The 131589-nt window shown below is 34.9% G+C and overlaps 3 protein-coding genes across 4 annotated transcripts; 2 read left to right on the top strand and 1 right to left on the bottom strand.

The window, feature by feature from the left end:
- Positions 1-10137: 10137 nt before the first annotated feature.
- LOC106119903 (uncharacterized) lies at positions 10138-13201 on the top strand. The gene is made up of 4 exons (XM_013315029.1): positions 10138-10149; positions 11716-11805; positions 12269-12397; positions 13019-13201. Exons 1-4 carry the CDS (start codon positions 10138-10140, stop codon positions 13199-13201), a joined length of 414 nt encoding a protein of 137 aa, XP_013170483.1.
- A 303-nt stretch (positions 13202-13504) lies between these two features.
- On the top strand, positions 13505-23984 carry LOC106120401 (immunoglobulin superfamily member 10-like). The gene is made up of 19 exons (XM_013315748.1): positions 13505-13683; positions 14293-14371; positions 14451-14608; positions 14987-15152; positions 15243-15491; positions 15655-15727; positions 16247-16443; positions 16979-17153; positions 17772-17866; positions 18431-18572; positions 18802-18929; positions 19162-19299; positions 19692-19829; positions 20568-20680; positions 21242-21472; positions 21831-21978; positions 22306-22982; positions 23177-23374; positions 23709-23984. Exons 1-19 carry the CDS (start codon positions 13606-13608, stop codon positions 23970-23972), a joined length of 3447 nt encoding a protein of 1148 aa, XP_013171202.1. The 5' UTR covers positions 13505-13605; the 3' UTR covers positions 23973-23984.
- Positions 23985-35148: 11164 nt separating this feature from the next.
- pxb (putative Hedgehog signaling attenuator pxb) lies at positions 35149-113545 on the bottom strand. 2 transcript variants are annotated; one of them, XM_013315726.1, is made up of 6 exons: positions 113513-113545; positions 89962-89995; positions 60352-60992; positions 51972-52084; positions 37200-37368; positions 35149-36975 (listed from the first exon to the last, which is right to left on the bottom strand). In XM_013315726.1, exons 3-6 carry the CDS (start codon positions 60973-60975, stop codon positions 36340-36342), a joined length of 1542 nt encoding a protein of 513 aa, XP_013171180.1. In that variant the 5' UTR covers positions 60976-60992; positions 89962-89995; positions 113513-113545; the 3' UTR covers positions 35149-36339. The 2 variants fall into 2 exon arrangements, with proteins under 2 accessions (XP_013171180.1, XP_013171181.1); XM_013315727.1 differs by lacking the exon at positions 113513-113545 and adding an exon at positions 94028-94050.
- Positions 113546-131589: the final 18044 nt, after the last annotated feature.

Here is a 131589-nt window from a genome sequence, read left to right as displayed (position 1 = left end):
TTTTATTTTTACATTTCTTTGATGTATTTCCATGTTATGAAATGTACGCTGTGATTCATTAATAGGGCAATGTGTTTTATTTAATAGTCCTGCTGCGATCCATAAAACCTTCCCCATAAGCTCGCTTAAGTGAAATTTGTGGCATCATAAATGTTTTTCAACTCGACGCTGTAGAAAAGTTACTCTTTATTTCTATATCCTGAAAGAACTTATTATTTTTTAATGCTAGTGACGAAAATGAACTCATAATTTCCATGTTCTTGCTAGATTTTTTTTTATTAACAATTCATCCAAAGTAGCTGGTGGCTCAGAGGTTAAGGTCTCGCCTTGTAATCTGCAGGTCCTGGGTTCGAATCCCACCATGTACCAATAAGTTATTTATTTATATATGTACATTTATACGACGTTTTTACGGTGAATTAAGCATATATCTGCGAAGAAATTCAAATATATATGGGAAGTTAACGCGTATTGCGCCAGCGTGACTATGGCCTAGTTACCCCTTATTTCCCTTACTGGGTATGTAAAGTGAGCTAATGATGATGATGATGATGATGACGATGATGATGATGATGATAAATTATCCTATAAAAATATATCCAAACAAAGTTTCGCATTTATAATATTAGTAAGACGAATAATTATATATAATAAATAAATTGTTTTTTTTTTTTCAGTCAAAAGAGGATCTTTGCTTTCTAGTTTACATTCATAACTGTATATAAAATTCTCGTGTCATAATTTTCTTTCCCATACTCCTCCAAAACGGCTTGACCGATTCTCATGAAATTTTGTGAGCATATTGAGTAGGTCTGAGAATCGGTCAACATCTATTTTTAAACCCGCGCGGACGGAGTCGCGGGCGGCAGCTAGTAAATATGTAAAATATAAAATAAAATACGACTTATTAAATAAATTCAATTCAATCTCTCATTCTTCACCTTTTCCTTGTCACAAATGCTTTGATTCGTGTACATTCCGAGAAAAGTGTTCGATTGCGAATTCCTCTCGAGAACTTGAATTAATCTATATTTACTTTCTTGCGACGTTCGATCACATTTTTCCATTAGGTCCTTTTGAGTATAGTGTCGCTCTTTTAAAGGCTAGCGTCCAGTGTTACGGCTAAGCTATAAAAACTTGTTTCTCCGTTTTACTGCCCTACCAAGAAACGTTTAAGTCACTTAAACAGACTTTAGTGTAGATTTATAATATTAAATCTAAACTAATGTATACTTCAGTCATGAATTAAGTTTTTATATGGCAATCACATACAACTTTAAACCGTATGTTGCAATCGGATTTTTTTGTTTTGTTTTTTTTCCTTGTGTTCAAATTATTATTGGTTCATCTGTCTGTGTGTCTGTGCTTCATAACTAAATGGTTTATTAAATAACTAGCAGTTGCCCGCGACTCCGTCTGCGTAGAATTAAAAAAAAAACTTAATTATATGTGTTCTTCCAGACTATGTTCTACATCCATGGAACTGTTTTTGTTGAAGATTCTAAGAAATATCCATCCATCCAAACATTTATTTTAGTAAGATAGTTTAAAGGTAAAGTAGCGCATGATAGTTTTCGATATTATAGCTTTCAGTGGTCGCTGTACCTAAGTTGCAAATAATGTTACACACTTTTGAACTGTCTGCATGGGTGAATGAAATGCGAAGGGGTTGAGTGGATGGAACTCAACAAATAAAAGTTCTTCTCGACTGTTCGACTTCGTTCAAGAGTCCAACGGATGGGAACGTTTACGTAAGAGCAACTCACATTTCGTATAAAATGTTGCATTTTAATAGCGATGCAATTCTTTTCGAATTGAATTTCTATTTACAGACACAATATCGTACTCGAAAGTCGAGTGCATACTATTATTTTTTAATTGTAATATCACTGCGATGTTTTATGGCGTACATTCACATTGTTCGTTTTAAGACAAACGTTGCGGGTTGTTTTGGATTGATTCAGTATGTATTAAGAATAAAAAATACTTCCATTGGGCCGTTTTAATCGGTACGTCGATCGGCCCATCATTATAAGCTCGAGTTAGTCTAAGGCCTCCCTCATCGATTGCTACAATACCCTGGTCCGGTTCCGCCCGTATCACACTCCCGCAACCTGGACTAGGTCATCTTGCGAGAGACCTACCTATGCTGTGTCGAGCTGTCCGTGGCCAACTGATTGACCTAACAGAAATTAAGACCGTAGATTAAAAATAAATCCCATTGGACCGATAGACTGGTAAGCCGATCCACCCAAAGGCAAGGAATTGTTGCAATTACTTTGCCTTAGAGCAGAAGTAAGAAGTAAGAAAAATCTGACGAACGCTTAAATTATTAAAATTTTTCGCTTCGAACTCATTTTTCTGTATTTTTCTTAGTCTTTGGTTACTAAACTATCTTTCACTTGTTTTATCCATTCAATGTTACTAATGTTATAAATGCGAATTTTTAGATGGATGGATGGATGTTTGTTTGAAAGTATCTCTAGAACGTCTGAACACATCACGATGAAATTTGTCAAACATATAGAACATAGTGTGGAAGAATACATAGGGTACAAATAATGTTTTTTTTTTATTTCGAACGGACGGAGCTGCGGGCAGCAGCTAGTTAGTAATATAATAAAACTAAAGCCCACTAGTTTATTTAATTGAACTGCATCTTTCTCGTAGTAAGTGATATTTATTCTGTTGGGAAATAAATGTCTGAAGCCAGTATGATTTATGCTTTCAGATGAAAGCAAAACATTGTTCGCCGTAAAACAACATGTATACGTTTTCATTGTCTAAACAGTTGTATGTATGAAACACATATCGAAATTTCTCTCGTTAATTAAAACAGATCGCGTCATTTTTTGTGAAAATTGTTACACAATGGAAACTCATGAGTTATAATATCATGTATGTATGTTATTATACTATATTGTATCATGATACGATATAATTCGTAACAAAACCCAAAAGAGCGGTCATCTGAAATAGCTGAAATAGCGAAGTCACCGTTGCCCATAGACATACGCAATAGCAGATGCGTTGTCTACCTTTAAGCGACTGAGGATAGGACGTAAAGAAAAAAAATATTTTACCTTTCCGTGCATCCTTAGATCCGAAAAATCCACTTCTACTTCCCATTCTTTCTTCATAAGAAAATGGGTGAGAAGTGTTAGTTTCAATCTGTTGGGATTATTAAATTATTTTTTATTGTCTTTAAAAACTATTAATATATTTACTTAAGGGTCTTCATTCATTACAGTATGGAATACGGAATGGAACAAGAAGGTCGGAATAAGCGGATTTTGTACTGATGCCAGACGCTCTCTCATTTCTGATGTAAAGCCTTTGAGTGGCAGGTAATTTACATTGACAACGACTTATATACATACGTATATAGACTTCATCTTATTTAAAAGAAAAACAATATCTTATATATAAAATTTTCGTATCACAATGTTAGTTACCATACTCCTCTAAGAATTTAAGTCTAAGAATCGTCTCCTATCTTTAGTTTTTCGCGCGGACAAAGTCGCGGGCGAAAGTGTAGTTATTTATAAAATATTTAATAGTTATTTTCGAGGAATATTTCAAATTAAAGTTAATTACCGATTTTACTAAGCTAGCGTTTACACTGCATATTTTATGTCATCATAAAAAAAACAATATAACTATAAAATCACCAATAACTTAATAAATACATATTAATTTCAAGTTAAAAATCCAAAAACGTGTGTGTGTGTATGTGTGAGAGTGTGTGTGTGTATGCGCGTGTGTGAATTATTAATACTCATAATGTAGCAACTGTATAAAACATGGAAACAGTGAGCTTTGACAAACTTGAAGATTTTGCATAAGAAATGAAGGTGTCAAGTTAAAAGCTCCTTTAAAGCTTAACTCTAATAGTGTTGTCTCTTTTACACTTAGGTATATAATGATGAAACAAATATATAATGATTTACCTAACTTAAGCTTACGTATATAGTCGTTTACATTTCACTACATAAATCCGTTGTTTACCTTTTTTATTAATTTATATAAACAGCGTACAAAATACAAAATTACAATAGAAGTGTGTATAAACACAATTGGATTGTCTCTATAAAATGTCAAAAATATTTTCGTCTGTTTGTTTGCAAGGTCGCGTTTGATTTTAGTAATCTCTGGAACAGCTGGATTGATTTTGACGGGAAGGTAGTCGATGCACACGAGCTATATAGGCTTTATTTTATTTTGCGCTTAAAAAAAATCTATATCTACATGGAAACAGTAAGTAATTTCTTTTATTATTATTATATAAATTAAGAAACGATGAAGCGACCACCGCAATTAAGCTACCGCAACCCATAGACATCCGCAATTGAAGATACGTTGCCTATGTTTAATTGACGGAGAAAGGGACACACAAGAGAATATTTCCGCTTTCTACGCATCCTCACCTCCGTAATCCACTTAAATCCCATCCTTTATAAGAAAAAGGGGGGAAGGGAATTGAACTAAAATTATGCCTTAAATTATGTTTACTGTAGTTTCTTCTTCCAATAATCATATTAATATTATAAATGCGAATGTTTAGATGAATGTATGTTTGTTTGTAGTATTTCCAGAACGGCTAAATGAATCTCGTAGCAATTTGGCATACATATAGAACATTGTCTGGAAGAACACATAGGCTACTAAAAATGTCTTTTTAGCACCGCGCGGACGGAGTCGCGGGCGACCGCTAGTATTATATATAAATAACTTCAATCGTGTTTAATGAAGCGAATGAATTTATATTTGTATCTGTGTAATAAACGTGAAATCCAATTATTCGAATCGGATTATCTAGAACCTTCCATGTTCAATTTGTTGTACCAATAGCTTATGTAATTTTATCTGCATTATACTGATCCAGCTATTATTTTTATCAAAGACATTGCGAATGTTTGGATGGATGGATGTTTGAAGGTATCTCCGGAACGGTTGCATGGATCTCGCTGAAATTTGGCATAGATGTAGAGCATAGTCTGGAAGAACAGATACGCTACTAGATAAGTTTTTTTATCATTCACCACGGTGTGGCAGGCGACAGTTAATAAAGAAAATGAATGGTATGATATTGTTCTTCTAACGCCTCTCCATCACAAGAGGTTGTCTGTCAGGTCAGTGAACCTATTCTTGACCTATGCCAAGCGAAAAAGTCATATTACATGCCCGGGGTTAAAATATCTTTTTACCGTGAGTTTCTGACACCAAATTCTGTATTTGGAGCGGTTACCCGCGACTCCATCTGTGCGTTATTAGAAAAAAAACTTAATTAGTAGCCTATGCGCTCTTCCAGACTATGTTCTATATGTATCCCAAATTTGATTAAGATCCGTTCAGCCATTCTGGAGATACCTTGAAACAACCATCTATCCATTCATCCATCTAAACATTGGCATTTATAATATTAGTAAGAAGTAATATATCGTCATCTCCGTCTTTCATCTTTGACAAAACAAAGATAACAATATTAAACGGTGATTTTGGTCTCGGAAACCTGTTATTAATCGTGCAAAAAATAGTGAAGGAATTAATTCAAAATCATTTGAACACACGAAATACTCTAAATCTTAATACGAATACAAACAAAATTTTCTTTACGTAAATTTCGTAAGACAAAAATGCAAGGCTCGAAAAACTCTATAAATAAAATTTAATACTCAATTATTTTATGCTAATTAAGTGTAAACACGTAATTATAAAGGCAACAGCCGGTGAAGAGGATCCCAGCTATAAAATTCCTTTAAATAATAACTTGAAGGTGCTGCAAATTGCCGGATTTCATACACGGCCAGTACGTTACAGGTGTAAGTCATAGGCGACTGTATCTCAATTATAAAAAAAAACCAACAGTAAAACGTCGACCTAAAAGAGGCCTAGAAATATAGTAAGACTTAAATGCAGGTTAAGGATATTATGGACGTCAAAGTTGTATCATCATCAGCTCACTATACTATCCCCTCTGAAGGGCTCGGAGCCTACCCTAAGTTAGAAGTGACTAGGCCATAGTCAACCACGCTTTTCAAGTGCGGGTTGGTTGACTTCACACATATCTTTGAATTTCTTCTCAGATATGTGCAGGTTGCATCACGATGTTTTCCTTCACCGTAAGAACGTCGGATAAATGTACATATGTGAATCGGAAAATCGAAAAACACATTGGTGTATGGCGGGATTTGAACCCAAGACCTTCAGATTGTAAGCCAAGTGCTTAATCCCTGAATAACTGAAGCTTTGAATATGCGCTAAATTCAATAAAAAAAGAGAAAAGAAATATAATTTTGTTATTAAATAACAAAAGTGAGTAACATGGGACATAGACTTGCATCGTTTTCCATATTACAGGAGAGCGTGTTCTGAATTTTATGAGGGCACAAATGAACCAGGCCAGTATTTTTTGCCTAAAACCTTCTCTAATTATGCTTAAACATTACGTGCATATGAGCGGCGGTAGTTCAGAGATTACACACTTGACTTGTAATCTGCAGTTCCTGGGTTCAAATCTATAAAGATTTTCGACTAAAATATGTACATTATTCCGACGTTCTTACAGTGAAGAAAAACATCGTGATGCAACCTTTTTTTTCCAGAGAGGAATGCTTTATGCATACTCAGCGCCCCGGGGGGGACGCGGTAGTTATGTGGGATTCTCCTCCTTAACGGAGGCATACCCACTAAACCTCTCTGTTCCTCCAACGCATCGGGACGGGACCATGGGTACGCTTTCGCTTTCGTTCGCGAATCGTGATGCAACCTGCAAATATCAGTAAGGAAAATCAAAGATGTGTAGTCAACCAACTGTCAGTGGACCAGCGTGGTTGACTATGGCGTAGTCACTCCTGACTTATACAGAGAGGATAGTATAGTGAGCTGATGACGATTATGTGCATTTTCTCTATAATTTAACGGTTCAAAAAAAATACAGACCAATTGATAAGCTTCCCATACAAAATACCCGTGACCTTGTAGAGTGAAATAAAGCATGGTTACCAACTCTATTAAAAGCATATCAGACCGTTGGTTAGTCACCGTTTAATTTTAATTCTTTATCAGTTATAGTAACGTGATTCATTTTTAATGAATGAAAACGAAGTTTGCTGCTGCTTTGATGTAAAAAAGGCATATTAGTTAGACAACTGACGCCTATTAAATATTGAATTCATTTTGTATGAGCATTAATGTTGTACTTTATGGACGGTTGTCATAGTGTCGAGCCGTTGCGCACAACGAATAACTGTGAACTATCGACAATCGGTGTTGTAATAAAATTAATTAGTATTTTGGGTATTTTATAACTTTTTGAATTTATTACAGTTATCTGGCTACGTATCGCACAATTAATTAAAAAACATTTTTTGTACATCAACACCGTAAATGTTTGGTTTCATGTCTTATTTCTTTATGGCATTACGAAGGATAAAGTAGGAATAGGAAGAAACAATTTTATTTATATAGTAATTCAAAATCAATAATTAAAAAATATTCGATTGCAAGTTCTATGAGAACAACCATCGAACATCGAAAAAATGCTTAATGGATTTTATTCAACCCATATCTAGTGAATTGTCAAACAAATCTTAAATAGACACACTATATTAGTTAAATACTTCGCTATAAAATAAAAGTTCAAATAATATAAACAAAAGAATGTGTATACGCAAAGTTGATCCCTTATTATGCAAAATTGCCAAACGAGTGAACCCTCTAATAGGGTCACTCATCACTCAAAGAGATCCTTGAATTTCCTCTTAAAAGGCGTTTTTATTTTCTGAATAGCTAACATTCAGATGGCTAAAGATGGAGGAAATTTCATACCTGTTTGGATTTAGTTATTATTAGCTGTCCACACGAAATTAAAATAAAATTTTATTCAAACAATGTCTTCTTTATGAATATGTTCTATATGTAAGTCAAATTTCCATTCTGAAGATACCACCGAACAAACGATCCGCGCGGAATTAAAAAAAACTCAACTAGTAGTCTATGCGTTCTTCCAGACTATGTGCAACGTCTATGGCAAATTTCAGCCGCATACGTTCAGCTGTTCTGAAAATACCTTCAAACAAAAATCCATCCATCTTAACATGCGCCAGTAATCTTACGTATATATAAAATTCTCGTGTCACAATTTTCGTTCCCAGAATCCTCCGAAACGGCTTGACCGATTCTCATGAAACTTTGTGAGCATATTGTGTAGGTCTGAGAATCGGCCAACATCTATTTTTCATCCCCCTAAATGTTAGTCCACCCCTAAATTTTTATTTTTAATTTTTAGACAAACACGCGGACGGAGTCGCGGGCAATAGCTAGTAATATTAGTAAAATTTACTGTAATAAAATTAAAATTGCCAACAAGAAAGTTAAGTAAAGCGGTCATATTTTCTTCAGTTTATTTCTTAGAAACGTTGGAACAACATAGTTAGAGGCAAATAGCAAAGCAGTAATACAGTCAAGGAAAAGCATCTGGCTTAACAATATTTACGCAGTAAAATGGGTTAAGGAATGTATTCCCTGTGCCCGTTTGCGAAAACTTTTTCCTTGTTACGGCGAGAAAAGTATATTACTTTCTTACTAAAGTAAGAAAAGAAAACTAAAAACGTAATTTTAACGCTACGAGTTAAACACGTTTTTAGGATTCTATTCTAGAAAAATAACTTCTTTTTTTAATTAATGACCACTTTAACAGTGGTAGAGCCCGCTTTAACATCTTCGCTCGAATTGGCCCGGCTCGCCCGGTGAAATACCACGACCGCACAGAAGACATTCGTGAAGTGGAAGCAATTCCGCGTTTCGTCTGATGAGTGTGCGTCCCGGAGGCCTCATTTAGTCCTCTTTCCCTTCCCACCCTTTGTCTTATAAGGAAAGGATGGAAAGTGGAAGTGAACTTTCTGGATGAGAGGATGCATAGGAAGGGAAAATATTTTCTTTCTGTGCATCCTCTCCTCCGGCGATAAAGGTAGGCAACGCATATACAATTGCGTATGTCTATGGGCAACGGTCACTTCGCTATATCAGCGATTTCAGGTGGCCGATCGCTAGTTTGCCACCTTATGACATAAAAAAAAACTTAAGAACTATGGGAGAGGCAATGAGTAGTCGGGCTATAAATAATTGGTACGCATTTATTCTTATCATCAAAACGGATTTTACATTGGCTTTGCTACCCACTAACAACATCTGTTATCATTAATGGAATATACGCTCGCAAAATGTTCAATTTTTATAACTATTATTACCTAATATAATACTTAATCGTTACTTATCTTACTAATATTATAAACTAACTGTAGCCCGCGACTCCGTCCGCGAGGAATTAAAAATTAGATACCAGCCGATTCTCACCTACTAAATACGCATATAAAATTTCATAGAAGTGTCAAACCGTTTCGGAGGAGTATAGTAACTAACATTGTGACACGAAAATTTTATATATAATATTTTCGAGTAACTTAAACCGTTTATGCAGCGCATGCAACGATAGTCCTGAAATGAAAATAATTTTCCCAGTTTTTGCAACATTTCTCACTGACGCGTAATGTTATATAGCCTAAAGCCTTCCTATACAAATGGACTATCCAAAAAAAAAAATTCAAATCGGACCAGTAGTTCCTGAGATTAGCGCGTTTAAACAAACAAACAAACTCTTCCGCTTTATAATATTAGTATAGATGCGAATGTTTAGATGTATGGATGTTTGTTTGAAGGTATCTCCAGAACGGTTGCATAGATCTCAATGAAATTTGGCCTACATATAGAACATAGTCTGGAGGAACACATAGGCTGATTAAGTTTTTTTTCATTTCCGCGCGGACGAGGTCGCGGACGACAGCAAGTGATTAAAACGTCAAAACTACTTGATTTCAAAAATTCTTTCGTTATCCAAAACTACAGTATGATTGTATATCATAGGTTATATTCATTTTTTTTACTTCCACATGAAATCGTAAAGGAATTTCGGTATTCAACAATTTGAATATCCGTTAAAGCATTGAGTTCCGCTTGATAAGTGTATGCGTTGAGTATCAATTTTAATATTGTTTCAGTATTTTATAGCCATGGTTGAGAGACTGTATCACAGTATTATTGCTTTTTACATATTAATATGTTCAGTTTACTGTCAAGATGGTGCAAATAGTTCGTTAACGTTTGTTATAGACAGCACGGTGTCAATGTCTAGAGATATAAAAAGTGTAATAAAATGTGCCGATGGAATCTTTGATACTGTTGTTAATTCTAATAAATCCGAGATTGTAGATTTTGTTATTGTGACGTTTAATGATCCAGGTATATGTTTATAGTTTTTACAGTGGTAGAGCCGTTTTAACATCTCCCGGTGAAATACCACGACCACACAGAAGACAGGCGTGAAGTGGAAGCAATTCCGCGTTTCGTCTGATGAGTGTGCGTCCCGGAGGCCTAATTTAATCCTCTTTCCCTTCCCACCCTTTTTCTTATAAGGAAAGGATGGGAAGTGGAAGTCGTCTTTCCGGATAAGAGGATGCATGAAAATATTTTCTTTCTGTGCATCCTCTCCTGCGTCGATTAAAGGTAGACAACGGATATGTAATTGCGTATGTCTATGGGCAACGGTCACTTCGCTATTTCAGCGATTTTATGAGTAAAAAAGTAAAGTAAAGAAGCAAAGAAAGCATATGTGAAAAAGGATATACGTAATTGGGTGAATTCAAATATGACGACTGATAGAGATGTATGGAGGAGTCCATACTATGCCGACCCTCCATAGGGATGGCAAGTTGTTAATGATGAAATGAATCTTATAGACCTGATTATTTCAGATTACAAATTGCATATTATAACCAGTAATAAAGAAGAATTCAAAAGTTCGTTAAGCAAAATTCTTGTAAACGGTGGAGGCGATTGTCCTGAAATGACAATGTCTGGAATTGAACTGGGCCTTAAATCTAGTCGGCCATTTTCATATTTGTATGTTTTTACTGACGCCGCTGCAAAGGATATGAAAAAATACGAATCTGTAAAAAATTTAGCGTTGAATTTAAACATTAAGGTGATTTTATTTATTGTATTGAATTGTTGACTAGCTGTCGCCCGCGACTAAAAACTTAAGTACTAGCCTATGTGTTCTTCCATGTTATGTTCTACATTTACGCCAAATTTTAGTAAGATCCGTGCAGCCGTTCTGGAGATATCTTCAAAGAAACATCCATTCATCCATCTAACCATTCGCATTTACAATATTAGTAGGAAAATTGCATATTTTAACAAAAAAAACATAAATGCAAGAGAGGATACCAGTGCATGTGATATAAGGACGTCAAAGACCTATGCGGTGCCCTTGAGATAAAAATAAACACGATAAAATCTGCAAAATCAATGTAATTTTCAATGCCTATTGTTTGGGCAAATAAAATTGCAAATTTAATTATTTCGATCTTTATATTTAGGCGCACGTTAAGGTTAGCTTTAATCATACTAGTTAAATCAAATGATATTTTATTCTAATCCTTTTATATTTGATTATAGATAAGTTTCATTATATCTGAAGCTAGATGTGCCACAAAACCCAATTTCTCAGCGTTCGAAACATTAGCTACCAAAACTGGAGGTGATTATTTTTATATGAAAAAACATAAGATAAGTGAAGTAAGAAGTTATCAGTTTTATAAATATTGACAACACTTTTTATAGTTTAATTTAAAGTAATATATTGTTTATTTTCAGATAATTAAATATGTAGAAAGACTGATAGAGAGTAGAAAAGTTTTAATTCTGAGAAAACGCTTCAGACCGGATGAAGACCCGAAAGTTAATGTAATTAATAAAAACTATTATATTAATAAAGAGAGCGTCGGTGACTCAGGGGTCAAGCACTTGACTTGCAATCTGCAGGTCCTAGGTTCGAATCCTGCCATGTACCATTGTGTTTTTCGATTTCCGATTTACATATGTACATCAATCCATTATCATGCAACCTGCATGTATCTGAGAAGAAATTCAAAGATATATGTGAAGTCAACTAACTCGCACTGGGTCAGCGTGGTTGACTATGGTCAAGTTAATTTAAGTTACGAGCAAAAGTAAGTTAAGGGTGACAAGGCTATGGCCTAGGAACGCATCTGCGGTTCCTCTGGTATTGCTGATGTCCATGGACGTCGTTGAACACTTCGGTTTTCCGGCCGCTCGTTTGCCCCCTTCTGTTATAAAAAAAAAATTGTAGCCTAATAGTGGATTAACGTTGAAAATGTTTACACTTTTTTGTAACTTATAACTTCAGGTGACGCTGGATTCAGCTGTGAAAGACGTACTCGTTGCGGTGTCCGGTTATAAACCAGCGATACATGTCGGAAGCAAGCTAAACGATACAATTATCGTTGAACACATTGCAGATACAGAAAAAGCAAAAGTAAGTTGTTAGTTTAGAAAATAACGAATTTGGGTCCTTCGAGAAGCGAGCTTACCATTTCCTTAAAGGCCGGGAACGCATCTGCAGTTCCTCTGGTGTTTCAGATGTCCATGGGTGTCATTGATCACCTTGGCGCTCCCTTATAAAAAATCTACAAAAAAATTTAAAGAATTGTTCCGTCATCGGTTGACACGACAGACCACCAGGTTCCATCCACACCATCTCGATGGCTGGCAATCCACAACCGTGCGGTTTGCGCGAAACTTCCTACCTTGCACAGCAGCGTTGTGGAATTTTCTGTCCTCGGCGGCATTTCCAAACCGTTACGACTTAGGGTCCTTCAAGAAGCGACCTTATCACTATCTCAAAGGCCGGCAATGCATCTGCGGTTCCTCTGCTAGTGTTGATGTCCATGGGCGTCGTTGAACACCTCGGTGTTCCCGTTGCTCGTTTGCCCCCTTCTGTTATAAAACAAAATATATGATGCCAACCCGTATTGGGCCAGAGTTAACTATGGCCTAGTCACTAACTTCGTGTAGGCTCCAAGTCCATAAGTGGGAGACGTATAGTGAGCTGATGATGATGATTATAATTTGTGACAGTAAACTTATCCTTTCACAGATAATAGCCTGGAATAATACAGAACCAGGAGATTATCACATTGAAATAAAAACTGGAAGTGGCACGATTAATACATTATTGACAATATATGGAACAAGTAAAATTACCTTTAGTTATGGATTCTCTGTTCTTAAGCCTAAATATATGAACGAAACTACAAACAGACCAGTTGCAGGTAAATGATTTTACAATTATACAGGATGTCCGAGAATTACGTGTACAACGGGACAAATTCATTGGTCGAAAATATGACAATTTAACCCTTTTTGTGATATTTGAAAAAAGCCATCTAGCGGCTAAACGAAGCAACTTTGAAGAAACCTTTCTTGTTGTTAGAAAGTTGGGTTAAATCGTCATATTTTCGACAAAGTAATCAGTGGTAATCCGTTGTAAACGTCATTTACGAACATCCTGTATATTAATAGCGTTAGATGGTAGTATTTAGTATTGCTACTAACTTCAACATCCGTTATTTTTCAGATCAAAAATCTTATATTGTAATAAAATTAAAAACTGAAACCGAAAAAATTAACCTTAAAAGGATACAAGTCCTCGATTTGAAAGATAAAGTACTTTTGGATAAACAGATGAATATTATTAATAAAGACGATCAATTTTATATATCGGAACCAATAGTTTTTCCTAAAGATACATTCAAAGTATTGGTAAATATAAAACTGCACATATTAGAAATGCCTTTAAGCAGGAGACGAAAACTATATGATAGATTCTTCTTAATGTATCCTTGCTAGCTAATGCCAACTGATTACTTACATTTGTCCAAATATTGATAATTTACTGATTGATTTAACAGTGGTAGAGTCCGCTTTACCATCAATACCACGACCACACTGAAGAAAGACGTGAAGTGGAAGAAATTCCGCCTTTCGTCTGATAAGTGATTCCGGCGGCCTAATTTTAGTCCTCTTTCCTTTCCCACCCTTTTTCTTATCAGTAAACAATGGGAAGTGGGAGTGGAATTTTCTCTTTCAGTGCACAGGGGGTGCACTGAAAGAGTGCCTCTGTCTATTAAAGGTAGGCTGGCAACGCATCTGCAAATGCGTATGTCTATGGGCAACAGTCGCTTGCTATTTCAGCGATTTCAGGTCGGCTACCTGAAGTCGGCTAGCTCGTGTGCCAACATATGATATAAAAAATTCTGCAATTTACGTCAATTCTTTCGGTTGTACCATCATATAGTTCACTCCATCAATCTATGTCCTGAACTATATTTTAATGACTAATTTTTTAACATTGATCTACTGTATATTCAGATGATAGCAGAGGATGAAAAAACAAAGGAAACTATAAAACGTACTTCTTTACCTATCGAGCCGCAACAAGTTTTTCCAGGTAAATCTTTGCCGTGTCATATTTTTGTTATGTGATTTTTGATCTAATTGATAAGTAAATATCAAATAAATTTTATCAGATTCTATTAAAGACGAAGCACCTAAAGTTACAATTACGGGTGACAGTAAGGTGACATCATCTTATGGGAGTCCTTTGCAGTTGACTTGTAGAGTAACTGGACATCCTAAACCTAATATATTATGGACAGATGATGATGGGTCGACCTTGAAATTTACGGTAAATATAAATAAATAGATTATGTATACTAATACAGTTAAAACTTCATTGCTGGATGTAAACACCACAGCTCGGAGCCTTCCCCAAGTTACGGGCGATTAGGCCATAGTCAACCACGCTGCCCCAACCAAGTGCGGGTTGGTTGACTTCACATATCTTAGAATTTCTTCTCAGGTATATGCAGGTTGCATCACGATGTTTTCCTTCACCGTAAGAACGTCGGATAATTGTGCATATGTAAAACGGAAATCAAAAACAGATTGGTACATGATGAGATTCGAACCCAGGATCTGCAAATTGCAATTCAAGTGCCTAACCCCTGATCCTCCGAATGTTGGATGTGAAGGCTAAATTATTAAAGATTTGATTTAATTTTAGGTCACAACACTTAAAGAGGAATATGAATTTGTAAGTGTATTGGAAATAGATAAAGTAAATAAAAAGAACACATATGTTTGTAAAGCTACTAATAGTATAAGCAGCGATGAGAAAAGTGTTGAAGTTGAAATGTCAAATTATTTTGATGTTGTTAATCTTTCCAAAGGTAAGAAAGCAATAAAAAAAATTTGCATGTTGTTCTCATAATCTATTTTATTTAGAGATAAAAATAATATTTATTAATTTCTACCGATAGATAAAATAATAGAGTATAATACAGAGGACAAATTATACTGCAAAGTAAACGCTAATCCGCCCGTTAATGTAACGTGGTATTTAAATGGAAAAATAATTGTAAATGATGATAATTTAAGCATTACATCAGATCAATCGACTTTACTAATAAAAAAAATGAAACCCGAACATGTGGGAAAAATTTTATGTGAAATTCGCAACGATGTAAAACGGATCGTACATGATCTCCAACTGACAATAATAGGAGTGGGTATGTAACCTTCAGGCTCGGAACAAACATGCCACCGACTGCAGCCATCGGTGGCCAGCGTCAACCAGTTCACACGGTCGTTGGCCCGTTTGTGGCGAGCCTTAGAATATATAATTTTTTTAGTCGAATGTAAGTTTATAGATACGTACGTTACATTTTACAGAGGCTCCAAAAATCGATAACAAAATTACTGAAATCTATGCAAATAAAGGCTCCAGTGCAAAAATTTCATGCAGGTAGGTTTATATATATTAATCCAAAAAGCTGGCAATAAACAAATGTTTCGATTGTCGATCACCAATAATATCGCAGCACATCAATATTTGCAAATACACATTATGTTAACAAGCAAGGAAGAGGAGAGAGGTTAGGGAATTAACATAGTAGTAGGAGGAAAGCACTTAAAATATCAAAATTTCTTAGTAAAATATGGGGTTTTCTGGTACTTCTTCAGAGAAAGTAGTCATAGAGCAACATTGCTTGACTTTACTATATTTCACTCACATAGTGTACTAGCTGACGCTCGCGACTCCGACCGGGCGGAATTAAAAAAAACATAATCAGTAGCTTATATGTACATTCTGCCAGACTATATTCTATTTGCATACCAAATTACAACTAGATCCGCTCAGCCGTTTTGAAGATACCTTCAAACAAACATCCATCTGTACATTCGAATTTATAATATTATTAAGACAGTTTACAAAAAATATCGACATAGAAATAATATTAAAATCTATTTTTTTATGTTTAAGAATTTTAAAAGGAGATCCAAAGCCAACGATACAATGGTATTTCAAAGCAAAAAATAAGGATTCATTTTATCCAATAAAAGAATACAAAGAAGATATAAATATTGACAAGGTCACTGCTAACGTGGTTGGAACCTACAAATGCATTGCAAAAAATGAAATCGATAAAGACTCTCACATTGTTGACCTAATTATGGAATGTAAGTATATTGCTATGTTTTTTACACATGCCGAAGACCGAAGATGCATTAATCAAGTACGAGCTAAATGTGGATCTTTTTGATATCCAGAATGAATTAACTCTTTACAATTTACTGATGTACATTTACTTATTTTTTTATTTAAATATCTAAACATGATAAATCAAAACTTATATTAATTTAAATATCTTCTTAAATCTATGATATTAAATAATATATTAAAAACGAATATTTAACTAAAACATATTATTAAAAGATGTCTCTTTAGACAAGGTTTCGAAGATACTGGCAGCTTTCTCCCTTTGAATAGCTATATTTTTTGTCCGAGGTAGCTGTCAGCTCTTCGGTTCCTGTGAAGTCGATTAACTTTTTTTAATATTTCCTTAAAAAGCCTTAAAGCGCTAGGATCCCACGGACCAAGGGTCTCGACGTCGAATGAAAAAAAATCATATCCTGAGCCTAGACCCCTGTATTTGCTTGCTTTAGCATTTTCCGCCGTTTTACAGAATTGTATTTAAAAAGGAATATGTTTCAGACTCTCCTGTTATCATGGATAAGGAATATATTGATATCCTTAAAAGAATGGGGGAAACAATTACAATATCCTGTAAAATACATGGAGAACCAGCTCCAGAAATACATTGGTCAATAAATGGAATAAAAGTAGAGGATACCGAACTTTACAAAATTTATAGGGATCACACATTAACGTAAGATTTGACATATCAATATTTTATAATATTTAATTATTTTATAAGACTGAATACGCGAAAGTGATGGGCAATATTATAACAATTATTAAAACGAAACTGAAAGAAATAATCATGTTGATAAGAAATAGAAAAATGTAAACTGCGTAGCATTAGACCTATTAACTAGTACTAATAAGTAATAACAATATTATTTACTCCAAACTAGCACATAACAGAGGTAGAGCCCGCTTTAACATCTTTGCACGAATTGGCCCGGCTCGCCCGGTGAAATACCACGACCACATAGAAGACAGGCGTGAAGTGGAAGCAATTCCGCGTTTCGTCTGATGAGTGTGCGTCCCGGAGGCCTAATTTAGTCCTCTTTCCCTTCCCACCCTTTTCCTTATAAGGAAAGGATGGGAAGGGAAAGTGAATTTTCCGGATGAGAGGATGCATGGGAAGAAAAAAAATTCTCTATCTGTGCGTCCCCTCTTCCGTCGATTATAGGTAAGCAACGCATATGCAATTGCGAATGTCTTTGGGCAGCGGTCGATTCGCTGCTTCAGGGATTTCGGGTGGCCGCTCGTTCGTTTGCCACCATATAATATTTAAAAACGATTAACTTATTCTTTACAGTTTCAAAGCTTCTATAAAAACAATGGGAATGTATACTTGTGAAGGTGTGAACAAATTGGGATCTATTAAATATATTGCAAACGTAAGCGTTTTTGGTGAGTCTTTTTCCATATAAAAAGTTTCCCCGGCTCCGTCTCGTGGATCTTAAAAGTGCCCCTTATTGTTTTTGTGAACCATAAAGTATTTGCCCTGAAAATAATTAACATAAAGTTTCAAGTAATTCTACTAAAGGAATAACATCTCTCCATATATATTTTCGCCCACTTAAGACCTTCGGGGGGCTATTTTTTATATAATAAATAATAGTGTTCACCCACGAAGGACCAACAACCTCCATGCTAAATTTGCAGTTAGGCCAAGTTACTGTTTATAATTTACGGAAATTTAACCCTCATTTTTAACCTTTAGAGTGATTATTATAAATAAGCCAGAAAGACATGGTTCAATACAATTTTCAATTAACATCATTAAATAGAATATGAATCATCGATAAAGAACTCGAGTTGTTCCAAACTTTAACCTCTTAAATGACCTTTGGAGGACGAGTTTAGTAAATGTGCTCACGTACGTAGTAAGAGAAGATTATGTATGATTCAAGATTATTTAATATATTATCTTATTTGAGTATGTTGGAATATTATTATATTGTTCAATTTCAGAACCGGTCAGTTTTGATGTACCAAAGACGTTGACGATTAAAATAAGGCTTAGACGCACATTAGATATAACGTGTCCAGTGAAAGGATACCCGACACCATTGCTACGATGGGAATTTCATTCACGTGATGGCACAAAACGAAGGTACTGTTTTTAAAGTTCTGCATACATTTAACTATGCAACAATTTTATTACATTCAAAGTTTACCATTTAAATTAACCATTTTAATGTGAACGTGGAGTTTGAACAAATTGATTTGAATCGTGGAGGGGGACTTAAATTTAGTCACCCTCCCTTGTAATCCTAAGAATGCGTCAAAAAGAAAAATCATCTTCCTATATGGCTTTAAAGATTTTTAATATTTTATTCCAGAATTCTTAGTGAAAAAGCCCAGTTGGTAATTCCGGCGATTGCGGTAAATGATCATGGGCTCTACGTTTGTATTGCGAAAAACCCTGATGGCAAAGAGAAGTCTATTGCATACGTCGTTAATGTAGAAGGTACCTAACTACCTATCAGCTTACTGGACCTCCCCTGAAAAAAACAAATGAAAGGAAAGAAGAAAGGATAAATGAACATATGTAAATCGGAAATCGAAAAACACTTTGGTACATAGTGGAATTCAAACCCAGGACCTGCAGATTGCAAGTCAAGTCCTTAATCCCTGAGCCACCGACGCTCATCTTCTATCTAATATACTTCTTTGAAATTAATTTTAAAATACATTTACAGTGCCACCTTCTATCACACCAGAAGAAAAGGAAATTGTAGCTATTAAAGATGATATAGGCATAAGAATACCGTGTAATAGCAGTGGAAATCCAAAGCCAAAAATATCATGGATATATAAGGGCAATCCTTTAGCTATAGGTAAGAACGGACACATGCATCAAGATAGTTGAGCTTAGATCAAGCGGCTACGTGAATTCTCCGAAATAGCGAAGCTACTTTTGTCCATAGAATTGTACCGAAAACAATATCCGCACGACGACTAGTCGAGGATAGACATCGATTTTGTATAATATGTACGACTAGCTGTCGCCTACGACTCCATCCGCGCGACATTGAAAAAGCTTCAGGAGTAGCCTTAGTGTTTCTCCAGACTATGTTCTAGATCTATGCCAAATTTAATTAAGATCCATGCAGCCGTTCAATTCCTTTAAACATCCGTCTATACATCTGAACCTTTGCATTTATACATTTATACTTTGTATTAGTAAAATTAAAAGTCAGACCTTTTATAATTTGATATTTTATTTCAGGAAACGAATACTATAGTATGGAATCCGATGGAACTTTGCTTATTAAGAATGTCAAAGAATCAGTAGCAGGAACGTACGCATGTGTTGCTGAAAGCGAACTCGGCAAAGTATTTGAAAATTTTAAAGTAGTAATTAATAGTAAGTTTTCATATTTTCTGTACTGATACCATGCCATCCAAATAAAAAAAATGATTTAAATGGAGAATCATCAACCCACTATACGTCCCTACTAAGGGGCTCGGAGCCTACTTTAAGTAAATGAGGAACGAACTGATATATGAAATAAAATTAAGCTGAAATATTAAAATCTTCAATATATCTGCAATTTAATGCAATAGCAACATACAAATAAAAAGCAACGTCTGTATCTACATTATCTATGCAGTCCTAAAATACTAAAAAAATCTTTAAAAAAAAACGAAATTATATTCTAATGAAACTTTTCGCTTGCACTGTATTACAGTTTGATATTATTTAATCTTTCATTAGTAGCTTCATAAAAAGTTAACATTTCATAAAAATTAGTAATTTAATAATTAGTATTTAATAACAGAGTCGGTGGCTCAGGGGTCAAGCACTTGACATGCAATTTGCAGGTCCTGGGTTCGAGTCCCGCCATGTACCAATGTGTTTACCGATTTCCGATTTACATATGTACATTATCTGACGTTCTTACGATGAAGGAAAACATCGTGATGCAACCTGCACATATCTGAGAATGTCAACCAACCGGCACTTGGTAAGCGTGGTTGACTATGGCCTAGTGATCCCTAACTTAAGATAAGCTCCGAGCCCCTCAGTGGGGACGTATAGCTGATGATGATGAGTAATTTAATAAAAATTATCCAGTTTAAATAAACAATTTAATTTTTGCAGAGTATCCAATTAGAGGTGGGATCGTAGGTGAAGAGTATTTAGTAGAAAATAAACCCGCAGTGGTAAAATGTAATGTACCACATACGTCTACAGATCAAATATTATGGTACAAGGTATAATAAACATAATTCTTTTGGTTGATTCTTTTCATATTGTTTATCCAAGCGAGCTCCTACTCCAGGATTGGGTCGGGATGGCAACAGAAACGTGGAAACTTTATTGTTTGAAGCTCTATACTAGTCGATACGCTTATCTGCCAATATTTGATCTTTATGAGTATTTTTTAAAGTTTTTTTTTAATTATAAGGTAGCAAACAAGCAACCCTTGCACAAAGACATCTGTAATTGCACATTGCAGGGGATGCACAGAAAGAGAATATGCACGGAAAGGAAAAATATTCTCCTCCTCCCAATCCTGAAAATCCACTTACACTTCTCATCTTTTCTTTATAAGAAAAAGGGTGAGAAGTGAAAGAGGACTAATATTAGCCCGTCCGTACCACACTCATTTGACTCGGATTTGCTTCCACTTCACGCCTGTCTTCTGTGTGGTCGTGGTATTGCACCGGGCGAACCTTCCAATGTGTGCGAAGATCTTAAAGCAGGCTCTACCACTGTAATAGTTTATTTAAATTAAGTTAAAACTTACATATGATGCTTATTAGTATTTTTAGGGTAGATTTGTGGTTGCACGTGGTGACTTAATATTCAAGAAATACCGTAACTCTCGTAGTGGACTTTACAAATGCCGTGTTAGCAATTATTACAAGTCTATCACTGGAAACGTGAGAATTAAAACGGTAGTTAAACCACGATTTGTTTACTCACATACCAAACAAACATTTATGTTTTATGAGCCCGATCTTTGTCTAACTTGTGGGAACAGTGCAAGTCCAAAAACGGAGGTAAGCGTTATATTTAAAACTTTTCAGTAAAGTAAATTGATTAGTAAGATCATAATACTATTAATACTAAAATGGAAAGGAAACTTTTTAAGGGTTACGTACCTCATAGGAAAAAAACGGAACCCTTATAGGATCACTGTTGTCCGTCCGTCTGTCAAGACCCTTTTTTAAAATTACACATTAACAGCAAAAAATTAGTAACAATATTAATCATCATGATTATTATTAGTAAAATTTTCTTTGTTCCATAAATATTAAAAAAAATGGCATTTCATTCAACAGTTCCAACATTACAACTATCCATATACCAAATCAAAATGCTAAGATTGATGATGATTTTTCATTTTTTAAAACACAGATTTCCTGGTGGAAAAATAAAAGGAGAATAGTTTATTCTGGTGACACTTATTGCTGCAAAAATTCTGTAACCAGTATAGGAGAATACGAATGTGTTGTTGAAAATAAATTTGGAAAAATTAGTCGGAAATTTTATGTAAAGGCGGATGGTGAGTTGATATGCTATTAATTAGAAGCGAGCATACCATGCAGGAGTGCACTGGATACGGGCGGCACAGGACCGGGCATTGTGGCAATCGATGGGGGAGGCCTACGTCCAGCAGTGGACAAGTTTAGGTTGAGGATGATGATGATGATGATGATGAGCATACCATTTTCTTAAAACCGGCAACGCCTCTGGAGTTCCTCTGGTGTTGCTGATGTCCATGGGTGTCGTTGATTACCTCGGTGTTCCCGTCGCTCGTTTGCCCCGTTCTCTTATAAAAAAAACGGTCTGCTTACATTACACATAATTTAAAAATATTTGTTACTTTCAGATTGCTTGTTAGATATAAAAGAAGATTTAGAAAAATATCATCCTCTCATACTAAACCAAGACTACAAAGTTTCCGATTTCTCGATTAAAGATGGTCATTTAGCTATACCTATTGGTAACAAAGTTCAATTTTTCTGTCAAGGAGGCTTTAATAAGTTTACTGATTCGATATTAATAGCAGAATGCATGCAAAGCCATACTTTTAAAATAAACGATGAGGAGGTGGATTATACTAAATTGAAGTGTAAAGAAGCTTTGAAGCAGGTTACCATTAAAACTAAAGAAGATTGTGCCAAAGGTAACGGTGAAGTTTACCGAATCGGTATATATGTCAAAGAATTTATGGAAATGTATCAAATTTGCTATCACAAAATACTTAAGATTCCTTTGTACGGAGAGTACAATTTAACAACATCAGCGGCAGGTGTAAGCTGTGCATCACCAGAAATATGGTTTAACGATGATGTGATAAATTATAACAAAGATGAAATGTATGATTGCAAGCAACAAAGAAATGATCTAACCACATTAATAGGTCGAGATTTACCTGGCAAAGAAGACGAATGTTTTGGTTCCAGACAACTTGTAAACGAGAAGGACTTACCAGCCGGTTTTCCACAAATTTTGGCTCACAGCTATCTTAACATTGTTCCACAATGGAATTCTGATAGCATGAAGGTTTGTGATTTTTCTTTGATAAAAAAGCGCATATTTTGTTGACTTCTTGTAAATTATAATAATACCATATATGAATGCTAGCCACCTCAATGGTTCACCTTCCTCAACTAATTTGAGCCGTCGACGCTCTTCTGGATCTTCTGTATGTATCCATGTAGCCTGAGTTAGTAAAATTATTATTATTATTATTGCAGAACTGGGATATTTTAGAAGAAATACTAAGAACTGAAGTAAAGAAAAGGCACAGATCATTTACTAAATCAAATATATATATAAGAACGGGAGTATCTCAACGCTTTCGACTTTCTTTAGGAAAGTCAAAAGTCCGGTCTGACATTTACATTAAAGATAAAGCTGGAAATAAGATTTTACCGCCGGTGTACATATGGAAGGTTTGTCTAATGATATTTTTCATATACACATTGATTTTACAAACGGTGGGTTTCCGAGATAATAATCAATTGGGTATGTCAACAGTCACTTCATTTCAGCGATTTCAGTTTGCCGTTCGCTCGTTTGCCACCTTATGATATAAAAAAATCTCCGTATTAAAAATATTGTTACCTCTGTTTTGTCGAAGATAATGACAAGATTGAAGATATGTTCTATTCAAAGATTTTTATTTCAGAAACCAGTAGTAAATCAGAAGTTCTCTGTCCTTACGTTACTGTAGGTCTCCACGTTGACGTATTACCTTCTGTCTCATTGTGCGTTTGTGTATTTTAGGTAATTACAGATCAATTTAGCGCCGCGACGGTAGCCATCATTCAAGTCATGGTACCAGAATCTTTAAGACGTGACAACACAAAAGATTATGAGATATGTGAAAATCAATGTGACAAGATACAATGGCTAAAAGGAATCGATGTTGATTATTTAAATAGTGGTAACATGTTCTGTTGTAGTATTAACGATTTTGAAAAGGCATTTCGTTATCCTGTTGCATTCAGTATGGGTTATACAAAAATTTTAAGTATAATAAGCAGTTAGCAAGCGCTATAATGAGAGTTTTGTTTTTCTAATTTATATTTTAATAGAAATAAAATGGTTAAGATGTATGTTTCATTTGTAGTTTTATTTTTGATGTAGCTCAGGGGTTAAGCATTTGCCGCGGACGAGAGCAGAAGCGTGCCCGTGGTCACGTCCCGATGCCTCCGCTATGGAGGAGAATCCCACATAACTATCGCGTCCCTCCTGGGGCGCGGAGTATGCATAAAGCATTCGTCTCTGGAAAAAAATGGGGGTTAAGCATTAGACTTGTAAGCAACAGTTCCTGATTTCGAATTTGCCTTGTACTAATGTCTTTTTCAATTTTCGATTAACATATGAACATTAATCCGACAAATGAAGGAAACAACGTTTTGCAAACTGCACATATGTGCGAAGAAATTCAAAGACATGTAAACCTGTACTGGGTCAGCGTGGTTGACTATGGCCACACTAAGTGTAGGCTCCGAGTCCCTCAGTGGGGACGAGTCAGACGGACGCCGATACGTTGCATGTCTTTGTTACTATGTTCTTCTGCTCTCACAGTTGTTTATGTTATTTTTCTTAATGCAAATGCAATATTGTCAATGGGCACATGTATTCGGTGCTTTCTTGGATATAATATTTAAAACCAACATGTTAAATAAAATTATGTTAAAGTCTCCCAACAATATGCAGCGCTTAATAAACAAGAAGTGTGTCAAGTAAGTTTAAGGCCGCGGCCACGAAATTTGCAACAAGCGTGGAGGTGCGATAGGCGGAGCGGGAGCGATGTATTTAATATATAGCATAAAGATAAGGGTCCATTGCTTTGTCTTGATGCGATGCAGACGGTGTCTGTGAGGGACCCAGCACTATATAAAATCAACATGCAAACTTAACTCGGTTGCGGGTCATGCGGTGCGACCGGCGTGGGCCAATGGAAGCGTACCTTAATACAGCGACGGCCACGAACCAAGCGGGAGCGGAGCACTACTCTTGTTTACATAGTCACTCCAACTGATGTCGTGCCCGTCGCCATATGATTTATTTTATAACAACGAAACTATACGTCCGAAACTGTACACATAGCGTTGAGTTTCACTGTACACATTGCTATCTGTTTTTATAAATGTAAATAGAAAATACATTAATATCGCAATTTATGTTGTAGTGTATTCGTACCTTAAGATTAAGACATGACGGCGGAAATTAAATCTTTCTTGGAAATGTCACAGCAATATATCTTTCTTGGAACTTTTCTTTTGAAAATATTTCAATAATTTTTTATTAGCAGAACAGCGTCCCTTCCCGGCTTCATTATTTTGTTTTAAATAAAATTAATATATTACTTCCCGATACCGTAGCATACTTATAGTGAAAATTTAATATTGATTCCAAAACAAACATATGAAGTTTCTTTTTATTCTTTTGTCTTGTGCTTAATTGCATAGTCGTTAATTTGAGGCGCAGTTTTAAAAATCATCATCATAATCAGCCTAAATTTGTCCACTGCTGGACGTAGCGCCCCCCATCGATTGCCACAATGTTTTAAAAATGCTTATCTCAAATTTTGATAAATGTTCTTTCTAAAAGAACATGTTTTCTTACCAAAAAACTGTTAATTATAGGACAATTTCCTTATGCATTGTACAATAAGAGAGATTTGTTAATGATGTCGCGTTCTTTTATACTTTTAAAAATAAACGCAAACACAACTGCTAAGGTATTTAAAAAATGTTGTAAAAATTGTTTAAGGTTTACAGTAACGAATGAAAATATAATAAGCGCCTGTCAAAATAAAATAGGCAAATTTGTTTAAAACAAAACTCACATTTTGTTTTAATCAATTTAATTTTACAACATTTAAATAAATATTTATAAGCAAAAATACTATTGCAACCTTTTTGTTGTATAAACGAAAAAAAGGTTTCCATTCTACGGGTACTCCAGCCGCAAACTGTCAAAAAGAGGAAAGTCGCCTATCTGGGACATGTTCTGCGGCACGACGAATACGACCTTCTCCAAGTAATTATGATGGGCAAAATCGCAAGCAAAAGACGAAGAAAGAAATCGTGGTTGCGAAATATAAAGGAATGGACGAATATTGTGCGTGGAACATTTATTTCGCTTGGCACAAGATCGACGAAAGTTCACTGAGTTGACCGCCAACATCCATTAAATGGAGAGGCACCTTGAGAGAGAGAGAACGAAAAAAAGATTGATAATTCAGTGAGTTTATGTGATAAGCCTATGAAAAGTCCGGTTAAAGCGAACATTTATGTAGATTTTCACTCAACATTTTCATTGTCTGTGCAAAGCCTTTAAGCTCGCCCGAGTTTTTAGCTTTGAACAGGGGTAAAGTTACCAATTTACATTATCTATGTCCTATGAAAATATTAACTTATTTTGAGCTCGGGAATAAATAAGTTTAAGTAAAATTTAAGTAAATATAAAATGATAAAAAAAAGATTAAATAAAACACTTCACTTATTTAAATAAGTGTCCGGAATGTTTTAATCTATATATACAAAAGAAAGTCGTGTTAGTTACACTATTTATAACTCGAGAACGACTTTACCGATATGGCTGAAAATTGTTGATGAGGTAGCTTAGAGCCAGGAGACGGACATAGGATACTATTTATTCATTTTTTTCGAATTTATGCCTTGAAGAGCTGCTTTTTATTTAACTTACTAATATGTAATATAAATGCGAATGTTTAGATGGATGTGATGTGGATGGATGGGTGTTTGAAGATATTTCTAGAACGGCTGAACGGATCTCCATTAAATTTGGCATAAGCATAGAACATAGTCTGAAAGAACACATAGGCTACATTAATTAAGTTTTTTTTACATATCCACGCGGACGGTATCGTCGGACGAGTTGCAACTTGTATACTACGGCGATTGTTCCAAAATACATTTTAATTTACAAAGCCAAGGCAATCAAGTGGTTGGTTCGTCTACAACGAATCTGCATACTGTTAATCGAAAAACTAACGGTGCGTGAAAATTACTTTTATGGAAAATTCTGTACGAAGTATCCTTCATACTCAAGCGATAGTAGTTGCCTTTTGTCTTTCCGTGCGGTCAGTCTGAAAATTCTTTGACCGATTACAAGAGTATTACTGTAGTAGTTAGTCCAAAAAAAATCTAAAATGTTAGATTCAATGTACTGAAGTAAACAGTCTTAACAGTGGTAGACGCCAGCTACCGCAACTATTGCACTGATGGGCCTTAGCCGGTGCAATGCCACGACTACACAGAAGATGGCGATGAAGTGAAAATAATTCCGCGTTTCGTCTGATGAGTGTGAGTTCTAGAGGCCTTATTTTAGTCCCCTTTCTTACCACCCCACTTTTAAGGAAAGGATGGGAAAGGGAAGTGTGTTTGATGGAGGAAAGGACGCATAGGTAGGGGATTGTCTTTCTGTGCGTCTCCTCCTCCGTCAATTAAAAGGCAACGCATTTGCAATTGTTGATGGCTATGGGTAGCGGTCACTTCGCCATTTCGGCGAATTCAGAAGTTTTGAAGTTTTGAGTTCGTTTGGAAGATTGCAACCTTATAATATAAAAAAAATGTATTCATATTTTACGTGTTTGTTGAAATTTTTGCTTGTATTTAGCGTTTTTTTTTTCAAAAGGAATAACTGAATAAAAACCATAAATAGGTCAGATTTGATTTTACATTTTCATATTTTGACAGTACGCGCAATTTACACTTTAGGCTTGATATGAATAAATAATAAGAGATAGAACGTCAAAGGGTTAGTCAAATGACGAGGGACCCTATTAGGTGCTCGGGTCACTTGTCAGCGGCTCTTTATTCAGAACAGTTATGTCCTCTTTGTAGTTGTAGGATTCTAAGAATCGGAGTAAATATACTTATACATATAATACTTATAAAATAAGTAGCTTTCGATCGCGACCTCGACCGCTTAGAATTAAAAAAAAAATAGAAGCATATATGTTCCGGAATATGTTTTCTTCCATACTATGTTCTACATCTATGCCAAATTTCAGCGAGATGCATGCGGACGTTCTGGTGATATCTTTTAATCATCCATCCAAACTTTCGCATTTATTATATTAGTAACCCTAACATTTTAGTCCTCTTCCCCTTTCCACCCTTTTAATTAAGGAAAGGATGGGAATGGGAAGCTTTTAAGGTTTACGATATTTTTGTTGAAGGACTCTAAGACGTAATAATTTGGAAATTAACTTATAACTTACTTAGATTAATAACTTGATTTTTCTTCCTACGAATATTAAAAGTAGAAAACACTAAAACCCTCGATAAAACAACACCGTTTTGTGATCCTTGGCATCAGAAAGTAATTCATTAAAAGTTAAGTAATCAAACATTAGCAAGGTAATCCTTTAGTGAATTTGTTATTCCAACCCAAATCTATTTTAAAAGCTTTCAACTAACCGCAGATTTCTGAGACCGAATTCTCTATATAAAACATATCATCCTTGTTAGGGTTCCGTACAATATAGGAAAAAAACGGAACCCTTGTAGGATCACTTTGTTGTCCGTCCGTCTGTCAAGACTCTTTTTCTCAAAAACGCGTAAAGGTATCAAGCTGGAATTTATTTTTAAATAGAGATAACATCTTGTTATAAAAGAAGTTTTGGTCTCAGAAACCCACTGCATAAGACGCAATCTCGCCACGGAGTTGAACGCAAATAAACAGATCTACGTGTTAATTGAAATCTTTTACAAATAGCTTTGACAATTCCGTCTATGCGTAATTAAAAATAACCTAATTAGTAGGCTATGTGTTCTTGGGCCGCGGACGAGAGCGAAAGCGTGCCCGTGGTTCCGTCCCGATGCGTTGGAGGAACAGAGGGGTTTAGTGGGTATGCCTCCGCTATGGATAAAGCATTCCCCTCTGAAAAAAAAGGCTATGTGTTCTTCCAGATTGTGTTCTACGTCTATGTAAAATTTCAGCCGGATCCGTTCAGCCGTTCTGGAGTAACCTTCAAACAAACATCCATCTATCCATCGAAACATTCGCATTTATAATATTAGTAAGGATATAAAATATCATGAAATTAATCTATACTATTTCAGCTAAGAAATTTTTTAGTAAATCTTTTTTACAGATAGACGGCAGATTTCATAATATCTAATGGTCTAGAAAGAGCTTAATTAGTATAGAAATAAATAAAGTTAATTTATAGTTTTATTGACAAATTAAGAACAAATTATGCGAATTCCGGAAGCGAATGTTGTGATACTCTAGTTTTTTGTTTAAAATAAAATCAAAAATAAAGTTCCGCTGTGTCCATATTCTGAAAACAGTCAACGAAGTCAAAACAATGTTGTTAACATCGAGTCGAGTTCGTAGCAACACTCGTCCGCGCTCGATGTGTCAGACTTAGGCTGCCAGTCCACCAGAGCGGAGCGAGGCAGCGGAGCCGAGAAACGGAGAAATATTAACCAATAGGATTGCACAAAATCTCCGCTCCTCTTAAGTGGACAGGGACTTGCGAGCTAGTTTAAAATTTCATATAAAACCGGTAAGCGGAGCGGGGAAACGGAGCGGGGAAACGTGCGGGGATGCGGAGCGGGGAAGCGAGTGAGTCTTCCTCAAGCAATGTAAGGTAATAATGTATCAACTTTTTCGATGGCATGTCTGCTATCACTGACATTTCGCGTAGAACTAAACCAATCGCCCCACGCCGGGAGCTCGAAATCACTCGTCGCGTACTTGCTGCCTAGCTCCGCATATTGAAAAACACAGCAACTCCGCTCCGCATTACTTCCTCACTCCGCTCCGCAGCCTCGCTCCGCTCCGGTGGACAGTCACAGTACGCAACTCCACTCCGCATTAGTCCGTTTCTCGGCTCCGCTGCCTCGCTCCGCTCTGGTGGACTGGCAGCCTTAAGGACGGGCAAATTGTAGCAGCTGCGACGGCGTCGACGGACGACGAAAATACGTCGGGATAGGGACGCGCGTGATTTATATCGACATTTTAAAAGTAATGTATTTCCTTGTTAAAAATACAGCACATTATTATTTTAGTATCGGAAAATATAAAGAGCGTCGGTGGCTCAGGGGTTAAGCACTTGACTTGCAATCTGCAGGTCCTTGGTTCGAATCCCGCAATATACCAATGTGTTTTTCGACTTCTGATTTACATATGTACATTTATCCGACGTTGTTACGGTGAAGGAAAACATCTTGATGCAACCTGCACATATCTGAGAAAATATTCAAAGATATGTGTGAAGTCAACCAACCCGCACTTGGCCAGCGTGGTTGACTATGGCCTAATCACCCTTAACTTAGGGTAGGCTCCGAGCCCTTCGGTGGGGATGTATAGTGAGCTGATGATGATGATGATCGGAAAATATTTCGAGGTACTTCATCAACTTTTTTTTTGTTTCAGTATTTTGAATTCCGTATATGTTTGAAGGAAAATAAGACAAGAGTTGACCAATGTACTAGTATTGAAAAACTTTATCACTTGGCACATGACAGGAATAGATTCAATTACAATGAACCTTAAGTAAGCGAAAGGCATTAGAAGAAGACTTCTTTGAACACGATAGAGTATTATAACTTGTATAAATTACGGATGAAATATGTTTTTGAATTTAAAAAAAAAATTATTTCCTATACTTTTCTATTAGTCAATGATAAATTATTATTTTTAATGCCCCCTAATCAATTTATTTGAAAAACACATGCACGAAAAGAAAAGTTACTTATAAATATAATACCATCGATAATTGTATTGTAAATATAATATTAATACACATCACTAAACTTGCGAACGATTTAGCGACACTAGCGTTAAGCATTATAACATGCCATAATCATAACTCAATTAAATCTTTTATATTTATGTGAACAGTTAAATCAACACACGGCGACACTAAATTAAAGTCAATGTTGGCGCGCAATTTAATTACATTATCTTTAACTGTCTTGTATTCTTGTTGCGGTTGGGTTTTAGAATAGTTTGTGATTTGTTTTTAAAAAAATAATGCTTTTCAACATATGTTTGCCGAAACTTTCAAATTGGCCCGGCTCGCCCGGTGAAATACCACGACCACACAGAAGACAGGTGAAGTGGAAGCAATTCCGCGTGCAGTCTGATTAGTGTGCGTCCCGGAGGTCTAACCACCCTTTTTCTTATAAGGAAAGGATGGAAAGTGGAAGTGGACTTTCTGGATGAGAGGATGCATGGGAAGGGAAAATATTTTCTTTCTGTGCATCCTCCGTCGATTAAAGGTAGGCAACGTATATGCAATTGCGTATGTCTATGGGCAACGGTCACTTCGTTATTTCAGCGATTTCAGGTGGCCGCTCGTTCGTTTGCCACCTTATGAAATAAAAAAAAAACTTTGACAAAATTAAATAGAAAAAGTTCTAATACTATGCCAAAATCCAGCGAGATTCATGCAGCAATTCTTAAGATACCTTTTAACAAACATCAATCCATTCATCTAAACATTTGTATTTATAAAATTATATAGAAAGCAAAGTATGAGTACAAATTAACTGAGTTATAATTATTTAGCTAGAATTTACAAACAAAAATGCCGCAACGACAATTTCATACGTAAATGTATGTTTAAAGAACAAAAATATCAATAATCTATCACTTTCTTCCAACAAACAGACAAACATACATCTAACTATTTATATCGTTCACAGTCTAAAGATCGTCACGACTGAATGCCTAGTGAATTTTGAAATAAACATGTCTTTTATAAATTGCATTCCATATGGCCGGTTCCGTCGCACTGTCGAGAGTTATGGCTTCGTGTTGTATTTGATGAATACTGACTTGTGAGTGTAGACGACTGGTTATTTAAAACTCTTAGTCTCCTCGTACACAACGCAACGTAAATCATCGAATCTAATATTTCATGGTTTCATCATCAGCTCACTTTACGTCCCTACTAAGAGGCAAGTCTAAAACCCCTCTAGCCCTCCTCATCGCCATATGGCCGGGTTACGGGTACGCGTTAGCACTCCTCCGCGACCCAGCCGGCGACCGTCCGCTATCGGACCCACACGTCCGACCACGAGAAGAGGCAAGTCTACCCTAAGTGAGGGATGACTAGGCCATAGTCTTCTTCACACATATCTTTAAATTTCTTCACCGTAAGAACGTTGGATAAATGTACATATGTGAATCTATAATGAGAAGAACCCTGGTTATTTGCAGATTACAAGTCAAGCGTAGCACTCGGCTCGTACACACAACGATGAATCGTCGACACGAGTTGTCTATTCGGTCAGTACAGGCATAGCGACATGTCAACTGTATAATTTTATTGTATAGGTTTAATAAATTGGTCCTGGGTTCGAATCCCCCCATGTAACAATGTGTTTTGAGATTTTCGGTTTACATATGTACATTAATTCCGACGTTCTTACGGTGAAGGAAAACATCGTGATGCAACCCGCACATATCTGAAAAGAAATTCAAAGATATGAAGTCAACCAACCCGCACTTGACCAGCGTCACTAACTTAGTGTAGGCACTGAGTCCCTCAGTGGGGACGTATAGTGAGCTGATGATGATGATAATGAATATAGTTCATATATGTGTATGTCCGTGCGAATTTTAATATTCCACTATCGAGAATTTGCAATTAACAAGGAATTGATTATAACCAATTCAATGCGAAAGTGGACATCGATCTGGTATCTGGTGCCGGCTAATTTCGAGCCTTAATGAATTGATAGCTGCGAATTAATCGGGCGAATACATTTCAATGGATATACCGTATTGTAACACAATTACACTGTGATTCTGTACACTGAAGAGGATTACTGTTAATACGTTACGGATTATATAAAGGTAAATTTATACGTTCCAGCGTTAGAGCGTCGGTGGCTCAGGGGTCAAGCACTTGACTTGCAATCTGCAGGTCCTGGGTTCGAATCCCGCAATGAACCAATGTGTTTTTCGATTTCCGATTTACATATGTACATTTATCCGACGTTCTTACGGTGAAGGAAAACATCATGATGCAACCTGCACATATCTGAGAAGAAATTCAAAGATATGTGTGAAGTCAACCAACCCGCACTTGGCCAGCGTGGTTGACTATGGCCTAATCACCCTTAACTTAGGGTAGGCTCCGAGCACCTCGGTGGGGACGTATAGTGAGCTGATGATGAATTTATACGTATACATCTTCAGATGTAAAAAGAGAATTTGTGATATTATAATATAGTAAATAAGAAAAAACATAAGCTTAAAATAGATTTGTGGAGTAACTAGAGTTAATAAGAAATGAGTATATTAGAAGAAGTCTGAAAGTATCACCAGGAATACAAAAAATGAGAAGTAAAAGCTTGACGTGGTATGGGCATGTTATGAGGAGGGAAGAATGCAAGTGGAGAAGGCATGGCAAGCAGAACGTTATGTATGAATGTGGAGGGGGTACACTGGTAGAGATCTTAGAAAGATATGGATGGATTTCGTGAAAGGTGACATGATTAAGAAGGTGGTTACTACGAACATAATGACAGATAAACTGATTTGGAGGACGAAAATCTGGTGCATCAACCCAAAGTAAGTGGAACGAGGTCAGGTAGATGATGATAATCTTAAAAATCCAGTTCAGCTTAAGGACAATGTCTCCCAAACGTAGTAATCCTTGATATAATAAAAAAAACTGTCCCGGCCAAGCTGAAACATATATAATTTTAACTTCAATAGTAATTGTCATAATTTTGTCATTTCACACGGTCGCTTGAATCACTATCCCATGAATAGTAGAAAATTCATCAAATGTACGATGATTTTAGCATATTATGCTGATTTTCATATGCCAAGCTATTCATTCGATAGACTTTATCAATATACCTTGTTCCAATACGAAGCCTAAATATATCCATCTATAGGCAAGCTGCACAATTTAGATTTAAGCTTTAGCGAAAAAAATAGCAAAGTTACATTTAGACTAAATTGCAGTTATCTAACGGTTCTTTCACACTGTTATTCAGTTTTTTATTTAATTTAATGCGTGTTTTGTTCCATTAAGCTAATGCTTCGTTGTTCTTGCATCTAAAATGCATTCATGATACTCGATATGGTAATAAAATTACACAATACTGTGCAGGTATCAAAGATGAAAGTGCACAAAAGTGCTTTTAATAGATATGGCTCAAGTCCAAAGCTTTATATTCTCAACTTTCGAGCTTTTATAGCTATGGACAGTGTGTCAGCACCTGTAAGCGCACATAAAAGGCGAAATTATTTCAATCTCCAGCAACGCGTAGTTTATAAATAGCGTTTCTTGCTGTCTGCGAGATATTAGTTCATGGACATGTTATTTTTTGTTTAATTTATAGTACAACTAACTGACGCCCGTGACTTCGCCCGTCGAATTAAAAAAAAAAACTTAATAAGTAGGCTATGTATTCTTCCAGACTATGTTGTACATTTGTGCCAAATTTCATCAGGTTTCGTTAAGCGGTTCCGGAGATACCTTCAAACAAACATCCATCCATTCTTCCATTTAAACATTTAAATCAGCAATTCTTAGTTTCAAGATGTAAAATAATAATACGTTATTTTTAAAAATGTATTTATTTTTCAATTTATTGTGCTTTTCGTGTTTATAATTTCGACCAACTGGGCCTTTTAAATTTAATGTGTGGCACAACTTTTGATATACAATATCAGTGAAATAATAAAAATAAACATTCACATAATTTTTTTTTGATACAAAACAAAAAACAATTTATAACTCAAAAATGCATAAATACTATTTTATTAACTCAATGTAAACTACATGATACTACAAACTTACAATTATATCGATATTTCTTCTTATGGAATTATTTAATTAAATACGGATGCGAAAATTCAATATATAAAAAAGCTTGACAATGAATTGACATTTTAAGGGAAGATAAAGCAGAACAGTTGAAGAATATTAAATTATTCAAACTTTCGTGAGATATTATACTAAACTGATATATAAACACGGCTAAACACTCACGTATATACGTCCGGTGGCGGCACCGACTAGTTTCGAGCCCATCGGGGGCCCTTCATCAGGATGAGTGAGGATCACAGGGCCCGTCGCTCACTCAAAGTGAGCGACGGGACGCGTCCGCGAAATAATACCAGTACCACTCATCCTGATGAAGGGACCCCGATGGGCACGAAACTAGTCGGTGCCGCCACCGGACGTATATACGTGAGTGTTTAGCCGTGTTTATATATCAGTTTAGGTGAAGAATATTTTCAACCTCAAAACCCTATGAATTAAATTGTAGTACAGTAAAATGATTTTAACAGTTCCCTATTTTAAAATGTCAAAGCAAAAACATATTGCTATCTCAATTGTTTCAAGAAGAATGACAGAGGTAACAACTACGTAAAAATGTAGTCATTTTAGTAAGAGATTTGACATTGTAACACCGACAATAAAGATAAGTGTCCATTGGCCCACACCGCATGCATGGCCCGCAACGAATTTTAGTTTGCTTTGTATGATTTTACGCGCTGCATCCATCATCTGCGCCGCCCGCATCGAAAAACAAAGCAAATTTTGATATAAGTGCGGTGAGTCACGCGGGCCAATGGACATCTTTAACCTATCAATGCTCAGAAATAATATCCTAGAATTCTCTTGTATTGATGATTTACGGAAATTAAGGCAAGATACAATAGCTTATTTTATTTCAAAGAAATCAAATGAAGTTTAATTATAAATATATTATAGTGACAGATAATCCAAATATAGCACCAGAGACAAGAAGATTAGGACACGATATATCTTTTGGGAAGGAGATTTTTTGTGATTCTATTCAATGCATTATCAATACTAGAATGTGATATGATTATAAAATTTAACTTACTAATGTTCCTAATTAATAGTTTCTAACTAAGAATTTTTACACTATCTACAATTTTAACCAAATTACAAGGTTTCATAATTTTATACAACGGAAAGTACCTTAAGTATTATATAATTCAATCATAATTTAGGACTAGTTCCGAATAACTTACTAAGAAAAAACCGCTACGTCTACGTAAGTTTCATGGTCGTAAATTTTGTACAAAAATTATTTATGCAGTTATACATTTAAATACTATTATGTTATTGGCAAGAACAATTTAAAATAAATACAAGATATTTGAAAACTGTCCTACAGAAAATCTCTTTATACAAACATTTAGAAACATACCTACTGGGACTATTGTAGTCCGTATTAACACAGTATAAACAGTTAACTGAATGAGAAAAATGAGGCCGCACTGAATATCATTTTGATTAGGCCACGATACGTAGTACCTAAATGCTTCCAGATTTTTCGGTACATTATAAAGTTTGTCAAATATTAGAACTCTTATAGCACATGATTATCACACAAAGTCAAGAAAGTCACTATCTTGTTCATGACATTGGAATTTCAGCTGATAAACGATGCCTGGACGACGCTCTGGTTCCACACGTTCCACAAGTATTATTGCTGTATCCTGAATCAGATCCGAAGGAAGAATCACCACTGGGAGGTTTGGGTGACGCACGAGGACCTCTCCAACAGGCAATACCAGGAAGTTCTCCACCTGGCCATGCTCCTCCTGCTTGCATTGGTAACGGCCCAGGCGGCCTCGCTCCAACTGTACCAACTTGAGGGTATAATCTTAGTAGTGCATCCAAAAGAACACCTTCATGAAATTCTGAAGGATCTGGTGGATGCATATGACGCGGCAGTCTATGATGACCACGACGTCTTTCCAAAGACTTGGGTCGTCTATCCATTCTTTGTGGTCTTTGACGATGTGGTAATGAATGTGGGACTGTAGGTCTGGAACATGTCCGACAGGGAGCGGCTTCTCCGACAAGACTTAGTTCGTCTTCTGCGAAATGATCGTCGCTATGTATCGAGTCATCCGATCTGTGAGGCAGTTCCTCGTAGAGCGGAGCCCCGCACGCGTCGCCTCCGCAAGAGTTGCCGCCGCGCCACGTGCCTCCACTATCACAGACAAATACTCTGCCCGGACAATTGGATCGCTTCGTTTCCACCATCTGAAAATATTACAGTACATGATTAGATTGATAGTTTTTAGTCAGAAGCAAGAAATACTCATGGAAATTAAGAGATTATGCAAGACAATGGATTTCAATTTAAACAAATTTTCTCGCTTAAAGTATGAATGAAGTTATGTGACATTTAGAGGACTATCGGAAATTATTTTCGTAATAAGGAAAGAGTCGAGCTTCTTTAATAGCATAGAATGAACGAGACTTACTTCCAACTGTGGTTCGATATCAGGTCTATGCGGTAGCGGGGGTCTTCTGGGCATGTCTTGCAAGTCTTCGTACAAGGGCGCTTGTGGAGGCGCTCGTCTCTGCGACCCACCACTCTGCGATGGTGCTGATGATTTTGACGGCAGGAAATTTGTTACTTTCCGCTTATGTCTGTTAAAAGAAAGTGACAAATTAACATTTACTATAAAACAAAGTTATTAAAACCAATTTATCTTTGGTGATACTCAAGGTATTACAGTTGAATCGGTTTCTTGCTTATTGAATTAATATTATAAATGTGAATGTTTGGATAGATGGATGGATGTTTGTTTGAAGGTATCTCTAGAACGGCTGCATGGATCTCATTACAATTTGGCACGGATGTAGAATATAGTTTGTTATAATACTCGTATAAATACGAAAGCTTAGTTGGATGGATGGATATTTGTTTGAAGGTATCTCCGGAACGGCTCAACGGATCTTGATGAGATTTTGCACAGATGTAGAACATAGCCTGGAAGAACTTATAAGCTGCTTATTAAGGTTTTTTTTATTTGATTGAGTAGCAGGCGACACCTACATACCCATAAAAATCTTATCAAAAAATTAAAATATATATAATATTTTTCCCCCAATTTTCTTTAAACGTAAATGATAAAGGGAAGTACAGTTTCTATTATACGTTAAAGATAAACTTGAAATCCATTAAAGTTTAAATTATCGTTACAGGGTTCATGTATTAAAGGGGAAGTTTTATGGATTTTAGAGTCAAAGCCAAGCGGTCTCATGCAAAGTTTTATAACTAGAGGCGAAGACCATTATCATTTATCGCGTCTGTTACATCGGACTTCTTCCAGGCTGCTTTATTTTACAGTGGATTTGCAGAATCTCATTTCCTCGTGTAATTTATTATTTAAGATATTTAATTTCGAATACAATTTGAACAGAGAATAAATTAAACGAAACCGTACGCAAGAGATATTTGAAATGATATTCTCGAAATATTTTAGGACTAGCTGTCGTCCGCGACTCCGTCCGCGCGGGATTACAAAAAGACATTTTAGTAGCCTATGAGTTCTTTTATATGTATGTCCAAATTTTAACGAGATACGCCGTTCAGCCGTTTCAGAGATACATGCAAATAAACATCCATTCATCTAAACATTCGCATTTATAATATTAGTAAGATAATTGAAACATTGAGAAATACGTTTTTAATTCAACAAATCGAAAATTGTTGGTTATAGTTAATTTGTCGTGTCACCGTAAAAATTAAATTACTGTGATTTAAAAAAAAAATCCTAAGTAAAGGTTCTTGTCAAGCTGATAAAACTTTGAATTAAATAATCATGTCGCATCGAACTTAAGCTTGAATGTCATTTGGTACTTTTTATAATTTATTAAGCGATAACCTTTAACCACTGACTTTAACCTTAAACGAGGATAACTAATGTTTCTATGGTAGCAACTTTGACTACTGTGAAGTTAATTTAAAAAAATCTACGAGATTGATTTGCGTACTTATATCTCGTAAGCGCGGGGTATAGTTATGTTATCGTAAAATTAATAATATCTGTCACGAACTAAATGAAAAATATATTTTGTAAGTTGGCATAAACCAAGACATTTTATGTTACAGCAGGAAACTAAATAAGTAAATCTAAGACTTAGCTTATTATAGTTTAGACATTATTAGTTAGAATCCTTTGGTGTGAATGACGTGCTTTCGTAACAAAGTCCAGTGTAAGAATGAATAGTGAGGGGACACAAACGTCGCCATTTTAGTAAGGGTAGTGTTGAGTCAATACACTGTCACATTTTCGGATTTTCAAACAATAATTAGATTTAATATATTGGTTACGGTGTTAAAAAAAATTATCCGTTACTTTACGATGTCGTTCGTCAGATTGTAAATGTACCATGTTAACAGTTTTACGGTGACATCTACATAGAAACACGACCACCCACGGATAGCTCTGCACGACAGCGGTTATATTATACACGCGTCGACGCGTGTTGGTCGCTGCCCGTAAATGGACTCAAAAGCCCATTTATAAACAACTCTTGTTTTAAAGAAAGCTCAGTGTTCCAAACTTTATACGTCAACGCTTAGTCACATGTTTTATGTGAATCTTTTTAGTTAATAAATAATAATAAATGTAATATTTTAAGCAAGCATTATTGGATTGAAAACTGCATTACCAAAAAAAATAATTTTAACCGTTATTCGGTCACCTAAAGGTACAGTCAGGGTACTACGCGGTGTTTCACTTACAATTGCCTTGTTCTTTCCAACGAGACAAAACTTCGCCCCTTCTTACGAAATAACCATTTAGGTAGCAGTGCGTTGTGTACCACTAACCGAACTTTCCTTTTACAAATACATTTAAAAGCTGCGTTTTATTAGTTGTTGTTCTTGCGTCGTCAAAACGTTTAAAGCGCTGTAGCTTTTGATGTGGAATACAGCGATTTTCCCCGATAGTACCGAGCATAATACTTTTTTTTAAAGCTAAGCGTCTTATCACGCCTTGCTACTACAAGTCAGGTAAAACTGTTATGTCTCTTTCCGACAGAGATTCTCTCTCTTTTTCTTAGACCTTTTTCGGTCATTTCCTCATTCCTGAAGGTCACAACGTCCCTTCTTGACCTTCTTGAGAAGATCGAAAGTTGTAACTTTGTGAAGTCCTTTTTTTATAACAGAAGGGGGCAAACGAGCAGCGGCAACACCGAGGTGTTCAACGACGCCCATGGACATGAGCAATACCAGAGGAACCGCAGATGCGTTGCCGGCCTTTGAGATAGTGAAAAGCTCGCTTCTTCTTGCATAACGCCTCTCACCTTTGCAAGGTGAATGGCGTTATGCAATATAGGCTCAAGCGCTGGCTATATTTGGTCCATTGTATAATAAACATTTGAGTCTAGTCATAAAAAATCATATTATGTTATTTCAAGTGTATATTTAAATAAAATTAATTAATTATGCTGGCAAAGAACAAGAATGTGTCGCTGTTTATATATTATATGTTCTCTGTCATGAATGAAATCGCAGGCAGCAACTAGTCTTGTAATATTACTTATTGATTTAGGGATCAATGGTTGAATACCAATGTTATGAACACCGGTCCACGCCCGATTCTTTATCTCATATCTAATTTTTAAAGATAAAACATGCCCATTTCTTACGTAAACAGTAATGTTTCTATCAAAAGTGACTTTAGTGCTTTGTAATAAAAATTAAATTCGTTTGCACCTTCACTTTGTACCGTTGGACGGTGTTTGGTAAAGAAAAAAAGCTTTATATGGCTTGTCGATAAAAATAATGCGATAAATCAGTTGATATACAGACAGACCGGTAACCTTTTATGTAAATAAAATAAATTGCATCTTATTTGAATATCTGATTGTTGTTGATATTTACGTAACAAATGCATAGAGGACAAATAACCGTAGTTAGTAATGGAAGGGTTGATAATTTTAATCTGAAATCGTTGGTTTATTTAATTTGATGGTAAGCTCTAAGAGCTTCGAATTAGTGTTTTTTTTTAATAGTAACGAATAATGATACGTTTAAGTGATAAGGGACAGTTTAGCCCAAAGTAAGATCGGTATTTGGAGTGTTAAAAATGTGTATAATGTAACAAAGTGGAAGTTAATCAAGATTTGAATTATAATATTAATATAAAATAATTCTTATTCATTTATTAACCTTATTTTTAATTACATTTCATATATAAAATAAAAAAAAATTACAAAATATTAACATCAGCTCACTATACGTCCCCACCGAGGGGCTCGGAGCCTACCCTAAGTTAAGGGTGACAAAGTGAGGGTACAAAATATATTATAGTAAAAAAAGAGCACCACCGGCTGCGGAGTCCCATGACTCAAACAACCAGTGGTCAGGGCTGCAGACAGGAACCTTCTCACGATGCGTGCGGTTTCTAGGATAACTGCCTTTTGTATCGTGCCCTTAATCCAACAGTTTACCAATATTAATATTATTATTGGTATTATGTTATTACCAGTGGTCCGTGTCTACGTTCGTGTAGATTTAAGAAAAAACTTAATAAGTAGCCTATGTGTTCTTCCAGACTATGTTCTACATCTATGCAATTTACATCAAGATCCGTTGAGCCGTTCCGGAGATACCTTTAAACAAACATCCATCCATCTAAGCATTCGCATTTATAATAGTAAGATGCTCACCTATGGTGAAATACCATTGCATCATCATAAACAAGTTGGTAATCATCATCATCAGCTCTCTATACGTCCCCACCGAGGGGCTCTGAGTCTACGTAAGTTGGTAATAACATAATATAATTATAAAGTAACATAAAATTACTAAAGGTTTAAAACTCTACAAGTGCAAAAGGTTAAGAGTTTTGCTATTTATTATATCAACTCTTTCATCGTCAAAAATAAAAAATAGAAATAACGCATACAAAAAGTACAGTTAAATCAAACAATTTCGGAGCTAGTGCGTACCAAATTAACATCGACGTTACGTTTTGTCGATAACCACAACGAGGTACTTGTATCATGTTACTCGATAATTAGTGGCACGTCACTAATCAGGGGAGACGTATCATAAGATTGATTGGCGTTCTTAATGACTAAAGTCGACGTATCACGTGTTATAATAAGGTGTGACATTTGACGGTGCTAGATGACGAAGGTACGAATGTGGTGCTGTCAAAAGAATTTTGTAACATTAAAAAATGGACATAACCGGTGCATCCAGAGATCGTAAAAGAACTGATATGGTTAAGACCTGTAAAATGGACTAATTAAACTACCGCTATTGTCTACATATGAATAAAAGTGATGGCTATATGTAAAAAAAAATCATGCATGACGTATTTGCGTTGATGAACGAGACATCAGGTTTTTTTTTAAATTCTTGTCTGTCTGTCTTCAAGGCTGTGTTTGTTCTGCGTAATCGCTGGAATGGATGGTCCGATTTTGACAGGACTTGGACTGGAAGGTAACTGATGCAGGCGAGCATATTATAGGCTTTTTACGCCGACAATGAAGTCGCATGAAACGTTCGTATGCTAGTTAGAAAACTCAAATTTGTACTATCATTTTAGGGTTAACTGCCAATTTCAATATAAATAAGATTACACTATTCGTTTTAAAGGTATCAGAGGTCAAGCACATGACTTGCAATCTGTAGGTCCTAGGTTCGAATCCCACCATGTACCAATGTGTTTTTCGATTTCCGATTTACATATGTACACTTATCCGACGTTCTTACGGTGAAGGAACCAGCATATATCTGAGAAGAAATTCAAAGGTATGTGTGAAGTCAACCAACTGCACTAGGCCAGCGTGGTTGACTATGGCCTAGTCACCCTTGATTAAGGGTATGCTCCGAGCCCCTCGGTGAGGACGTATAGTGAGCTGATAATGATTCGTTTTAAAGTAAATTTTATATCCCCAAAATAAATTGTCAACATCTAAAGTTAGAGGAACTAAAATTTCTTCATACCCTTTAGCTCCTAGTCTTGTCAACGTAAATATATAATGTCTTTAGTAGGAAAGTATTAAAATAGACCTGTAGAGAACGTACGCGCGAGAATAGCTAATGTGAAAACTTGCCAATGGGGTGTAGATAATCGAAGATTGATGATCGAACTAAAACTTAGTTTAGGGACGAACAAAAATCATTGTTAGAAGTATTATGTATTTTATGTCTTATAAACATAAGAAAAACTCTTTTTAGTAAGATTTGGACAATTGAATTTATTATAAGGATTTTATATACAGTGGCAGCAAGAACAACATACATTACATGAATCAGGAGGCTTTAACAGTGGTAGAACCCGCTTTAACATCTTCGCACGAATTGGCCCGGCTCGCCCGGTGAAATACCACGACCACACAGAAGACAGGCGTGAAGCGGAAGCAATTCCGCGTTTCGTCTCATGAGTGTGCATCCCGGAGGCCTAATTTAGTCCTATTTCCCTTACCACCCTTTTCTTATAAGGAAAGGATGGAAAGTGGAAGTGGACTTTCCGGATGAGAGGATGCATGGAAGGGGAAAATATTTTCTTTCTGTGCATCCTCTCCTCCGTCGATTAAAGGTAGGTAACGCATATGCAATTGCGTATGTCTATGGGCAACGGTCTCTTCGCTATTTCAGCGATTTCAGGTAGCCGCTCGCTCGTTTGCCACCTTATGATATAAAAAAAGGCTCGTCCAATGAAATACCATGGCTAAACAATCCTTTTCGTAAAAGGGCTGGATGGAAAAGGAAAGAAGGATTTTACAGAGGAGGGGACGCATAGGCAGGAGAAATATTTCCCTTTTGTGCCTCTCCTCTATCGATTAAATATCAACGCATCTGCAATTAATGTCTATGAGTAGCGGGTCTCTAGTTTGCTCAATAATGATAAAAAAATGTATTTTTTTAGACAAGTTGTACCACTTTACCTTGGCTTACCCTTGATCACACAAAAAAAACCATCCCTTTCAATCCTGTTTGAAAGAAGAGAGACAACAATCTAATATAGAAGTAAAAATGGTTAACATAGCGATTTTTGTGCAGTATTGATATTTTCCTAAAGTCAATATATCAAGAACATTTTATATGTTTGATACATTCTGTAAATAAACTCTTTCTTAGTTCAGAAAAGTCATACGATGAAAATAAAATAGGTTAATGGAGTCTGAAAAGTTTTTTTACCCGTGGTATTGACATATCGAGTTCTCGTGAAATCCAACTTTTGCCCCATTACTTTACTCTTGCGAAGAATATTGATATATAAATAAGTAAGGTAAGTATAGAATTAAGAATTTACGTACATCTTTTAAATTTTATTGTTCAATCAGCAACTTTAGCATTCGGGATATATGTGAACTAACAAAGTCATCTTGACAGCGTCATATTCTAACCAATGGGCGCGGCAGTTGCATAGCTTAATGTTGCCATCTTAATTTCGAAATTAAGTAAAGACATGTTAGTTTGGACGTATCAATTTAACTACTAAGGAATTACTACGAATACTCCGGTCATAAAATGCATATAATTGCTTTGAGTTGTAAAATGGACAACTTTCGGAAGAACTTTTTGTTTACTGGTAATTCTTTAAACTTGTAGGCCTCTATTTCAATAAACTACTATAAAATCTATGTGCGACTATACTTAGTACGCTTTTAATCTCCAATAGCGACTCTTTAACATTTCAGAGTACGACATTATTTTGAAAATATGGATGTACACGATCGGAAGTTTAGTAGAAACGGTACAAATTAAAAATGCCAGTTGTCCGTTGACAGCACATAGATGGCGCTATTAGCTTAAATAATCTTAATGATTATAAAAAACTTTACTATAAAAGTGTCTTCCACCGTAAGTAAACATATTTGAACTTGTGTGAACAAATACAGAGTTGGAAGAGATTCAAAAAAATACGTTCAACGAACATTTTCTTTTTTTCTATCGTGTCAAGGCTTCGCAATCGGTGTCAAAGCAACATATAGTTGCTTTTTGTCTACAATATTGTACAAACAAGAAAATCTTCAAGCCACATCGCTTTCAAATACACAAATATGAAAGAATACAGGTAATGTCAAGCGAATTTGAACCTTATTTCAACTAAGAATATAAAAAGATAAATATTAAACTGCAAAAACAAAAAATGTACTCGTTTCAAATAATGTAAGTATTAACAATCTAAAAATCATTCTAATATTATAAATGCAAATGTTTGAATTGATAGATGTTTGTTAAAAGGTCTGCAGAACGACTTAACAGATCTCGATGAAATTTGGCATAGATATAGAACATAGTCTACAAGAACACTTAAGCTACTGATCAAGGTTTTTATTTAATTCCGCGACAAAGTCGCGGACGACAGGTAATGTTTATATGAGTTTTCAAATTAAAACTAATTCGAATCTTATTTTGAGAGAAAGAATTAACTAGAAATGATTCGTTTAAATTCGAACGAAACTCGAAACAATTGTCAAATCATCTAGATATGTCAAAAACAAAAGCGTTGTATTAACATCCGTATGTCTCAGCGCGGCCATGCGTGAAATGTTCCCCGGCCATTCATACGAGTGCACAACGCAACGAATTGAGATATTATGCAAATATCTGATTGTATGCAGATTGTCGATAATAAGCTGCGCCGATTCGAAATCAACGCTATACAATACGTTCGCCATAATGAGAGAGACAATAGAGGCTTAATAAAGATGTAAAGCTGTAGATTTCTTATCTTGAACTGACGTCGCTTCTATTACGGAGGATGATTTGAATATATTCACGTAAGAAAATCCTTAATGAACAAAGAACAAAAACAAAAGACTACATAATGTTTAGCTTTTTAAAAGGTCAAAGAGTAAGCAAAATCATTTTGACTACTCTTTGACGTAACTAACAATTAAAACAATATTTAATTGGGAAAAGCGTAGTTGAATTCGTATACATCTTACTAATGTTATAAATGCGAATATTTGTTTAAAGGTATCTTCGGAACGGATCAACGGATCTTGATCAAATTTGCGATAGATATAGAACATAGAACACATAGGTTAATGATTAACTTGTTTTAAAAGCTAAAACAGGAAATTTCTAGTCTTTAAGAAGAATTCTTTACTTATAGTGGAGTGAAGCTAATGAAATTCGAAGCAATGGAATAAAACAGTCAACGTTAGGGGCTAAATCCATAGGGCGTCTTTTTACCTGAGGCTAGCACTTATATAGAGTGCTTGGCCTCTCAAAGCCAAGACAAAAAGGCCCCGTAATAGTCTATTGTTCCGCGACCCCACCCGTGTTGGGGCTTGAGAACCACTCGACGAGTTTACGCGAAGTTTTTCGAGGGTGAAATTCCGCTCTGAGAGTTCCACAGTTACTTACGAAAACTGGACGGGCGTTAATTTTTTAATTGACATAGATTGCTGGACTTAATTCTTTATTTCCTTCTTTTCCTCGTCTATTCGTTAAAATTAACTACAAATACGTAAACTATGCATTAATAATATTTATGTTATGTTGTTATTTCTTTACGAAGTCTTTGTCAAGAAAAAAAATAAACACAGTCTTTTAGTGCAATGGTATTTTAAAATTATAATATCAAGATGACGTGATCTTTTCACGTAGCTCATAAATATCAAACTATTAACACCCTGTATATCATAAATGCAAAATTGATACTAGAATATGCGCATGAGTGCCCGCCCTCGACGTTCATTGGTTGACAGATATATACTCGGCCAATCGTAAACCGGTGTGAAACAACGCATAAATTTGGCATAATTAGTCACGCATGGAAATAAGTAAAAAAAACTTACAAGTAAGCAGATGTTTTAATGAAATTCAGTTTTATTTTAATCAGCACTAACTCTATGTGGGAACTCTAAATGAATGTTGTTTTATAATTTCCATTCGATATCTCATTAGCATTGTAAATGAACTTATATGTTGTGCCTTGTATATTACAATTTACGCTCAACAATCGGAAGTGATTTGGATTATAAATATTCAATAACTCCAAGCTTACAACAGGGTAGAGCCCGCTTTAACATCTTCGCACGAATTGGCCCGGCTCGCCCGGTGAAATACCACGACTACACAGAAGACAGGCATCAAGTGGAAGCAATTCCGCGTTTCGTCTGATGCGTGTGCGTCCTAATTTAGTCCTCTTTCCCTTCCCACCCTTTTTCTTATAAGGCAAGGATGGTAAGTGGAAATGGACTTTCCGGATGAGAGGATACATGGAAAGGGAAAATGTTTTCTTTCTGTGCATCCTCTCCTCCGTCGATTAAAGGTAGGCAACGCATATGCAATTGCGTATGTCTATGGGCAACGGTCACTTCGCTATTTCAGCTATTTCAGGTGTCCGCTCGCTCGTTTGTCACCTTATGATGTAAAAAAAAGTAGAAGCAAGTCCACGTTTCGTCTGATGACTATGTTCTGAAGGACTAACTTGGGTAGACTTTTCCCTCCCTCCCTTTTCTTGTAAGGAAATGGTGGTTGTGTGATTTTGCAGGAAACAAAAGGGAAATCTTTCTGTGCGTCACCTCCACCGTCGATTAAATTTAAGCAACAAAGGCACTATTACCGAAGTGTGTAAATAAGAAAGTAATTAGACATTTTAGTTAGAAAGCACATAGCAACTACTAAAACTATAGACTTAATATTTGCAGTACTAATAACGTTTCTAAATGCGCTACCCCACGTCGAGCTGCATATCCTATTAGAATTTCGAAACAAGCTGGCCATGTTATCTTTAGTCGACGGATTTGTCGGGAAACTACTAAACACCGTGCTTCCAGAATTAGCCTTTGTTTACGTATTGACAGTCGTATGATTTATGAATAATAAACGTTAACGGTATGCCGCCATATTGTTCCAAAATTATTACGATTCGTGTTCAGTTTCTGGAACATAGCTATGAATAATTTTATGATAAACGCCATTCCATCTAATAGTGTAAATATTTATGGAATCTTTAATGTTGCTCAATAAGTATCTGGTATACACTACATTATGGATATATGTTAAATAGTATCAGACCAACTCTGTGATTTATCTTTTAAAATAACCTTTGTATACTTAAAATATTTTTTTTATTATATCCGCAAGCAAGAATCGATTGTCATCTACTTCAGAAATAAAGACATAATTTGCAATGTTACCGTATTTCATGTACAGTCATGGCTTTTCGCAGTGTTCCAATTACAACAAAATTGCCTTGTTCTTTGCAACGAAAAAACTCCGTCATTTCTTACAAATATACAATTAGATAGCAGTGTGTAAATGACAGAATAATTAAAAAGTAATTAGTTGTGTATATCTAGACCTTAGTAATAGATCTTATTCGTAAGTACTGTTAGGAAGAAAATCAAATGAGCCAGTGTATTGACTCAACACTAGCCTTAATAAAATGTCGACGTTTGTGTCCCCTCGACATTCATTCTGACACTAGACTTTGTAACGAAAGCACGTCTTTTGCGCCAAAGAATTTTATAATTAATAATGTCTATAAGTACATACTTAAAAGCTTTGTTTTATCGAGACGACTGTAGCTTTTAAGGTAGAATATCACCAGATTCCTCGATAGTACAACATATGCAGACGATTTGAAACATTTTTACTACGTTATAAAAAATACAAATAATTCGTTTAATGTGAAAGATACAGATAGCATTCAACCAAATAACTTATAGCTTGGGAGAAGCTTACTAAGGTAAATCAAGTCAATTCATCATCATCAGCTCACTATACGTCCCCACCGAGGGGCTCGGTTAAGGGTGATTAGGCCATAGTCAACCACGCTGGCCAAGTGCGGGTTGGTTGACTTCACACATATCTTTGAATTACTTCTCAGATATGTACAGGTTGCATCACGACGTTTTCTTTCAACGTAAGAACGTCGAATAAATGTACATATGTAAATCGGAAATCGAAAAACACATTGGTACATGGAGGGATTCGAACCCAGGACCTGCAGATTGCAAGTCAAGTGCTCGACCACTGAGCCACCGACGCTCTTGACGAAGTCAAGTCACTGTAATTATAATCTAAGTAAACGTAGACAAGAAATGTCACTACACATTTTTTAAAACCTAATTAATTATCAAAAAAAAAAGATTCAACCAATAAAATAGTCTAAGGATTTATGTAACTGATTACCCACAAAAATAACTTAGTGATGTTATCTGTACACAAATAAATATAAACAAATGCCGAGTCGGTGAGATCGAACCAAAAGGGGAACTATCCCGATGTGTTGATACACAAATAATTGCCCAATTTATAAACTTTCCAACCGGCCCCTGATTATCTTATCTTCGTTTTGAATGCTTAATTAAATCAACATTAGTCACTATGGGACGCTTATCACATGTGTAACATATACCTAAATCCGACCTCCTCAAACTGGCCGTAACGCGGCGGCGAGAATATTGTGACGGCTATAATTAAAGCAATGCATTTGATACAAATTATAAGAGATAGCGGTAGCGGATTTAATACAAAACATTTATTGAAAAATATATTACAGTAACAAAAAGAACCAGTAAACAGTGGTAGAGCCCGCTTTAACATCTTCGCACGAATTGGCCCGGCTTGCCCGGTGAAATGCCACGACCACACAGAAGGCAGGCGAGAAGTGGAAGCATTTTCGCTTTTCGTCTGATGAGGGTGCGTCCCGGAGGCCTAACTTAGTCCTCTTTCCCTTCCCACCCTTTTTCTTATAAGGAATGGGAAGTGAAAGTGGATTTTCCGGATGAGAGGATGCATAGAAAGGGAAAATATTTGCTTAAGGCAACGCATAGGCAATTGCGTATGTCTATGGGCAACGGTCACTTCGCTATTTCAGGTGGCTGCTCGCTCGTTTGCCACCTTATGGAATAAAAAAAAACACAAAAGTAAACAAGATTTAGAAATCTAGACATAAAGCAAAATAACAGCAGACGTGAAATATATGATGTGCTTTAAATCATATTTTTTGCAAAATTCATTTCTAAAGATCATTAGTACGTACTACTACTAGCTGTCGGCAGCGACTCCGCCCGCGCGGAATTAACCCTTATTGTGAAAAGATTTCTTTTTTGAAGAGAAGCAAAAAAACGTCTAGAAATGTCATGCGTTTAATAAAACTAAGTTAAAAATTATTTTATAGTGATCGTATATTTTTATAAAGTTGTATGTATGGTATACTATACAAAATGAACATTAGGATTAAAAAAAAACTTCATTCGTATTATATATTCTTCCAGACTATTCTAAATCTATGATAAATTTCGCCAAAATCTATGCAGCCGTTCTGGAGATACCTTCTAACATCTATATATACATCCAAACATTCGTATTTATAATATTAGTAAGATTCCCAGTATTTATCATGCCGTTAATAATGTTAATGTCAATCGAAATCAAGTTGACCGAAAACTGATTTAAAGAGATAAGAAAATGATGCAATAAAATGTTTTCCACATCATTGCCGCTACATCTTCCAAGTTGAATACAATATTTAACACCGGGATTAAATCCCGACTAGGTGACAGCCACTCTAATCAACTTTCTCAAGCCATTGCCTCCGAGGGCGACGTGTGACGACGGTTTTAACGGCGATTAAACTGTCAGTGGCACCCTGTCGACGCTTCCACGTTCACAACTAATTCTTGAAATCACCGTACGTGAATACGTATTTGCTGTTTATTCAGAAATTTGTTAACTTCACAATTGGTGCCATTCACAGCGTGTAATGAGCGCAAATTTAACGTTAGCATACAAAATGAAACTATTCTGTTATGTTAAAATTAAATAAAATGTCATAAAAAGATGAATTTTGAAGACTGTCTGCTCCAACAGACTTAACCTCTTATGGTAACGCTAAAAAATATCGTAAACTAGCTGTCGCCCGCCACTCCGCCCGCGTGGGTATGTAAAAAAACTTAATTAGTGTAGCACATGTGTTCTTTCAGACTATGTTCTATACGTATGCCAAATTTAATCGAGATCCGTTCAGCCGTTCTAGTGATATCTTCAAACACCTATCCATCCATCTAAACATTCGCATTTATAATATTAGTAAGTTTAATAAAAAGCAGCTCTTCAAGGCATAAATTCGAAAAAAAAAAAAATGTCCGTCTCCTGGCTCTAAGATATAAAAGAAAGTAATAACTCAAGAACGGCTTTACCGATATGGCTGAAAATTGCTGAGGAGGTAGCATAGAGCCAGGAGACGGACATAGGATACTATTTATTCATTTTTTATGCCTTGAAGAGCTGCTTTTTATTTAACTTACTAATATTATAAATGCGAATGTTTAGATGGATGTGATGTGGATGGATGGATGGGTGGGCTACACTAATTAAGTTTTTTATATATCCACGCGAACGGAGTCGCGGGCGACAGCTAGTTTACAATAGTTTTGCATATCAAACAACAGAAACGATCACTTCAATAAATCAAACGAACAAACAGACAAGTGTAAATGTCCTCTGTTTGTCTTCTAACGTCAATTAAACTGTCAGGGGCAGTGCGACGTCGTTTCTACGTTCGTCGGCCGCTAATTTGTGAAAATTTCCCTCTCAACTGTTATCCGAATGATTTATTATGGATGCTGTTTAATTGAATTTATGTTATTGTTGCTTGTTGTGAGAGAATTTATATGACGTCACGGCTCATTTAGAATTAATGTACGAGATCAGATTTTGATCGTGTTTTGTTATGACGTAATTGTGACGTAATTTATTGTTGTTCTATATCGTAAATTTTATTAATATTATAAATTATTTAACAGTGGTAGAGCCCGCTTTAACATGTTTGCATGAATTGTCCCGGCTAGGCCGGTGAAATACCACGACCACACAGAAGACAGGCGTCAAGTGGAAGCTATTCCGTGCAGTCTCATGAGTGTGGGGTCCCAGAGGCCTAATTTAGACCTCTTTCCCTTCCCAACCTCTTTCTCATAAGGAAATTGTAAGTGGACTTTCCGGATAAGAGGATGCATGGAAAGGGAAAATATTGTCTTCCTGTGGATCCTCTCCTCCGTCGATTAAAGGTAGGCAACGCATATGCAATTGCGTATGTCATTTCTAAATCATTGTTTGGCTTCATCGTATGTTCAGATTTATGTTTTTAATGCCTATGCCTACTGTCAATTAAATTAAAACAAACATTTTTTTAAAATTGTATTACAGTGTATGAAAATGATTCAATGAACAATATTTTAACATATATCATGGTTCCTTCTTTACATAGTAAGAATATATATAAGCTTTGACTAAGTATATAAAGAAAACTTACTTCCAGACAAGGACAGCGCCAACGAGTACACCAACAAGAAGCACGACAGAGCAGAGAGCGATTACTGCTGACGTCTGGAACGACGGCCCGCTGTGATTGTACGCGTCTATCTTCTGCAAATATAAACAAAGGAAATCTTACTAATATTATAAATGAAGATATGGATGTATGGATGAATATTTGTAAGAAGATATCTCCACAACTGCTCAACGGATCTTGATAAAATTTGGCATAAATGCAGAATTAAAGGCTAGAAGAACACAAAGGCTACTAAATTTAAATTTCATTATTTAAAAATATTTATTACAACCGTCTTCGTATTACTCGTCACTGGATTAGTGTATTTTTTATAATATAAACTTTATTTAGAGCTCACATATAAAACTGGATAATTGATTAAGTGTCCTCACCCGTTATAACTAAATAACAAAATCTACGCATAAAATTCAACCGCATACAATACTCGAATGGTTAACGAATAAATTGAAGAGGGCCGAATCAAACGCATGGAGTAACCGACGAAAAGCTCCGACCCCGATTCAATCGAGTACCGTGCGCCCGGAGCTCTAAAATGCCGCTTCAGATACAAGTACGACCTAAAAATGCGCTGACGAGAACAAAAAAAAACTTATAATGCTTTTATTAAATTTTCTAGAATCGCTTGCGCCCTTGACATTTGTGGTTTTAATGCAGTAAAAAGTGTCAAAATGAAAGTGTTTTTTTTTAAAACAGATATTGAAGTTTTTCCAATAGTAATTTGAAAAAATATAATTTACTCAGCTTTATGAGCGTCAAATAAAAAAAAACAAACTGCAATTTCTTTTAGATTCTATTGTATTATTTCTCCCTTTACTAGATTATCCAAATTAACCATAAATGGTAACTTAAGTCTAATTTAATTTCTTAGTTATTTGCAATTTTACTATGTTATTTATTGTTTCTTGGTTTAATCTGTATTACCTATAATAAAAACTTTTCTTTCTTTCTTTCTTTTCCTTTACAATAAAAAAAAATAATATAAAAAGTCGCTTCTAATATCTTTATCCGATAACAAACACTATCATTCAGTGTATCAAACACAAGACGAAAGCTTCGGACAAAATTAATCAAAGGGAATGTATCAATGGCTTCAAATAATTCAATTCGGAAATACTTGGCTCAATTCCAACAGTCCTGACACGACTATACGATTGTTCTGCCGATTTATCAAACTTAGCACTCTGTTACACTATCGACTTTTTCCTTGACACTGTATCGAACATTGGCATTTATAACATAACAAGAGCTAATTTGTCTGTAAGTTCCGTGCCAATTTTTAGTGAAACATTTCAATAGACTTTTTTTATATTATAATGTGACAAACGAGCGAGCGGCTATCTGAAATCGCTGAAATAGTGAAGTGAACGTTGCCCATAGACATACGCTTATGCGTTGCCTACCTTTAATCGACGGAGGAGAGGATGCACAGAAAGAAATTATTTTCCCTTTCCATGCATCATCTCATCAGGAAAGTCCACTTCCATTTCTCATCCTATCCTTATAAGAAAAAGGGGGGTTAGGGAAAGTGGACTAAATTAGGCCTCCGGGACGCACAAAAGAATTTAAAAGATTGAAATAAAGGTTATATATATTATATCTTACTAATATAAAATTATAAATGCGAATGTTTGGATGAATACTGAACGGATCTCGGTGAAAATTGATATTTATATAGAACACAGTCTGGAAGGAATACATAGGCTACTAATTATATTTTTTTAACTGTGCGTTTAAGCAATTGCGGGCATAAGCTAGACACTTTTAAATCAATCTGGAATTTATCCACTTTGGTGTATGTGTTGCTTACAGCGAGGCAACGTTAAGGCGGACACTCGATGTTGCCACGGCGCGGCATGTTTGGTAGGATTAGTTTTAAATTTAAAAATCAATTTAAATTGTTATTAATAAAATAGTTTCTAGTCATATGAGCACTTTCAACGGTTTAATTTATAACTAGTTGTCGCCCGCGACTTAGTCCGCGCAGAAAAAAAAAACTTAATTAGTAGCCTATATGTTCTTTCAGATTATTTGTACATCTGTGTCAAATATTAGTAAGACCCACGCAGACGTTCTTGAGATACTTTCAAACAAACATCCATCCATATAAACATTCGCATTTATAATATTAGTAAGCTTGCTGACTACAATTTCCTTAGTTGATAACTTTCCAGTGTTCGTCAGGGTTCATATCTAACAGTTGCTTGTCAGAAAAAATAAAGTGTTAATTACAACCCCAAACCACTACACGCCATAGAATAATAACTTGATAGATTTTTTGTTACGAAATTTCTGAGGGGTAGGTGTTTAATATATTAATATTTTCCGTGCAATAGTCACGCAATACTCGAATGTCTGACAAAAAAAAGGGTCATTTCATATAATTTTTTCGCCCCTCCCTTTCAACCCTAAGTGGTTGCATTATATTCTTTTTGTCTCCCCCAGTAATAACAGTGAGACAACGGCACGTATAACCATTATGTTAGTCTTTTTATATGTATTTTACATCATATATGTTTTTTCACTAACAAGATACGTTAAAGGTAAAGTCGTTTAAAATTACCTTAGTTTAGAAACGGATACCCTGGTTAAATTAAAACAAAATGGAAACCAAAATCTCAAGTCTTTTGTTTTAACACGTTCAATGCCATTATGATTTTAATAACCAAAAGACTTTCCGGATGCATCGAAAGGGAAAATATTTTCTTTATGTGCATCCTCTCCTCAGTCGATTAAAGGTAGGCAACGCATATGCAATTGCGTATGTCTATGGGCAACGGTCACTTCGCTATTTCAGCGATTTCAGGTGGCCGCTCGCTCGTTTGTCACCTTATGAAATAAAAAAAAACTCGGAGACGAGTCATGTGATTACAATAAAATATTAAACTAAGTATCATAAAAAGATTTTATTATTAAAAATATTGTCATCCCTGTTTTATCTTTGACAAAAAAAGACTCAGAAACCCACGGTTAGTCATTATTGATATTATTATTAATATGTACCAAATTATATTTTAAGCTATAATATGAAGCAAACCATTCACTTATGTTAATTACAATAATTTCGAATTAAATCGAATCCTGAAAGTATTAAGTTAGGGTTGTCAACACATAATAATTGAACGATAAAAAAGAATAGATAAAACGCAAGCAGTGCTGATTATTTTCAAGATATCAGCACAAAAATGTATAGAACGCTAGACGCGAGGGTGGAATAATGTTTTTCTATAATAAAAACATTTATACGCAACGCAGCGAACGCAATTAGTGAGGGTAGTCGGGGGGTGGAGGGACAGAATTATTATATTCAGTAATTGGATAGATTTTATCGAATTAGGGTGTGCTGTTTGTTTATGTATTGCTTAGTAGTGGAAATGATGTGCGAAGCGGAAAAAAGTCTTATTTAAAGGTGCGTTTCCACTAATAAAACCCCTAAAATAAAGGGAGCTGTGGCTTTCTAATTCGTCATCAAGCGGACGAAGCCGTTGGCTGGCTAGTCGTGAAAAATAATCAAAAATTCATGACATTTGTTGTGTCATTATCAGCTCACTAAACGTTCCTAATGTGGGGTTCGGAGTCTACAAAAAGTTAGAGGTAACTCGGACAGTCAACCACGCTAGCCTAGTGCGGGTTGACTTTACATATATATTTGATTTTCTTTGCAGATATGTACAGGTTGTATCACGATGTTTTCCTTCACCGTAAGAACATCGGGTAAATGTATGTAAATGAAAAATCTAAAAACACACTGGTAAATATCGGATTTGAACCCAGGATCTGCTAACAAGTCAAATGCTTAAGCCTCTGAGCCACCGACGCTTATGTTCGCTTCGCAAAGCTTCGATCTGTAGAGAGCAATTCAGGAACAATGGTAAGAACAGATGATGAATAAGTAAAGTTGACTACAGTCAGTCCCTAAGGTGTCCTTATAAGGGCAAAAGAAAAAATAAATCAGCTATCACACGGTGGTTTTCTGAGTCAAACAGCGTATGCGAGCATTCTTGCACATTTTTATTTTACGTGACAGGAATCGTAAATAATGTCACAGGGTAACGAATACTTGTATTTCAGAAAATTCGGGAACGGTTTTCTATTTCAGTTAAATATCTTATTAATCTTAATGATATTATAAATGCGAATGTTAAGATGGATGGATGTTTGTTTGAATGTATCTCGAGAATGGCTGTAGATGTCTCTATGAAATTTGGCATGCATACAGAACGTAATCTGGAAGAACACATAGGCTACTAATTATTTTTTTAAAACCCGAGCGAGCGGAGTCGCGGGAGATAGCTATCATAGAGTTCGAATTCGATACACGTTACAAGTTTTGCTTTTTTAATATCCTATAGTTCTTTTTTGTTTTTAAATTTTATATTTTACTTATAGTAATTGAACATACTTTTAACATTGGGATAAAAGTTTGTTTTTGAACCTTGAACTTGCACTAGCGATATTTCTATCTTATATTTTGGCTTGACCGATTCTCATGAAATTTTAGATCACATTGAGTAGGTCGGAGAATCGGCCAACATCTATAGTTAATCCCGCGCGGACGGATTCGCGGGCGACAGCTAGTTGGCATGTATAATTTGCTCAATAAATATCATTTAATATCGTAACATAATAGCGTTATCAAAATGATCTGTTCTACAATAGAACATTTAGGCTGACTACAGAATACGTCAATTTGTCATAATCTGGCATTATCTGAGACGATATCCGTCATCGTACGTTGAACGATTAATCGGTGTGTATCGTAAAATCTCTATACAACAATATAGGACGTAAAAAAAATACGTCTTCGAAACGACAACATTCAAAATGTGCCGTGCCCGAAATTTATCAAACTGTCCATCTTAAGACGGTGGCCGATTTGTCAATGACCCAGCATTAATTAATAAAAAAGTCAACTAAAAGGAATTGTGTAAGTCTTTAATTATGGACCATAATTTTTTGTTGAATCACAATTAAGGACACAATTGTTAATTAATTCACTAGCTAACGCCCGCGACTCCGTGTGCGCGGAGTAAAAAACGTAATAAGTAGCCTATGTGTTCTACCAGACTATGTTTTACAACTGTGCCAAATTTCATCAAGATCTATTGAGCCGTTCCGGAGATATACGAGTATTCAAACATCCATCTATCTAAACTTTCGTATTTATAACACTGGTTAAATCAAAACATTTTATGCAAAAATATACAATTTTTAAAGACTTATCCTTCACGTGGATTAATATTTAATTATATTATAAAGAAATAAGTTATAATCTGTATTAAATCGGCTACACAGCATTTAAAAATGAAGGTGTGTTAACTTTTTATGTAGCTTAATTTAAGCGTGTCCATTGAAAAAAACAAAACATAAGGAATGTAACCCGAGTTAAATATGCACATTTTAAACATCTATTCTCGCTGTATCATCCTTAACAATTATATGAGAGTATACCAAACAAGGTTCATTGTCTTTTAAGATGTCTCAGCACGAATTAGTAATGTTATAACTTTTATCTTGGTACTTTAAAAGCGGGTGGTTGATCGTTTTAGGTGCGCTCCAGGGGAACATTTCGAGACCCATTTTAAAGTACATTTAGGGCTTATTAGACATTTTAATTTGCTTTCTGTTAACAGAACACTCCGACAATGTTCCTTCTACTAATAGGTAAGTCTGAATAATAAATATTCATGGTCCTTATAAAGGACGTAAAGCTAAAAATGTTTAAAACACCTCGCTTTTGGCTTTTTAAGCTGGATTAAGACGAGATAATTTTGTTATTTAAAAGATTATTTTTAAAAAGCTCGGTTTGAGGTTTTTTTAGATTGAAATTAAAGACACGAGATAAGATTACTTTTAATTTTGTTTGTTTAATTAATACAATCTAAATTCTCCTTTGTAAAGCAACTAAGAAAGTTTTGTCTTACTATAACGTGTTTTTCATCTATTCTTACGAAAGAAACTCATGATATATGAATTTTAAATCTTACTAATATTATAAATGTGAATGTTTAGATGAATGGATTGTTTGTAGGTATCTCCGGAACTGCTCAATGGATCTTGATTAAATTTAAATTTATTAAATACATAATTTATTAAGTTTTTTAATCCTCGCGGACGAAGTCGCGGGCAACAGCTAGTTTAATATACATATTAATAAAAAAATTGTTTTTATATCAAATCATTATTGAAGTATCACAAGCCGATGAATACTAAAGAGGTATAAAAAATCGCATAGTTTCTTACTCATCGTTTCTTGGTAGCGTGACGAAGTTAGTCATCATGGAACACCCACTGTGGCCGACTTGCTTATTAGCACAGGGTGTTCTTTAATTCATTTATTACCTTGTTAATATCAACGCCTTGGATGTCTCAATCAAGCCGACCGCAGAATGTTCTACAGTGGGTAAGTTATCGATAAATAAAACGCAAACACGATTTAGATGACTAAATTAAGATATTAATTTGAAATTGGATCTAGTTCGTGGAAATGCTAATTGGCGTTGAGGAATGTTTTTATAAAGACATTTAGTTTATGGGAAGATTAACGGTTGTTTTAGTCAGCACGGAATTAAAAAAATGCCTATGTTACTCTTACATTTACATGAGTCATCATCCAGTTAAAGTTCGGGTTAAAATCGGTCTACCAGCTTAGAAGGTTACCAGGAACAAACACGGACAGACAACAGACAGACATACAAAAGTTATTAGTAACAAAAATACATTCATGAAATATATTTTGTGTTACCGATGGAAGATCAAACGTCGTTGGTGGTTATTTCACAATTGCAAGAGTTTATTAAATATAGCTGTCGCACGCGACTCCGTCCGCGCGGAATTAAATAATAATTAATAGCCTGTGCGACCTTTCAGATTTTTTTCTACATCCTTACATCCTCCAACTTCTAATAAACATCCATCCATCCATCCACACTGTAGCATTTGTATTAGTTCTAGACGTTATTAGTTAAAATCCTTTGGCGCGAATGGCGCGCTTCCGTTACAAAGTAAAGTGTAAGAATGATTAGTATGGGGATATAAACGTCGACATTTTAGTTAGGCTAGTGTTGCCAGTACACCGGCACAGTGTCGGATTTTCGTCGGGAACTTAATACATTTTTTCCAAATTATTATGAGGGTCGTGAAGGCACAAATTTCTTGGCAGTGGAGACGCACGGTTATAAAATTATACTAGTTTCTCTTTTCGTTCGCTTCATGTTTACTGTAGTCTATATGAATCGTGATGTTTAAATAAAGTCAAATTACTGTGTATTTTACGTATAATCTTAAAAGTAAACTTTAAAAAGCATACACCGTATTATGAGCATTTCAAAATTACGACTACGAGTTGGGCAACAAACAAGATAAGTAACATCAATGTTAGTATTACACATATATACTAAAATCTCACTGTGAACCGTTATTTCTATAGCCTCATCATTTCATGGAAACATGTCAAACGAATTGCCAGAGAAAGGTCTCTTTACACTCGTAAAAAACTTAGAGATGTTAAGATAATACGCATTGTAAATGCCACGGCTTCATTAAGGACCCGCATATCAAATATTTACTCGAACAGATAAGAGCGCGTAGTTTATTCATTACCCATTTTTAGAACAAAACGTGAAACGCTTTCGAAAGATAAGAAATTTTCGATTCTAACCTGGTAGGGGCTTTTAAATGTTTAACGAAAACAATGGAAATTGTTTGTGTTTCGAATCGTTCCGCTTACCTGAGTATTAAAAAAGATTAACGCACCCCAAATTCCTTACAAAGTATTTTTATCTATAGCCGATGTTAGAAATATTAAGTTATCGAAACTACGATCTTTGGACTTAAAATTGGGTAATGAATCATTTTATAAAAATAAGGGGAAATGCATCAAATGTTGTTGTCCATTATTTTAAAAATTCGATTTACTTATCCATTTCTATCCTTTGAAACCGATAAATAAAATTATGACAAACTGTAGTTAACTGTAGCGGTTCTGTTATTGACATAACTAATATTCCAATTACCAAGCTTCCTTTTCCCTCTCGTAACTCAAAACATTGTTAACCTCTGTATTTGTTTCCACATCCCTAATCGACTACTTTTATAACGTTCTTAATGAAACGCAATTTAGCTATTTGTTATTTATGACATGTTTTGGTTAGATCATAAATATTTGCTACACAACTTAGCTTAATACGTTAACTGTTCGTAAGATACCGGATTCTTACCAAGATTAATCTATTTGAGCTCCTATTCTTCTGCACAGATGCATGCACCATGATCATGGGATTACTGGTGTTGTGTGGTAGTGTGAAAAAATCTTAAAGATGCAATGTACGTAAAGTCTACTTACTGGTTCTGTGTCGCATGTCTCAAGATCAGGAATTGGATCATCTCCACAGTAGTATTCAGCTTGCAGGAATGGTGGTCGTGGTGGCGGTGGCAGTAGGAACTCCGGCGGTGGCCCGAGACAGTCACACTCCGTTAGATCCGTCGGTTCTAATTCCCACATCTCGTAATCTAACTTAACACTATTCACAACCTTAGCTCCGATATCACTAACACTTATGTGAGCACTAATATCACGTTTCACACGTTTGTCTTCATTTGAAGTTCTTAGTTTAATTAAATTGGCTATGTATAGTTCATCATCAACATCGCTCCACACATTCTTTCTGACTTCTTCGTCTTCATCATTTAAAGCATCCTCTTCTTTATTTCTTGTTACTTCGTTTGCTATAAGACGATTGATGTTAATATCACTAGTTTCTGTATGAAGAATTTCAGTATTAACTTCTTTATTGGCGTTCGGAACATTTTGGACTTTCGTGTTGAAGAAATATTTGATTGTATCAGTCAATTTAGATTCCAACAAATCTCTCTTGATGGAACTAAAGCTTTCATTCCAAACATTTTTTACTGTCCAAATAGCGCGCGATGACGCCTCTCTTGGACTACGGTTGTTTCTTTCGTCCATACGCAATCTTCTATTATCTGTAACAAAATAAAATTCAATTAGTAATCTATCTTACTTTTTACTAATATTATAAATACAAATGTTTAGATGGATGGATGTTTGTTTGTAGGTATCTTCAGAACGGCTGAAGGGATGTCGATGAAATTTGGCATATAGAACATAATCTGGAAGAACACATAGGCTACTTATAATCTATTTTTTCCGCTGGGACAGAGTCGCGGGCAACTGCTAGTTACAAAAAACATAGTACGAGATTTATTATTTTATATCGAATCTATATTTGTAAAGTTTGTATATTAGAAAACACGTTAATCAAATTCATTTGATTGACAAGCGTATTTAAAATATGAATTCATGTATATATACTTGTAGCCGAAGTTAAAACCCATCCCATTTGAAAAGACATCGTCGACTAACCGCTTTCTTATCTAAAAATAAATGTATCGATCTTGTAGCTGAATTAAACTACTTATTATTTAATAGAAGAGCTAACACCTCATTTTGAATAACAAAGGGACCGCAATTAGAGGCTACCACGTCCGTGCCACAATGCACCGGTGTCGATATCATCTGTGCCTCGTCCAATGCTTATTTTAATTTATTTTTTATCAATTCGAATTGGATGGATGGTTTTTGAGCAACGGGCCAACGTCACGTTTTCTTTCTATCATGATTGCGTATTGGACTGGTTTTTAAAACGGATCATAGTTTAACAAACAAGTATTTAATGCTTGTTATTTTGTTGCTGATGATATCATTGTTACATTCTTTCATCAAATATTTGATTACAATTTAGTTAATTAAACTAACTTGTCTATAAATCTAATTAAATGTTTCAAATGTAACCTATCATGACTTCTCTGTCTATTTTTTTTTATATCATAAGGTGGTAAACGAGCGAGCGGCCACCTGAAATCGCTGAAATAGCGAAGTGACCGTTGCCCATAGACATACGCGTTGCCTACCTTTAATCGACGGAGGAGAGGATGCAGAGAAAGATTTTTCCCTTCCATGCATCCTCTCATCCAGAAAGTCCATTTCCGCTTCCCATCCTTTCCTTATGAGAAAAAGGGTGGAAAGGGAAAGAGGACTAAATTAGGCCTCCCAGACGCACACTCATCAGACGAAACTCAGAATGCTTCCACTTCACGCCTGTCTTCTGTGTGGTCGTAGTATTTCACCGGGCGAGCCGGGCCGATTCGTGCGGAGATGTTAAAGCGGGCTCTGCCACTGTTAAAATGACGATTTGTTTATGATTGTTTTACTTGATGCAATATTTTCTTGACGTTCTCAACTTCACGTTCGTCGTTTCGTGACGTTCGTCATATTCTTGTCTTTCTCCAACATTATGTAGTATCAGCACAATAATTACGTCTTCCAAATCGATTTATCATTCGTCGTTTACACAGTCACTCATTTCGTGTTCAAATTTCTTTTTTATTTCTCGTTTTATAGATATCACAGTGCTCGCGATTATAAAGGCAGACGTTCGCAAGTATGTGCGTGAGATTGCGAGGTCGCAGGGTCAACAGGCGTCTGACAGCATCTCTGAGTTTAATGCCAGTACTTTCTGGTAAAAGATCTCAACGAGATGTATGAAATGCTGATAATTACAAAGGTTGACGGGTGAACTAGGGTAAAGAGGTAAGAAAAATAGATTTAACTTTTAAGTACAGTACTTTGTATATCTTTTCGATTGTCAAATCTTACTATTATAAATGGGAATGTTTAGATGTATATCCAAAAGGGCTGAAAGGATCTCCATGAAATTTGGCATACATATTGAACATAGTCTGGAAGAATTTGTAGCCTACTAATTATGTTTTTTTTTTAATTCCGTGCTGATGCAGTAGCAAGCGACTGCTATTAGATAAATAAAAATATGTTAAACTCGACTTAAAATGGTCCATATTATCTTTGATAAATATTTAGAAAGTATTCTTTAATTTCTAAATATTATGATTATGCATCAATATAGCTATAGTGAAGCCTCTATCGTTATTTTTTACTTGGTGAAGTAATATAAACAAAATACAGTATTGTGGGTTCATTAATTTATGCATGTTATGTGTCAAACAGTGTATCAATGGCCATCGATGTTCTTAAGATGTCTCATTAACATTTTGGCGCTTCGGTGGCCACTTCAATGCTGTCATGGTGGACCTGACATCAGCACAATAAGGCCGAGAGGCCCTCCAGTCTCTTAACGAAGCCATTCTGTTGGTTTTCTCACGTGAATTATTGCGAGCCTCATCGATAACGGTCTATCTTGTTGTTTGAAATCTTAATCTTTGCTTATTCAAGCTTTGGGTTGGTTATATTTTAATTTTGTTAATTTTTAATTTTAAAAAAGTTTTATTATAATATAGATTTAATTATTCGATTTCTAGCTTATATCGAGTTAGGTCGATGTCGAACTCTAGTGTGTTATTTCTCTTTATATTTTGGTTTTGGTATTATTGATTTATTTTTAACATCGATTTGTTAGTCGATTACTCGTTAATGTTATTTTTTTTAAATCGACATAGAATGTAATGAGTCAAAGTTAGTTCTCGACCTCATTCCATGACGTTTTGATGTAGTGTTAGAAGTAGCTCTTATGTAAACATTATTGTCGTTAGTCATAATAAGTCATATAAAGTGAATGTTTAATAATCATGTATTGGAGTTGTTCGATTAAACATTGCAATAGAATTTTAAATGATTTTTAAATCAGATTTCATTTCAAGAATTTGTAAACCACAAATGTTACGTATAAAATTATATAATTTCAAGGACTACTAAAAATCATGTGCATTCAGCTTTACGGTTAAGAAAGTAAATGAATACGAAATAACAATATAACTGCAATAGTAGAAAATAATCAAATATGTATTATTCCTTATAATCTTCTTACAACATTGTTATCGAGAACGTCATCGTAAAAATATGCAGTCTCCTTGGTGGTCGATACACGAATAAAAACAAATGCTAAGAAACTTAAAGCGGGCTTTAAGCTTTCACCCGTGCGTTATTGCTCATAGTTAGCATAAAAGATAAAGGAAAGGTCCAAGTTTGCTACCGGGGGCCGCCCGAGCCATTAGACCTTTGCCGCGGCTAACACCAAAACAAACAACTTCATCTTTCATCCTCTTAAAGTTAAAACGTTCGACGGCTTCTTGTGTGGATCGTGATTTAGTGGACACAGAGATCGGGTAGCTATTGGCTTTGTACATAACTTTTAAAGGTATTTGTTTAACTGTTAAACTAATATCTGATTGTTGACTGTCATGTTTAAATATTGAACATACGTATTGAACGTGTTCCTCACACCGCACCCGTGGAATATTTCTACGAAAAATACAGCGAAGTGGAAGGAAGCAATGCACCAGATATAAAGCAGTTTTTAAAAGATTCTTACCAAATTAAATTATCTAAATCTGAGAAGTGAAAAGTTCTAAAGATATAGTGAAGCCAAAACAATAAAGAAGAACTATAAGAATACGACCAATTGCCTCCATAAACGACTTTCTACGCATCGCAAGAAGCAAAACAATCTCATAACCTAATTTTATATTCATTAATTTAGTGAATGTAGGTTGATCCCAACTTAGTACGCTCTAGCTAACAAAATAAAAACGGATACGTTACTACGCCTCGAGTTGCCAAGCGTTTGCCAAGAGGCGTCCCTGCCAAGACTTCGTATTCGTTACCAATGGCACGCCTCTTGCCTAACATGTCCCCATGCGGGAAGAGGGGAGGGTGACAAGAGTTGGCAACTGTGCCGGATGCTCACATATTGAGTTCAACGTTTTGTCTGAGAGGCGAGATGAGCTCTCGCCAAATACATTGGTATACTTCCAGTTTGGAGTCGATGGGACATTGCATCTAAATTCGGGACAATTACAATCACAATGTATTATATGGGCGCTCGCATTTTTAAGTTATATTCAACTTTCTTCTAAGAGATACTTATGTTTAGTCTTTTTGAGTTTCTTTTTCTTTTAGGGACCATTTTTTTTTTCAGAGGGGAATGCTTTATGCATACTCCGCGCCCCGGGGGGGACGCGGTAGTTATGTGGGATTCTCCTCCATAGCGGAGGCATACCCACTAAACCCCTCTGTTCCTCCAAGGCATCGGGACGGGACCACGGGCACGCTTTCGCTCTCGTCCGCGGCTTCTTTTAGGGACCAATCATAAGGTGTCACTGACCTGGACAATTCATTGTGAAATAATTTGGTTAGTGTAACCTTTTGCTTAGTATGTTCATCATAATTCTTACCATTTTGATTTACAATATCAATGATATATACATGAAATCGAAGTATGTGGAGTATTTACAATTTACATATTCCGTAGCGCAGCGACCCACGACTCGAAGAAATAATGTCAACAGTTTTAAACTAGATGACAGAACAAAAAATCTCCTGATTTGTTTATTGACTATGTAGTCTAGAGGTCTAAATATTAATATAGACCAAATTAAATTGGGTTCCATGTCACGTGCTGTGTGCAATATTTCTTTATATCATAAGGTGGCAAACGAGCGAGCGGCCACATGAAATCGCTGAAATAGCGAAGTGACCGTTGCCCATAGACATACGGAATTGCATATGCGTTGCCTACCTTTAATCGACGGAGGAGAGGATGCACAGAAAGAAAATATTTTCCCTTTCCATGCATGCTCTCATCCGGAAAGTCCACTTCTACTTCCCATCCTTTCCTTATGGAATATAAAAGGGTGGGAAGAGAAAGAGGACTGAATTAGGCCTCCAGGACGCACACTCATCAGACAAAACGCGGAATTGCTTCCACTTCACGTCTGTCTTCTGTGTGGTCGTGGTATTTCACCGGGCGAGCCGGGTCAATTCGTGCGAAGATGTTAAAGCGGGCTCTACCACTGTTAATATCTAATAATCATCTCCCTGTACTAATCATATTCAATAGAAATATTAAAATTTTAAATTCTTATTTTCGGCTATCCAAATATTCAAATTTAGAATAGTAAAACAATTGCACGCTACACAAATATAAATAAATAACCTTTCTTATAAGATTCCCAAGCAAAAGCTATCATTAAATTTAACTCGGAACTCATTAAGATAGTTAAGCCAGAAGTCTAAAGGACGACAGGTCTGAACGTGGCGAGCCACCGATGCCAGTCTAAAAACTGAAGAGGCTTAATTAAGATCTCAAACGATGCCAATTTACAAGGAATCCCGTACGTGCACAGACCCAAGAAGCTATTAGAGAGTCCCGATTTTAATAAGGTTGAAAATGTCTATGGCAAGACGAGTTTGGACATGAATGCTTCTTACGAATGGATATTGATAAATATCGATTCCATTTATGAACAATTAATTGACTTATTAAAATTATTCCTCAATTTGATTTCTTAATGTTGATGTTAGAGTTTATAGAACATCGATTAGATGTAATCGATTTTAAAGTAATACGAGCATTGAACGATTTCGCGACAAATCGATTTAAAAGTACAGCTCTCGTCTCTACTTTCTGTGTACAGTTGCTATAATTGCCGGTACGTGGGCGATTTAAATACGTGATTCTGTATTTGGGTGTGTAAGTTTGAGTGTGTGAGTACTTTGAAATTGGAACGCCGAACATGTTGCTCGCTGGATCTTTGTTTTGCATAATTTGATTCTGTTTAATGAGTTTTGCGTGCGACATTTTCGGAGTTTGTCGCTAAATGTTTTTTACTTTTTTATCGGAATTTTGTTGTGTGTAAAGGTTATCTTGGACTTTGAATCTTCGTTATATTATTATGCCATTTATCTGCCATAGATTACTAAATGTATATAAAGGAAATATTTAAGTCAAAGTTACTCGAAGTTGTAAACTTCAGATTTTTTTTCTCTAAAATGGAAATAGGAAATGCATTTTCATTGCTATAGTAGTAAAACAATGTAGACACGACACTGGAAGAAGTTACTAAAATATGTAAGGCCAATTCTTCACGTTTTATACCCTGTGGTCCGACACTTGGAGCCACTATTTATGTTGTCAATAAAACTGAACGCGTCGCACGGGGAGCTAGACATAAACATGAATGAAAATAGTTGGAGACGAGTCGGTTTTTATGCAAGAGGCCACCTCGGGGGATACTCTGCGAGTTATTTTATTTTAACTAGAAATGTAATGACGCTAATAAGGGTAATACAGTTATAGGACGGTTTTATATTTTCTTTTTTAATAAGCCTATTTATTTTTAAGCTATTTAGTTATAGAAATATTTTTATTTTACCAACAGTTGGTCGAAATAAAAATTGCTTATGAAATGCTCAATATGTTCTTTTGCTAACTTACTGCGTTTATAGACATCTTATCTTACTAATATTATAAACCAGAATGTATGGATGGATGGATGTTTGTAAAAGGTATCTCCAGAACGGCTGTACGGATTTCGATGTAATTAAGCATAGATGTAGAATATTGCCTGGAAGAACACATAAGCTATTAATTTTTTTAATTTTGCGAAGACGGAGTCGCGGGAGACAGCTAGTATTTCTATAAAATACGCATTATGTTACTCTTTAATTAATAAATCTGTGAATTTTGTGAATCATAAGTATATACTATAGCTTTATTTCAACTTTTAAACAATATCACAATCAGTCTTCGTTTCTATGTCACCAAGCCATCGCTGCTGCATTACTTTCCATTTTAGTTCTTTGCTTTTCAGTCACTCATTTATCATTGTTACCATCAAACCGCCAATCCACTGAAAGAAATACATCTAAAAATGCAACAAACATTTCGATCCAATCACTTCTAACAGAAATATAGTATTTCGTATTCAACAAACGAATAGAGAAATTTGACAACGAACTATAACAACAAATAAAAGCGACTAGAAAACAGTGTAAAAGTAAAAAGCGTCGAGCAGATGTTGCCAATTCCTGTCCGAATGAAACTCAGGGTTAGTGCTGTATTTTAGTTAAACTTAATTTATTGTTCCATTTATACATTTCTGTAAGTAAATTGGTTCCAACGTTTAATCCCCGTAATTGGTATCGATCAGATGAACACTGTTAAATTGCTAGACTTGAATAATGGGGTGCTTTAATCGGTAACCAGGGTTGCCAGAATTGACCGAACGAAATACCGGTGAGACGGAAGCGACGGACGCGAATGAATGAGTCAGTAATTTTATTTTGGTTCATTTTTATGCGATGACTAGCTTTTGCCCGCGAATATGTCCGCACGATTTAAAAAAAAATATTTAGCCTATGTGTTCTTCCATGCAGCCGTTGTAACCAACATCCATACATCTAAACATTCGCATTTATAATATTAGTAACATTAAATAAATTCTTAATTTAAATTCAACTTTAAACGACTTATGTTTGGAGTAAGTTAAATGTTATCCAAAAACAAAATAAAACTACGAATATCCAATACTTTACATTCATTTATTTTTAATAAACAAATGAATGTAAAGTTTCATTTGTTAGGAGACAAAAAGAAAAATACATAGAATTAATGTGTAGTTTGCTTTAATGTCCGCATTTTTTGTCAAAAAATATTTTTTAATTAAAAAAAAATTGCCATTTTGTTTTTCGAACATCTGTGAACCCTAACAACAAGGTCGGAATACGTAATTTAACAAACAACGTTGACTCCTAACTAATAGTTCTTGAGGTACGCTAATATATAGGTCGTTAACATCACGCTCTAAGGCTTTACTATCAATATTAATGAGTTTAACAAGTAAAATAAATATCCTTCATTATTCCCTTTGTACTACCTACGATAGTTTTACTTACATCGTAAGAGACGTTTATAAAAAACACACAAGAATTCGCAATACAAAGAATGGTTTAATTCATTATTAATACTTTGACTTAGGTAATTTTTTTTATTAAAAGAAATAGAAGATTTTGTCTCAATTTACTTATATTTCTTGTACCATTCCAACTAAGCGCTATGCTTGTGTTAGGACATGGTTAACGTCAATAGTCGAATGGTGGGATTCGAACCCCCGACCTCGTGATCGGGAATCCGTATCCTTAACCTTTAGGCTATTGGCGCTTGGCCAATTGTATCAGGTAACAAACATAGAAGTGTGAAGTCGAAGCAATTCCACGTCTCGGTCAAGTGTGCATGTCGGTGGACTAATTTGACTCATTTTGCTATATTGCTAATGGATGAAGGATGGAAGGGGAAGTGGATTTATTTAAGGTAGAGGAAATATTCTCTTTCAGCGTCCTCTCCTTCGTCTAATGAAAGTGGGCAATGCATCTGCAAGTGCAGATACTATTGGTAAAGGCTTTTTATTTCGGCAAATACAGATGAGTGTTCGTTCGCCATATTATAAGAAATAAGGAAAGAACGATGTGATAAACAACGTCCATGACATTCACAACTGTGTCTCTTTTTAAAATGAATCAGTAGTCCAGTGGATAAATTGGCAATACTTGATATAAAGACTAAAGCTAAATTTCAAAAAAAGAACATCTGCTGCGAAATAAGAAAATATTTGTAACAAAAACTTACGTAACAAAATTCAAATTTGGAACACACAAAAAAACAGTTGATTTGATAACATCCTTCTTTTTTAAGTCGTGAAGTGGAAGCAATTCCGCGTTTAATCTGATGAGTGTGTGTCCCGGAAGCCTAATTTAGTCCTCTTTCCCTTCCTATCCTTTTTCTTATAAGGATGTATGGGAAGTGGAAGTGGACTTTCCGGATGACAGGATGCATGGAAGGGAAAAATCATTCTGTGCATCCTCTCATCCGTCGATTAAAGGTAGGCAACGCATATGCAATTGCGTATGTCAATGGACAACGGTCATTCGCTATTTCAGGGATTTCTGGTGGCCGCTCGCTCGTTTGCCACCTTATGTTATAAAAAAAATAACTAAAAATATTGTCTTATTTTATTGCTTAATGTTCATATTAAAACTTTTCTTACACTGTTAATTATATATTCATTATAAATAGCGTCTGAAATGTCCTTTTTGCTGTAATTGGCATACGTAGCACTTACCGTAATTAAGTTGGTAGTTTGTTTGCGAATGTCTCGTACCCACGCGAGAGTAAAACAAGTTTTGCGTAGGTGATTTATTTTCGACTCGACAGTCAAGAGAATAATGTGGCTAAATAAAACAAGAGCCAACATACGCTTTGATATAACGAAATGACTGACAAAACTCTCTAAATGCCTCGAGTAATTTATATCTAGGTAAGAACAAACAGGTATAATGCTAAACAATTTTAGAAGAAAATTCATTCAAAGTAATTATAATCCAACCGATTAATGTGATAAAAAAGTTAGAGCTTTGATAGAGTAAGATAACTCGACTAAATTTAAAATTGACTTCACTAATTATTTTTTTTTATTTGCTATACAAGCTGGCACTGGCGACTCCGTCCGCAGTTAATAAAAATAATAATTAATAGTTTATGTGTTCTCCAAGACTATGTTCTACATCTATGCCAAATTTCATCAAGATCCGTTCAGCCGTTTTGGAGATCTAAACTCGCGCATTTAATATTAGTAAGATTAAACAGATTATCAATTATAAAACTTGAAATAAAATTTAAAAATAAAATAGAATTAAATTAATAATATAAAACAGAAAAACCTATTTCTCGTTTCATTTCTTAAATAGATTTATATTTAAAATTAAACACTGGAAATAAACAAGAAATTTTATTACTAGCTATAAAATTCTGTTTTATTTATTTATGTTTGTTATAGTTTTAATGTTTATAACGAAATTTAAGTTTCGAGTACATTACGAAATTGAAATACGAATGAAAATATCCATTAATTTGTCACACAATTTTATAAAACAAAAGATGATTATCAAAGACCTTACTATGTGTTTTCATCATAATCAGCTCACTATACGTCCCCAACGAGGGGCTCGGAGCCTACTCTAAGTTAAGGGTGATTAGGATATTAAAAATAGAGCACCACCGGCTGCGGAGTCCCATGACTCAAACAACCAGTGGTCAGGGCTGCAGAGACAGGAACCTTCTCAAGATTATTTTGGAAGACTTGTTAACGTTGACGAGATGTTGCTAACTTTAACAAATACTTTTTGCTTCAACATAGTTCTTACCATAGTTCAGTATAATCAAAACACTTGGCTGGGAGCTGCTACCCCACCCGCCGTATTCACCAGACTTGGCTCCTTAAGACTACCATTTGTTTTCATCGACGAGACACGCATTGGCTGAGCAGCACTTTGATTCCTATGAGGAGGTCGAAATTGCCAGAAAGGTGTTTAAAATGTGTAGAAAACAATGGCCAATACTTTGAATGAATTGGTTTTTACTTTCCCATTAATAATTAGTGTTTTTTTGCACAAAAAACGCTAATTTCATACCGTTATACCTAATATTTAAACATCATAATGTATTCTTGCATGAAATTAATAGATTTTTATCCATAGGTTAATAACCTGTTACTCACTCATAAGAAAAAAGGCTATTAATATCTTTGCAAATCAAGAAAAAACCTATATTGATTCATAAACCAAACAAAAGAAGTTTCATTTAAATAATGCGGTAAAAAAGTGTCGGTCGACAAAACTGTTTTCTCAGACTATTTCATTAAGTTAAACCACATCGCCTTTTGTAATAAGCTTCCACTACCGAAAACTTAAACATGTTTTGTCCCTTTCATATTCTTCCTAAATAACAGAAATGACAATGATCAATGCAGAAGTTTCCTCAGTGGAAACCGACAAATGAGACAAATTCTGTACGCACGTACGACCACGGCAAACTCGGTGGACCAAAGTCGATCGTGATTTCGGTACTGATCAAAAGTAAACTATGGCAACGTTTGTCAGTGTTCACGCTTTAAAAGACGATATTCTTATAGAAAAACTAAAGTATAGGCGACAATTTTAAATATATTCAACCATTTTTTAGTCAAATTATAAGTCTACTAGCTTTCGCCCGGGACTCCGTTCGTGCGCAATAAAAAAACTTAATTACTACCCTATGTGCTCTTGCAGTCTATGTTCTATATGTATACCAAATTTCATGGAGATCCGTTCAGCCGTTCCAGAGAAACCTTCAAACATCCATCCATCCATCCATCCATCCATCCATCCAACTAAACATTCGCATTTATAATATTAGTAAGATTTTGAGTATATTTTTTTCTCGTCTTCCTCCGACATTGTTAGTGACAGATCTTGTTTGCATCGTTGTTTCGCTGATTTGTCTAAAAAAAACGTTTATAATTTGTTTTGAATGTCCCATATAGTAATTTTCCTCGTGTTCTTAATAGGATAAAATATAAAAATAATACTCCATTTCCAGCCCGGCATATTTTCAAGCTTTTACTATAATTTCGCACTTTTAGGAATGCCCCGAAAATTTACTGTCTTTCCTATATTAACAAGTTAGCTGCCGTGTCGGACTATATGTCCGACAAGCTTATGTTTCAATCAGGCCGTGTCAGATGTCCGACGAATTGTAAATATGTAAATAATAAGTATATGAGCAATGTAAATAAGGTATTACTATATTTTTAGGAGTCTTCAAATGGTTTTGGACAAAATTAAAAAAAAAAAAGTTTTTCGAAAAATCATTCTGCCAGCTAAAGTGTTAACAACTCCGTTGTCAGATTATAACTGTGATATATATTTAATAAAGACACATGAAGAAAAATAAATATTGTTCTAAGATAACCAACATGACTCCAGTTTGTTTCATGAATTGTTGAACATAAATTATTTACTCCAGGAATGAAAATTCATTATTCATTTCATGTTACAATTTCTTATTCAACAGTTCATCAACTAGACGTCTTCGAGACTTCGACAAAAAACACTGAGACAGCTCCAACGCCCATCGAATTTCAGTGTAATCGTATATTTTATTTTGAACTTCACCGAAAAAACCAACTCGTTCCAAATTTACGATCTATTCGTTCGGAAACATTTTTTGCACACAGTACGTATGCAATTTAAACCAGCAAATCTGTGGGATCGTACGCCGCTTAAAATTACCGAGCGGTTTGTGTTTATAGCGACTTTAATGGGAATAATGGATAAACAAACATAAGCCATAAGCCAGATTTATTCGGCTTCAGTATAATTTACACCCTTTACAAAATACTGGAATATTTTGCACGATTTTCGACCACATCCCTTACAAATCTATGCTTTACCAATTTAAACAGGCTTTTATCGACTTCCGACTTTCTAATTATGAAAATTGATGTTTAATTATTCTATCACCATCAGCTCACTATACCGAGTCGCTCGGAGCCTACCCTGAGTTAGGGGTGACTAGGCCATAGTCAACCACGCTGGCCCAGTGCTTGTTGGTTGACTTCACACATGTCTTTGAATTTCTTCTCTGATATATGCAGGTTGCATCACAATGTTTTCCTTCACCGTAAGAACATCGGATAAATGTACAATATGTAAATGGCGGGATTCGAACCCAGGACCTGCAGATTGCGACTCAAGTGCTTAAACCCCTGAGCCACCGACGCTCCTAATTATTCTATGATAATCTGAAAAGATATCTAATATATAATCTATGTATAGCTTTGAAATGAATATTAGCTTGGAAATTTAATTAGTGATTTACTTTAATAAAATATCGATTCCCAATAAACAGTTTACCGTTGAACCGTAAGGAATTAAATAAATAGCATCAGAGCCCGTTAGGAATTGCTAAAGCGCTTAAAGGAAACTTTTTCTCGTCCCAACAGTCGTAAATCCCCGTGTTTTTCTCCGTGATACGGCGCTCGGTGCGAATTGAGTAAAGCTAAGACCTCCACGAAGCTTGAATAAGGATTGCGGTTCCACCTGGCACAGACTACCTATCTACAGAGCATTTGTTCTTGCTTATTTTGTAAGTGAAATTAATATAGTAATTCAGATTGCACATTACATACGTAACATGTGTTTTTATAGCAGATCTATTCTACTACTAGATACAATGAGACGATTCATTGAATAATTTTCTACAATTGCTTGTTGCCATAATTAAATCTTACTTATATTATAAATGCAAATGTTCGCATGGATGGATGTTTGTTAGAAGGTATCATCGTCTCCATCTCCATTCGTAGAATATAGCCTGGAAAAACATAGACTACTTAATTTTTTATTTGTGCGAGGACGAAGCCGCGGGCGACGGCTAGTTACTAAGATAATTTTCGACAAAATCCGACGATTTTTAGTAGATACCTAAACAATGCAATCGAAATAAAAAGCATCAATTTAGCAGCTTAAAGTTAGTTTGGGATCCGGACCATACAAAAACCATCGAATTTATATTATCAACCTACTCTGTACCAATCAACGTTGCTACAAAGACATTCGTTTGCCGCTTGTCGTCAGTAGCTCATCAATCGTATACTGGCTTATTTAAGCGATTGCTTTTGCTTTTGGGCATAAAAAATTCTTCCGAAATCTTTGCTCTCAACCCGACAATTACCCTGACATTTGTCACTGTGCGTTCGTCTTCGCACAATTCGATTTCATCGTCGAAGCTTTGGTCTGATTGATTGATTAGTTCGTTAGCTTCATCCGGATTCAAATGTTGATCTAAGTAATTGGGTTTTGTCGAATTTTTTACGTTGAAATCTAAAGAAATCGAAATTCAACAGAATATACAGCAATATGGATCGTCGGTGGCCCAGGAGTCAAGCGCTTGACTTGCAATCTGCAGGTCCTGGGTTCGAATACCGCCGTGTACCAATGTGTTTCTCGATTTCGGATTTACATATGTACATTTATCCGACGTTCTTATGGTGAAGGAAAACACCGTGATGCAACCTGCACATATCTGAGAAGAAATTCAATGATATGTGTGAAGTCAACCAACCCGCAGTTGGCCAGAGTGGTTGACTATGGCCTAGTCACCCCTAACTTAAGGTAGGCTCCGAGCCCTTCAGTGGGGGCACATATTGAGCTGATGATGATACAGCAATAAATATATGGTACAGTTTTAATTTTCTATCTATTTTGTTAGATCACAGTCGGAATTTAAAAGTAATTATCAATTTTGGGTCAATTCATGACAGTATTTAAACATTTAAACTTGGTTACCTCAGAGACTAATTATCGGAGTATATTTACAAATAGAAATAGAGGTATCGTATAATAAGATGAAGGTTAATTTAAATCCTTGCGTTTGTTAGCTGCAGAGTAATTGGATGTCGCGGTTGACAGTTCATTTCGTTCTACCATCTCCCCTATTTCAACGTTTTATGTTAAGATTATGAAAAGTTAATATACCAGGAAGCTTCCTTTGTCACTTAATTATAAATTCATTGCTGCTTTTGGTTGCTGCGTCGGAGAAATACAAAATTACTTATTAAATACTATCTTACATATTATAAATGCGAATGTTCAGATGGATGAATGGATCGATGTTTGTTTGAAAGTATCTCCAGAAGGGCTGAAGATTATCAGACATATAGAATATAGTCTGGAAACACATGTTGGTTACTTATTATGTTTTTTTATAATGTCGCGCGAATGGAGTAGCGGGTGAAAGCTAGTTAATTATACAACCATAATAACTAAATTAAACCTTGAGACAGTTTGAGTTACACTATTTATTGGTTTCCTGAAGTAACATAACTGGCATATACTATATTTTAAAAAGATTTTATCAATTCATTTTTGATTTATTTGAATATGGAACCTCAATCTTATAAATCTTTCAACGTTCAATGAGCTCTCCGTGTCTGTTTTAGATTGACAGCAAAAAAACAAACGCTTCATAACTTTGCAGCATTCAATAAGACTTGCCTTGATTTAAATAACATAAGAATAAAGCAGCTCATTAAATTCAAGGAAACGCTGCAATGTCACAAATAAAAGTCACTAAAATAAACAGGGCGTATGTTAATAATTTGCTGAAGTTAAAACAAAGCGCTAACAATTATTCAGAATGCGAACGTCAGATAAATAATGAGGTACTTATTCACGACATATTAAAGTTAGCCCGTTGGAGTAACTTGTCAAGCGGCAAAAACCATAAACAGGCAGCAAACTACCGTTTTTGTGTCAACAATAACAAGGCAAGACAAAAACGTTGACATCAAAACGTATGACGCTCAATCACCTTTCTTCCAAGCTCTTTTTGCGTTTAACAAAAACTTGGAGTTGTTTCTCAGTCGGACTTTACGGGCTTAAGTGATTTTCGTCGTATTTAGTTTGCAACTTTTTTTTTTAAAGATAGTACTTAATTGTTTCTCTTACTTTTAGAAAGTTACTTAAAGTTTTCAAGTTGAATCTAATGTTTCTAATCTAACGTTTAAAAGGTTAATTGAGTATTCTCACCTTGTCTTTATCTTCTTTCGTTTTTATCAGCAAAAGTTTTTCTAACGTCCTTAATTAAATAGAATTTGCGCTTTCAAAAAATTTTATCAAAAATCCATTATCAATGAATTGAATTTATGCCTTGAAGAGCTGCTTTTTATTTAACTTACTTAATATTATAAATGCGAATGTTTAGATGGATGTGATGTGGATGGATGGGTGTTTGAAGATATCTTTAGAACGGCTGAGCGGATCTCGATTAAATTTGGCATACGTATAGAATATAGTCTGAAAGAACACATAGGCTACACTAATTAAGTTTTTTTATATTATATAACCACGCGTACGGAGTCGCGGGCGACAGCTAGTATAATATATAAGTTCGTTATCTAGAAATTGATCTCGTGTTAGCAAAGTGCAATATTACTATAATATAGATGCGAATGTTTAGATGGATGGATGTTTGTTTGAAGGTATCTCCAGAACAGCTGAACGTATCTCGATGAAATTTGTTATACATATAAAACATGCTCTGGAAGAAGACATCGGCTACTATTTTTTTTTAATTTCTCGCGGAACGAATCATGGGCGATCGCTAGTTATAACAGTAAGTGCATAACAATTTCATTACGTAAGGATAAATCAAGTCTCTTAATAAAGCTACTTAGAAACATAAAGTCTGTTGTAGAACAAATAAATTGATAAATTAATTGTGCCTGTCAACATTGGCTTCCGATCGAATGCATCAACACGTTCCTGAATGGATACTGATAACACTTGAATACGTATCGAAGCAACAGTTGTCTCCTAATCCAGTATTGACGAAGCATTAATCACGGAGACACGTCTACTTTATCTTATAAATTATCTATATAGTCGACTTTTCAATCATTCAAAAAAAATTGTAATGCTGAGTTACTTTTCTTAGGAGCACATGAAGATAACGTTTAACAATAAGTCAAACTTGCTAGTGATAGATTTGATGAAGAAGAAAACAATAAAGTGATATATAAACACGGCTAAACACTCACGTATATTCGTCCGGTGGCGGCACTGGACCGGGTGGTACTGGTATTATTTCACGGACTCATCCTGATGAAGGGCCCCCGATGGGCTCGAAACTAGTCGGTGCCGCCACCGGACGAATATACGTGACTGTTTAGCCGTGTTTATATATCAGTTTAGTATAATGTCTCACGCAAGTTTGAATAATTTAATAACAAAACAATGCAGAAGACAACTAAGTAAACGTCGTAGTTTGTAAATTAGATGTTGCACAGATAAAATATATTTAAATCCCTGGTGGCAACTAGTACCAGTAGCATAGTTGTATGTCATGTCACTTTCTGTTCGGTTGTCGTGTCGCTTAACAATATAATAAAATAGGACCGGCCATAGACAAAACCTCTTGGGTATTTCACTGAACCATTTCGTTCATCAAAATTCCCAATGGGATCGACGAACAAAGTACAGTCAGCGTCATATAGATCGTAACAGACAAGATATGCAAATATATAGGTACATCAAAAGTAATCAATTATATCGGTACAACAAAAGTCCTCAAAATAATAGATACATTCACCCTGCTCATAAATATCGTAGCAGCCACAGCGTCATAAGTAACGAAGCAGTCAAGGTGCGCAAAAATATCGGTACATTTGACAAAATTGAACTCTATCTCTATATACTTGTGATACAATTTGGAATAAACTACTTCTGTTACATTCATTTGACACTTTGCATCAAACCATTTTTCAAAATTTACTAAAAGTGTTCGACGCGGATGACAGATATTAGGTAGATAAAACCAACATCAAATTTAAGTTTGTCATCATATATGCTAGTTTGGTCTCGTGGCCTTACCGTTCGCCGCCGTTGGTAGTAGTTGGTAAGGTCGGCGGTTCAAATCCCAAGCCACTATTTTTTTTTGATATTTAAACTTTTTAATTTTAATATCGAAGCACATGTAATTAAACTCTATCGCCGTAGTTATTAGGTACTTTTTGATATTGCCTTGGACTAATGAGTTTGACCGTTAAAGTACTTTTCTATTTCAAACAAAAATGAAGGAGATAAAGCGATGCTATTGGCATGTAATTTGTTTATTACTCATGTTTGTTAAACTTGTACCGGTAAAAATAACACTTTTACTTTTACCTTTTACTGATACTGATTATATTTAAGAAACAAAGAAAAAAAGAACTGAATGTCAATATCCAAATTACGTCAAATTTTTGGTCGATTGCAATAAACATTCCAGTGTGCGTGGGCGCGCACACATATGTAGATAACACTTGTACGTATAGTTTCCGCGCATACCATTCTTAAAACCCGCAAAAACAATCCACGCTCCGCCCACTCACTTCACCCGCGATGGTCTGACCTAATTTTTGTTAACTTTATTTAAATTTCTTTCTACCCGACAGCGAAAATTATAAAAAAAATGAAAAAAAAGTAGCCTGAGATTCGAACCGGTAAACTTACATATTACGGCAAACATACTAGAATACTGCGCCAAACTAGTATATATTGTGACAAGGCAAAATTTGATATTAGTTTTTACGTATCTGTCATATTCGGCGTGACAAACTTTTATATTTAAGCGTTATGACAGGAGAAGAAAAATATTGGGTTGCCCAGTAAGTTCGTGCCGCTTTATAAGGAAAATTGAAACCCTGTTCTCTTAAATTTTTGGAAATGTTTTTAAATTATATTGGTACGACTCTATACCTAAAACGTCTTTTATTTTTGGCTAAAATTTTAAAAATTAGTTTTTATCTCAACCAACGAAATGAAATTATTCACAATATAGAAATTTTTGTGACGTTTGATAATGGTGGAAATCCGAAAATGAATCCACTTCAGCTACAGTCTATTGTAAGCTTTATATCGAAAATCAGAACGAACTTTCCGGACAACCTACAATGTTAATACAAAGTGTCAAATGAATGTAACAGAAGTAGTTTATTCCAAATTGTATCACAATTATATAGAGATAGAGTTCAATTTTGTCAAATGTACCGATATTTTTGCGCACCTTGACTGCTTCGTTACTTATGACGCTGTGGCTGCTACGATATTTATGAGCATCTTGCATGTACTCATATATTTGACGCTGTGTATGTACCGATGTATTTGAGCAGGGTGAATGTATCTATTATTTTGAGGACTTTTGTTGTACCGATATAATTGATTACTTTTGATGTACCTATATATTTGCATATCTTGTCTGTTACGATCTATATGACGCTGACTGTACGGTTCAACAAGTTACCCGCCCCTCTTCGTATACAATACTTTTATCGAAATATTAAGCACAATAAATGACAAGAAACGAAAAATATTTAAATTTTTTGTGTTAAGTTAACGTAGAATTTATTTATGTGCAGATTCTTTTCGATATGCAATTCAATTTGAGAAATTAACACTTTTTTATTGTAAATTGGTTCAATTACACATAGTTGATAAAATTTGTGTCAAATAATGTTTAAATTTTGTTTTTAATCTATTTTTGAAGACTTTTCTTCTGGTTCTTGTTACTCTTCTCGAATATCAAAGTACATAGTTTCAATATTATCGTAAAAATACAGCTGAAAGCCGTACTCAAAGTATGCAAGTCAGGAGAAACTTATAACTAAAGAGAAAATTAAAAGTCTCCCTCACAAACTTGTTAAAGAAACTCCATTTAAATAAATAAAGTATAAAAAAAACGATGGAACGTCGTTTCTTATTATAGAATTGGACGTGGAGAAAAGTTGCTTCGGAAATAACCCAATCACTAGCAATAAACGGGACTAAAGGGAAATTAATACCGCAGCCAACGACACAGTTGATCTTGTTCAACTTGACAGATGTCTTCAAGATGAAATATTGCGTCGACGCAGCTTCGGAATCCAGTCTCGATGTACGACCGCTGATTCGAAGAAATTATACAAACCTATGTCGTGTCATGTGAACAACTCACTTTAACCCTTTCAATCGTATCTGTTCTCGTAGACAGAGATACCAAATCTTTTTTTATATCATAAGATGGCAAACGAGCGAGCGGCCAACTAAAATCACTGAAATAGCGAAGTGACCGTTGCCCATAGACATACCTAATTGCATATGCGTTGCCTACCTTTAATCGTCGGAGGATGTATCCTCTCATCCGGAAAGTCCACTTCCCATCCTTTCCTTATAAGAAAAAGTGGGAAGGGAAAGAGGACTAAATTAGGCCTCCGGGACGCACACTCATCAGACGCGGAATTGCTTCCACTTGACGCCTGTATTCTGTGTGGTCGTGGTATTTCACCGGGCGAGACGGGCCAATTCGTGCGAAGATGTTAAAGCGGGCTCTACCACTGTTAAGATCTATACTTGAAATTCAATTAACTTCTAGGTTAATATTTAAAGAACATTTAATTAGAGAGCACATAACTACAAAACGCGTCTATAATTATCTTAATGAGTTTACATCGGTATTATAGGAAAACAATAGTTAACTCAAACATCTGGCTCGTGTTTTAACTAAACTATTTATTGCACCAGAAACATGGAACTTGTATGACCACCCAAGACGATCAATGGTTTTAGTGATTATGTATAATAAAATCTCACTTTTTATTGCTTTCATGTTGATTCGGGCTTAGGAATATCGAACAAAAATTTAACACCCACTCAAAATGAACTGTTAACTGTATTGTAGCCGAATTTTTAGGCGATGCTTGGTGTTATTGCAATATTTTATACCTTTACCGATTAGTTGTTTTGAGTTAGAGCGTCAGCGGCTCAGAGGTCAAGCACTTGACTTGCAGTCAACAGGTCCTGGGTTCGAATCCCGCCATGTAAGTGTTTTTCGATTTCCGATTTACATATGTGCATTTATCCGAGTTTATTACGGTGAAGGAAAACATCGTGATGCAACCTGCACATATCTCAGAAGAAATTCAAAATGTGTGAAGTCAACCAACACGCACTTGGCCAGCGTGGACTATGGCCTAATCACCCATAACTTAGGACAGGCTCCGAGCCCCTCGGTGGGGACATATACTGAGCTGATGATGATGTTTTGAGTTTGTATTTTAAATTCTTCTACAACACTCGACTATCTTAAGATATCAGACTATATAAGGATGCCATCCATCTTAGTCCAATTAGATGACAATTTTCCTCGTAACTGAAATTTGCATCGTCTAAACTATTTGTTGTAAGTGTCCCATTTGAAATGTTTATTTAATTTATACCAATAACTCTCTGTGAGTTATGGGCGTGGGCAGGAAGACGGTGTTAGATCAGATATTTATTGTGAAACTCCTCATCCATTTACGTACGATTTATCGTTTGTTCTAATGTTGAATCACATGTTTTTGGAATTCTCAAATTAAATGGAGTGGCATGCCATTCAATATCACGGTTAGGACAAATTTTATTAAGAACTTTTTAGGTTATAATTCTAATAACAATGAACAAGTTAATACGTGTTACAAGACGCTAAGATCTAGCCTATGGAATCAAAGGCAAAAGTGACAACCATTTTCAAGAAACAGCAGAGTAAACAAACAACCCACTGGAGGGAATCGTAGATTCAAAAAGCCAAAATTTAATAAATATAACACTTCTTTATAATAACAAGAGTAAACCTGATATAACCTAGATCTATTATATATAAAAATTGCTGTTCGTTAGACTTGCAACAACTCGAGAACGACTAAACGGATTTATCTTATCTTGCTCTTTAAATATTCGTGGAGGTCTAGGGAAAGCTTAAAAGGTGCGTTAAATTGGAATAATTGCGGGGAAAACCCTAAACTACTACTAAGCGACTTATTAAGTTTTTACTAATTCCGCACAGACGGAGTCGCGAGCGACAGCTAGTCAACGGTAATTTTAAACAACGTTCCAATCCATATTATATCACGCATAATATGATTTCTTGCTTCGAGTGAAAACATGTATATAATCATAGTCAATTTCGTTCAAAACTCATAGAGTTATTACAAATTGTATCATATTACCTGTTCACTTTTATGGGGCCGCCAATCTACGGCCGGCCGCTGCCCACTTCTATAAAAAAATACATAACACAACAGCTGTTGTAGAAACTGGTATAACCGAATAGAAATTTGAACGGACATAATCCATTATCTTAATTCAGATACGGCTAACAAAAGAGCGTAAACTATGACATGTGTGCGTATAATAAAAATTATCGAAGGTTTTTATTTAACGCTTTTAATGAAATTGTATAGAAAGGTATAAAACACGTTGAATAATTCAATATTAAGGTAATTAATGCAAAAAATTTTGTGCGTCCCGCAGGCCTAATTTAGTCATTTTTCCCTTTCCACCCTTTTTCTTATAAGGAATGGATGGGAAGTGGACGTGGACTTTCCGGATGAGAGGATTCATGGGAAGGGAAAATATTTTCTTTCTGTCCATCCTCTCCTCCGTCGATTAAAGGTAGGCAACGCATATGCAATTGCGAATGTCTATGCGCAACGGTCTCTTCGCTATTTCAGCGATTTCGGGTGACCGTTCGCTCGTTTGCCATCTTATGATATAAAAAAAAACGGATTGAAGTTACCAATGATATCCTTCATCCAATTTAATGTAAAGATTCAAACTTTACTCTCTTAGTTCTTAATGACGTCACTGATTCTTAGAAGTTGTCCACCCATGGAACAGGAGAATTTCTTCTTTGTAACGGACCGGTCATTTTTTGAAGATGGTGAGAAATAATTAGGTGAGGAACAAGGAGAACATACTGCGGAAGACGTATCCTGTAATGACTTGAATGATTTGGAATTTTGGTAGAAATTTTTGTTTAGTTATATGCTTACTCGCCTAATTTCTCACTAAATAATAAATTGTCAACGACACTGGTGATGTCTCATCGTATCTCGAAAGCAATAAAGGTGATTCAGTGTTACCGTCATCGAATGCACTGCACGGGGACGTATTTATGATGCGCACCAAAATCGTAAATTAAACGTCGGCACTACACGTTACCAGTTGACAGTCATCAGTAGCGATCGATAAGCCTATCTCACTCACACATCGTGACGACCGCACTGACTTCGAGGACATTTTGGACATTAAAAAAGAACAGGTATCAAAATTGTCCTTCGTTAGCGGTGCCGAAGCTTAAAGCGAAAAAAAATGTAAGATAAGAATCTATAATTTCTTAGAAGTCGCGGACTTATAAACCCAAGGTAACTTGGCCGTGGAGAATTTTCGAATTAAATGCATAATTCGAATTTAGATGTTCACACTTCGTATAGTAATTCAGTTTGGAATGAGCCGTCAAAAGAATGTTTGGGCTCAGGACTAGTTTATCAGATAAGATGGTAAATATATAACTTTATTGGATATGCAGGAATGTTGGTTTGGGTTACGGAGGATTGGTTGCCAATGAGCCGTATTCAGATAAAATCAACGAAAAAAAAACAAGTATTTGGATCGTAAAAATTAATGAACAGTGAAATAATCCAATTCTATACTTCTGTCTCTTCATTTGTTTTATAAACTGACAATTTTGTTCTTCATCATCTCTATCAGCCGTCATATCTGAATTCACCCCCTTCCTACGCATATCCTCTTTCACACAATCCATCCATACTTTCTTTGGTCTTCCTCTACCTTTGTAGCCATCCACATTCAATCTAATTACTTTTTTGTTTATATCATTATCATCTCTCCGCATAACATATCCAAACCACGCTAACCTTTTGTTAGTCAATATCTCGATGGATTGACAAAACTGACAATTTTGTTGACAATGTTAAAAGGCTAATAGGTTTTGATAAATGTTATAAGAAGAATTATTGTAGATGTTTCTATGAAGTTATCAAGAAAAAAAATACACTTCTATGGAAATCTAAGCGGCGGTTATAAAGTCGACTTCATAAATTGAGACATCACACTAACTTTCTGGTATGTTATTATTATTGCCACCTTTTTTGGGTTGTTTTTTTTATAAACGCCGCAGGTAAAGATTCTAAGGACGCGGCATATGGTTACACAAATTACGTTGCTTTGAGAAATGATTGATGAAACTTGAAATTAGTAGAGGATTAACGCGTCGATGATTTCTTTAGTAATAAGACGGATACATGTATCAAGTATTTTCAATGCAATTAAAAAGAAATCTTTATTCTCCTGTAGATGTAAAAAAATCTGTAGAAAAAAAAAACTCCTTTTCTATTGTTTCTAATTTGACTAGTTATAATGTTTATTTTATTGCTAGCATATGCCTGCCTGCACGGTGAAGAAAAACATCGTGATGCAACCGGCACATACCTGAGAAGAAATTCAAAGATATGTGTGAAGTCAACCAACCCGCACTTGGCCAGCGTGGTTGACTATGGCCTAAGCAACCTTAACTTAGGGTAGGCTCCGAGCCCCTCGGACGGTGGGGACGTATAGTGAGCTGATGATGATGATATGCCTGCTACTTTGTCCGCGCTAAATTAAAAGACAGTAAGTGGGCTATACATTCTTCGAGATCTATGCTAAGTTTCACCATGATCTATGCAGCCGTTCTGGTTCCTTCTAAAACCAACTTTCCACTTTCTAAGAACGCTAATCATCTCTTAAAATTGCATATTTAAATCTATTATGAGGTTAGCAAAAAAAACAATAAACCATTGGTAGCTATTTTCTTACAGTCATCATGACAAGTGTTGGGGGTAAACAAACTTTACGACCCTTGGAGAGCAAAAACTTTTCCAACAACAATCGTAAACGACCTTTTATTGAAATGTTTTAGAGGCCCGAAGATGTTAAGCGGCATATGTTTGGCGCCGGGGGACCTAAAACAACATTGGAGCTTAGCGCCACATGATATGAAGGAGACCGCATCCATTTATGATGTTTTGCTAACTGACAGACAAACAAACATGACTATATTTTGTTTTCAATCATCAAAATGTTTATAACTTCTAAGTTCTTTAATCAAAGTTTTAGACGAGTGATCTTTTGCATATTGAAGGTTAATTAGTTAGTTATTGGCGTATTGTCAATGTCATCAGATCATCACAGTACCATTAATTAGTATAAAACTTTTCATTTTTGTCATACTATTTATCCGTAACTAGGTGTCGCCCGCGAGTCTATCCGCGTGTATATATATAAAAAAAAACTTATAATTAGTATCCTATGTCCGTCTTCTGGCTCTCAGCTACCTCCTCACCAATTTTCAGTAATATCGGTAAAGCCGTTCTCGAGTTATAAATAGTGCAACTAACACGAATTTCTTTTATATATATAGATGAGGAAGATATTAAACAAACGATTTAAAAGAACTTCCGAGTTCAAGAACCCTAACTATTTGATGAAATAATTCGACAAAGAATGTATAAACAATAGAACTGCATTTTGATGGAAATATATCAAAACAAACTGCCTTTGTGTTCTTCCTTCCTTCTTCATCTATGTCCAATATCAGCAAGATTCATGCAGCCGTTCTGGAGATGTTCAAACAAACATTCATCCATCTAAACATTCGCATTTATTTTAGTAAGTAAGATTCGTGATCTGGAAGCTTTAAGATAGAAAGAAACAAAGATAAACTCAATAAACCAACTTATTTATAACAGTCGAATTGTTCAATAAACATATATAATAAAACAGAATTTAATTTCTTAATATTCAATATCAACACGACTACAGCACTAGTGGAATAATTATTAATTTACATAACAATAATAGCATTATCGAGTTATAACAGTATTCGGTTACAACTCAATAGAGTTACGTAAACCAACAACAAATATACGGAGTAAGTAATAATTTAACAATCAAATATTGCATTAAAAATAAATCGATGTAACAATTTGTAGGTTTATTTGTTATAATAGTGTATATAGAAAAAAGAGATCCTTTGTATGTATGGATATACAAATGTGGGGAACGCTCGGCCATCTGTCGCCCCAGAGTTGGGTTTGAATCCATTTGTATATTAATGGCGTTTTCATGTCACGTGTGTTTAATATTTTTGATGCGAAATCGCCGATATTTCGGCCCCATATGGATAAATAATGCAATTTATTAAAAAAGTAGGTAAGGTAAATAACATACTATACGACTCAAATATTAGCTGTCGCCCGCGACTCTGTACGCTTGGGATTAAAAGAAAACATAATTAGTAATCTATGTGTTCTTCCAGACTGTGTTCTACATGTATTTCAAACAGCAACATCTATGCAGCCGTTCTAACCATACCTTCAAACAAACATCCATCCAAACATTCGCATTTATAATATTAGTAAGATTTAATTATTAGTTATAAATCAATGATTTCATCAAAGTTATTTAAAAAGCATCTTGAATTTTTTCGATAATCTAGTTTATGGTCAGGAAAAGTATATATCCAAACACTGAACCAAAACAATTATCATTCGGCATATGTTCTCAACAAAGGAAAAGCAACAAAAACATTGCCACAAGAATTTATAACGCGTCAAAATCTGAGGAGAAATGGCTTCCTTTGGATAGAGACGTTATTTTTGAAAACGTATAAAATTAATTGTGCAGTATCGCGCGCATCTGCCGCCTTCTTTGTCCTTTTTTTTCATCTCCGCTCCGCTTTCAATAGTGGACGCTATATGAAGGAACGATATAAAGATGACGACCTTTTGCCTCAGTGGACAGTGTACCTGGGATAAAATTATAGTATACTTCAATGCTAATATGACCATGTGAATCATAAGGTGGCAAACAAGCGAGCGGCCACCTGAAATTGCTGAAATAGCGAAGTGATCATTGCCCATAGACATACGCAATTGCATATGCGTTGCCTACCTTTAATCGACGGAGGAGAGGATGCACAGAAAGAAAATATTTTCCCTTCCCATGCATCCTCTCATCCGGAAAGTCCACTTCCACTTCCCATCCTTTTCTTATAAAAAAAGGGTGGGAAGGGAAAGAGGACTATATTAGGCGTCCGGGACGCACACTCATCAGACAAAACGCGAAATTGCTTCCACTTCACGCCTGTCTTCTGTGTGGTCGTGGTATTTCACCGGGCGAGCCGGGACAATTCGTGCGAAGATGTTAAAGCGGTCTCTACCACTGTTACATGTATTGATATTTTTATGATAACTCGATTTCTGATGATTGACCTAAAATCTAAGCTACTAACAACTCCAAGATATGCGATCGGTCTCTCTTTAAATCTTAACTATAACATCATGTTGATCTTATTATAACAAAATCGAGCTTAACTTTATTCATGTAACTGATATTAAATTTTATCAGTAATCGTTCTATTCATATCTTACCCAAGTAACAAGCTCGTGTTACCAAAACTAACTCCAATAAACCATTCCTGAGAAACTTCCCGGCATTTCCTTAAATTATCTTCATTTCTATTACCATATAAATAGTTCCAACAAGCTTCGACTCAACCGATAATCATATAATCAGGGATCATTCAAAAAGTTTTATACCAATTAGATAAGTCCAATCATCAACATATCAAAACATCAATTAAACAAATCGAAACTTTAAATCTTTATACATAAAGATGCAATTTAATTGGTACACTTTATTAAGACCTTCAATCTTCAATTGATTCGTATAAGAGATATCTTTCGATTAAAAAAAAACTGTAATTATTACAAACTAGAAGAAGTTTCGTTTACATTTTTTAGTAGAAGCCATTTAAAAGAGAACAAGCCTTGTATTGTCACGAAAAAAATCAAAGATTTATTTTCTTTTCAATCGACGACAAAATAAAACACATCGTTATTTGCGTCCATTGTTTAGAGTTAATTAAAACGTTATTCAAATGGCTACACAACATTTCAAAGCGAGGGATAAATTCCTCCTTTTACCTTTTGAAATACGAAAAAAAACTTTACGTCTTAATTGCATACATCTGTTATAGCGGTCAGATACTGAGTTTATAGCCGTTTTGTTTTACAATAAATTGCTGAGAGACAATAAACGAACAAAAAAGGAGATATAAAAAATGAATGAAGAAAACAAAGCGCATAATGAATTAAACAACATAATGAGCTGTCGATTTCGGATCAGAGAAACGCGAACACCTGCGTAGGAACCGAAATGTCTTCATTAAAACGAACATCAAAGAACAGGTGCATTTTTATTATAAGAACAAACCGCAATTTATGCAGTCTCTGACGGTGCAAATGTTTCCTGACATATTTGTGATGTTTTCTTTATTGCAGTAAGCGAATTTGCTGCAAAAAAATTGACAGAAGGGAATCATAAAGCTGTATTCGAAGAATAAATACGACATATTGGGTAATTAGAATTTAATTTTGATTATCTTGTAAATGTTATTGAAAAGTATTCCGTTATAGAGTCGCGAGATGAAATTACGCTTAAAGAGTCTATTTGTATTAGTGTTTCATTGTATTTAAGAAGTGTAATTAAACTTCTACTTTATTTCTAATAATTATTTAACACTGTATTGGTTTTGGTCTGTATTTTTATAATATTCTTAATTAAATTACTCTATATTTTTATTCACAGATACTAATAGTTAGTTAAAAACTTAAAAATATTGGTGTTAAATTACAAGAACGTCTTCGGTGACTTGAGAGCGGTGTTTACAAAGTCACGAACCCTGTAATTGTTTCGCTTATACCGCTGACAAGCACCCCGGGGAAGCACCGATTGGCGGGACTCTTGCAAGATGGCGGCCGACCTCGCCTGACCCATCCGTCAAGCGCGAAGGTGGAACATCTGTTTTAACATGTCAGACTGGCAGTTAATAAAGTCGTTTCTTCTTGTTTTGCTTTTAGAATTTACTTTATTTTTTATTTTCCTTCACCCGATTCTAGACTGTAATTTCTTTTCTTATCCAAGTAAATAAAAACTCCGATTTGCAATTGATCTTTATGACAATAGCGTGTTTTCATATTTGCGCATCTCTTCTACCGTAAAAGCTATTATATACCTAATAGGTATTAGAAATAATTGGTTAAGGCCAAGAATTTTCTCAGTAATAATTACACTTCAAATGCACTTTATAGTGTTCTTATTACTAGTCTTATTATAGTATAATCTAGAAATCTATATTAATTCTTAAAACCTAACCTAAAATTCAAATAACACAAGAAGCTACAATATTAAGAAATCTATTATAAAACCTTTAAATTCGTGAACATCGCTTGACGCAACACAATATAGGCTCACAAAGCTAATGTAAAAAAATATAATGACCGACGCCCGAGGCACACAATATCCGTTCCTCAGTTCGCTGCCGAAATACGCTGTGAATACGTGTAAGTTTGTACATTATGTTAGCTTGTTTTGAACAATCGTTAGCGTGTTATGCCATCCTTTCCGAACTTCTTTATTTATTACCTCTTTAAATATATTACGCAGAAAAATAAACGACCATAAAACGATGATACGGCCAATCTTCAACTATTAGATATGTTTTGTTAGAAGGAAGTTTTGCGTAACAAGATTTTTGGCTATTGGGAAGATTTACCGATTATGGTGTCAGGATTTCATGAAGCATTATATTATTAATTTTATTTAAACGCCTGTATAACTTAAGATGATTGTTTTTAATTTTTTTATTGAGAAGGCAAAGGCTGTGATCCGGATGTAAACTCGAATCTCTTTATCGGGAAAACAAGAGCATACATTTTGGAAGATAGATTCAACAACACATAAGCAAACCCTTCTTACATTCAGATGATTTAGGGATTTCAAAGGATGCATGCTATATGTATATAAATAAGTTATATGTATATACATGTATGTAACACATACCTGAACAATGATGTCAACACTATCTCTGCAACATCTGAAATTAAATAAAAAACAACAATTACAAATTTTGTAAAGCTTAGAAAGAAGGAGGACATTATAAGATCAAAGATGTTGAATCCATATTCAAACTTTTTTTTAGATTAAATAAATGTTGGTAATTTGTTTCTGGCTTAGATAAGAATAACACGCTTTTCGATCTAAATAAAACAAAAGTCCGTTAGTTCTAAAATGATTATGTGACAGAGCAACTTTTTCTAACTATACTTATAATAACGTTAAACCACGATTCCTAATGATTGCACTCTCCAATCCTTTAACACATAATTCCTTATACCTTGAAGGTACTAACGCATCCGAGCGTTAATCTATCTCTGTCGTTACCGTTAACCTTTATATGTGCATCTCTTTCGTTGCCCGATCTGAGCAAACAACGTGCGTTCAGAATTAAGCAATTATGTTTAATTTCGAATCCCCGCGCAGTTGTCGGCCGCGGCGAGGGAATGTGTTATTTAGAATCATAATTTGTGAGAAGCTATCCGCTTGAGCAGCTGTAAATTATACACTATACAGGTGATTTCTAAGTAAAGTTGGATGCAGGCAAGAGTGCTACGAGTTAGTTGCAACAATCTACCAAAATAATACAATTGTAATTTATAAAATAAATAATGCAGTTTACGTCGGAAAAACAAATGAATATGAAGGATTTAATTTTTTTGAATTTTTGAATTCCGAACGTCCCGAAAGAAATACAACAGATCAATCATCATTTATATAGCAGCATTTTCGACGATACGTCAAAATGTAAATGCATTTCGAATGAAAACGAAATAAAACAAAGTATAGAATTCCTTTTCTAAAAATCATAATGATGAAATGATTAATATATTTTGAGTTCAAAAAGTGACACTTCACGTCAACGGTCTCTAATGTGATTGGACGTTTTCATATGAAGTAAAACATCGGGCGGGACTCTCATTGGTGTAATTAAAAAGCGTAGATTATTATCGCCTCACCAACCAGCCAGGTTTCCGGTGCGTAATTGTTAATAGGGTACTGTGAATAGGGGTTTTAATGAATAACATTGTTTTTTCGTAAATACTACGCGAATGCGCAAGGACTGGCCGTTATTTTCAAATTGGTCACTCGACTCCATTTTTTTTAATAATGTGCAGAACATAATTTTAAATTTAAAAATCGAACATGACGATTTTGTTATTTTTAAATTTCCTCGTGGCAAAGATTAAAGATGGAAAGGATTTACGATCAAAGAAAAAGTAAATTGAACTGAATAAAGGTTTCCATAAAATTAGGTTCGCTTCAATATTCTAGCTTCTTTTAAAGAATATCCAGTATTTTACGGTAAGTATAATATCAAAGATATAATAAAAAATTTAATATTCCAAGTCGATATCTCTGTGAAAATTGAGCTAATGGAAGGAACCTCTAGTTATTATTAAAATTAAAAGAAAATCTGACACACTATGGGTTTTGTTTATATACTTTTTGTAATAATTGCTGTACTGTTTCAGCCACCAGTAAAGAATGTGAAGTTAAATGAACTTTATTTGAGAAAATTAGTTACCTATGCCGTTTGGGCTACATAATTCTACAATGGCATTTCTATGCATTCTAATGTTATAAATGCGAATGTTTGGATGGATGTTTGTTTCACAATTTTGCAGAAATAAGATATAGATGTAGACCATAGTTTGGAAGGAAACATATGCTAATTTTTTAATACAACTCGGACAGAATTGCGGGCGACAGCTAGTACTTTCAAAAGCGCTAAAATTAAGTTAAGTAAAATAATGATACCTTTTATTCATTCATGAGTAACCCATACAATAAAAGCCTTAAGCAAAATCAGATTATAATATAAAACTCGGCAAAGCAACTGCAGAAGGAGTTGCTGCTAGGGGCGTCAAAGGGATACGAGCTCTTTGTGCGAATGCATTGTTTGACGACACTGTAAAGAATTGAAAGGACGGAAATAAAAATGAAAACTGGAAAATGTTTTCAAATGTTTTACTTAAAAATATTGCATTGGCTCTTCACTCCAGGCATAAAGTATTAACAATATTTTTGAACTCTTATTTGATATTGAATGAAACATTTATTTTATAAAGAAGAAAATAAATTCGAATTTTTATCGTTAATTGTTGAAAAATCATTTACAGCCTAGAAGAACGTTGATAAAATCACAGAAATAGTTGAAATTGGTCAATACTTTAGTTACGTGACATTTATACCTGTTTAATTATATTTTATCACTAGCTGTCGCCCGCGACTCCATCCGCGCGGAATTAAAACAAACACAATTAGTAGCCTATGTGTTCTTACAGACGATGTCCTATAAGAAGGCCTAATTTCATCGAAATACGTTCAGCCGTTCTGAAGATACCTTCAAACAAACAACCATCTATCTAAACATTCGAATTTATAATATTAGTAAGAAGTATAATAATATCATAAAAATATTACTTTTCCTCTGCGTAATATTATGTTTCAGGTTATATAATGTGTGTATGTAGCTTATAAGCTGATATAATGGTGCTTGTTATCAAGTCTAGATGAATAACGGTCGGCTTGTAATCATGTTGTTAAGGTATAGGTGTGGTATAGAGTTACTGCGTAAATAAAGATGTATTACTTAATGATAAAAATAGTAGTTTTACAATCTCACTAGCCACATTGTGAACCAAGGTGAAAGTGTAATACAATCATATTTAATTAGATTATCTTCTACTTATTTACTTTATTCTTAGTACACATTAACTAGATAGTAGATTTTATTTTGTTATTAAAACATATTTGATGTGTTTTGAAGCGTAATTATCAATATGTTTTGCGGAATTATATTTACTTTGTAGCTTTGAACAGATGTTTACATGATGTTCGTTTAAACAAATATTTATTCATACATAAGCCATATTAATATACTTGATATTAATATAAAATGAATTAAAAAAGCAACGTTTATTAACTTCTAATACAAGTCCTCTCAGCTAATTACAACCCAGCATTATATTGATACCTTACAGCCGTCTTCTTCCTTCTCTTGTCCCAACAGTGTCGGCACAGTATGTATTACTCTTCCATACATCTCTATTAGCCGTCACCTAAATTTATTCTCTTCTTAAGCATATCCTCTTTCACACAATTCATTCATACAACGTTCAGTCTTATCCATTTGCAGCAAGCCATGAATCTTGTGCTATGCTATGGATCTAGTCGCTTTCTTATTCGTCATTATAAAAAACTAGCTAATGTTCATGACTCCGTCCGTGCGGAATTAAAATAAAGCTTAATTAGTAGCTTACATGTTCTACGTCTAAGCAAAATTTTAGAGTGATCCATGCAGCCGTTCTAAAGATACGTTCTAAACACCGATCCAAACATTAACGTTTATAATATTAGTAAGTTTCAATAATCGTTTCTTACTTTAAGAGCTGTTAAAGTAAACAAATTTCTCACAGCTTTGTTACAAACTTCGAAATTAATCGTCAGTTTCTAATTTAGCTTTCCCTTTCTCTTATAGTGGAAATTACTCTAGTATCGAAATTCTGTGGCAAATCGTTTGAAATGCAAATTGTGATAGCTGAGTGTATTAGTTGATGCTTTATTGGTTCCGCCCCTTTGAGAATTAATGAACTACGCAGCTATGGCTCGCGTTATGATACATAATTTGTACTGTCAAGATAACGTGTTATTAGTCGCCAATGTAAGTTTGCTTCCTTAGGGCTGATACAACATAATTATGTTAACTCGTCAATCATGTTTATCATTTAATATTTATAAGAAAGTCGTTAGTGCTTAGCTTACGCAGATGCTTGATTATTATGACAATGTTATTAACATACGTCTTATTTTTGCCTTAACTAGAGAAGGTAAAATTCAAACTAAATTGATAACGCGCACGATTGATGAGCGTCGGTGGCTCAGGGGCACTTGACTTGCAATCTGCAGGTCCTGGGTTCGAGTCCTGTCATGTACCAAGTGTTTTTAGATTTCCGATTTACATATGTACATTTATCCGACGTTCTTACGGTGAAGGAAAACATCTTACCTGCACATACTTGAGAAGGAATTCAAAGATATGTGTGAAGTCAACCAACCCGCACTTGGCCAGCGTGGTTGACTATGGCCTAGTCACCTCTAACTTAGGGTAGGCTCCGATCCCCTCGGTCGGGACGTATAGTGAGCTGATGAGGAAATTGATAACGGCAATTTATTAATTAATACAGAGTAGTTAATAAAGCTCCTATCAGCAAATAAAAAGAGTTTTGATGTCACAATACTTGTATTACATACCAGTTGACAAAAAGAAGTAGAGGAACAGAGGTGTCCCCGGAACTTTCCAAAGTGTTTATTCTCTGCTTAAAACTTTAGATTACTAAGTAATTGCTTAATTATTGAATTAAGCATTCCATAACATACGTAGACAAAGCGTATGTAATATAGTTATTTAATTAGTCTAAGAGACTAGGGTGAGATAAATGTAGCTACGAGCGAGCCTAACGCAACGTCATAAATCAATAGCGTCGTCTCCCTGGGAGCGGTAATATCGAGATTACATTAACAAACATTAATGCAAATTCTATGTTATGTATTACCTAGGTAAATTATTGCTATCAAACACATAATAACAGTTACATAGAGCTATTACGTTAGATATATCATAGTTTAAAAGAGTTAATCCTTAAAATTTTTTTAGGCTTTCATTTATTTTAAATCACATTGCGACTTAAAAAATCCAATGTAGAAATGTAGGGTTGCAGTTTTGGATTCAGTATTATTAAAATGCTTACTCAATAAGCGTCAATAGCCTAATGGTTAAGGGTACGGGTTTTCGATCACGAGGTCAGGGGTTCGAATCCCGCCATTCGACTATTGTCGTAAATCATATCCTAGCACAAGCTTAGAGCTTAGTTGGAATTGTAATAAAAATATTAGTAAAAAAGTTTAGCTCTTCGTCCAACACTACTCCATATGTATCCAATATTGTCAAAGTACACCAAAAGCTTTGTTGCAGAATGTCAAAGAGTACAATCGCATTATCTTTGAATAGACGAACCTTCATCCATGTACATAAGCGTACGCTTACGTTGTATTTTTGAATAAATAATATGAAACATTCGTGTAGACGACGCGACGTCCTCGCTACTGCACAGCCACAATACCTCTCGTAATTTATATGTCATCGTAAAATTATAAAAGTCGTCAGTTTAAAATCTCACTACAGATATAATGTCATTACATGCGATATCAAAATGAAATTATTGATAATTTATAACTAAGTCTCAATCTTGTATAATTTCAAAAAAAAATTACCTTTATCAGTTCATAAAAGCAGCATTCGTGAATTTTCCTTACTGTTCTAATTTACTAAGTTTCTTAAGTGACTTTATTTACGATTTGACTGTAACATACTCAAGCGCCTGATGTAATCTGCCGCAATCCCTCGTATCCCTGTTGGGGACGGGCCGTTCCTTACATCTGTTACGTACTTTACACGTGATAGCCCTGATGCCTATCTTGTTATGGTAGTCTGCAAGTTTGCATGATTTAATGCCAACTTACCAACATAGAGACGTACGGAGCAAGGGTTTCCTCTCATTTAAATAAATCTTTGGTCTACCCATCACAAAATCTAAATTAGTTTGTGAATAATATTATTCATACTGGTGTGAACATAATTAGGCTTTAGGATGAGAAAATTACTGACACACGATGCAAAATGATGATGCTAGTAAATTTCCAATCATATAAAGTCTAGAAATCGTCCGCCTACTCCTTTATAGTGGAATAAAAATAACAGTACTTGATAAGTCTATTAAACTAATCTTATAAAGAGATAATTCAGTGCAAGCGATTATACAGCGGTAGGTCCACGAACAACCGCCGAGACATTAATAAATGTCTGATAAAATTCTAACGTTACAGACATTACGTTAATATAAGTGGCAAGTTCAACCAACTAGGTGGTTATTAAGATCGCAATATATCAGGGAACACTTCATAGTCACGACCGGTTCTATAAAATGAAAGCGTAATATTCAAGATCAACTTCAACTTGCATTAAAGCGCACATGGCAAAAAAAGCTTAGGCCGCTAAATATATGCAATTCCTGAGCCCATAGCGAATGCCTGAAATTAAGTCATCAAGTCGCTCTATAAGGGGCCCGCTCGCGAGCAACCTCTGTTATATTTAACTACTATAAATAAATAAGTAGAAAGTGAACTCTATTGTATTTCAGATAAAGTACAATTTTGATTGTGTTTTATAGAATTTAATAGCATAAAAAATCGCGGAGTCATTCCGTCGACGCCCGAGCGAGACGAATCGCAATGGAGACGTCAATCCCTACCGAGTCCTCGACCAAAAACCAACAAGTAGAGTACAAAAAAACAAACAACTTTAACGAAATAGAGTAAACAGAAGATGAAAGTCGTCATGTCGTGATCACGACCGACCATCGTAGATGTAGAGACAGAAAAAAAACATAGAAACGACAATCGTTTACTACTTTTTCTACCGCAACTGTTAACCCAGTTACGGACCAGCGCATTTGACACAAAACAATGTGTATTTATAGCAATGTTTGTATAGCTTTAAGTATATCTATATTAAACAATTAGGAAAAATTTAAGATTGATAAAATAAAATATTTCATAACTTATTATAATAACTTGAAAAAATAACAAACACAATTTGCCTTATTTTAGAAGTAATAGATGTGAATAAATCAGGGCAGAAGAGAAATAGATCTGCAAAACCCTACCCAATAACCTTCTTCTTCTTCGTATTCTTCATTACTGAAGGTCGTGCTTGTCTTGATATGCTTTAACGGCTGTGTCGACCAGCTGCCTCCACGCCGTCCTGTCTTCGGCCTGTCTCACGGCAGTCGTGATACTGAGTTCCAATATAGCCTGCACTGGATCAGCGGGCATGAAATCGACCCCGTGACCCTCTATCTTTCCAACCACAACCAATTTGTCCAGGTTGTCGGGGTGTCTTCGGGCCCAATAATCATGTCAGTATAATTTATGTATTTATTTTTGCCCCTAGTTATAATTCAAGATCAAGTCGGTATACAGCATCTCCTTTTTTTGATTCGGCATCACCAATAATTTCGCCATTACTCCAATAACAACTTTTATGCTAACTAAAATTCACTCCTTTCACTTCATTGTCTATGGTCAAGTAAATTCGTATCGACATGTACAATTTCCAAATGTCATTTACAAATTGGTGAGATTCTAAGAATTTAAAACATTCATCGAAATTGTGCTAACTCTCTAAAGTCCTTTTTGTATCTTTTGTTTCTTTCAAATTAATTCTGTTTGTCTTCATTACTCCTTAAATAAGTTTGTTTGTCGAAATAACTTGTATCTCTCGAAACTCTGATTGTGATTATGTTTTTATTTTATGCTTACGTACTTATAGAACGCTTACGCTCGAGTTTAGTAGCAAAACTTTTTTTTTTTATTGGAATGACTAGTCTTTATTTTTCCATTCCATTTGTGACTGTGTACACATTTTTTGATTACTTTTTAGAGTACTAATAACAAGATTTCTGTCTAAATCAAGATTAAACTTTAGCCCAAGAAATAAGTTTTTCTAAGAGAAAGGAAATTATTAGTAGACATCACAGCACTACAATATTTTTGTATCAAACTTCTTATTCATTCGCTCATCATCAGCTCTCGATACGTACCCTAAGTTAAGTGCGATTAAGCCATAGTCAACCACGCTGGCTAAGAGCGGATTGGTTGACTTCACACATATCTTTGAATTTCTTCTCAGATATGTGCAGGTTGCATCACGATGTTTTCCTTCACCTTAAGAACATCGGATAAATGTATATATGTAAATCGGAAATCGAAAAACACATTGGTACACGGCGGGATTCGAACCCAGGACCTGCAGATTGCAAGTAAAGTGCTTGACCCCTGAGCCACCGACGCTCTACTTCTTGCTGTCAATTTATAATTCTCTGATGTATAGTTGGTAAAAAGTTGCTAAAGGTTTAAAATATAAGTAAAATATCAATTGATATTTTGACCGTACAACTAACTATTGTTGTACGCTACGGATATATTTATTTGTATGTTAGATTCTTTTATTTTTAACAGTGAAATATCGGATATAAAATTGGATTTTAGCTAGACAAGAGATGTAAAAATATTTGTCCACGGCTTTACCATAGCGAAAAAATATTCCTAAACCCATTGCGTAGCGTACACAGCAAACATCACGTCCAAATCCTACAAACAAATGCCGATCCAATATTTGATTATGAGCATATGTTACGGCGTAAACATGTTTTTATTATCAAACAGAGTCTAGTACTAATTAGGATTAAAAACGAAATTATAAAAATGTCTACAATGGGATTAACTTTCATAAAATGGCACAATTTTTGTTAATAAAATCGTTTAAAATTCCAAATGAAAAAAAAAGAATAGAGATAGGAGTAGATTTCTGTGGTTTCATTACAAAAAGTAAACATTATTGGCACTGGGCAAGGAGATTTAAGCATTAAGAAAGGTGCAAACTTAGCAGACATATAATTGGCTTTTAGCACTTTCGAGGCGATACAACGCTCAATCTAACATCCCGCCGGCATTAATGACATTTTAATAAATTCGATCAAGACAATCGCTTTCATGTCCAACAGCCGCTTATCTCTTAAAACCAATTCGTATCTCGATTGAGACGAACATCCGAGCGCTGTTTGGTTTGTAGCTTACAAATTGAGGATACTAAAAAATAAAAGAAAACATAAGAAGGCTGCCGTGGGGGGCGTGCGCCTGCGGGTGTAAGGTATATCGTAATTATTGTTAGACGAGCGGCGAACTCAAAAACACCGACTCACACGCACACTGATAACTATATTAACACTTAACACACACATTGGGGCGATGTATTCGCGCGTTAGGATGTACACACACATTCTCGACTTAACATCATAATTACGAGCCCCACTGACGTGCGTCGAGCTGTAACGAGCTTAAACAAAATGGCGGCCAATTTGACTCGCATCTAGTAACACAAGGGTACGTATAACAGAATGAAGAATTCAATTTCCTTAAACCCTTTAGGAATCATAATCAATATCTATATATATAAAAGAAAGTCATGTTAGTTACACTATTTATAACTCAAGAATATATATAAAAGAAAGTCGTATTAGTTACACTATTTATAACTCAAGAACGGCTTTACCTATATGGCTGAAAATTGGCGAGGAGGTAGGATAGAGGAGACGGACATAGGATACTATTTATTATTTTTTTTTTCGAATTTGGATTGGTGTTTGAAGATATCTCTAGAACGGCTGAACGGATCTCGATTAATTTTGGCATACGTATAGAACATACTCTGAACGAAAACATAGGCTACACTAATTAAGTTTTTTTATATATCCACGCGGATGGAGTCGCGGGCGACAGCTAGTTTTGTATATTTAATACTAAAGTAAGTAGTTAATGTGTAAAAAAAATCTTTTCTTTCGGATGATATAAAATAGAGACGTAAACTTACTTTTTAATAAGAATTGTCAGGTACCAGAATTAAATAAAAAGTTTTCTTCTCATATAAGAGGAAAAAACTTGTTCCAAAGCACAATTCATAACAAAGAAATTACAGCTTAGTGATTTTTGAAAATGGAATATGATTTTGTCGTAAACATCTAGATCACATTTTATTTCACACGGTACTGATGAGATAAATCTTACTAATATTATAAACTAGGTGTCTCATGCGACTACTTCCTCGCGGTATTAAAAAAAACTTTATATGCAGCCTATGTGTTCTTGCGACTATGCTCTATCTCTTTGCCCAATATTAGCAAGATCCATGCAGTCTTTCTGGAGATACAATCAAAAAAACAACCATCCATTCTAAACATTCGCATTTATAACATTAGTAAGTAATATGATGCGAAAGTATAGATGGATGGATGTTTGTTAGAAGGTATCATTGGAACGGCTCAACTCTACGGGCACAGACGTAGAACATAGTCTGGAAGAACTCATAAGCTACTTATTAAGTTATTTAATTCCGCGCGGACAGAGTCACGGGCGAGAGCTAGTTATGATAATAAATTCAAGTAAGTTAATTTGAATAAGCAAACGTTATAATAGAGCTGGCGACTGTAGTTTAAAATTAAGAAGTAATTCCAACAACAATACCTCGGAATAAAAAGAAAAGATAAATTAATTTAAAAACGCAGTGAAGCCACACGCCGGCTATATGGTAATGAAGTCTTTGTATATTAAATTCATTTGAGCATTCATAATTTTCTAACAGTAGCAGGAAACATTTAAATATGACTTAATGATTAATATTTATAACATTTAAGGCACTGGCCACTTTTACTGAAAGGAATCGAGATCTTAAAAATGTTAATTTAATGAATTGTTTAAAATTGTTAACTTTGTGTTGAAGGCTTACCTGAAATATTATTCTTGTTTATTAAAGAAGCTCATCGGATCTGAATGTTGGGCCACCAAGGTTTCGGATGAAAGAAGATTGCATGTAGCTGAAATGCGTATGCTAAGATGGATGTGTGGTGTGACAAGGAAGGATAAAGTTAAAAATGTGTATATTAGAGGAAGTTTGAAAGTAGCGCCAGTGATCGAGAAATTGAGGAGTAAAAGATTAGCGTGGTTTGGACATGTTATGAGGAGGGATGATGATGATATAAGCAAAAAAGTAATGAGATTGAATGTGGATGGCTACAAGGGTAGAGGAAGACCAAAAAAAGTATGGAATGACTGTGTGAAAGAGGATATGCGTAAAAAGGGGGTAGACTCGGATATGACGGCTGATAGAGATGTATGGAGGAGTAGTACATGCTGTGCCGACCCTCGATAGGGATAAGGGCAGGTTGATGATTGATGATTAAAGAAGCTCATCGTGTGAGTGACTAGGTCATAGTCAACTAACGCCAAGTGCGGGATGGTTGACTTCACACATATCTTGAAATTTCTTCTCAGATATGTGCAGGTTGCATCACGATATTTTCCTTCATCTTAATGACATCGGATAAATGTACATATGCAAATCGGAAATCGAAAGACACATTGGTACATGGATTCGAACCCAGGACCTGCAAATTGCAAGAGATCCATGCTGTTCTGGAGATACCTAGTAACATATCATCCTATCATACATCTAAACATTCGCAACTATACTAATATTATAAAGCGGAAGAGTTTGTTTGTTTGTATATATAATAGTATATATAATGTTTAGATGAATGGATGGGTGGATGGATGGATGTTCGAAGGTATCTCTAGAACAACTTAACGGATCTTGATGAAATTTGGCATACATATAGATCATAGTCTGGAAGAGCACATAGGCTGCTTTTTTTTAATTCCGCGCGGACTGAGTCGCGGGCGACCGCTAGTTTATGATATTAGTATGTTGACGATGAAATATGGTCGTTATTAGATTCGACTTTGTAATACGTACAAAGACGAAAAATCGTTTAATAAAACCGAACACAATTCCTGGAAAAGCTCCACTGATTCCTTGTCAGATAATACCAACTAAGAAAAATCACACGAATTAAACATTCCTAACAGAGTTGTCGAGCCACCAACTATGTCCGGCTGTTGGTTTGAAAAATAACATACAAATAGAAACTAATCAAGATTGTGGGAAGAGAAATAACTTGGTAATTATTAACAAGATTATTATCAGAATTGCTATGAGTCTTGTGAGTTCAAAACAAGTTCCCCACAGATTAATAATAGACGTCAGTCATTAACGCTTCTAACAGTAATTGCGTGGCACTATTATGATGAATTGTTAGATTTTTCGTTAGTATAAATCGGCTTCATCCAACTCAACTGTTGTCAGTTTCATAGAATTATCAATCTTAACACAAAGGAATAGAGTGTATTATAGTAGTATCAAAATGTGATCATTATAAACTTTTAGTTTTTTGAGTGTTTTTATATCATAAGGTCGCAAAGGAGAGAGCGGCCCCCTGAAATCACTGAAATAGCGAAGTGACCATTGCCCATAAACATACGCTATTCCATATGCGTTGTCTACCTTTAATCGACGGAAGAGAGGATGCACAGAAAGAAAATATATTCCCTTTGTATGAATCCTCTTATTCGGAAAGTCCACTTCCACTTCCCATTCTTTTCTTTTAAGAAGAAGGGTCGGAGGGAAAGACGACTAAATTAGGCCTCCGGGACGCACACTTACCAGACAAAACGCGGAATTGCTTCCACTTGACGCCTGTCTTCTGTGTCGTGGTATTTCATCTGACGAGCCGGGCCAATTCGTGCGAAGATGTTAATGCGGGCTCTACCACTGTCAAAATGTTGTATGTTTACTCTTAAAATATTTTCACATCTTTATAACTGAACAAGTTCACGTAAAAGAAATAACAATACTCTTTCTCTGAACATTATAATGGCATACTCAAATAACTTTCTCTTTGAGATTAAAAATAAGTCTTATTTGTTAACAATTCACAGGAAAGTCGCAAAAACTTTATTTTATCTTATTTAAATTGGAGAGTATAATAAATACAGTTAGTTCAAATAGCTTGAGAGGCTTGGAGTTTTTGTAACTGTAGTCCGTCGTGAGCGCTTTCACCCAAATTGTATAATTTTGCATTAATTTTTGACAAAGTATTCTTTAACCCTCTACAATTTTTTGTTTAACAAACTTGTTGGGAAGATGAAATATTTTTCATTTTCCTTGAAGTTGGTATTTTAGATTGGCTACGACTCCTTATTTCTTTTTTTCTTTCACCTTTTCCATTCTATTTTATTTCAATCCTTTAAGAACAAGAAATGCTATGCCGTAGCATAAAGTTTCTGGAATCTCATAGGGAGGGAAAATATTCTCCTTCTATGGTTCCCCTCCTTTATCGTCTGAAGGCAATTCATCTGCAATCGTGGATGTCTAGGGTTAGTGGTTTTAGGTGACCGTTTGTTCGTTTGCCACCTTTTAATAGTTGTAATTAGATTATTCTATTTGTAATCAGATTACGTATTGAACTAAATACTCTGCTTCCCAAACGTCGCAGAAATAAAAATTTGTTTGCTAAAGGAAAAGCTTTCTTAAACAGACAATTTTAATCTTACTAGCTTACTAATATTATAAATGCGAATGTTAAGATGGATGGATGTTTGTTTGAAGGTAACTCCGGAACAGCTCAACGGATTTTGGTGAAATTTGGTACACATATAGAACATAGTCTGGAAAAACACATAAGTTAAGTATTAAGTATTTTTTAATTACACGCGGACGAAGTCGCGGGCGACAGCTAGTTTGAATAATGTTTAAAAAGAAGCGCAACAATTAAATATTGCAATAAAGGCGGCAACTAAATGTTAAATATAGATTTATGGTAATCATTTTACTGATATATGAGGCGTTAACGATTCAGATCTTTGAAATTGCACACCATTAATTGGGACGTCAAGTTCGTTGAGGAAAAGAAAAAAGTATGGGGCCCCGTCTCCATACTAATTTAGATATCAAACCAATGAGCCCGACAAATCGTTGGCAATTCGTATTGGCTTCGTGGAATTAAGACATCCTTCGTCGCTTTGTTTCTGTGAGTATTTTTAGTCGACGTTTCAATCGAAATCGGTCAGAATTGGAAGTTTGGCGGTTTTTGTTCGCGATTAGTTTTTTTGTTTTAACAATGTGCGGTAAAACAAGGAAAGTTAAATGTAGTTGATGTTTGGATTTTCGCATTGGATTATTTGATATAAATTTCTCAAACATTTTTTGGTGTTAATTGCCAGATTGACAAAATGAAGATAGATATTTTGTACAAATAGATATTTGTTAATTTCGTTACTCTTTTGTCAACCCGATGGGCATTCTATAATCTTTTTAAAGACACTATATAAAATTACAGTATGTTCAATTTATTCATGAAAATACATATTTTTTATTGAATATAATTTTAGTACATAGTGACTTGCTCAGAGTAACCGGAACATGAAAATTATGGAACTCTCCGTTAAAAATAAGATTCTTAGTAAACTCTTAAAAAGTTTAAATTGTACGGAACTGCGAGCTGTTAAAAAGCGGAAAGTGCATTTTGTTTTATACACTTTGATAAGTTACGCTCGTTAAGTAAGAAGATCGATGAGCGAAAGTAAATGCAACAATAACTTAAGTTAAAGCTGGCTTTGAATCACTAGTTAAAAATGAAGTCAGTAAGTATGTAGGTTACGATATTTTTGCATATCTTGGATGCTTAATACTAATCGGCGCTGTGTCTGTTACTATAGTTATGGACACCTTGAATGCACTCATATATTTGACGATGTGTACGCTCCGATGTATTAACGCACAGTGGGTGTTTCAATTAATTTGGCGACTTTGGTTGTACTTATACGAGTATAATTGATCACTTTAGGAGTTCCCTGTATCTGGATATCCTGTCCGTCACTTTTTTTATGCAGCCAATTGAACTATTGTTGGATTAAAGTACTACTAAACTGACCTAATGATTTTCATGCGTATATTTGTAGGTTTTATATTTGTGTATTTTATTTTAACTATCTGTAGTCAAAACGAAACAACCGATTTTGACTAGTGAGGTGTCATTCGGTTGACATTATTTCCCTCAATGTCATAATGTTCAGGTTTTTGTTGGCTTGTAATTAACAAATAGTGTTATTTTATTTATTCAATGTGATCTCAAATGTAATGACAATATGTTTTAATTTTGATAATGACATAATACATTTAACAATTACGCAATTTATTAAGTAAAATGTTGGCCACCCCTGAATAGGCTCGTAATTTGTACCAACTTGTAACTTAATGGGTTTCAGTAATCGAATCGCGACACTTTAGCAACTTAAAATATAACTTGACAACGATAATTTGTGTTTTAATGGTGATTTTATGGAAATTACATGAAAAGACAGTGATTTATGTCGAAACGAAATTTATTTCCTTTTATAATTTCACCTTCCCTCTTTGAAAATTACTTTATTAATTGGCTATTTTGATTTATAATTGTGCATAAATTAAAATTAATTTTACGTAAATATATTTTTATACATCTTACAGAGAATTTTAAAATGTTGATTTAGATTTTTATTTGACTGTGAAATGATATAATTTGATTTTTTATGCTTTTTTGGTGTTAGATTTTAATTTGACTGTAAAGTGATATAATTTGCTTTTTTATGCTTATTTGGTGCATAAGTAGTAGGTGGAACATCCTTATTTTAAATTAAAAAGTAATTCCTAATGTTCACATAACTTAACACATGAAAACGTAAATTGTAATTCAAATGTAAAATTAAATTGCATACGATAATGTCGTATATAATTTCATAGGTCACAAACTTTATATTTCGTTGGAACAAAATATGATTTTCTACATCAGTACGTTCAGAATTCTTATGAGGGAAGTGAGTTGGAACTGACCCAGACTCATTTCCATATTATCCAGACTATGGCATGGGTCGAGCGATATATTAAATAACACTGGCATAGATACTATGCAAAAAGGTCACTATGCATAATATCCTTTATGAAATCACTCGCCTACTGACTCAAATAGCCGTCATAAAGTGTACAGACGTGATTCTGCATGAATTTTGTTAATCCACAGCGACTTTTATTATGTAACAAAGCGGATTGCTCTGATCATACATTATGAAGACTATAAAATTTTCATAGAGGACACATGAGGTTGTGTATTCTATTTTGAATCCCTTTTATTTCATGAAATTAAAAATTTAATGACAATTTTGGCTTTCATTAATAAAACATGCAGAAGAATTGAAAACCTCCTTCTTTTTGAAGTCGACTAAATATAAAATTATCCAAACTTTCGTGAAACATTATACTAAACTGATATAAAAACGGCTAAACACTCACGTATATTCGTTCGGTGGCGGCACCGACTAGTTTCGAGCCCATCGGGGGCCCTTCATTAGGATGAGTGGTACTGGTATTTTTTCGCGGACGCGGCCCGTCGCTCACTTTTATGTCAAAAGTTATATTGTTAGTAATGAATGAATGGATTCAGAATACTTAAAATGTATGGGAGACTCAGGTTCAGGTGTTAAACCACTTATATGATGGAAAACGTCCAAAAATATTTAATAAAGTCATATAATTTCCTATTGTAGTAATAATTTAAAATAGCCTCTATTATATCAAAATACAAGTTCCTTTTGCATTAACCTTTATAAATTGAAGGATGAATGCATTCTTTTTTAATTTTCGATGAAACTTAAGTCTATGTAACTGTAACTATTTTGTAGTTTTGGAGTTATTTAAAAGTTATTTTCTTCACATTTTTAAAGCGATGCTGTTATCAAGTTGAAGATCTGTTAAATGTCGTGATACATTGTTAACATTAAAAGGCTATAAAAGTAAAAACCTAATTAATTACTGAATCGCGTACAAGTTGGGTAATCTGAGAGCATCGTGTAAAGGTATCTGAGTGTAAAGATTGTCTTCGTAAATAAATTATGGCGCTGTAAAGTATGATAAACGATGTGTACGTGAACGAACGCAGTCGCACACCGCGTGATACGAGTATAGCGATATTAAAAGTGATGCGCAGTTGAAAAATGATGTCGCTACTTTGGTTGTAGGCTGTAAAGACGACTAACATTAGTCGCAGCGGGTGGTATAAGGCGATGGGGTAACGTAATAATCTAACTCGACCAATTTAATGTGATACATTCAAAGTACCTTTTGTAATATATTAAAGCGAATCGATAAACACTTTTGAGGTGTCTTGTTAAATTAGTTATGTCTTGCCGACACTATTGCTCACGAATATAATAATTATGACGTTATATTATTAATCATGTTTCAGACGTTTTTAAATTATAAGAATTATGAGTGAAGGTTATAATTAAAATAGATTTCTTTCACTAAATTGGAATATAAAATTTACAAGATGGAAATATGTTTGTTAATTTATAGCTATGTTTGAGACTTATACTATAAAGGTCAGTTTCAACTACATCTATTTATTCAATTGAAAAAAAAACATGAAATTCGTAAAATTAATTACAGTCAGCGTCTGTGGCTCAGGGGTTAAGCATTCAACTTGTAATCTGCAGGTCCTGGATTCGAGTCCCGCACTGTTCCAATGTTTTTTTTCGATTTTACATATGTACATTTATCTGACGTTCTTACAGTGAAGGAACTTACGCAACCTGCACAAATCTGCGAAGCAATTCAAAGATATGTGTGAAGTAACCCAACCCGTACAGGGTCAGCGTGGTTGACTATGGCCTAGTCCTAACTTAGGGTAGACTTCGAGCCCCTCATTGGGGATGTATAGTGAGCTGATGATGATGATAAATTACACTCGAAGAATTGTATGGATGTATTTCAACTTTACAACAGAATAAGCATCGTTAACTTAAGCTAGTTGATTTTTCATACTCAACTTAATCTCTGAATAGTGCAATAAAACTGCTCTTAAATTTTCATTGAAATGAGGTCAACTGTATGTGGTTAAGTGAAATAGTTAAGTTGATAAAGTCAATCGTAGTGAATGGTAAAGTTACACTACGATATAGAGCTACGAAATGCACAGAGAAGATTAATTGGAATCAGGTCCAAGTACGCGGTACAGTTTCCAATGTTTGTTTCGGTTTCTCAATCTAGTTTAAAACTAATATATTAGGTATTGAATTTATGTTCCTATATGTATGATAAATTAAATATGTTTGTTTATTTAATTCGTCAAGATTGATTATATGGGTTTCAGTTTGCATTTATCCAAAAACTAGCTATCGCCCGCAACTCCGTCCGCGCGAATTGAAAAAAATAGTAGCCTATGTGTTATTTCAGACTATGCTCTATATGTATGCCAAATTTGAGCGAGATCCGGTCACAAACATCCATACACTCATCCATTCCATCTAAACATTTATAATATTAGTAAGATATATAGAGAGATGGTATCTCTTTGTCTTTTTATAAATTAAGAGAACAATGTCTTAAGAGAATTTTGGAAGAGGAAATTCACGGTAAAATTATACTAAACCATTATGAAAAACACATTGGTATATGCCGGGATTCGAACCCAGGACCTGCAGATTGCAAGTCAAGTGCTTGACCACTGAGCCACCGACGCTCCTAATATAGGCTACACACTATAGCTATTGTAACTCACGTTGACAAATGCAAGCGATCTCTGATCGGAATATCGATTTAAAGGAAGCGACAAGAAGTGGCATTAACAACAATCCGGCATGAACGCGATTGTTTTGTAATGTCATCGAACGATTGTGAACTTCGTTAGTTTATTATCGGACTAGGAACAATATCTTAAGAAATTGTATGTTAAACTCTATTATTTTTTAGACTAGACGCAATTCAAACAACGAAGTACAAAAGTAAATTGTGATATATCATTTTGGTTTTCGTTATCATACAATTAGGATTAGAATGGAAAGCAATAAATAAATTAGAAAATTATATCTTACGACTATAAAAAACAGGTTTTTAATGTTTAACATCATAAATTTAAATTATCAATCATCAATAATTTATTTAGTTTTATTTGCTGATAATTTATAGTATGCCTAAGTATTATTATGAAGTGTCGGATTTTAAAAACTGTCAGTAATAACAAGCAGGATGTTTTGTAATCTGTGCCCGAACGACACGAAAACTTAACTTGCTTTTAATGATGGCAACGTTGTAAGAAAAACCATTCTTGTGATATTCATGATAAAATTAATGATTCGTTGTAAGATTAAAAAAAAAGTGAGTGACATGTAATAAAAATATTTGCCAACAGCAAAACTCTAATTAAACGCAATCCAAAGTCTAAACTAATTATATGATATATATATTAAACTTAACTAAGTAGCGACCAAAGGTGCGATTTTGCCTTACACGGCAGACGGCAAGCAACAGCAGGCGTCAACGCAACGAGAGTGCTACGGTTTTCAGTAGTAATTATCAAATCGCATTAAGAAAATATTTATTTGCAAACTTCATATATACAACTGTGTAGAGAAAAAATAAAAAAAACTATGCTAAACATTAATAATTACAAACAAAGTAATGACAAGCATGGTCTTTATGAAGCAACTAGCTGTCGCCCGCGACCCCGTCCGCGGGGAATTAAGAAAAAATATTAGTAGCAACGTAATATTATATAGCCTACAACCTTCCTAAATGGACTATCCAACAAAAAAAGAATTTTTCAAATCGGACCAATAGTTCCTGAGATTAGCGCGTTTAAACAAACAAACAAATAAACTCTTCCGCTTTATAATATTAGTATGGATAAAATTTGGGTACATCATTAAAGGCTCGTCATTTTAAATGTATATATGCGAATTATTTAATGTGGACCTTCCCCGATCCCCGCACGAACTTCGTCCCCGGCGTCCTGTACTTCGTCGTTCTAGCCGTGCACTTCGTCCTTCTCGCCGCGCACTTAGTCCTTCTCGCCGCGCACTTCGTCCCCCGCGCCCTGAGGCCGGCAAAGCTCGCTCGACGCAATTAACCATATTGTTATATTAATCGGATTTCTCGTCGTGTTACACCGAGTCCGTTGATGCACAGATAAATATCTTCTTATTGCCTATTTACTTTATGATTTATGTACGTCGTCATGTGTTAATGTCTGCTGAAATTGTATGCTTGTATGCTTAGGTTTATTGCATTATTTATTTGGTTTTATTTAAACAGCAAATGAAGCATAGTTAATAAGGATTGTAATCATAAGATGTAAAGTAAATATTACAAATCGTTATATTGGAATGTAGTCCGAACAATCTGTTTGATAGGAATCAGAGAAGATGGGATCCTGCGCAATAACACTACTAAATTACTTATCTTACTAAATATTATAAATGTTTGTCTGAAGGTATCTCCGGAACGACTCAACGGATCTTGATGAAATTTTACACAGATGTAGAACATAGTCTGGAAAAACACATAGGCTACTTATTAAGTTTTTTTTTAATTCCTTGCGGACGGAGTCGTGGACGAAATCAACAAAGCAGTAATTCCACTGTCATCCTTATTGTTTAACTTAGGAAAAACAGAGACAGCAATACTATATTTAGGTTCCAAGATATAATACTACGGACAAATTCTATGGCCATTAATCCCGAACTCAACAGTTCGACAACAAAATCTGTCTATTCACGTTAAGCGATGATTACGGATGCAGAGGGAATTGAGTCAGTATCATGAAAGGCATTTGTGATTCAATTGAATACGGAAAGGGGAAAATGGATTTTGTGTACAAATGGACATTTGCGTCACATAATTTACTGTTATTAAAAGCTCGAATTGGTAATTAACAGAGCTTAAATGTACAAAAACAGTCCTACAGTTATTACGAGAATGATTTTAGAGGTTTGGATGGTACTAGAACCTCTTTTAAAGGAGTAGACGAATTTTACTTCTTATTTTGTCTACATATTAGTCTGTTATTGTCTGTTATAAATAAACTCTTAAAAAAAATCAATCGCTTTTTTAATTTGATTATATGAAAAAACATAGGCATTAATTTATTAGTAATTATTCGTTTTTTATCTTAAAACTAGTGGTCGCCTGCAACTTTTTCACCGCGGAATTTAAAAACTTAGTAGCCTATGTGTTCTTCATAACTATGTTCTACATCTATGCCAAATTTCATCAATATTTATAATATTAGTAAGATAAGAATTGGTATACCACAGATAAAAATATAAACCTTTTCTTTCACACCAATGTCAAAGAATTTATCATAATCAAGTCAGATACGTGATTCCGGAATGAACATGAGCTTAGCTATCAGCACATTTGTTCCCAATTAAAGCGTTGAAATACTCACTGGGAATGCCTTGAGTCGTAATTAATATCTTTTGAATGCTCTCACTCAGCACATGTGGGAGTCGAGTTACAGATTTATTGCATACTTATATTTTGATTTTTTGATTACGTGTTAAATAGTTAATATATCTAGAAACTTAGTTATAAAGTCATTAACAGCTATAATGTAGTGCAGCACCGGCACACAGGCGCGGGCGTTAACTTACTTGAATTCGCGATTAAATCACAAGCTCCACCCCTGGTTAGATGTGAACACTCTTATACAACTTCCTATGTTTGAAATTTCGCGTCCGAGTACGCGCCCTCGTAATAAATATGAACAAGTACTTATTGTAGGTTTCAGACCATTTAAAACATATTATCTGAGTTTTTTCGATATGTTTATACAGAGATTTTGGTACCAGAAACGTACCAGTCCAGTAATCCTAAAATGGTAAGATCTCTGAGGTTCTGAGTCGGCGCTAGGTACACAAACCAGTAAATTTTGAAATGGGCTCTATCTAAAAGGTTGGTAATCTCTGGTCTCTAGACTCTGGTAATTATACGAGACAAAGTTGTAAAACTTTTTTTTATATATAAAGAAGCGGACAGTGTTGACGCCCCAATTATCTTTGTATCAAAAAAAGTAGAATTAACGTCCTTAATTAAAATTTATGTCTGATTGTAATAAAATATTTTTTTGTTGACCAAACTGTCTTCCTTTCTTAATTACAGCGTCAATAAAAATGAAATGTGTGTTTAAAAATGACCAACCGACCGGTCACACAAAACAGTAAATTTAAAATGCAACACGATATCATATAAAGTTAGTTTCACACGAGGGAAGTGTAGACAGTTCTGCTGTTTGAACGCAAACTTACCGTATTATAGTGTTGTCCTTTTTTTTTTCTCAGAGGGGAATGCTTTATGTATGCTCCGCGCCCCGGGGGGGACGCGGTAGTTATGTGGGATTCTCCTCCATAACGGAGGCATACCCACTAAACCCCTCTGTTCCTCCAACGCATCGGGACGGGACCACGGGCACGCTTTCGCTCTCGTCCGCGTCCCCGTCTGCGCATTATAGTGTTGTCCTTGACAAAGTATCAATTGATTAGCGATATTGAACACGAAGTTAAAAATGTATAAAAGTAGCAATAGTATGCTAGTCATGTATTTATTCTTATACATTTTGTAGATTTAACTAGCGAATGAAACTGTGTCTACGAGATTTCTATCACGGCGCTGTAGTTTCAAGCAATAGCAATACTATTCTGTCCTACTGTTCTGCGCACTGTATTACCCTAGTGTGAAACTAGCCTAACGTCCATTTTTAATTACAAAAGGTTCCGCACCTTGTCATATCCGCTTCGTTGTATAAACACAGACAAACAGTCCATTTTTTAAGGGTGGCGACTTTGTTATCAATGTTAAATGCCCGACACGCTTCTAGATAACGATGCGGTCAATATTTGAAAATACATCAGTGACTTACTAGAAGTGGCTTCTTCATTTCTTACCTGTTATACTACATTAGGTAAAGCATATGGCAATGATTATAGAAAAATGATTGTAAAAATAATTGTAGTAATACTAGCCGTCGCGACTCCGTCAACGGGGAATTAAAAAAAAATAGCAGCCTATGTGTTCTTCCAGACTGCTCTACATCTATGTCAAAATTCAGCGAGAGCCATGCCGTTCTAGAAATAACAAACATCTATCCATTCATTCAAACTTTATACAACCAATTTTAAAAATGAGAAATTAAAAAATACAGTAAATATTTAAAATTAAAACAATAAATTGAAACAAATTCTCAACGTAATTTTCCGTATGAACTCACGCAGAAGCGAATCCAACAAATCTAAGTCAGAAATGAAATAATAATATTAGAACAGTTGTAGAAAGTCGGGACTTGGTCTCATTTAAAGTTCAACGATAAATCCTAAAACGAAATTGTTCGTAGAAACGCCATAGTAAATAAAGATTAAAGTGTTTAATCAGTTCGCTTCAAAACTCATGACCTGCTTCGTAAGTCAAAAAACTTTTGACTAATTTGTATTGAAAAGTTTTCCTCAAATTTGAGAAATTTAAAAACAAAATTTAAGTACAAAGCAAACCTAAAATAGAACACGAAATATAACTTGTAGTTCTTACTTACCATAAAACTGTGTAGTTAATTCTTTAAATATTTGAAACTAAAACAAACGTTATATAAATTATGGGCATCAAAATATTGCCTTATGTCATCTCCTATACTAGCTGTTGCACGCGACACCTTCTGCGCGGAACTTAAAAAAAACTTATTGACTAGCCTATGTGTTCTTCCATACTATCTTCTATATGTATGCCTAATTTCATCGAGATCCGTTAAGCCGTTCTGAAGATATCTTCAAACAAATATCCATCCATCTAAACATTCACATCTTCTATTATTTATTTTTGCAGGTCCTGGGTTCGAATCCCGCCATGTACCAATGTGTTTTTCGATTTCCACTATTACATTTACATATGTATAATACGATTTACATATGTACATTTATCCGACGTTCTTACGGTGAAGGAAGACATCGTGATGCAACCTGCACATATCTGAGAAGAAATTCAAAGACATGTGTGAAGTCAACCAACCCGTAATTGGCCAGCGTGGTTGACTATGGCTTAATCACCCTTAACTTAGGGTAGGCTCAGAGCCCGTCATAGTAGTGAGCTGATGATAAACTTATATTATTTAATATAAAATGTTACCTTAATGTTTGTGTTCTACAGTCGAGAGATTACCTGTAAACATAAAAATTAAAAAATTTCAAACCATCAATTACATCGGATTGAGACGTTTCGAATATTTGGGCTTTTTACATATCATATCTAAAGATACATTAAAATTTGACACTGCATTAGTATTAATGGAAGATTATTACGGCTTAATAGTGCGTGTAGGTGTAGGATCAAAGAAACGTTATGCGTTTCGGCTAACCATTCCAAGATAAAGGCGTGTTATTGAGACGCCTATACTCTCAGAATGGTAGATTACATTTTTATTTACTGCCTCAAAACGTTTGATAATACATGTCTTAATTAACAAAGCGAGAGAACTCCGTATGCTTTTAGTAGAAAAAAACTATAAACTATCGAAACACTTTAAAAATGTGTTCTATTTTGTATTTTATTACGATCGCTGTAAAGTTTGATATTGATTTAGAAATGGAACTATTTAATCGATCAAAAAACATGTGTAACGTACCACTATTTAATAGATCGGTAACGGACGATTTACATATGTTCTAACAGCAACTAATATCCATTTGCTTCGTAGTGTTTTGATTAGAAAATGTTTTTCTACATGTACCATATACGAATAATTCTGGCCTAAATAAAAATAATACTATTTCAAGCTATATACTTTAAAATGAATCTATAATGAATATTTTTTTTTATATCATAAGGTGGCAAACGAGCGAGCAGCCACCTGAAATCGCTGACATAACGAAGTGACTGTTGCCCATAGACATACGCAATTGCATATGCGTTGCCTACCTTCAATCGACGGAGGAAAGAATGCACAGAAATAAAATATTTTCCCTTTCCATGCATCCTCTCATACCGAAAGTCCACTTCAACTTCCCATCCTTTCTTTATAAGAACATGGGTGGGAAGGGAAAGAGGACTAAATAAGGCCTCCGGGACGCACACTCATCAGACGAAACGCGGGATTGCTTCCACTTCACGCCTGTCTTCTGTGTGGTCGTGGTATTTACCGGGCGAGCCGGGCCAATTCGTGCGAAGATGTTAAAACGGGCTCTACCACTGTTAAGTTCCCATAATCTGAAGTTCTTTTCAATTAAATGTTAATACCGTAGTATAAAACAAAGTAGACAAACTCCTTTAGATCGGTTAGGGTGATATTTATTTGGAGGAAGTCGAATCAATCACAACCAGTAATCCTGTTAGGCTATAAACAAACTCGGACAAATGCCGATAAAGCTGAGTTTTACGATCTGCCACCTCGTTTATTACAGAGAGCGTTCGGGCGAAACAAAAGTAAAGGGAATCGAGTATTAACAAATAGGACCGCACTCAATGGCATTGTTACTAACACTAATAAATTTACGATACGATTCCGATAGAAAGAGTATTGGAATATTTTGGTGTCATTAAAATGTTCTATCGTTATCGACTTATGGTCTGATTTAGATTTATTTATGACATTCTGATTCCTTTTGTATACAGTTTTAATGTTCTATGTTTTTATTACTTGATTTATTAGTTTATGTCCTTGTATTTATGACTCAATACTAAAATGTTTTCTGACATATCTCCTTTATATTAAGCTTCCATTACTTTGTTTACATTTTAATTTAAGTTACTAATAACATTAAAATGTTTAATCGCATCAAATGACATTATCTTTAACTGTGAGTTATAGAACTTATGAGATTGAATGTGGATGGCTACAAAGGTAGCGGAAGACCAAAAAAACGTATGGAATGACTGTGTGAAAGAGGATATGCGTAGGAAGGGGGTAGATACAGATATGACGGCTGATAGAGATGTATGGAGGAGTACGTACTATGCCGACCATCCATAGGGATAAGTGCAGGTTGATGATGATGAGAACAAATTGTTTTTTACTTAACTAAATTCCTATTAATTTGCAGTTGATTATGCTCATCGTAAGTTCCAGTGACTTTGTGTTAGAAGAAATAAGTAAAGGCTTATTCATCTTTGTTACTCTGTTAGAATCTTTTAGATTGTGAATGCTTATTGTTTCAAGAAAAAGAAAAAAACAGGAAGGCTTTAAATAATACGAAGGCCCAAAGAAGCTTTTAACAATCATTGAGATAAAAACGTCACTATGACAACCGACTCACGACCGAATCGGAATCCGAGATCGTCAGGATAGGCAGCCGTGTAACAGATTCGAAACTCCACTGACAGGGTCGTAGCTCTCGTCCCAGTAATAAGATTAATGCTACTCGTGCCCTCGGGCGAGATAAGATTTCTCAGCTGTGGAAATAAAGAAAAATGCAAGACGTCAAGCCGTCTGTTACATATAACGTGCTTAAAGCACTCGATTTGAACCTAAAAGATTATACCAATACTACATTTGACAATTTTTCGTGCAGTATAAATTATTTCGCACAAATATTCTGCTTAAGAGACACAACAAAAAGCTTCACACCATTATACTAATGCATGTCAGTCTCATTGACCAAATGTTTGAGGGTTTAGTGGATTTGAAAGACTACAATAGCCTCCAAAACATTTTGAAAGCAAAGGATAGACTTAAACTAAGGTAACACTTAATATAGGAAAAGAGACTAAATACATTTTTTTTAAATAACGTTTTTACTAAACAAATAACCATAAAATATATCGAAGGAAGAATTCTTTTACTTCCGCCTTCAGCGTTATAAATCTCATCAGATAAAACTATTTCGTGTATATTCACTCGGATTATTTATTATTTATGTTTTTCTTTAGTCTGATTTCGAATAAGCTTTTCTGTCTTTATTTGTTTAATTGCAAAACTAAATTTATTAATTATACTTGGTACATTTGGTAACATTGAACAATTCGGTTTATTATTGTACTCGTACTGGATGCACAGGATGCACAAGGCACAGGACCGGGCATTGTGGCAATCGATGGCAAAGGCCTACGTTCAGATGTGGATGAATTTAGGCTGATTATTATGATGATTGTACTCGTATTAGTCTGTAGCTAAGTTAGAACTATAGTTCATAAATTAATCTTTATTCACCAATATAAATGAAACAAAAGAAGGTTTCTTTCTTTTTTCGAAAATATCTTTTTAGCAATGAAATTGAAATTCAATGCATAAATTACGTTCATTCTGAACAGGTCGGATATAAGACAAGGCGAAAAGCAAATAGCCGTATATTCGCGTGAAATATATAACAATGTATATAGAAAGCGGAGAGAATCTTCGGTGAGATATGAGATCGTGCCTCTTGCCTGATTAAAAAAACACAAGCATTTTGCTATTATATTCATAAAGTGGTTTTGATATTATGAAATTTGAATTTTTGGTATTTATAAACACGTAGTTAGTAAGAAATTACTCTTAAATACCTTAATGCCTCGTGTTGATTAATGATAACCGATACGAATAATCTTACTTCTTACTAAAATTATAAATGCGAATGTTTAGATGAATAGATGGACGGATGTTTGTTAAAAGGTATCTCAACAACAGCTGGATGGATCTCGCTGAAATTTATCATAGATGTAGAAAATAATCTGGAGGAACACATAGGCTACTAATTAGGATTTTGTTTTAATTCCACGCGGATGGAGTCGCGGTCAACAGCAAATAGGGTTATAAATCTAAAACACCTTAAAATTTCCCTTTAAGATGCCTCAATTGTTTTGCAAGACAGTGATATGTTTCTTTTGTTTTTTAAAAGTTTTGTGTTAAAAATTATATTAGTTACGCATTTTTCATCGTTAATAATGTAGTATACATTTTTAAGTGTTCCTGTATTATCATTTGAAGCGTCAATAGCCTAATGGTTAAGAGTACGGGTTTCCAATCAAGAGATCGGTTATTTCGAATTCCGCCATTCGACTATTGTTCCATGTCCTAGCACAAGCTTAGTTGGAATGGTCCAAGAAATATTAGTAAATTAACTAAAATCTGCTAATAATTTAAAAAAAAATTAAAAAGAAATTCGGATTCTATTCATGCGCGTAACATAATTATACGACGTATTCGCGAGTATAATACTTCATGATACGTATCTATAAACGTATTAAAAAGTAATTCAAAGCGAAAAGTTTTATCGAATGTTATTATCTTCCGATTAACATAAATTTTATTCGTTGCCCGATGACAGCACGGACCGCCTATCCGAAGCCACCTTTTAAAAGTTCAAAGGTCGTTACTGTATTAATTTAAGACAAGGAATGTCATAATTTCGAGTCTTTTGGTTAACTGAAAAGTGATATTTTGCGGTATTTATATCTATTTGACTATGGCCAAATCACCCTTAACTTAGGGTAGGCTCCGAGCCCCTCGGTGGGAATGTTGGAAGCTGATGATGATGATGATGATGATGATTATGTCTATTTCATTGTGACATGTTGTAGTCTAAACAGCATTTCAGATTTTAAAGACTTGCTCGATCCGTATTCTATGAAAAGTACTAGCTTTTGCCCGCGACTACGTCCGTACGAAATAAAAAAAGAACTTAATTAGTAGCCTTTATGTTCTTGCAGACTGTGTTACTACATCTGTGACAAATTTCAACGAGATCCATGTAGCCGTTATGAAGATCATTTCTAATAAACATCCATCCAAACATTCGCACTTATATTATTGGTAAGAAGTTTTAGACATTATTAGTAGGAATCCTTTGGCGCGAATGACGCGCTTTCATTACATAGTGAGGGGACATACGCCTCGATATTTTAATAAGACTAGTGTTGTGCCGGTACACCGGCACAGTGTCGGATTTTCTTCCTTACAGAAGTAAGATGGTTTCGTATCAAATGTATGAAGCCAGTTGGTTTTGTCAGTAGTAATTGTAAATATAAAAATAGATATTAGAGTAATTTTTAAAAGAAATAAATCTACTAATAAAAATCAATTTAGAAAATATTTAATACGGAACCATAGAACATTAAACGTTTCACACTTTGTGTTGTTTTTTAATATCGTGGATTGTAGTCAGGTACGATTTGAATAATGCCGTCATGGAAGCCGGGGATGAAATAAACAGCTTAAGAATGAGAACCGAAATAAATATTGCCTTGATTCAGCTTTATATTCATTTATTGTACAATCGGAATATAAATTCTTTGAAATATTAACTTCCAGTACAAATGGCGCTTTAATTTATTCAACTTCTTTGTAGTTATAATAAGTAAATCAAAGTGAATGTATAGAGTTATAAGTTAAATACATTTAACTTTATTAAGTCGTATTTCATTTTTATTTAATAATATCAACGTATGAAAATCTATACTAATATTATAAAGCGGAAGCAAGAGTTTGTCTGTTTGTTTAAACACGTTAATCTCAGGAACTGCTGGTACGATTTGATAAATTCTTTTTTTGTTCGATAGTCCATTTATAGAGGAAGACTTTAGATTATATAACATTACGCTGCGACCAATAGTTTTTTTTTTAAATCTTCTTCTTCTTCTTTCTCAGCCATAAGTCGCCCACTGCTGGGCATAGGCCTCCCCCAAATATCGCCACGATGACCAGAAATTATTTTTTTAATTACGCGGACGGAATCGCCGGCGACAGCTAGTCATTAATAAAATGGTTAATACTTCAGTTATTAATCGCTAGAGGTCACATTATGATTTAATTTGATGTGGCTTGTTTTCCTGACATCTACTTATAAAATTGGAGTGTCAGAAATTTTTGTCTGTCTGCGGGTATATCTATCTTCAAAGCCGCGTTTGTTCTGGGTAGCCTCCAGAACAGCTGGGCCAATTCTAACGGTACTTTAATGGGAAGGTAGAAAATACACTGGAGCTAATTATTAGGCTACTTTTTTTTAAATTGTGTTCTAAATAAGTTGAGAACGTCCGTTAGTATTCCATAAAAATATAAAACATGTATTCATTTGATTTCAACATGCTACACGTGTTAAACATTCCAAACGTGTAATTGGAACAGATTAGAAATATCTTCGGTATTTTTTTTAAATATCAAAAACAATATATAACGACAAAATCACGATGCGATCAAAGGCCATACATTTACCAGCGCCGCGGCGTCAGTGTAATGGAATAGCTTTGATCAAAAGAGAAAGCGAAGACATGTTTATAGACGATACCTCTTGTTTACAACTGGGACCTTTGCGGCCAGTACTTTATTTAAATTCACTACAGATTCACAATAATTTAGAAATGCTACTGGATTTAATGCATCTTGAAAGTTTATAGATAAAAGACTAATGCAAAATGCAAAAATTTAAGATGACGGAGAATATTTGGAAGTTAATTTCTTTCAGATATTTGATCAATAGAGACAGAAATATAAAGAAAGAGGGACAGAAAGTATTTAGAATAGAATATTTATTTATTGCCACAAACAACCAAAAAAACCACAAAAAAAACAAAATAAATTAGGGATGTAGCGAAAAAGGTGGCCAGCTCAGCTGGTGCAGGGAGAGCTTGACCAATCCTGCGCTGGTTTTCAGCTGGCCATTACACAACACGAGGTTAGGGTAACAAAAAATAAAAACAGATAAAACGAGCAAAAAAAAGCAAAAACGACAATTAATTTAAGATGTTATTGAAGAAGACAAAACGATTTGTAAACATTTAATCTTGAAACAGAAATTTAAAATAGTTTTGACGCAATTCACTTTAACAATACATTGCACTGGAACATCCCCGAGTATATTCAAATTGAATTCCATAAAGTAACAGAATAACACAATCAAAGATTGTTCCAGATAAATTGTCCAAGTAAAGTTCACCTTTATCGTCCTTATTTGTGACAGAAGCCCCTACCTAACCTTAATACCCTGGAGACCGAAAATAAATTGATAAGAGGACTGCGATCGATCATCCAAAGTCTCGAACCACGTGTCTGACTAATCCATTATATCCTTCCAGTTAATAAAACGCCGTCGAGACTTATTTACAAATTGATAAATACGATACGCTACCGGAGTGACGACGTGTCAACGATAACACGACAAACAGACGCTTTTTATGATAGGTTTTTACTGCTATTTTATATACGTAACATAAAACGTAATCAGAAGAATGAAATATGAAATGGATGAATTATGAATCTTACTAATATTATAAATGCGAATGTTTAGATGGTTGGATGGGGAATGTTTGTTTAATGGTATCTCTAGAACGGCTGAACAGATCTCGATGAAATTTGTCATAGATGTAGAACATAGTATGGTAAAACATATAGGCTACTACTTAAGTTTTATTAATTCTTCGTTGATGGAGTTGCGACAGCTTGTATTTTATAATCAAGGATGTTTGTTATCGTATGACAAAAGTAACATTGAAATCTACATTGCTTCAAATACACATTCGATTTATACTAAGAAGTAAAATTTTGTTATCAATCTTGAAATAACTGATGTTTTACTCCATTCAAAATGTCTACTAACCAATAAACAAGATAATATCAAAATGTACCTTAATTTAAGTTGCTGGCATCATTTACTTTCTCAGACGTAGAAAATGAGTAGTTGACTTGAAAATAAACCGGCAAGACATAAAGCAATATCAGGCGAATCTAATGAAGTTGTCAGGCGGCGAGAATTTAAAGGTGCAGGAGAACTGGCATGAAGTAATTAAAGGAAAATCGTGCTTATTGCGTCGCTAAGAATAGTTCCCGTTTGTATGGAAATTATAGGTTGATTGGCTCGTTATATGAGGACCACTAGGTCTATATTTGCATGCGCTACTAACGAGCATGGCTATTCCATGTCGCCTGTGTGCACATAAATTGTATCTGCCGTAATTAAGCTCCTTGAACTTGTGAATGTATTCATTAATGTTGCTTCATTTGTAAACGACAATAAACAACAAAATATTAAATTGAAAATAAACGAAGAATATATTTGTTTTTTACAAGAGAAGGGGAGAGGGCGGGCACACAGAGGTGATCGACGACAACCGTGGATATTAGCAACACATGAGAAACTGCAGATGCGTTGCCGGTCTTTAAGCAAATGGTATACTCGCTTCTTGGGACCAAAAGAATGTCCGATGACCTAAATTTACAATTTAAGTTTACTTATAGTTTATTCTACTAATTACCTTTTTTTTACATTGTTAAAATGAACGATTTCAAACGCAAGCATATTGACGCAATTCCTGAAATTTTCTCCTTCACGATTTCAGGTTTACATAAACAATATTTTAAGGTTAGCTTTAGAGAGCGAGAATTAGCTAGAGTTAAAGCGTCGGTGGCTCAGGGGTTAAGCACTTGACTTGCAATGAAAACATGTTTGAAAACATCAGCAGGTGATCTCACTTCCCAATTAAAAGGGACAAATGTATTCGAATTTATAAACACATACTATATTCAACGACAAAGTCTATCGCAGACTATTAATTAGGCAAAGTCAAGCTATTACAATAAAATGAAGCTTCAATTACTTGTAGATTCAAACATAAAATCCCACGCAGAAGTAAGAGCGTTAATTAAACGCGGCATCTTAGCACAGCTATAGTGGGGAATAGCTTTTGACACGCACTTTATTCTTAAATTAAACTTTATCAATGAAAACATCATCAAAGTCAATGGAAACATTTTAGTGGGCATTATTTCTTCCAATAGTCTGGTCTACGTTAAGTAATCAATAACTTTAATAATTTGCAAATAAAATATTAATACATAGCGGTATTCAAACCCAGGACCTGCATGTTACAAGCTGCTTAACCCCTGAGCAACCACGTTCCTTTTTGGAATTAATGACGTAAATAAATAACACTTGAAAGATAAAACTAACTATATGAAAAAAGTTACTGATCTAGGGAAGTTCATAAAATTCAGAACTCAAAACCTCTTACTAAAATCTGTATAATTACTTAGTAATTTTGTGTACATTAGTTGGTTTAAAAGTCCATTTATCTATTCACTGTCTACGTATATCTAAATGTAAGAATATTAAAAAGGATTTCAACGAAGGAAATTAAACTAAGTGCTTCGATACAGGACGATGTCTTCCGTGTGAAAAATGCCATTTGCGACTGCCTCATTTTCACTTTGCCGCATCCATTATTTATCTCTCCCCGGTATAAAAGTGGCTAGACTGGGAAAGCGATTTGTACATTTTTTATCATAATCTCGGTGACGAGACGAGCCGAATTGGTAATTCACAGCTCAATCTCAACTCTATTTCACTTTTTTACAGTATGATAATAAATGAACGTGCTAACGTGTTTTGATGGTGACTGGTCAGTTACAGACCTGCTAATGATATATGTTTTTTTTTATATTATAACACCTGAAATCGCTGAAATAGCGAAGTGACTGTTGCCCATAGACATACGCAATTGCATATGCGTTGCCTACCTTTAATCAACGGAGGAGAGGATGCACAGAAAGAAAATATTTTCCCTTTCCATGCATCCTCTCTTCCGGAAAGTCCACTTCCCATTCTTTTCTTATAATAAAAACAGTGGGAAGGAAAAGAGGACTAAATTAGGCCTCCGGGACGCACACTCATCAGACTGTACGCGGAATAGCTTCCACTTGACACCTGTCTTCTGTGTGGTCGTGGTATTTCACCGAGCGAGCCGGGCCGATGCGTGCGAAGATGTTAAAGTGGGCTCTACCACTGTTTAAATATGTAACACTTTTATGTATACATGTTCTAAATTTAAAAGATTTGGTACTCGCCAACGACTCCTTCTGTGCAGAATTAAAAAAAAAACTTTACAAGAAGCCTGTGTTCTACCAGACTATGTTCTACATTTATGCCAATATTCATCGAGTTCCATTGAGCCGTTTCGAAGATTCCTTCAAACAAACATCGATTCATCCATCCATCTGTCTAAAGCCTATCTTGAATAGTAATAAGTATAGCGATTTTTCGGTGAAGAAAAACATCATGATGCAACCTGCACATATCTCCTAAGAAATTAAAAGATATGTCTAAAGTTAACCCACAGTCGGCCAGCTGGGTTGACTTTGCCCTAATCACTGACTTAGGTTAGGCTCCGAATTCCTCAGTGGGAACGTATAGTGAGCTGATGATGATGCATAGGAACATATAAATTAGATAAGATAATACTTGAACTATTTAGGATATGACAAAGTCAAATATGACTTACCAACTTTAATGCATAGTGAATCAACGTAAGTATTTATTTAGCGCAACAGCTGTTGATTTAAAGATAAAAGCACATTGAACCTTCGTCCAGTCTTATCGTGTAGCCATTTTATCAGATTAGATAAGTCACAGGCCAATGTTCTTTTATTTGCGTTATTTTGTTCACATTACTCGTAGTAAAGCTTTCAAAGCAAAGGAAAGTCAGGGTAAAAAACTAGACTTTAAAGCTAAAAGCGATATAACTTTCCCAATATACATATTTGTAAGTGAAATGGAAATTTAAAGACTTTCCGCTCTTACACTTTGGTGGTCATTTTGATAATCTTTATATATATAATTCTTCTGTGAGTGTGTAGGTCACTAAACTTCTCTCAAACGACTGGACCGATTTTGATGTAATTTTTCGTGTGTGTTCAAGGGGATCTGGGAATGGTTTAGATTCACAATTTTCATCAAATATTAACTTCATAGTAATTTATTCAAATTAAAGACGTGTGGACAGGACGACGTCTGTCGGGTCCGCTAGTTTAAATATATATTAATCTGATCTCTTTCTCTGTACTTAAAGACCTCTCTTATTATATACAGGAATTGTATTAATTCATAAGAGGTGTATATTTGATATTTCTATTTATCCTAGTAGAAGACCGACTAGTAGATTTATTTATTTTTCTGCACACAAATATTTGGTTTGAAAAAAAAAAGTTTTTAATACTTCTATACTTTTTGAATTTCGAACATATGGTAAGTAACGTTGCGCTGCAGCCCTAAAGCCACTGTTACAATTTTATTTGATCAGCTTGCAACCAGAGGAACTGCAAATATTGGTTCCATGTGTATTCCAATCTCTCTGTTTCAATTTAGATGCGAGCTTTTAACGTTTCTAGATTTTATCTTATCTAACACATACGTAATATTTAAAATATAGACTTATGAATGATAACAAAATTAAAATTAATAAAAAGTCTAGTCTTAAACGGAAGCATAAAACTTATATGCGTAGCAAATGCTTTAAACTGAAAATTATGCGTAAAAGTATTTTTTTATGATTTTTCGTAACAACCACTGGCTTCTATAAATGGACTGGCTGTACGACGTATATTTTGTGCGTATTTGATTTTCTTCATTTTAATATCAATAGGTAATATCATTAGACTGTTTAAATTGGATTGCAATAAAAACAGTCACTTCCAAGCAATCGCCTATCCATTTATACTCGTATAATAATTCGTCCAAAACCTTTAAGAAATAAGGGAATAGAAACTTAATAACATAATACGATAATTGCCGATTGAGCAATAAATATTATAACATTTATGAATAATATTTTTATGGTATCGAATTCAATTGTTTGTATTCATTGTTTAGTGAATTGAGCCTCTTAACTCGAACGGTAATAGGATCTTCATTATCTGGAAGACGAGTCGATTTCGCGAATTGGAAATTCGATTACGTGTTCTATTTTTGTCATTTTTCTTTTGTTTATATAGGCTTCGTAGATATGCTCTCTGTTTTATTTCTAGTATTAGAGCTGTTAATATGCTTTTTTGTACCGCATAAACATAATATGAGAGTAGGTAAGATTTACCATAATACTGTGTTATTAATAAACTAGCTGTCGCAAATACGCGTGGAATTAAAAAAAATTACATCTGTGGCAAATTTCAGCGAAGTTCGTTTAGCCGTTCTGGAGATACCTTCTTACAAACATCTATCATTATAAACTTTCGCATTTAATATTATAACTAAGAAATAATAAAATAGACTTAGTTAACAATCGTATTCAAATAATTTAAGCTAATATACTAAGTTTATAACAAACGCTATAACATTACACGAACACTCCGTCGGAGTTGTCTTTAAAATTCTCTAGAGCCGCTCTCTCGCATTGTCTTAAATGTCGTCCCATTCGATGTCGTTGCTATTTCATTGTGACGACGTTTTATTATACAACGTTATTTCCTGCGTGTACCTTCTTAAATTTCATTTCCTTGTCCCATTTCATAGATTGACTTCGGTATTTATATATTCAGATTTGAAATGGTCCGGAAATCGGAAAACGTTCATTGTTTGAAAAATTTCTTATACATCGTCTTTTTAAATTTATGTCTTGTAAGGTAGAAATATGTGTAGGAATACTGGATAACAAAATCCTCCAAATGCATTACAATTGGACAACATAAAGTAGCGAACATAACGCGAACGTAACGCGAACCTTGAAGTTAGCATTTGGTAGATTAAAAAAAAAATAATGTTAGACAAGATAGATAGAGATCGTCGGTGGCTCAGGGGTCAAGCACTTGACTTGCAACCTGCAGGTCCAGGGTTCGAATCCCGCCATGTACCAATGTGTTTTTCGATTTACGATTTACATATGTACATCGTGATGCAACCTGCACATATCTGAGAAGAAATTCAAAGACGTGTGAAGTCAACCAACCCACACTTGGCCAGCGTGGTTGACTATGGCCTAATCACCCTTAACTTAGGGTAGGCTCCGAGCCCCTCGGTGGGGACGTATAGCGAGCTGATGATGATAGATAAGATAAGATAAGCCTTTATTCGCTGACCAAAATTTTTTTCTTTACATGAACTTAAACTATTTTTTTTAACTGAAAAAAATTGAATTTGTAGATTTGTTTTCAGCTTCCAGCTACTTTGGCAGGACTTCCTTCGACATAGGCCTCCCCTAGACCGTTCGACAGTTCCTTGTCCCGGGCTAATCTTCTCCATCCAATAATGTTACATTTATCTATAACAATCTTCAATCTGTCTTATTGCAATGCAACCTATGCAATTGCAATGATCCAACAAAAACATTAAAATTTTACAAAACATTAAACGTCAAAGGATAATAACTCTGCGTTTTGTCAAAGCAGCTTTAGTTTCCTTTTTAATGGAAGTACAGAAATATGATACAAACGCGAAATCATAAATTAGCCTCAAAAGCTGCATAACTGTGAGTGAAAAGGTGATATTTTGTCCGAGAGTTTCAAAACAGTCTCTCATTCCTTCTAATTAAGGCACCGTACACTTCGAAACTTGTGTGCCTTTGATAGCTGGCCGTCGTCTGGCTTCTGTTTTATTCAGCCATTGACAAACTTATTTCATAGACTTTGTTGGCAAATTATAGTCTATGGCCATAGAGTAACTACAGCATAGATACTAGAGTATTCAGTTTCTAGCTCCACGGAGAGAAAATTTATAGTATGTTCTATTTAGATGATATCAATAGTGAACTAACCATATAATAATCTACATTTTTTCATTTTAAAATACTATTAAAATGAAGCTATGTCTGGTTATTACTGTCACATCTAGAAAGTGACAAAATCAGGAGCAAAAAAACAAATTTAACTTTACCAGATAACGATTTACCTGGATAAGGGAACGGTGGAACTTCTCGTTTATAACTGGAAGTAGATCATGCATCAATGTGTCAACAGACTGAGTAGGGACGGAATAAAAAGTTGACATGCCCCGCCCCGCCTTGACAATTTGCCGCGTACAATATGACGGTTGACGGCAGTTCTGGGAACTGAATTCACTCGGTTTGTCAACATCTGTAACGATTGATATTTATTGTTACAATTTTAAATGTATTTTTTTAAATACCAGTATTTGGCTCTTACATTAAGATATTTAAGCTGCAACTACATAGATACTTGTAGCCTCAGGAATCGCGTTCCGATATTTAAAAGGAACAGATAATCAATATTATTTATCGACACTTATAAGGATTAAACTACGAAAACATGTCTTCATAATGGCCACTTGAAAATAATTAAAGAAAGTAATAAATTACTTTTAACGAGAAGCTAGTTGGTTCAAGTACCAACTAGAAATAGCCACACTTACAATACTGATAAAAGTGAAAGTAACATAAAAATTCTACTACTAAATATTTGAAAAAAACAAAAGTCGAACTGAACTTGGACAGTCTGAGGAAGCATACGAATCAAATGACACCTCACACTTCAAGGTTGATCCAGCCGTTATTTTAAACGAGGCAGAAAAACCTTACTAAAAATATTAATTTAAAAAAACAAACTTTGTAAAATAACAACTCGTACTTATACTAAAGGTGTTATTCTGACGAAAATTGTTGTTTTTTTAGCTCAATAAAGCGTACTATTTCGATTCCAAACAATTTAATCTGAGCTCACGAGAACATATAAAAAACATAAATCCGCTGACATTAATCCATCAAAAAAAAGACAGGCAAAAGATAATATCAAAAGAAGTGAACACATCACCGGCCTTGCAATAAAAAGATTGCAAAGGAAGCAAAAGATATTCATACAGAAATAAGGATAAAAACGTAGTAAGCCTATAAGGTCCCTACCCGCGACGTCCATTCAAGTAAACTATTGTACTACTGTCAATAAAATGAACACAACACACAATCGATATTTGTTGTCATTTATATTTTTATGTGAAACCTATAGATTTGAGGACATTTTTCTTACTTCCGGACCTATTATTGGGACACAATAGATGGACCATCCGACAGTGCCTCATGTCACAAACCGCAAATATTATTGAATTAGATACGAGTTACGGACATAAAAGTGAATGATAAACTACAGACGTAAAAGTAACTTCCTTTTATCTTTTCTTTTATTGAATAAGTTTTGATGCTTACAAATTGGGGAACATGAGAGAACACACCTTTAAGATAGGACAGTTAATTTAAACATTTACTAAGAGAATTAAATCAAAACTATGCCTTCTAAGAGAAGACACAAGTCCTAACGGCAATTAGAAACACACTTGAGAATTTATTAGTAGGCCAAAATATTAGTCCCTTTTTATTTATAGAATTCATTCTTTCTTTAAATTAATCCTTCATGAATAAAACAAATAAGAAACAATATAATACAAAATAAGAACACAAAATAAGATACGGTTTAAATAAGTCAAGCCAAAGACGCAGTCTGAATATATTTAACACCTATATTACCAAACAAAGAGAAATTCAAGGGGTTCATAAATGAAATAAAAATATTGTATATCAGGGCAAACAAGTTTAGCGAAACCAGATATTTCTCCCGCCTCAATTTTAGTCAAAACAAAATCAGAATGGCCTTTTGTTAGCAATCCACTCCTGTGGGTATCATATTTAGGAGAGAGGGATGAAAGAAGTACGGTCAACAGAAAATCAGAGTCTGTTATTATATTTTTTTTTAAATATGAATGAGTTTTTGTTCACAATATTTTATGCCAGTAAATTTAACATTGAAAAAAGTATAATTCCATAAAGGTTTGATTACAGAAATTAATACATTTCATAAAACATGCGTATTTCGGTGAAATCAAGAAGTTGTCTTGTTGTAAAAAAAAAAGATTTAAACATCACACGTGTCATATAGAACAAAACATATTCTGTCCTGACTGTACCTCGCAGAAAGAGGACAAAAGATAGAGTGTTGGCCCCAACGGTAAATAAACAGCATGATCCAAGGAATCGAGTTACATGTGTCGATTCATTTATCCCTATACGTTAAACCACCAAAGAACTTTTGTTCGGAACTGTATGGGCTTTTATTGCTGTTGTGAATTTTCACACCTATTTTTAGAGGCTGTGTTTTCGGTTTGCATACAAATTAACAATGTGATAATACATGTGGGTGAGGTAATTTTATATGTAAACAAGAAATGAAAACATGATAAGCAGAGAGGTGTGTGGCCGGCGTTTATATATGGAAGGGATAATCGCAAATTGCTTGAAACATAAGAATATTTGTCACTTCAATTTATAATACACTAGCTGTCGCCCGCGTCTCCGTCCGCGTGGATATATAAAAACTTAATTAGTGTAGCCCACCCATCCATCTATCCACATCACATCCATCTAAACATTCGCATTTATAATATTAGTAAGTTAAATAAAAAGCAGCTCTTCAAGGCATAAATTCGTAAAAAAACATAAAAATAAATGGCTCTATGTCTCCTGGCTCTAAGCTACCTCCTCACCAATTTTTAAGCATATCGGTAAAGCTGTTCTTGAGTTATAAATAGTGTAACTAACACGACTTTCTTTTATATATATTCTTGAGTTATAAATAGTGTAACTAACACGACTTTCTTTTATATATATATACATAGAGATTGAATGTTTTGTGTATAATATGTTTAACTTAACATACTTGAGAATTTTCGTCACTCACGAAAGATTTATAAACTTAAAGCTTAGTAGAAAAATATTTCCTTTGTGCACTGTGTGTATTTTCTTTTTGTAAATATTCATTTTCACGTTCCTTGTTTAATTCTATTAACCCGTCTAACGCTTTACGTTGTGGGAATAATCTTTTAGGTCAAGACAGAAATATCGCTGGTCAAAGCACGTTGTCCTTTTCTTTCACATTGTTATTGTTGTCCCCGTCCCTTTCCGGCTTAATACTCCAGATATCTTATATCAGTGGATACTAATGCCGGTACTTTATGCGACAAAAGCTAACATAGGGCGGGCAAACAAACATCATGATCCCGGGCGTCAAGTTACTACATAATCTTGTTTTTAGTTTTCTCGTCTTTATTTTGCCATTTTTTTGGTAGTATATTTTTCCGTCTAACAGATAAGATTCTTTACTGCGTTGCTACATATTCATTTTGATATAGAAAATTATTTTTAAAGATGTGCATGATTCGATAATTAATACAAATTTAACAACATCAAATCTAACTAGTGTAAGCTGCTAATAAACTCATAAAATATTGGTCTGTATAACGTAAAAAATGATGATTAAGTCTTTACCGATGAAAAAGGTTCGACAATTAAAACGTCTTAAACTTAATCGTATCGGTTTTAGCACGGCTCATTACAAATGAATACGAGGAATTAAGTCACTGAAACAGAAATAATACCCTGGGGTGTAGAAGAGTAACGTGTATTAATTACGGATGTAAGTTACGGAAGAATAAATTTCTATGCTGTGCATCAGGTAAATTTTAGTTTTTTACCTTCGGTCTTCTACGAGGGTTGGGATTCGCTTTCACGGTAAATCGGTTCGCGAGCGTAATCTCTTTTTATTGGACATAAAAAAGATTTTTTTATTGCTCACAAAAGAAACTTCTCAAAGCATTAAAATGGGGAAGGAAGGTTCCGGCATATATTAAGGAATATTCTTTATGCAACGGTACACAATTTTTTCGCAATTGTACTCTCCTCAATGCGATGATAAAATTATAAAACGTATATAAAAAAAAGTTTCATTGATAGTGAGAGTTGTTTAAAAAGACAAAAAATAGTATTCGTACTTATTTCATTTGAAGATATAGCTTTCAAACGAGTTGCACCACAAAATCACACAGTGCTTGCTATTGTCAACCTTTGAGTTACTCATTACGATGCATGCATTGTGTTAAAAAAACGTTTAGACTGATTAATTTAAAAACAATGACTTTAGAATGATGACCTTATTTATTGTTATTCTTCAGTCGGTCAAAGTATACCATAAGTCAAAATATTTCTTAGAACTAAAAGAGAATTTGTTAGAGAACAAGAGACATTGTCATTATGATTCAAATTTCAAGGCACCCACGGTAAGTAATGTTTTTATGTTTAAATCGACCACCCAAAGACAAAACTGAATATTACAACTTAAAGAACATTAAATATCAAAACATGACCAAAACAAACAAAAGATAAAACAAATTGAAGAAGCTATCAACGTTGAAGGTTAATAAATTCATTAAGCCATTAGAATAAATCAGAGCATGAGACAAAACCGCGGGACAAAAGCAAGCTATGACGGAAACAGATCACGATTGCACATCTACCCTCACAACTCGTGATTAACCGACTGCGATGCGGTCACGAGCCGAATTTATTACCTGAACTTTGATTCTAAATCAGTTTGATATTGCATAGCAATAGTTCATGTCCACGGTGCAGTTGACGGATACTATTGAGTTATATGTCATCATCTATGACGCGGAGTTTTAGAATCGCGTCAGCTGTAACAGTAAATGATGTTTTTATTTTAGTATTGATTTTGTCACTCACTGCTATAGTTATTAACG

Source organism: Papilio xuthus, unplaced genomic scaffold (genome assembly GCF_000836235.2).
Source record: "Papilio xuthus unplaced genomic scaffold, Pxut_1.1 DF826961.1, whole genome shotgun sequence".
Classification (NCBI taxonomy): domain Eukaryota; kingdom Metazoa; phylum Arthropoda; class Insecta; order Lepidoptera; family Papilionidae; genus Papilio; species Papilio xuthus.
Note: the sequence above shows the minus strand (reverse complement) of the source record. Positions and strands in the feature narration are given on the sequence as shown.

Excerpts from the sequence above, each read along its gene's own strand:
- LOC106119903 (XM_013315029.1), top strand. Across the intron at positions 11,806-12,268 it reads ATGAAGACCCGAAAGTTAAT|GTGACGCTGGATTCAGCTGT; the intron begins GTAATTAATAAA and ends TTATAACTTCAG. Across the intron at positions 12,398-13,018 it reads CAGATACAGAAAAAGCAAAA|ATAATAGCCTGGAATAATAC; the intron begins GTAAGTTGTTAG and ends ATCCTTTCACAG.
- pxb (XM_013315726.1), bottom strand. The coding sequence starts at position 60,975 with ATGGACGAAAGAAACAACCGTAGTCCAAGAGAGGCGTCATCGCGCGCT. Across the intron at positions 52,085-60,351 it reads AGACATGCGACACAGAACCA|AAGATAGACGCGTACAATCA; the intron begins GTAAGTAGACTT and ends TTATATTTGCAG. Across the intron at positions 37,369-51,971 it reads GGCGCTGTCCTTGTCTGGAA|ACATAAGCGGAAAGTAACAA; the intron begins GTAAGTTTTCTT and ends TTCTTTTAACAG.
- LOC106120401 (XM_013315748.1), top strand. The coding sequence starts at position 13,606 with ATGAATATTATTAATAAAGACGATCAATTTTATATATCGGAACCAATA. Across the intron at positions 13,684-14,292 it reads AAGATACATTCAAAGTATTG|ATGATAGCAGAGGATGAAAA; the intron begins GTAAATATAAAA and ends CTGTATATTCAG. Across the intron at positions 16,444-16,978 it reads TGTTGACCTAATTATGGAAT|ACTCTCCTGTTATCATGGAT; the intron begins GTAAGTATATTG and ends AATATGTTTCAG.